General features: G+C 43.2%; 1 protein-coding gene and 1 pseudogene across 4 annotated transcripts; both read left to right on the top strand.

The window, feature by feature from the left end:
- The first annotated feature begins 4857 nt into the window (after nucleotides 1-4857).
- On the top strand, nucleotides 4858-31410 carry LOC118375192 (probable phospholipid-transporting ATPase IIB; annotated as a pseudogene).
- Nucleotides 31411-44867: 13457 nt separating this feature from the next.
- Nucleotides 44868-110804, top strand: LOC118375190 (nuclear factor of activated T-cells, cytoplasmic 1-like). Of its 4 annotated transcripts, none has more exons than XM_052505007.1 (12): nucleotides 44868-44948; nucleotides 45142-45321; nucleotides 47976-49017; nucleotides 49215-49374; nucleotides 58658-58860; nucleotides 59950-60122; nucleotides 60783-60923; nucleotides 69959-70014; nucleotides 81595-81727; nucleotides 86827-87435; nucleotides 91801-92034; nucleotides 108990-110804. In XM_052505007.1, the coding sequence occupies exons 2-11, from the start codon at nucleotides 45303-45305 to the stop codon at nucleotides 91998-92000; spliced, it is 2736 nt and encodes a 911-aa protein (XP_052360967.1). In that variant the 5' UTR covers nucleotides 44868-44948; nucleotides 45142-45302; the 3' UTR covers nucleotides 92001-92034; nucleotides 108990-110804. The 4 variants fall into 4 exon arrangements, with proteins under 4 accessions (XP_052360967.1, XP_052360968.1, XP_052360966.1 ...); XM_052505008.1 differs by adding an exon at nucleotides 47617-47688 and having other exon boundaries at nucleotides 44886-45321; XM_052505006.1 differs by having other exon boundaries at nucleotides 44886-45321.
- Nucleotides 110805-135457: the final 24653 nt, after the last annotated feature.

Genomic DNA, 135457 nt, shown 5'->3' with positions numbered 1-135457 from the left:
TTTAAAAAAATATATAAAAAAATATGATAATAAAATTGGACAAAAGTATATTCATACAGTTCTTACACATGTGTAATTGACAAAAAATTGAAAGAATTTCAAAAACGGTCCAGAAAGCACTTTTTAAGGGTGTGTGAAGTTTTTTACAAAATTTTGACATTTTTGACTTTTGACTTTGACTTCCTATGAAATCATATTGGAATTGGACAAAACATATTCCTTATGCGCATGTAAAAAAAAAAAAATAAAAAATTATGATAATAAAATTGGACAAAAGTATATTCATACAGTTCTTACACATGTGTAATTGACAAAAATCGAAAGAATTTCGAAAAACGGTCCAGAAAGCACTTTTTATGGGTGTGTGAAGTTTTTTACAAAATTTTGACATTTTTGACTTTTGACTTTTGACTTCCTATGAAATCATATTGGAATTGGACAAAACATATTCCTTATGCGCATATAAAAAAAAATAAAAAAATAATGATAATAAAATTGGACAAAAGTATATTCATACAGTTCTTACACATGTGTAATTGACAAAAAATCGAAAGAATTTCGAAAAACGGTCCAGAAAGCACTTTTTAAGGGGTGATAAGTTTTTGAAAAAAGTTCATTTTTTCAAAATTTTACTTTGGACATTAATTTGGGTTACATCTCCAATATGAAAAACCCCGGTGGAGCGCATTTGCCCCCTGTTGAATTTTTAAAGTGTTACAACTGGCAATTACCATATGGCATTTGCAATACACTTTGGATGAATCAACGCCGAATTGGGTGGTATTGGCCAATGTGTATATGGTTTGTCCGATGCCAATGACATGCCATTCATTTTTGTCCAATACAGGGGGTATTCCCTTACAATAAAAAACACTTCCTCAAATACTTTAATTGTGCTTATGTACTCCTAAAAATGTCAACACCTAGCAATGTATTTGAGATGTGAGACAGGATTTGTTTTTTACTTTTCATTATGCACCTCTATAGAACAACTTCAGATGCAGGTGCATTATAGACTGATCTATTTCTGTCTGACATTACATGTCATGATGATCCTTAAACTCAGACCTAAGAGCCCAAATCCCCCCCACCCCAGGAAACTATTTTCAAATGTGTATTACAGTATGTACTTGTTATTCTCTGAAAATAATCAAATGTTCTAACACTTCACATGGATTTTTTGCGCATTTCACGTTCTGACCCTAGTTATTGTGTTTATTGTTTGTTTTAGTTGGTCAGGACGTGAGTTGGGTGGGCATTCTATGTTTTGTGTCTAGGTGTTTTTTCTGCGTTCGGCCTAGTATGGTCCTCAATCAGAGGCAGGTGTCGTTAGTTGTTGAGAATCATTCTTAGGTAGCCTGGGTTTCACTGTTGTTTTGTGGGTGATTATTTCCGTGTCTGTGTTTTACACCACACGGTACTGTTTTCGCATTTGTTGTTTTTTGTAAATTGAAGTGTTCAGTTTGGATTTATTATTAAATAAGATGAACACTAACCACGCTACGCTTTGGTCCTCTCCTTCAACGGAAGAAAACCGTTACAGAATCACCCACCACAAAAGAACCAAGCGGCGTGGTAAGCAGCAGCAGCAGGAGAGGCAGTAGCAGCAGCAGTGGGAGAGGCAGCACTATTTGGAGAAATGGACGAGAGGAGATCCTAGACAGAAAAGGACCCTGGGCAGAGCCAGGGGAATATTGCCGCCCCAAAGCAGAGCTGGAGGCAGCGAAAGCAGAGAGGCGGCATTATGAGGAGCTAGCATGGCAGAGCGGCTGGAAGCCCGAGAGGCAGCCCCAAAAATGTCTTGGGGTGGCACAGGGAGAGTGTGGCAGAGTCAGGGGTCAGACCTGAGCCAACTCCCCCTGTTTACCGTCAGGAGCCATGGATGGAATCAGAGCAGTCGGCGATGTTGAGGTGTGCGTCTGAGAATGTTGAGGAGTTATTGGACAGAGTAGAGCGAGAGCTGTTGTTTTGGTGTAGTATGCATGGCATTCGCCCCGTGTTAGCTGTCCGACGCCACCTGTGTCAGTTCCTCGTACTCTGCCTGAAACTTGTGTTAGAGTTCCGGGAAGATTTGATGCCAGGCTATACACACCAGGTCTCCAGTACACCTTCACAACCCGGTGTGTCCTGTTCCTTGCACTCACCCTGAGGTGCGTGTCCCCAGACCGGTACCACCAGTGCCGGCACCCTGTACCAGGCTGTCTCTCCGTCCCATCAATACAGGTGCTCCCGCCTGTCCAGCGCTACCAGAGTTTCCGCCCCTCAGTCCAGAGGCGCCAGAGCCCCTCTGTCCAGCGCTGCCGGAGTCTCCCGTCTGTCCGGAGCCGCCAGAGCCCCACAGTCCAGAGGCGCCAGAGCCCCTCAGTCCAGAGGCGCCAGAGCTCCGCTGTCCAGCGCTGCCAGAGCCTTCTTCCTCTCCAGCGCCGCCTGAGCTGCTCATCTGCCCAGCGCCATTAGAGTCTCCCATCTGTCCAGAGCTGCTAGAGTCTCCCGTCTATCCAGAGCTGCTAGAGTCTCCCGTCTGTCCAGAGCTGCTAGAGTCTCCCGATTGTCCAGAGCTGCTAGAGTCTCCCATCTGTCCAGAGCTGCTAGAGTTTCCCATCTGTCCAGAGCTGCTAGAGTTTCCCATCTGTCCAGAGCTGCTAGAGTCTCCCGTCTGTCCAGAGCTGCTAGAGTCTCCCGTCTGTCCAGAGCTGCTAGAGTCTCCCGTCTGTCCAGAGCTGCTAGAGTCTCCCGTCTGTACAGAGCTGCTAGAGTCTCCCGTCTGTCCAGAGCTGCTAAAGTCTCCCGTCTGTCCAGAGCTGCTAGAGTCTCCCGTCTGTCCAGAGCTGCCAGAGCCGCCGGAGCCGCCAGTCAGCGTGGAGCCGCGAGAGCCGCCAGTTAGCGTGGAGCCGCGAGAGCCGCCAGTCAGCGTGGAGCCGCCAGAGCCGCCAGTTAGCTTGGAGCCAACAGAGCCACCAGTCAGCTTTAAGCCGCCAGTCAGCCAGGATCCGCCAGAGCCGCCAGTCAGCCAGGATCCACCAGAGCCGCCAGTCAGCCAGGGTCTGCCAGAGCCGCCAGTCAGCCAGGAGCTGCCAGAGCTGTCAGTCAGCCAGGAGATGCCAGAGCCGTCAACCAGCCTGAGTTATCTCTCAGACCTGAGCTACCCCTCAGTCCTGAGTTATCCATTAGTTGTCTCTGATTGAGAATCATACTTAGGTAGCCTGGGTTTCACTGTTGTTTTGTGGGTGATTTTTTCCGTGTCTGTGTTTTACACTACACGGTATTGTTTTCGGTTTTCTGTTTTCACATTTGTTGTTTTTTGTAAATTGAAGTGTTCAGTTTGGATTTATTATTAAATAAAATGAACACTAACCACGCTGCGCTTTGGTCCTCTCCTTAAACGGAAGAAAACCGTTACAGAGATTCTTAGTTAATTTCTATTTTATTTTTTTACATTTGTTTTTTCTGACTATTTTAGAACAAATGACTTTCATTTCCAATAACCAAACCTTACCCTGACCTCTGTTAGCACAATGGCAGACATTTTAAGATTAAGATGGCCATAAGGAACATTATTTCTATTTGGTAAGATATTATTTCATTTAGAAAGATCTGTGAATATTTCAAAAGCATAGGTGCCACAATTAAGAATGTTGTTCCCTTTATCTGTTTAAACCTCTTAGGGATGACGCAGAATGTAGTTCCATTGCAGGAACATCAATCAGCGGAAATTTCAGTGCGCCACCTATAGTTTTTGATAAAAGTCATTAAAACACACATGCAAGGTACTGAATTAAAGCTACACTCGTTGTGAATCTAGCCACCAAGTCAGACTTGTAAAATACTTTTCGGCGAAAGCATGAGAAGCTATTATCTGATAGCATGCACCCCCCAAAATACCAGAACGTCACCTAAACAACAGATTTTGCGGTAGCCGGCGCTACACAAAACGCAGAAATAAAATATAAAACATTCATTACCTTTGACGAGCTTCTCTGTTGGCACTCCTATATGTCCCATAAACATCACAATTGGGTCTTTTTCCCGATTAAATCCGTCATTGTATACCCAAAATGTCATTTCATGAAGGCCAGTCTGATCCAGGAAAATTCCCCTTTACAAGACACAACGTCACTTTTTTTTTGCCTATAAACTTTTACAAATCACTTCAAAATACTTTTCTAAACCAACTTTAGGTATTAATAAACGTTAATAATCTATCAAATTGATCACGGGGCGATCTGTATTCGATAGCAGCAAGTCTTGAAATCATCCTCCATGTTTACACTTTCATAACATCCTGCGGTGCGCCTCAAGACAGGAAATGCCTATACGTCATCTAACCAAGGATAAAGCAGCCATAAAATGCCAGTACTGGCGACATCGTGTGGAAGCTGTAGGCATTGTAATGGGATCCTCGTTTTTTTTCTGTTGCCTTAGACAATACATTGACTGGCGGATGAATATTTTTTTTGTGTTTTTGGTGAACAGTTTTCCCTGGGATTTTTACTCCTAAACACGTTCTGTTATAGCCACAGACACAATTTAACCTGTTTTAGAGACTTCATGGTGTTTTCTATACACACATACTTATCATATGCATAGAAAATTCGCATCATCCCTAACAGGTTTTAAGCTAAGTGAGGTGATTCCCCCCCCCCAAAAAAATATTTACTCTGCCAACCGATACTGAAAGAAATCATAGGGTTAACACTGTAGCCATAATGAATGCATGACCACCTTAAAAATGACTCAATGAGCACCAGTATGGGATTTATGTGCTGGTATAGAGGCTCTCACTCATTAACCTATTGTTTGCCTCTAATACAAATCTCACTTCATTCTGCGTTGTGAATTGATGGAACTCTAACACAGAACGAGCTGATCTTCAAGCGGCTGCACCTGGGGACAGTGTCCTATGGGACGGACACCATGGACGAGATCCAGAGCCATATAGTGCAGTCATATGCACAGGTGATCATACTCTACTAAGGGTCACATTCTTAGTATTGTCCTAAATGGTTCACTGAATTTGAGTAGCTTCAGTAAACATGTGCAAACATCACTTGTCAATTATAAGAATTAGCAGCAGAAAGATTAGCTATTGATCTCTTTGCTTTATTAACTTTCCAAGATCAGGAGAGATCATGGCTCACGACTCCTCAAAAAGAGTCATTGCGTTAAACCTCTCTCTCCGCTACTTCTCCTCTTGGCCTTTTCATTGTTCATTCATGCTCAGTCCTTAAGCTTTACACCGACATACTTTCAAGACCATCATTTCCTCTAGGTGGCTGAGTTTGATCTGTAGCTGAAGTCATGACTGCACTCTGTTTAAGCTCTGCTAATGAAAGATGCGTCTTTTTAGCACACTACTCGTCAGCAGCTAACGCTTCAGCCCTAATGATTTGTAGTACTGGTGTGTTTCATGTTCCTTTTATTACAGAGATGACAGAGCGTGACAGAGATGTATTGTAACGCTACGTTAAAATCTATCATAACCTAGTAATAGGTCCCTGCATGACATGGTTTGTGAGGAACAAAGAGCATATAGATAGATATCAATGTGTGAAATTGTAGTCATCTGTAAGCATGATGTAATTCATAGGAATAAATACATTTTAATATCACGTGCAGAGCTATTGTGATGCCACATTGTTACGTTGAATGTGCAGTATAGAGCGCAGTTGTGCACAGATCTGCCAACTCAGGGGAAGTAATCTATTAAATGCAGAATTCAATGTAGACATATATGAATATATATAGAGGTTTAACCCTCAAAGGAGACCAAGCATTTACCCACCTCGGTGTAAGGGATTAAAACAGAGAAAATGAGAATGTAGCAGTGAAGGGTAGTCTGAAAGGAGGGTAAGATGAAGCATGAAGTTAAGGGCAGCTGGCAATAGAAGGAGCTCTCATAACTTGACTGGCTACCACTCCCATTTTTCATAGTGAAGTGAGCGTTCTGTTGTAGGCTTGCTGAAGGGTTGTCATTTTGAATTTTTGTAGGAGTCTCTCTCTCTCTCTCTCTAGCAGCAACAATGGTTAATAAGGCGATATTACCCGCTCCAGTGGATCACATCAACCTTGTCAAACCTAGCTGGCACAGTGGACTGTCCGTGAGATGCCACTGAGTTGAATTGATGGGTGTTGTCAGGGCGGAGAAGATGTAAAAGCCCCCAAACCAGATATGACACAATACAGATGATGATACAGCGTTTCCGTGCTGCTGTGTCATTTGGTTTAAAACCGTGTCAAATGAATTGTGCCCTGAGCGGAGTGAGGGTTTAATCATCTGGTAGCTACTTCACTGCTTAGTGAGGGAGGGAGACGGAGTGCTGGTGTTGTGCTGTAGCACCTCAGTTATGGCATTGTCAGGATTTTTTCTCAGGCTAGTGAGAGTTGGCAGGGTGATTGCAGCCTATGAAAGTCACTGCATTACCTGTCTACTGTATCAATGGTCTTATTTCAAACATAGTCAGCAGGACACAACATTTTGGAACATTCGGAATGGGCATCTTTGTTCAACTTTATTTACTGCCCGTTCTGATGGGAATATGGCCGCTGTTATTAGAGAATTCCAAGAAAGTCCTAGATGAATATCGAATACACAGAGGGAACAGGGAGAGGTTGCTGGATGAGGAGGAGTCTTCGTCATATAACTTTGTCATAAATATTCAATTCATATCTAAGGATCGCTAATCCCCTCATATAGTACAGTGTTCCGGGCCACTGGAGTGTTTTTCACCCATGGAACAATGATTTTGTGAGGCCTTTGTGGAACTTACCTTGGCTTGCACTAGGCTCGAGCCCAGCCCAGACTAGAAGTCAAAATGAAGATGATAAGGTAACCAAAAGATGTATAGCTCGGTTTCCCTTTTTGTTTGCTCTGGAATTGCCTGCCTGCTCGTCCATCCTGTCTCACCTTGATGTGTATATTTATTTCCCTTTACACTTGGAGCTATCTGCCTCTATTGTCTGGCACTGCTTGGATTGATCAATATTACATGTTCTCTGAGAGACAATAAGAGGGGTATGTGGTTGTTCAGTCCCCCCACCACCCCTATCTGTCGCCCTCTCTCTTTTCTGCTCCATCTCTCCCTCACATATGACTCTCTCACATATGACTCTCTCTCACTCACTATTTTTCCTCCCCGCTGTCTTTTATATTGGATAGAAAAGGTGGACCACAATGGGAGTACCAGGCAAAGGAACAATTTGTTTGGCTTGTTGGGTCTTATCACTTGCATATATAAGTCCCTGATTGACCCATTTCAATAGGTGACCAAATAAAACTGCAAAGATGGACATTTATCTATGGAGTCAGTCAGCATGTATGAATGTTTTACATACATGCATAGTTCTAATATGACAACTAAAATGTAGTGCTACATGTTATCTTGAATGTTGACCACCCTAAATCAACAAAGAAAATAATGTTTAGCAAGTGCTTTTAAAATCCTAGTTTTGATTGGTGGGACATAGTGGGAAGAATTGAGCTATTACAGATCCATTTTCATCATGAAATGCTTAGATGCTGTTGATTTAATTTTGATATACATGATCACTAGAATGTTGGGAATGGTATTCAAATGATTGATTGGGTAGTTTAAACTGGTCTGCCATTGTCGTTGCTGGGATCTGCTAAACTTTGAACATTGAGATATTAAATAAATGATAGAGAAAAAGCATTGAATAGAGGCTGAATGAGTTTGTAAAAAGCCAGAAGGCTTTGGAATGTGTTTTGATGGAAGAGAGGAGAGTGATGTGTTGATATAGGGAAGACAGATGGATATCTCTGGGTCAGGAGGTGAGGTCAGTTCCCCTTAAGGGAGTAATCAAGGTTGTTATCTGGTTACCTTCTTTCCTGTGGAGCCATAAACTGTAAGGAAGAGGAGTGTCTTAAGTAGGATGCATATAAACTGTGATGTCTTACATTTTTAGCTGCCTGTTTTCAGCTGTACAGAACCTTTGGGGAATGATTCAACTTGGTTAAAGTTTCTATTTTGTCCGTGAGTTATTTACTCTGAAAAATAAGAACATAACATCGTAAAGTAGTCACGGGTAGTCTCTTAAATTCCTTATGTAACATATGATTCACATACAGTTTGTATCAAAGTTGAAATTGCTTTAAATAGTTCCCATGGAGCTGATAAACTAGATTGAGGAGGTAGGTATAGATCCTGACTGTGTGCGCGCGCGCATACACACGTTCTTGCCACAGATGTGTATAAAGTACATATAGCCAGCCTAGCACGGACCTCAAAAGGGGAACCAGAAAAAAATTATGGGGTATTAGCAATCAGTTCCTTTTTGTAAGTCAGGAGTATACAGTAATATCAACCTTTTGAGTGAGCAAATAAAAAATGAGGACGTGGAGAATTGAGTCGTGTAGCTGAACTTGGTGGGAGGGAAAAGACAAATAGAAAAACACTCCTCTGTTTGTGAATGAATGGTGTCCAGACTCCAGAGATAAAGCACTTCGACCATTGTATACATAGTATTTGTAAGGCAACGAACTATCAATATTATGACAGTGGATGATGATTCAGGACTTTGAGTTATATCCAGTAAAGTGATGTACTGCATGACAATTGTGTACTGAACATACACTCAGAAGCTGCGGTTGAGTGTATGCTCTATTATTATTGGGGGAAGGGACACGCACGCTAGCACACACACAACCACAAAGATCCCCATTCATTATGATAAACCTCAGTTCAGTTACATTCAGAAACGCTCCGCCATTTCCTGGTTGCAAAATTTATAATAGTTTGCCTAATTTCAGTTTATGTGAATCAAAACAAGCAAAGTATAGTGCAGAGAATCAATTTACCATCTAAACTGCTGTGAAATATTGTTTCAATAACAAAAAATATTGTCTTTTCAGCTGTTTGAAGCTTGTGTCCAAAACCGAAATGTAAGAAAAAAACAAGATCGGGAAGCATAGAAATAGCACACATAGAACAGATCTACAACTTCTTAGACTTGCTTTCATTGAGAATGACCGATTCATAACGGGTCACTCAAAACATTACATATTGCAGCTTTAAGTGGAGGCCAGTTTTAGCGCATGCCTTTCTGTTTCAATTATTGACCATGCTTTTTGACCACAAGCGATACTTAGGGTCATTTTATATAGATTATTGGACAAACAAATGATCAAAATGTGCATATTTTTATGCTTATCTAGCATCGTAATGATCCTGCATAACACATTTGACATTAGCATTAGTGTACTTCCTGACATGAGTTTCCCCCTTGGAAACTGTCTATATATGTTATTGTCATTGGTAGGTATATTATTTTATATATATTACAGTAGGTATATTATATTGGTTTTGGTCCCTTCACCATATGTCGTAATCTAAAGCATAGCCTATGACTTCAGGATTATTCACCATTCTGCTCCTTCTATTGTGTAATAATTGGCCACTGAGTTATAGTTAGTCCTTCTGTTATTATGAGGCTAACAACCTCGTTCTGTGTCTCATTGTATTCCCTCTCAGCTGTGAATGATACTTAACAATGAACCAGTTAATTTCATGTGTTGGATTTGTTTCAGGGCGATCAGGAAGTTGACCATGTGAGCATACACAGAGCCCCTAACCTTGACCTGTGAAACCTCTATGTGGACCCATAGCCAGCCCCTAATGAGAGGAGCAGAGGGCTTGGGTCTGTGTAGTAGTGCGGGTGTGTTCCTGACCTTACTGTGTGTGCGTTGTTCCTCTTTTTAGGTGGCACTGGTGCGGTGGACTGAGAGCGTAGGCCTGACTGGTGACTAGGGACCTGAACTCCCTGCTGCCGAAGACCCCAGCAGGACAAATCCTAACCTACTACATCCTGCAGACCTTCACCTCCAAGAGCAAGAGGATGGTCATCATCGTCAGGGTATGGACTTAGTTTTGGTGACCATTACGTTTGGTAACTATGTGTGTGTGTTAGTCAGACCTGGGTTTAAATACTATTTGAAATCATTTAAAATACTTAAGCTGTGCTTGATTGAGCTATCCCGTTGCAATGGAATCAATAGAAAAGTCAGAGAAGTGCAAACCCCATCTAGGCAGGTTAACACAAACATTAAACTAATTTGAAGGATTTAAAGTAGTATTTGAATTCAGGTCTGTTGTTAGTATGATATGGCACTGAAATGCTTTTTATATGGTTAAACATGTATAATTGTTTTCATACTTTGCTCTAGGAGGAGACCACAGGTGACATCACATGTTTATTAAGGGCACTGATGTTGCCATGGCGAGTATATCGTGCAGTACAATGAGTGGCTGGAGGAGGAGGTAAGGCTGTATTATATGAAAAAAATGAATCTAACACATGCAGGCTAATTACCTCAATTGTTAACCAGGACATTCATCACAAGATCAACAGGCCCACCCATGACTGGGTGTGGAGTACTGTATGTTCATAATTATATTGGCAGTATTGAGTCATTTATGACCAGAGGCTGTTTTCAATTTAATTAGTGACCTACATGAATTGCATTCCTTTTCTAGGAGCCATTACAGTGTCTGCCTCCCAAATTGTGCCCTGTTCCTTATTTAGTGTACTATTTTTGACCAAGGCTGTGGTTTAATATAAATGAGTTCACTATATAGGGAATAAGGTGCCATTTGGGACAGATCCAGTATGTCATATTCCTAACAACAGTTTTAATGATGTTCCATTGACTGTAATATCCCGTAGACTGTCCAAGCAGTATGGGTACCATGTCAATAAGCAATCACCGTGTCAGTTTCAGCTCATTGGCGTTTCATATAAAAAATAAACCACCATCTGTTGATTTTGTGTCCTCTGAATTTAGCCCCTAGGTGGCTTTATTCCCCATTGACTTCTGTCGTTGTTGGTTGACTGTTCTGATGCAGCTGACTCTCAGTTAGATGAAATGATCTATGCCTCTACTCTATACTATACAGTGTGTTTAACCTACTGTATGTCATATGACATTTGTTAAAACGTATTGTTTGTTGAATGAAAAATATCTGCCTGGAATATAGATATTGAGTTGGTGTCCCTACAATTGTTCAGTAATTCATATTTTCATCATATTACGTCCCTCTCTCCTAACAATCCCCTTTTTTGTTCTCAGAGTGGGAACATTGCCAGGGAAGGGCTTAGGACGGTGGCTAATAAATGCCTATCCAAGGAGCAGTAAGCAGACTTTGAGGTACAAAATATAATGTCCCTGATTAACCCACTTGAGTTGATTTCTGCGGTTCCACGGAAATCTAATTAGCATAATAATAAAACTTTTGTCTGTTTAAGCTAGAGCTATCTGCATGGGCTGCATCCCAATCCACCGCATGGCAAAGCTACAGCTGTGTTTGTCTGACCATGAGACATTCTGAAAATTGGTCTTCTCACGCAAATGATAGCTCCGAACGGTTTGGCCTATAAACGATTATGACCCCACTATGGAAAGGGGAGACTCATGTCAGTGGTTTTGCTCTACAACCCCCACAAGCGTCATGGGACTCATATGAAGTCGTATTATTTTACCAGGTAAGTTGACTGAACATTCTCATTTACAGCAACAACCTGGGGAATAGTTACAGGGGAGATGATTAAGGTTGCCATGATGGAATGCGGACCAGATTGGGAATTTAGACAGGACACAGGAATATAACACCCTTACTCTTCCAATAAGTGCCATGGGACCTTTAGTGACTACAAAGAGTCGGGACACCCGTTTAACGTCCCATCTGAAAGACGCCACCCTACACAGGGAAATGTTCCCAAACACTGCCCTGGGGCATTGGGATATTGTTTTAGATCAGAGTAAAGAGTGCCTTCCATAGGGCAGCGCACAATTGGGCCAGATTAGATTAGGGTTTGGCCGGGGTAGGCCGTCATTGTAAATAAGAATTTGTTCTTAACTGACTTGCCTAGTTAAATAAAGGTTCAATAAAATGTATATAAATACTGGCCCTCCAAAACCACTTCCAGCAGCATCTGGTCACCCATCCAGGGACCGACCCTGCTTAGCTTCAGAGACAAGTCAGCAGTGGCATGCAGGGTGGTATGAATCCTCTATGTAAAGGTGAGTCTCTCACGAACATGTCGGTTGTTTTGCTCTAGGACGCCCACAAGCATCACAAGACTCGACTGAAGGTAGCACGGTACCTGTTTAAAAAAAGAATGAGTAGAAGTATATGTAAGTAGTTTAGTGCCTAAAAGAAAGGGTTAAATGTGTGTAAAAAAAAAATTGTTTCCTGATCTTTCTTCTGTTTATCCATGTATGAATTCAATGTGTTTCTATGGGCTAATAGAAGTAAATCCAAATTCAATGCTTTGTCAAATAATGTTTTTATATACAGTACCAGTCAAAAGTTTGGACACACCTACACATTCTATTTTTTATTTTATTTTTTAAACTAACTACATTGCACTAACTACATTGCAGAATAATAATGAAGACATCAAAATTATGAAATAAAACATGGAATCATGTAGTAACCAAAAAAGTGTTAAACAAATCAAAATATATTTTATATTTGTTATGTGTGCTCCCTCCGGCCTCTAGGTCACCATGCTGCTCGTTATGGCGCACATCTGTCACCATCGTTATGTGCACCTGCGCGTCATCAGACTCACCTAGACTCCATCACTTCCCTGATTACCTTCCCTTATATACAGTTGAAGTCGGAAGTTTACATACACCTTAAGTCAAATACATTTAAACTCTTCTTGATATTTAATCCTAGTAATAAGTCCCTGTTTTAGGTCAGCTGGGATCACCACTTTATTTTAAGAATGTGAAATGTCAAATCAAATGAAATCTAATTTTATTTGTCACATACACATGGTTAGCAGATGTTAATGCGAGTGTAGCTTGTGCTTGTGCTTCTAGTTCCGACAATGCAGTAATAACCAACAAGTAATCTAGCTAACAATTCCAAAACTTCTACCTTATAGACACAAGTGTAAGGGGATAAAGAATATGTACATAAAGATATATGAGTGAGTGATGGTACAGAGCGGCATAGGCAAGATACAGTAGATGGTATTGAGTGCAGTATATACATATGAGATGAGTATGTAAACAAAGTGGCATAGTTAAAGTGGCTAGTGATACATGTATTACATAAAGATGCAGTAGATGATATAGAGTACAGTATATACATATACATATGAGATGAATAATGTAGGGTATGTAAACATTATATTAGGTAGCATTGTTTAAAGTGGCTAGTGATATATTTTACATTTCCCATCAATTCCCATTATTAAAGTGGCTGGAGTTGAGTCAGTGTGTTGGCAGCAGCCACTCAATGTTAGTGGTGGCTGTTTAACAGTCTGATGGCCTTGAGATAGAAGCTGTTTTTCAGTCTCTCGGTCCCAGCTTTGATGCACCTGTACTGACCTCGCCTTCTGGATGATAGCGGGGTGAACAGGCAGTGGCTCGGGTGGTTGTTGTCCTTGATGATCTTTATGGCCTTCCTGTGACATTGGGTGGTGTAGGTGTCCTGGAGGGCAGGTAGTTTGCCCCCGGTGATGCATTGTGCAGACCTCACTACCCTCTGGAGAGCCTTACGGTTGTGGGCGGAGCAGTTGCGTACCAGGCGGTGATACAGCCAGACAGGATGCTCTCGATTGTGCATCTGTAGAAGTTTGGGAGGGCTTTTGGTGACAAGCCGAATTTCTTCAGCCTCCTGAGGTTGAAGAGGCGCTGCTGCGCCTTCTTCACGATGCTGTCTGTGTGAGTGGACCAATTCAGTTTGTCTGTGATGTGTACGCAGAGGAACTTAAAACTTACTACCCTCTCCACTACTGTTCCATCAATGTGGATAGGGGGGTGTTCCCTCTGCTGTTTCCTGAAGTCCACAATCATCTCCTTAGTTTTGTTGACGTTGAGTGTGTGGTTATTTTCCTGACACCACACTCCGAGGGCCCTCACCTCCTCCCTGTAGGCCGTCTCGTCGTTGTTGGTAATCAAGCCTACCACTGTTGTGTCGTCCGCAAACTTGATGATTGAGTTGGAGTCGCGCGTGGCCACGCAGTCGTGGGTGAACGGGGAGTACAGGAGAGGGCTCAGAACGCACCCTTGTGGGGCCCCAGTGTTGAGGATCAGCGGGGTGGAGATGTTGTTGCCTACCCTCACCACCTGGGGGCGGCCCGTCAGGAAGTCCAGTACCCAGTTGCACAGGGCGGGGTCGAGACCCAGGGTCTCGAGCTTGATGACGAGCTTGGAGGGCACTATGGTGTTAAATGCCGAGCTGTAGTCAATGAACAGCATTCTCACATAGGTATTCATCTTGTCTAGATGGGTCAGAATAATAGTAATAATAATAATAATAATATATGCCATTTAGCAGACGCTTTTATCCAAAGCGACTTACAGTCATGTGTGCATACATTCTACGTATGGGTGGTCCCGGGGATCGAACCCACTACCCTGGCGTTACAAGCGCCATGCTCTACCAACTGAGCTACAGAAGGACCACATAGTAGAGAGAATGATTTATTTCAACTGTTATTTCTTTCATCACATTCCCAGTGGGTCAGAAATTTACATACACTCAATTAGTATTTGGTAGCATTGCCTTTAAATTGTTTAACTTGGGTCAAACGTTTCGGGTAACCTCCCACAAGCTTCCCACAATAAGTTGGGTGAATTTTGGCCTATTCCTCCTGACAGAGCTGGTGTAACTGAGTCAGGTTTGTAGGCCTCCTTGCTCGCACATGGTTTTTTAGTTCTTCCCACAACATTTCTATAGGATTGAGATCAGGGCTTTGTGATGGCCACTCCAATACCTTGACTTTGTATGCAACAACCTAAAATGGCGCTGGAAGACATGGCAGCAGTTTTATGGGCGCTCAACCAATTGTGCTATTATGTGGGTGTTTTTCACGATATTTGTAAATTATTTTGTACATAATGTTTCTGCAACAGTATCTTATGGCAGAAAAGAGCTTCTGGATATCAGGACAGCGATCACACACCTCGAATTAGACAAAGATTTTTTCCACAACAAGCAAGACTTGATATTCAAGACATGATATTCTCCAAACAACCGGCAGGGCCGGCATCCCAGTTTTTCGCAAGAGGAAGCGACGCAGGTACAGAGGACGAAGAGCCGGATGCCTCGCAAGGACCCACAGAAGGCGAGTTGCTGCCGTTACCGTCAATATGACTCGCCAACGTACAATCATTGAACAATAAACTAGATGAGGTACGATCATGAATATCCTACCAACGGAACATCAAAAACTGTAATATCCTATGTTTCACGGAATCGTGGCTGAATGACGACATGGATATTCAGCTAGCGGGATATACGCTGCACCGGCAGGATAGAACTGCACACTCCGATAAGATGAGGGGAGGCGGTCTGTGCATATTTGTAAACTACAGATGGTGCACGAAATCGAAGGAAGTCTCTAGATTTAGCTTGCCTGAAGTATATTGTGATACATTGCAGGCTACACTACTTGCCTAGAGAGTTCTCAGCTATACTTTTCATGGCTGTTTATTTACCACCACAAACAGATGCTGGCACTAAGACTGCACTCAGTCAGCTGTATAAGGAAATAAGCAAACAGGAAACCACTCACACAGAGGTGGCGCTACTAGTGGCCGGAGACTTTAATGCAGGGAAACTTAAGTCAGTTCTACCAAATCTCTATCAACATGTTAAATGTGCAACCAGAGGGAAAAAAATTATAGATCACCTGTACTCCACACACAGAGACGCGTACCAAGCTCTCCCTCGCACTCCATTTGGTAAATCCGACCGCAACTCCATCCTGATTCCTGCTTACAAGCAAAAATTAAAGCAGGAAGCACCAGTGACTCGGTCAATAAAACAAGTGGTCAGATGAAGCAGATGCTAAACTACAGGACTGTTTTGATATCACAGACTGGAACATGTTCCGGAATTCTTCCAATGACATTGAGCAATTCACCACATCAGTCACTGGCTTTATCAATAAGTGCATTGAGGACGCCATCCACACAGGTACTGTACGTACATACCCCAACCATAAGCCATGGATAATAGGCAACATTCGCACTGAGCTAAAGGGTAGAGCTGCTGCTTTCAAGGTGTGGGGCTTGGAAGCTTACAAGAAATCCCGCTATGCCCTGCGACGAACCATCAAACAGGCAACGTGTCAGTACAGAGCTAAATTCGGCTCCGACAATCGACGGATGTGGCAGGGCTCGCAAACTATTACAGGCTACAAAGGGAAGCACAGCCGCGAGCTGCCCAGTGACACGGGCCTACCAGATGAGCTAAAGCACTTCTATGTTCGCTTTGAGGCAAGCAACATTGAGGCATGCATGAGAGCATCAGCTGTTCCGGATGACTGTGTGATCACGCAGACGTGAGTAAGACCTTTAAACAGGTCAACATACACAAGGCTGCTTGGCCAGACGGGTTACCAAGATGTGTGCTCCGGGTATGTGCAGACTAGCTGGCAGGTGTCTTCACTGACATTTTCAACCTCTCCCTGTCTGAGTCTGTAACACCAACATGTTTCGAGCAGACCACCATAGTCCTTGTGCCCAAGAACACAAAGGCAACCTGCCTAAATGACTACGGACCCGTAGCACTCACGTCCGTAGCCATGATGTGCTTTGAAAGGCTGGTAATGAATCAAATCAACACCAATTTGCTGGATCTTGGACTTCCTGACGGGCCGCCCTCAGGTGGTGAGGGTCGGTAGCAACACATATGCCACGCTTATCCTCAACAATGGAGCTCCCCAGGAGTGCGTGGTCAGTGCCCTCATGTACTCCATGTTCACCCACAACTGCATGGCCAGGCACAACTCCAACACCATCATTAAGTTTGCAGACAGTGGTAGGTGGTAGGCCTGATCACCGACAACGAAGAGACAGCCTATAGGGAGGAGGTCAGAGACCTGGCCGGGTGGTGCCAGAATAACAACCAATCCCTCAACGTAACCAAGACTAAGGAGATGATTGTGGACTACAGGAAAAGGAGCACAGAGCACGCCCCCATTCTCATCGACGGGGCTGTAGTGGAGCAGATTGAGAGCTTCAAGTTCCTTGGTGTTCACATCAACAACAAACTAGAATGGTCCAAACACACCAAGACAGTCGTATAGAGGGCACGACAAAGCCTATTTTCCCTCAGGAAACTAAAAAGATTTGGCATGGGTCCTGAGATCCTCAAAAGGTTCTACAGCTGCAACATCGATAACATCTTGACCGGTTGCATCACTGCCTTGTATGGCAATTGCTCGGCCTCTGACCGTAAAGCACTTCAGAGGGTAGTGTGTACGGCCCAGTACATCACTGGGGCAAAGCTACCTGCTATCCAGGACCTCTACACCAGGCGGTGTCAGAGGAAGGCCCTAAAAATGGTCAAAGACCCCAGTCACCCCAGTCATAGACTGTTCTCTCTACTACCGCATGGCAAGCGATACCGGAGTGCCAAGTCTAGGACCAAAAGGCTTCTCAACAGTTTTTACCCCCAAGCCATAAGACTCAAATGGTTACCCGGACTATTTGCATTGTGTACCCACCCCAACCCGTCTTTTACGTTGCTGCTACTCTCTGTTTATCTAATATGCATAGTCACTTTAAGTATAAATTCATGTACATAGTACCTCAATTGGCCCGACCAACCAGTGCTAACCGGGCTAACTGCATTGTGTCCCACCACCCGCCAACCCCTCTTTTTACGCTACTGCAACTCTATGTTCATCAAATATATATAGTCATTTTAACCATACCTACATGTACATACTACCGCAATAAGCCTGACTAACCGGTGTCTGTATATATAACGTAAACTCACTCACTTTTGTATAACGCCTTGGTCCGTACAATTGACCTTATTTTAGCGCCAAATAACGTAATACTTCCAGATCAACTGTAATGTCAATGCCATTGTAAAGCACAATTTCTCCCCTTTCCAACAAAATAAACGACATGACCTCCACACTGCCCGTTTCTGCATGATTCAAGAAGGCAACGAGCTCCGTCGGGTATTTTTAAAAATGGCGGGTGGGGAAGCGTAACTAATGCGTGATATTGAGAAGGAGAGATGTCGTGTGGGAAAAATGCTTTTTGTCCAACATCACCTTATCGCCTCTAAAATATAAATAAAAAACTGTAAAGAGTTTATGTAATGTGTCATTACATACTGATTTGAAGGTTTGTATCAAATTTGCATCGGGGTTTTAGGGCGGTGCTAAAGTGATCTTCAGAAGTAAACATTGTCTTTTGAGAGTCATGATCGCTTGCAGTGACGACGCAAAAAAATGACTAAGTATCCCCCCTTACCCCCGTCACTATCCATTTCTTGTTTTTAAATGATGAGAGAAGTGCTACACCTGGTGGAGAGAGATTGTAAGACAGAAATATTTGCTTTATGGGTGCTGTACGTTACGGCATGACAAGTCCAAATGTAATGGAGGGTCAGTTTTTTCAACTTTTCTCCAATACTACAGAGCCATTACCATGTCGATCAACGCTTGAATAGAAACGTAGTTCACTCCCCAGATTTTGAAGTCAACACAGTCGCTACAGTCCCATTAGTTCTTTGCAGGCTTGTTTGAATTTCGCGGCTTTTTTTCGCACTATTGGTTAGAGCCTGTAAGTAAGCATTTCAATGTTGTATTCGGCGCACATGACAAATAAACTTTGATTTGATTTGTTGTCCTTAAGCCATTTTGCCACAACTTTGGAAGTATGCTTGAGGTCATTGTCCATTTGGAAGACTCATTTGTGACCAAGCTTTAACTTCCTGACTGATGTCTTGAGATGTTGCTTCAATGTATCCATATCATTTTTCTCGCTCATGATGCCATCTATTTTGCGAAGTGCACCAGTCCCCCCTGCAGCGAAGCACCCCCACAACATGATGGGCATTGAGTTTGAAGGTAGGCCTTGAAACACATCCACGGGTACACCTCCAATTGACTCAAATGATATCAATTACCCTATCAGAAGCTTCTGAAGCCATGACATCATTTTCTGGAATTTTCCAAGCTGTTTAAAGGCACAGTCAACTTAGTATATGTAAACTTCTTACCCACTGGAATTGTGATACAGTGAAATAATCTGTCTGTAAACAATTGTTGTAAAAATGACTTGTCATGCACAAAGTAGATGTCCTAACCGACTTGCCAAAACTATAGTTTGTTAAGAAGAAATTTGTGGAGTGGTTTTTTATTTAATTTAATTTATTTCACCTTTATTTAACCAGATAGGCAAGTTGAGAACAAGTTCTCATTTACAATTGCGACCTGACCAAGATAAAGCAAAGCAGTTCGACACATACAACAACACAGAGTTACACATGGAGTAAAACAAACATACAGTCAATAATACAGTATAAACAAGTCTATATATGATGTGAGCAAATGAGGTGAGATAAGGGAGGTAAAGGCAAAAAAAGGCCATGGTGGCAAAGTAAATACAATATAGCAAGTAAAACACTGGAATGGTAGATTTGCAGTGGAAGAAATGTGCAAAGTAGAAATAAAAATAATGGGGTGCAAAGGAGCAAAATAAATAAATGAATAAAATAAATACAGTAGGGAAAGAGGTTGGTTGAAAAACAAGTTTTAATGACTCCAACCTTAGTGTATGTAAACTTCCGACTTCAACTGTATGTCACTCCCTGTGGTTCCTTCCCCAGACATTATTGTTTAGGTTCCTGTGTCATGTTTGTGCGTTGTTCGTGTTTCTTATTTTGTGTTTATTTATTAAAACACTCCCTCCCTGAACTTTCTTCCCGACTCTCAGCCCACTTCGTTACAATATTTGAGATTCTTCAACGTAGCCACCCTTTGCCTTGATGACAACTTTGCATTCTCTCAACCAGCTTCATGAGGTAATGCTTTTAAATTAACAGGTGTACCTTGTTAAAAGTGAATTTGTGGATTTTCTTTTTTTCCTTAATGCGTTTGAGCCAATCAGTTGGGTTGTAACAAGTTAGGGGTGGGATACAGAAAATAGCCCTATTTGGTAAAGACCAAGTCCATATTTTGGCAAGAACAGCTCAAATAAGCTAAGAGCAATGTCCATCATTACTTTAAAACATGGTCAGTCAATCAAGAACTTTTAGAAGTTTTTTTCATTTGCAGTTACAAAAACCATCAAGCGCTATGATGAAACTGGCTGTCATGAGGACAGCCACAGGAAAGGAAGACCCAGAGTTAAATCTTCTGCAGAGGATACTTTCATTAACGTTACCAGCCTCAGAAATTGCAGCCCAAATAAATGCTTCAGGGTTCAAGTAACAGACACATCTCAACATCAACTGTTCAGAGGAGACTGCGTTATTCAGGCCTTCATGGTCGAATTGCTTCAAATAAACCACTACTAAAGGACACCAATAAGAAAAAGAGACTTGCTTGTACCAAGAAACATGAGCAATGGACATTAGACTGATGGAAATCTGTCCTTTGGTCTGATGAGCCCAATTTTGACATTTCTGGTTCCAACTGCCGTGTCTTTGTGTGACACAGAGTGGGTGAACAGATGATCTCCTTATGTGTGGTTCCCACCATGAAGCATGGAGGAGGATGTGTGATGGTGTGGGGGGTGCTTTGCAGGTGACACTGTCTGTGATTTATTTATAATTCAAGGCACACTTAACCAGCATGGATACCACAGCATTCTGCAACGATACGCCATCATATCTGGTTTGCGCTTAGTGGGACTATCATTTGTTTTTCAACAGGACAATGACCCAAAACACACCTCCAGGCTGTGTAAGGGCTATTTGACCAAGGAGAGTGGAGTGCTGGATGAGATGACCTGGCCTCCACAGTCACCCAACCTCAACCCAATTGAGATGGTTTGGGATGAGTTGGACTGCAGAGTGAAGGAAAAGCAGCCAACAAGTGTTCAGCATATGTGGGAACTCCTTCTAGACTGTTGGAAAAGTATTCCTCATGAAGCTGGTTGAGAGAATGCCAAGAGTGTGCAAAGCTGTTATCAAGGCAAAGGGTGGCTACTTTGAAGAATCTAAAATATATTTAGATTAGTTTAACCCTTTTTTAGTTACTACATTATTCCATGTGTGTTATTTCATAGTTTTAATATAAGGTGAAGAAAGAAAGAAAGAAAAAACATTGAATGAATAGGTCCAAACTTTTGACTGGTACTGTATATCTTAAAATGTCTTAAAATGCAAAGTCAAATATTTAAATGATCCTTTGTATGACCATCTTAAAACAACTCCATATGTTAGCGTAATAGAATCCCCACCCAGGCTTAGATTAGAGGATTAATGTCCTGCTGAATTCAAAATAACCTACAAACCCAATACTTTCCCTCGTTCCACTTATTTCCTCTCCTCTCTTGCACTACACTCTTGCCATGGCTATTTATTTATCTCAGATTTCTCCCTTTGACTATCTATTTGTATCTCCCTACCTCTCTTTAATTATCACTTCCTTTCTCATCTCTCCTCCCTCACTGATGGTCTCTCTTTCCCTCTCTGTGTCAGTGTAGAACCGGTACAACCAGGCCAAGCTGCGTATGCATGACCAGGCTCTGAAGGTGTCAGCAGTGGTAGAAAGTCTGGAGAGGGAGATGGAGCTTCTGTGTTTGACTGGGGTTGAGGTTGACATCAGGCCAACCCTGGAGCTCCTCAGCAATGCTGGAATCAAACTGTGAACGTACTGTTCATGTTGGCTGCATTTAAATTGTGCTGTTGTTTCCATGTACATTATAATGTTAGCTGTGAAAAAGAGGCACTCCATAGAATTTGACTGGTCCTTGTATAATATGAAATACTGCAAGATGGTCCTTTGCGGATACTCTGTCACTGATTCCTTGTCATGGTTTTGTTTTCAGTTCAGATATGGATGCTTACTGGGGATAAGCTGGAGACAACTACTTGTATCGCTAAAAGCTCCCATTTGGTGTCCAGAAGTGAAGATGGGTACGTTTCTCTTTCTTTTTAATGTTAAAATAATAATCTCTCACTTAATGAGTATTTAAAGGGATGAGGAAATGGTCTTGTATCTGTCCTTCCACTGATTGTGTTGCCGGGCTCTCGAGCAGGTCTCCAACGGTGGAGAGGCCCATCTGGAGCTCAATGCCTTCAGAAGGAAACACGACTGTGCTCTGGTCATCTCTGGAGACTCCTTGGCGGTACTACAACACAACACACTTCTCACAAGCCTCTCAAGATGGTACAGCAGACAAAAATATTCTGGTGTCAAAACTAAAACCTTTTGAGTCCAAAACCGCAAGAAGAGCAACAAAGCACATCAGTTATGATTTTATAAGCAAAACAAACTACATTTTATCACTGTTGATCTGAAGAGATGGTACAGTAAGTAATATGTGAATGTGCTTGTGGTGTCCAGATGTGTTTGTGTTTTCCAAATCCATATGTTTATCTTCCCACATAGTCTCCGGGACTATGAGCATGAGTTTGTGGAACTGGCGTGTCAGTGTCCAGCGGTAGTCTGCTGTCGCTGCTCCCCCACTCAGAAAGCCCAGATCGTCCACCCGCTCAAGCAGCACACAGCCAACAGAACCTGTTCCACCTATGGCACAGGTTTTGTAACAACTAACCACTCTCATCCTTTGAGACACAGAACTGCTACAATGATCTGTGTACAATGAATGCCAAATTATAAAATAAATTGTAGAAAATGCCTACCAGTAATATACCTGTATCTCACTATTGACTACTTTGTTTTGAAAATGAAGAAACTAGACCCATTATGAGAAGGTACACCCCTATGTCCACAATCAAAGAGCATAAGCATCTCTGTTAACATTGTTTTGTCCTGGGGCATAACCCTTATCTCCATATTGCTCTTTTACATGCTATTATTGAACCTGTGGCTGACATGTGGCTCTCCATGTGATGGAGGTAATGATGTCAATATGATCCAGGCAGCAGACTGTGGCATTGGTATTGAAGGAAAGGTTAATAATCCATATTACGCCTCTTACCTTATCCATTTATTATTACATTAAATAGTAAAAACATTATTTTTTTTTTACAAAAATGCAAAACCTGTTAAGGGCCCCGTATGTGTCCATCCATAGAATATGCTCTTATGCTTTTCCCATGCAGGAGGAGAAGCAGGCACCCCTTATGAAGACTGAATATTTCTCCATCACCCAGTTATTAAGCACATTGGTCTGCTGCTCGTTGTCCACGGCAGGAACAGCTACAAGCGCTCAGCAGCCCTGGGCCAGTTTGTCAAGCACCGAGGCATTTGTTAATCAGTTAATCAGTATTTACCAAGGTAAGAGGGTTGACAGGATACTCCTGTAGCTTTCTGAGTTAGATTTCCTTAACACAGTTCTAATGATGGATACTAACACACAGGGAAGGGTGCTGAGAAACATAATGGATATTAGAAATATAACAGGTGCACAAACTTTTATATCCAAAGGATCCATCCGTACACAGTATGGCAACTTTCCTGAAAGCAATCTGAATGACGCGCAGCATAGTGGCTAAACCACATTTTTATTACTCACTGTTTGTCCAGGCAACACACTTCTATTTCATCATTTTTACTATGTGCAAAACTTCAGTCCACTGTCCCCTGACTCTCAGACAGTCCTGTTTCTCAGTAGCTTAGGTTACCAAGAGTCATCCACAGTTACATCCAGACTTTTGTGTGTTCTGTAAATCAATATTTATGTAATCACTAAGCCATGCAGCGTGTTGAAAAAGATCTTATGTTCCTACTGAAGTGTACCTTCCTGACAGCTTTCGTTTTTTAATTAAAGGCCTAATACCAATGAAACAGGCCACGATCGTCAGTTTTAATTTATCATCTAGTTTAACTCTCAGGAATGCACTGTATGTAGACTGTATGGAAAAGGCAATTATGTGATCAGTTATAGGCAATTAAGCTCAATTCGCAGAGCGTTATGATTAAATGATAGGCACAACCATAGAATAGATGAATGAGTGTCAAGCTACAGTACTCAGAGGGGTTTACCTGGGTGGGTTCGGGATACGCGATAAATAATATGATTGAGTCAAACCCCGTGTCTCCAGACTTACTGGACTGTCTGGTGTCTCAATGAATAACAGACTTTCAGTGAGCATTGAAGGGGCAGCAGGTAGGGTAGGGACATTGGGCCAGTAACCGAAAGGTTGCTGGATCGAATCCCTGTGCTGACAATGTAAAAATCTGTCCTTCTGCCCCAGAGCAAGGTAGTTAACCCACAGTTCCCTGGGCGCTGATGACGTGGATGTTAAGGCAGCCTCCCGCACCTCTGATTCAGAGAGGTTGGGTTAAATGCGGATGGCACATTTCAGTTAAATGCATTCAGTTGTACAACTGACTAGGTATCCCTCTTTCCCCATTGGGGATCAAAGTAACTTAAATTAAATAAACCAAAATGAAGGCCAAATGTACATATTTCGTCCCCTAAAAGAATAAACCAATTCATTGTATTTTTTAGGTCTTATCAACATTAAGTAGAAACAAATTGATTTTAGTTGATTACTAGAATACATTCTAGTTGACCCATTCTCTAGTTTCTTTCTCAAAATGATTAAACAGTTACTCAACCGCTACTACGTCACTAACACTTCTTTGAGGCATCCCCAGGTGGCATCCTGATGTACGGCGCACTGCTGTTGTTTGAGTCGGAGCTTGTGCACGTGGTGGCCATCTCCTTCACTGCGCTGATCCTCACCGAGCTGCTCATGGTGGCGCTCAACATTTGTACCTGGCTCATGGTGCTAGCAGAGTTCCTCAGTCTAGGCTGCTACATAGCCTCGCTTGCCTTCCTCAACGACTACTTAGGTAAGCAAATATTCTTTACCTGAAGAGAAAAACAACTAAATTCAACTTTCTTTATCCCCCCTTATTTTTTTATTATGCTGTTTGCTATTGTGCTCAGAAGGATTGAGGGGAAATAATAATTTTGTTCTGTTGCTTTTTGTTATGTCAAAGGCAGGTTTGCCAAACACTTGTAGTAACAATATCACCCTTTGCACTACACTACACTGCAGCTTTTGTGTTTTAGTTTGATGCACTTTGCACTTATGTTTATGAGTTAACCCAATTAAACCTTGGAGGTCTGTGCTTTGCTTTGCTTGTGTCTGCCGTCTTCTGTCTCTCTCCCTCGCTCTCTTTTGTATCTCTCGCTCCCTGTTTTCTCTCTCTCATGCTGGCACTCACCTTGTCTCTTTCTCTCTCGCTTTCTCTCTGCTACTTGTCCTCTCTTTTTCCATTGTACATGGCCTTGGGACAGGCATAGGCAGGGTGTCCTTTGGAGCTTTTCTGGGTAGCTGTACAGCACTGTGGAAACGCTACCTATCTTCTGTTCCACCTCCTTTTCAACTTTTCCTCTCATCACTGTTTTTGACTGTGCTGTGACTGCTCAGCCCTGGCAATGTTCCTTCTGTGACCATACTCTGACCATGTCTTTTGCAGCCCTATTTGATGTGACATATACACTACATTACCAAAAGTATGTGGACACTTGCTTGTCTAACATCTAATTCCAAAATCATGGGCATTAATATGGAGATGGTCCCCCATTTGCTGCTATAACTGCCTCAACTCTTCTGGGAAGGCTTTCTACTAGATGTTGGAACATTGCTGCAGAGACTTCCATTCAGCCATATGAGCATCAGTGAGGTCGTCACTGATACTGCCCGTTTAGGCCTGGCTTGCAGTCGGAATTCCAATTGATCCCAAAGATGTTTAATGGAGTTGAGGTCAGGGCTCTGTGCAGGCCAGGCAAGTTCTTCCACACCGATCTTCAACAAACCATTTTTGTATGGCCCTCGCTTTGTGCATGGGGGAATTGTCATGCTGAAACAGGAAAGGGTCTTCCCCAAATTGTTGCCACAAAGTTGGAAGCACAGAATCGTTGAGATTGTCATTGCATGCTGTAGTGTTAAGATTTCCCTTGACTGGAACTAAATGGGCCCGAGCCATGAAAAACAGCCCCAGACCATTAGCCCTCCTTCACCAAACTTTACAGTTGGCAATATGCATTCGTGCAGGTAGTGTTCTCCTGGCATCCGCCAAACCCAGATTCGTCCTTCGGCCTGCCAGATGTTGAAGTGTTATTCATCACTCCAGAGAACACATTTCCACTGCTCCAGAGTCCAATGGCGGCAAGCTTTACACCACTCCAGCCAACGCTTGGCATTGCGCATTGTGATCTTAGGCTTGTGTGTGGCTGCTCGGTCATGGAAACTCATTTCATGAAGCTCCCGATGAACAGTTCTTGTGCTGACGTTGCTTCCAGAGGTAGTTTGGAACTCGGTAGTGAGTGTTGCAATTGAGGACAGACTATTTTTATGCGCTTCAGCACTTGGCGGTCCCGTTCTGAGTTTGTGTGGCCTACCACTTCACGGCTGAGCTGTTGTTTCTCCTAGACGTTTCCACTTGACAATAACAGCACTTACAGTTGACCAGGGCAGACATTTTATGAACCTACTTGTTGGAAATGTGGCATCCTATGATGGTGCCACATTGAAAGTCGCTGAGCTCTCATTAAGGCCATTCTACCAGTAGTGTAAAGTACTGAAGTAAAAATACTTTATACCACTACTTAAGTAGTTTTTGGGGGTATCTTTACTTTACTATTTATATTTTTTACAACTTTCAATTTACTACATTCCTAAAGAAAATAATTTTTACTTCAAATATTTTCCCTGACACACAAAAGTACTTGTTACATTTTTAAGGTAAAAAATTGTCCAATTCACTCACTTATCAAGAGAACATCCCTGGTCATCCCTACTGCCTCTGATCTGGCGGACCCACTAAACACAAATGCTTAGTTTGTAAATGATGTCTGCGTGTTGAGACTGGAGTGCCCCTGGCTATCCGTAAACAATTTACAACAAGAACATTGTGCTGTCTGGTTTGCTTAATACAAGCAATTTGAAATGACTTTTACTTTTGAAACTTAAGTATATTTAAAATCAAATACTTTTAGACTTTTACTCAAGTAGTATTTTACTGTGTGACTTTTACTTGAGTATTTTTTTATTAAGGTATCTTTACTTTTACTCAAGTATGACAATTGGCTACGTTTTCCACTGCGTTCTACAGCCAATGTTAGTTTATGGAGATTTCATGGCTGTGTGCTCGCTTTTATACACCTGTCAGCAATGGGTATGGCTGAAATAGCTGAGTCCGCTATTGGCACACCAGTCTCAACGTCAACAGTGAAGAGGTGACTCCGGGATGCTGGCCTTCTAGGCACAGTTCCTCTGTCCAGTGTCTGTGTTCTTTTGCCCATCTTAATATTTTATTGTTATTGGCCATTCTGAGATATTGCTTTTTCTTTGCAACTCTGCCTAGAAGGCTAGCATCCCGGAGTCGCCTCTTCACTGTTGACTTTGAGACTGGTGTTTTGCGGGTACACCGGAATGGATCGCATGCAGCGACCCAAGGAATCGCATGCAGCGACCCAAGGAAACGACTCCGTAGAAGAGGGAAACGCGGCGGTGTTCTGGTCAGACTCCGAAAAAGGGCACATCGCGCACCACTTCCCAGCATTCTTCTTGCCAATGTCCAGTCTCTCGACAACAAGGTTGACGAAATCCGAGCAAGGGTGGCATTCCAAAGGGACATCAGAGACTGCAACGTTCTCTGCTTCACGGAAACATGGCTCACTGGGAAGACGCTATCCAGGGCGGTGCAGCCAACGGGTTTCTCCACGCATCGCGCCGACAGAAACATACATCTCTCTGGTAAGAAGAGTGGCGGGGGCGTATGCCTCATGACTAACGGGACATGGTGTGATGAAGGAAACATACAGGAACTCAAATCCTTCTGTTCACCTGATTTAGAATTCCTCACAATCAAATGTAGACCGCATTATCTTCCAAGATAATTCTCTTTGATTATAATCACAGCCGTATATATCCCCCAAGCAGACACATCGATGGCTCTGAACAAACTTTATTTAACTCTTTGCAAACTGTTTATCCGGAGGCTGCATTCATTGTAGCTGGGGATTTTAACAAAGCTAATCTGAAAACAAGACTCCCTAAATTTTATCAGCATATCGATTGCGCAACCAGGGGTGGTAAAACCTTGGATCATTGTTACTCTAACTTCCGCGACGCATATAAGGCCCTGCCCCGCCCCCCTTTCGGGAAAGCTGACCACGACTCCATTTTGCTGATCCCTGCCTACAGGCAGAAATTAAAACAAGAGGCTCCCACGCTGAGGTCTGTCCAACGCTGGTCAGACCAAGCTGACTCTACACTCCAAGACTGCTTCCATCACGTGGACTGGGACATGTTTCGTATTGCGTCAGATGGAAATATTGACGAATACGCTGATTCGGCGTGCGAGTTCATTAGAACGTGCGTCAAAGATGTCGTTCCCATAGCAACGATAAAAACATTCCCAAACCAGAAACCGTGGATTGATGGCAGCATTCGCGTGAAACTGAAAACGCGAACCACTGCTTTTAATCAGGGCAAGGTGTCTGGTAACATGTCCGAATATAAACAATGCAGCTATTCCCTCTGCAAGGCTATTAAACAAGCTAAGCGTCAGTACAGAGACAAAGTGGAATCTCAATTCAATGGCTCAGACACAAGAGGCATGTGGCAGGGTCTACAGTCAATCACGGACTACAAGAAGAAACCCAGCCCAGTCACGGACCAAGATGTCTTGCTCCCAGGCAGACTAAATAACTTTTTTGCCCGCTTTGAGGACAATACAGTGCCACTGACACAGCCTGCAACGAAAACATGCGGTCTCTCCTTCACTGCAGCCGAGGTGAGTAAGACATTTAAACGTGTTAACCCTCGCAAGGCTGCAGGCCCAAATGGCATCCCCAGCCGCACCCTCAGAGCATGCGCAGACCAGCTGGCCGGTGTGTTTACGGACATATTCAATCAATCCCTATACCAGTCTGCTGTTCCCACATGCTTCAAGAGGGCCACCATTGTTCCTGTTCCCAAGAAAGCTAAGGTAACTGAGCTAAACGACTACCGCCCGTAGCACTCACTTCCGTCATCATGAAGTGCTTTGAGAGACTAGTCAAGGACCATATCACCTCCACCCTACCTGACACCCTAGACCCACTCCAATTTGCTTACCGCCCAAATAGGTCCACAGACGATGCAATCTCAACCACACTGCACACTGCCCTAACCCGCCTGGACAAGAGGAATACCTATGTGAGAATGCTGTTCATCGACTACAGCTCGGCATTCAACACCATAGTACCCTCCAAGCTCGTCATCAAACTCGAGACCCTGGGTCTCGACCCCGCCCTGTGCAACTGGGTACTGGACTTCCTGACGGGCCGCCCCCAGGTGGTGAGGGTAGGCAACAACATCTCCTCCCCGCTGATCCTCCTGTACTCCCTGTTCACCCACGACTGCGTGGCCACGCACGCCTCCAACTCAATCATCAAGTTTGCGGACGACACAACAGTGGTAGGCTTGATTACCAACAACAACGAGACGGCCTACAGGGAGGAGGTGAGGGCCCTCGGAGTGTGGTGTCAGGAAAATAACCTCACACTCAACGTCAACAAAACTAAGGAGATGATTGTGGACTTCAGGAAACAGCAGAGGGAACACCCCCCTATCCACATCGATGGAACAGTAGTGGAGAGGGTAGCTAGTTCCTCGGCATACACATCACAGACAAACTGAATTGGTCCACTCACACTGACAGCGTCGTGAAGAAGGCGCAGCAGCGCCTATTCAACCTCAGGAGGCTGAAGAAATTCGGCTTGTCACCAAAAGCACTCACAAACTTCTACAGATGCACAATCGAGAGCATCCTGGCGGGCTGTATCACCGCCTGGTACGGCAACTGCTCCGCCCTCAACCGTAAGGCTCTCCAGAGGGTAGTGAGGACTGCACAACGCATCACCGGGGGCAAACTACCTGCCCTCCAGGACACCTACACCACCCGTTGTTACAGGAAGGCCATAAAGATCATCAAGGACATCAACCACCCGAACCACTGCCTGTTCACCCCGCTATCATCCAGAAGGCGAGGTCAGTACAGTTGCATCAAAGCTGGGACCGAGAGACTGAAAAACAGCTTCTATCTCAAGGCCATCAGACTGTTAAACAGCCACCACTAACATTGAGTGGCTGCTGCCAACACACTGTCATTGACACTGACCCAACTCCAGCCATTTTAATAATGGGAAATGATGTAAATATATCACTAGCCACTTTAAACAATGCTACCTTATATAATGTTACTTACCCTACATTATTCATCTCATATGCATATGTATATACTGTACTCTACATCATCGACTGTATCCTTATGTAATACATTTATCACTAGCCACTTTAACTATGCCACTTTGTTTACTTTGTCTACACACTCATCTCATATGTATATACTGTACTCGATACCATCTACTGTTTGCTGCTCTGTACCATCACTCATTCATATATCCTTATGTACATATTCCTTATCCCCTTACACTGTGTATAAGACAGTAGTTTTGGAATTGTTAGTTAGATTACTTGTTGGTTATCACTGCATTGTCGGAACTAGAAGCACAAGCATTTCGCTACACTCGCATTAACATCTGCTAACCATGTGTATGTGACAAATAAAATTAGATTTGATTTACTATTTAATGAAGCTGCCAGTTGAAGACTTGTGAGGCGTCTCTTTCTCAAACTAGACACTCTAATGTACTTGTCTTCTTACACAGTTGTGCACCGGGGCCTCCCACTCCTCTTTCTATTCTTGTTAGAGCCAGTTTGCTCTGTTCTGTGAAGGGAGTAGGTCACAGCGTTATACGAGATCTTCAGTATCTTGGCAATTTCTCGCATGGATAGCCTTCATTTCTCAGAACAAGAATAGACTGACGAGTTTCAGAAGAAAGTTATTTGGTTCTGGCCATTTTGAGCCTGTAATCGAACCCACAAATGCTGATACTCCAGATACTCAACTAGTCTAAAGGAGGCCAGCTTTATTGCTTCTTTAATCAGAACAACAGTTTGCAGCTGTGCTAACATAATTGCAAAAGGCTTTTCTAATGATCAATTAGCATTTTAAATTGATAAACTTGGATTAGCTAACACAACATACCATTGGAACACAGGAGGGATGGTTGCTGATAATGGTCCTCTGTACACCTATGCAGATATTCCATAAAGAAATCAGACGTTTCCAGCTACGACAGTCATTTACAACATTAACAATGTCTACACTGTATTTCTGATAAATTTTCTGTTATTTCTTTCGATAACAAGAACATTTCTAAGTGACCCCAAATGTTTGAACGGTATTGTAAGTTATAACAAAATAATATCAACATATTAGTGTCTGTCACATATTGAATGTGCTGATATCTGGACAGATTTCTAACCTATGTTGTTTTTTCACCCAGACCTGGCCTTCATCACAACGCCAGCCTTCCTGTGGAATCTGTCAGTGATCCCCGTCGTCAGCTGTCTTCCTCTCTATATCATCAAATACCTGAAACGCAAGTTCTCACCACCCAGCTACTCTAAGCTGTCCTCATAGCCATTTTAAGCTCTGTCCTACTTACACGCTCCCTCAAATTATTTTTCTTAGTCTCTCTACAATCCTTCTTTTCAGCTCTTCTTTCTGATCCACAGTAAAGGGAAACTAAAGCGGTCAAGGAACCACTAGAAGCAAAAACATGATGAGAAAATGTTCTGAATTTGTCACTGGAATGTGGTAATACTTGAAAAGACTGTAAGCACAAAACCAAAAAGGGACTGAGGAAAGATGTAAAAACAGAACAAATTGCCCTTTGATGCACTGGACAGGATCGTTTGGGTCAATTTGCCCTCTGTTTTAAAATTGGTATAACTCGATGACTATGCTTTCCGCATTTAACTTTTTGTATGTTTTTTTTAATTACATTGAACATTACTGAGTAGAGATACTAGTATGATGGTTTCATTTGGATTTCTATTTGTGTTGTGATTCCCAAGCACTGTAAATACCAACTGAACATGTACAGTGTTTTACTACTGTACCCTGACACTTAACTGTACTTACCTAGGGAAAATTCCATGACTGGAACGCAAAAATCTCTGAAGCTTCAGAGCAGCTTACAGATCACTGCACCTGTACATAGCCCATCTGTAAACAGCCCATCTACCTACCTCATCGCCATACTGGTATTTATTTATTTATTTATTTTGCTCCTTTGCATCCCAGTATCTCTACCTGCAAATTCATCTTCTGTCGGTCTACCTTTCCAGTGTTTAATTGCTATATTGTAATTACTTCGCCACCATGGCCTATTTATTTCCTTAACTTACCTCATTTGCACTCACTGTATATTGACTTTTTGTTTTCCTTTGTTCTACTGTATTATTGACTGTGTGTTTTTGTTTATTCCATGTGTAACTCTGTGTTGTTGTATGTGTAAAATTGCTACGCTTTATCTTGGCCAGGTCGCAGTTGCAAATGAGAACTTGTTCTCAACTAGCCTAGCTGGTAAAACTTTTTTTTTTAAGTACATTAACCAAAATTAGCTAAATTTCCCAAATCATTTGTTCTGGGAACAACACCCAACTGGCTTAGGATGTTCCATCTTTGTACAACAAGTCCTTTACATTAAGTAAAAGAAGTTGAATATCATATAAACTACCTCATAGTATGAAACCAGCACTCCATAGTTACTTTGATTTCGGCAATTGTGTTCTGTGCATCCTGTTCTTGAGCGGTGTATTATGACATAGAGCACATAGTGCCTCATTGTGACATAGAGCACATAGTGCCTCATTGTTTTGATTGTTGAGTTTTGATATCGTCACTCATAAATAGCTAGTGTGTTCTGTCTCTTATTTGGAAGATCTCCTGGGCCAGCAGTTTGACCACAGGGGATCTACCTTGCTGTAACCATTCACTTCTGACAATGTTTTACAATGACAATACTGTTCTCTCTCAATCACAAACAACCACGGAATATTAAGGCTGTAGTTTTGTAGTCATCCTCTGACAATTACTAATATGACAGTTTATTTATTAAGCTCTGATCATGTCTTCTGGGCTTGAGATGAAACTACCTATGGATGCCCGCTCCGTGGCTCGACGACTCATTGCGAGCTCACAGAACAGGGCTCCGGGCAGCCGAGCGGAAATGGAGGAAAACTCGCCTCCCTGCGGACCTGGCATCCTTTCGCTCCCTCCTCTCTACATTTTCCTCCTCTGTCTCTGCTGCTAAAGCCACTTTCTACCACTCTAAATTCCAAGCATCTGCCTCTAACCCTAGGAAGCTCTTTGCCACCTTCTCCTCCCTCCTGAATCCTCCCCCCCCCCCCTTCTCCCTCTCTGCAGATGACTTCGTCAACCATTTTGAAAAGAAGGTCGACGACATCCGATCCTCGTTTGCTAAGTCAAACAACACCGCTGGTTCTGCTCACACTGAACTACCCTGTGCTCTGACCTCTTTCTCCCCTCTCTCTCCAGATGAAATCTCGCGTCTTGTGACGGCCGGCCGCCCAACAACCTGCCCGCTCGACCTTATCCCCTCCTCTCTTCTCCAGACCATTTCCGGAGACCTTCTCCCGTACCTCACCTCGCTCATCAACTCATCCCTGACCGCTGGCTACGTCCCTTCCGTCTTCAAGAGAGCGAGAGTTGCACCCCTTCTGAAAAAACCTGCACTCGATCCCTCCGATGTCAACAACTACAGACCAGTATCCCTTCTTTCTTTTCTCTCCAAAACTCTTGAACGTGCCGTCCTTGGCCAGCTCTCCCGCTATCTCTCTCAGAATGACCTTCTTGATCCAAATCAGTCAGGTTTCAAGACTAGTCATTCAACTGAGACTGCTCTTCTCTGTATCACGGAGGCGCTCCGCACTGCTAAAGATAACTCTCTCTCCTCTGCTCTCATCCTTCTAGACCTATCGGCTGCCTTCGATACTGTGAACCATCAGATCCTCCTCTCCCACCCTCTCCGAGTTGGGCATCTCCGGCGCGGCACACGCTTGGATTGCGTCCTACCTGACAGGTCGCTCCTACCAGGTGGCGTGGCGAGAATCTGTCTCCTCACCACGCGCTCTCACCACTGGTGTCCCCCAGGGCTCTGTTCTAGGCCCTCTCCTATTCTCGCTATACACCAAGTCACTTGGCTCTGTCATAACCTCACATGGTCTCTCCTATCATTGCTATATGCAGACGACACACAATTAATCTTCTCCTTTCCCCCTTCTGATGACCAGGTGGCGAATCGCATCTCTGCATGTCTGGCAGACATATCAGTGTGGATGACGGATCACCACCTCAAGCTGAACCTCGGCAAGACGGAGCTGCTCTTCCTCCCGGGGAAGGACTGCCCGTTCCATGATCTCGCCATCAAGGTTGACAACTCCATTGTGTCCTCCTCCCAGAGCGCTAAGAACCTTGGCGTGATCCTGGACAACACCCTGTCGTTCTCAACTAACATCAAGGCGGTGGCCCGTTCCTGTAGGTTCATGCTCTACAACATCCGCAGAGTACGACCCTGCCTCACACAGGAAGCGGCGCAGGTCCTAATCCAGGCACTTGTCATCTCCCGTCTGGATTACTGCAACTCGCTGTTGGCTGGGCTCCCTGCCTGTGCCATTAAACCCCTACAACTCATCCAGAACGCCGCAGCCCGTCTGGTGTTCAACCTTCCCAAGTTCTCTCACGTCACCCCGCTCCTCCGCTCTCTCCACTGGCTTCCAGTTGAAGCTCGCATCCGCTACAAGACCATGGTGCTTGCCTACGGAGCTGTGAGGGGAACGGCACCTCAGTACCTCCAGGCTCTGATCAGGCCCTACACCCAAACAAGGGCACTGCGTTCATCCACCTCTGGCCTGCTCGCCTCCCTACCACTGAGGAAGTACAGTTCCCGCTCAGCCCAGTCAAAACTGTTCGCTGCTCTGGCTCCCCAATGGTGGAACACACTCCCTCACGACGCCAGGACAGCGGAGTCAATCACCACCTTCCGGAGACACCTGAAACCCCACCTCTTTAAGGAATACCTAGGATAGGATAAAGTAATCCTTCTCACCCCCCTTAAAAGATTTAGATGCACTACTGTAAAGTGGCTGTTCCACTGGATGTCATAAGGTGAATGCACCAATTTGTAAGTCGCTCTGGATAAGAGCGTCTGCTAAATGACTTAAATGTAAATGTAAATGGATGCCAAGACGAAGCCTGACAGCGGTTTGTAGGAATAAGTTGTATCATCCTTGCCATGTGAGTGTGCGTTTAGATATAGGGTCCTCGTCCAAACACAATGTAATATATGTATCATCATGCTCACACACTCTTTTCCTGATTGTTTTTGTCTGTACAGTAAGTTGAACTCAGGTAAATCATTCCTGAATAATCTGAATAGAAATGTGGCAACCATATGTACTGTACATGGCAATGCTGCATGAGGCAGACATGGCTGTAATGTTTATTTATGAAGGACGAATGGACATGGCTGTGTCACTTTAATAGAAGTTGGTAACTTGATCCCAATCGTCTGACAATGTGTTTTCTGTTGATACTTGTTCTCTGTTTGTATGGTGTTATACGTGTTTAATCTGTTGAGGACTTGCGTTCCATGCCACAGACTGCAATTTCTAAAAGTATGACTAATTATGGTATTACCATTGATTAATGCAATAAACTGACATTTTAACAAATAATAGTATTGATTGCTTAAAAAGGATTCCCCAAAGGCATGCTCAAGGAACTAAGTAGGTGTTTTATAGTTCAGTAATCTCTTCTGGGTAAATTGTTTCTGATTTGAGTGGTAAATGTTATATCAGAGTTTAGAAAGTACAGTAGCTAGGTTGTCGTTGTTTATAATACTGGTAACCCCCAATATTGTTTGTATTCATGCAGCGGGAGAATAATTGTTGACCACAAGATGGTGGCAAAGACCTGATACTGAATATTTTATTAATTCAGGTAATAGTTACAAGGGAGAGGAATGAGCCAATTGGAAGCTGGGGATGATGAGGTGGGCATTATGATCGGATTGGAAACTTCACCAGGACAGCGGGGTGAACACCCCTACTCTTATGACGAGTACCATGGGATCTTTAGTGACCACAGAGAGTTAGGACACCCGTTTAAAGTTCCAGCTGAAGACTGCACCATACACAGGGTAATGGCCTCAATCGCTGCCCTGGGGCATTGGGATATATTTTTAGACCAGAGGAAAGAGTGCCTCCTACTGGCCCTCCAAACCACATCCAGCAGCATCTGCTCTCCCATCCAGGGACCGAGCAGGATCCACACTGCTTAGATTCAGCCAGCAGCGGGATGCAGGGTGGTATGCTGAATCTAAGAAGGTTGGTTAAGAATCAAGTCTTGTAGAGTATATTCGTTTGCTTTGTCCTGCAACGAGCCATTCTAAACAATGGCTTGTGGGATGAAGCAATTGAAAATGAAAATTAGTGGTGGAGTATAAGTTCTGCAGCTATCTTTGTCGTATGGGCCTATCAGGTTGCCTCATGTTAGTCTGTGGGCTCATCTATTCCTCCTTAGGCACCTCCAGATAATCTGACTAACCTTCATCGATCGGTTGAAGAGCATGCATTTAGTTTTACTTGTATTTAAGAGCAGCTGGAGGCCACGGAAGGAGAGTTGTAAGGCATTGAAGCTCGTCTGGAGGTTAGTTAACACAGTGTCCAAAGAAGGGCCAGAAGTATACAGAATAGTGTCATCTGGTTTGAGGTGGATCAGAGAATCACGAGCAGCAAGAGCGACATCATTGATGTATACAGAGAAAAGAGTCGGCCCAAGAATTGAACACTGTGGCACCCTCTTAAAGACTGCCAGAGTTCCGGACAACAGTCCCTTCAATTTGACACACTGAACTGTGTCTTAGAAGTAGTTGGTGAACCACACGAGGCAGTCATTTAACCAGAAGGGGACTAGGGTTCCAATTTGGGAACCCCCCCCCACGTTCAGCTGGAAGGTGGCGCATGGAACGCAAAAATATTCCTAAAAATATTTAACCTCCACACATTAACAAGTCCAATGGCTCAAATGAAAGATAAACACCTTGTTTATCTACCCAGCAAGTCAGATTTCTAAAATGTTTTACGGCGAAAACATAGCACATATTTATATTAGATCACCACCGAAACAAAAGGCAAGCGGCGGCCATTTTGTCCCAGAAAAAAATCTAATTTAAAAGTAGGATTAAAAAATAAATAATTCACTAACCTTTTGAAAATCTTCATCAGATGACAGTAATATTACATGTTACACAGTACATACATTTTTTTTCAATAATATGCCATTTATATCCATAAATCTCGGTTGACGACATTTAAAAAAAAAAAATGCTACTCAAATGTCCGGAGAAATGATGATAGCTCCGACAGATAACGTCAGATAACAAGCAATAAACATGACTAAATATACATGTTCTACATATATTTACAAAGATACACTTCTTCTTAATGCAACCGCTGTATTACATTTATTTTTAACGTTACAGACATCGTTCACTGGGCTATACTATGAGTCGGCGCTCAGATATTAGCAGTATGTCTCCTCTACGTTTGGAGTCCACAGAAACCCCAAATAACCACATAAATATTCCCTTACCTTTGATGTTCTTCCATCAGAAGACGTAGAAGGAGTCATACTTACCCAATACATTGTTTGGTTTCAGGTTGTGTGTCCCTGTATTAGCATATGCTAACAGCTTCAGTTGAAATGCGTCAAAAATGACTTCTGGTCCAGCACTCTTGGCGGTTATGATATTGTTTAGTACCTTGAGCGTGGCTGAGGTGCACCCATGACCAGCTTGGAAACCAGATTGCATAGCGGAGAAGGTACGGTGGGAATCGAAATGGTCGGTGATCTGTTTGTTAACTTGATTTTTGAAGACCTTAGAAAGGCAGGGTAGGATAGATATAGGTCTGTAACAGTTTGGGTCTAGAGTGTCTCCCCCTTTGAAGAGGGGAATGACCACGGCAGCTTTCCAATCTTTGGGAATCTCAGACGATACGAAAGAGAGGTTGAACAGGCTAGTAAATAGGACTTGCAACAATTGCGGTGGATAATTTTTGAAAGAGAGTCCAGATTGTCTAGCCCAGCTGATTTATAGGGGTCCAGATTTTGCAGCTCTTTCAGAACATCAGCTATCTGGATTTGGGTGAAGGAGAAATGGGGGAGTTTTGGGCAAATTGCTGTGGGGGGTGCAGGGCTGTTGACCAGGGTAGGGGTGGCCAGGTGGAAAGCATGGCCAGCCGTAAAAAAAAAAGCTTATTGAAATTCTCAATTATCCTCGATTTATAGGTGGTGACAGCCTCAGTGCAGTGGGCAGCTGGGAGGAGATGCTCTTATTCTCTATGGACTTTACAGTGTCACGTAACTTTTTGGAGTTTGTGCTGCATGATGCAACTTTCTGTTTGAAAAAGCTAACCTTTGCTTTCCTAACTGCCTGTGTAAATTGGTTCTTAACTTCCTGAAAAGTTTCATATCACGGGGGCTATTCGATGCGAAAGCAGTACGCCACAGGAAGTGTTTGTGCTTGTCAAGGGCAGTCAGGTCTGGAGTGAACCAAGGGCTATATCTGTTCCTGGTTCTAAACTAAGCTAAGGACCCTGGGACTAAACACCTCCCTCTGCAACTGGATTTTGGACTTCCTTATGGTGGTAAGGGTAGGCAACAACACATCTGCCACTCTGATCCTCAACACGGGGGCCCCTCAGGGGTGTGTGCTTAGTCCACTCCAGTACTCCCTTTTCACCCACAACTGCGTGGCCAAGCACACCTCAAACACCATCATTAAGTTTGCTGACCACACAACAACGATGAGACAGCCTATAGGGATTTAAGCTCACCCATGTGGTGCCAGGACAACAACCTCTCCCTCAACGTGAGCAAGACAAAGGAGATGATCGTGGACTACAGAAAAAGGGACCCCGAACATGCCCTCATTCACATCGACGTGTCTGTAGTCGAGTGGGTTGAGAGTTTCAAGTTCCTTGGTGTCCACATCACCAACAAACTATTATGGTCTAGTCACACTAAGACATTCATGAAGAAGGCACGACAACAGCTTTTCCCCTCAGGAAAATGCATGTGTCCCCAAATCCTCAAAAAGTTATACAGCCTCACCATCGAGAGCATCCTGACCGGTTGCATCACCGCCTGGTATGGCAACTGCTCGTCATCCGAATGTACGGCACTACAGAGGGTAGTGTGTACGGCCCAGTACATCACTGGGGCCAAGCTTCCTGCCATCCAGGATCTATATACTAGGTGGTGTCAGAGGAAGGCCCCCAAAATGGTCAAAGACTCCAGTCATCCAAGTCATAGACTGTTCTCTCTGCTACCACACAGCAAGCGGTACCGAAGTGCAAAGTCTAGGTCCAAAAGGCTCCGTAACAGCTTCTACCCCCAAAGCCATAAGACTGCTGAACAATTAATCAAATGGCCACGCGGATTATTTACACTGCTACTACTCAGTGTTTATTATCTATGTATAGTCACTTTACCCCTACCTACATGTACAAATTACCTCGACTAACCTGTACCCCGCACATTGACTCGGTACCGGTACCCCCTGTATATAGCCTCGGTATTGTTATTTTATTGTGTTACTTTTTATCTTGTTTTTTACTTTAGTTTATTTAGTACATATTTTCCTAACTCTATTTATTGAACTGCATTGTTGGTTCAGGGCTTTTAAATAAGCATTTCACCTGTTGTATTCGGCGCATGTGACAAATAAAATGATTTGTGTTGTGGAAAATCTACACAGGTGAGTGCCCTATGTCAAAGCTACTGTAAGCCCATTACACTCAATAATAGAGTTACCTTCATTAGAATGAAATAGAAGATTAAGGGAGCATTGGAGCAATTTATCAAAGACCTGTAATAAGTGTCAAAATCAGATTTGACAGTAAATTCACGTAATCAATATGTCAGGTCTATTTTCTTCTTGATGGTTGTGAATGAGACCATTTTAAATGCTGCAGGATCATGTATCTATTTGACATTTCTTGACAAAATTATGTTAGCCATCCCCTGGGTGGAACACTAAAACATTTATATCGCAGAAATGTTAGCTTGTGTGGAAGAACATTTTTTCATTTGTATTTTCTACAACATTTCAGCTTTTTATATATTTTGGAAAGACCTACCATTATGCTATTATGCTACTGTATCTTGTTAATAAATGGCCAAACGGCTTCTCTAGCCTAATTACATTTGACTGGGTTTGTTCTGGAATTCCAGTGCACCCTGCTTAAGTAGGAGTGACCAATGCAAATGAAATGACCAGCCGTAATGGCCAGGCTTCTGGTTTAAAGATGTCTCCACAGTATTTCCACTATACTCTGTGCTCAAGGAAGATCTGCAAACACATAATAAAATGCTCACGCATGCTCTGTGTTTAGTGGAGATTGTGTTTGGTGCCACGTTAGCGAACTGTTGGTCAGTGTTGTGTCTGGGCTTCATGCTGGCTTTGGGGCCCATTAGCCCTATAAGCTGAACCCCACTCACTATGAGTGCTCTCTCAGCCTTGGAGGAATCGCTGCTTTAGGAAACTCCATCCCCACATGAGGCCTGCCTTCGTTACCTGGCAACTGCCACACACAACAGGAAACAGACTGGGGGACTCTGTTACAAGGCCAGAGACAAAAGGAGCACATTGATGATGGGAGACAGGAAGGCTGAGTGGTAGGGAGGATGGAGTGTGGGTGGTGCACGGCTGGCCCTTAAATGTACACAAAGAGCTAACATAAATTACATGCATATCATGCTCTCCTGGGTCAAAGTAGAGGAGAGATTGACATCATCACTACTTGTCCTTGTGATAAGCATTGACATGTTGAAAGCAACAAGCTGTCTGTTTAAATGACTAGCACACAGCTCAGACACCCATGCATACCCCACAAGACATGTCAACAAGGGTCTCTTCACAGTCCCCAAAACCAGAACACATTTTCAATTGTTATGAAGAAGGCTTCAGGGCACCCAAGAAAGTCCAGCAAGCACCAGGACCATCTCCGAAAGTTGATTCAGCTGCTGGATCGGGGCACCACCAGTACAGAGCTTGCTCAGGAAGTGAGACAAATACTTTTTGAGGATGGCCTGGTGTCAAGAAGGGCAGGAAAGAAGCCACTTCTCTCCAGAAAAAAACATCAGTGACAGACTGATATTCTGCAAAAGGTACAGGGATTGGACTGCTGAGGACTGGGGTAAAGTCATTTTCTCTGATGAATCCCCTTTCCGATTGTTTGGGGCAAAAAGCTTGTCTGGAGAAGACAAGGTGAGCGCTACCATCGGTTCTGTGTCATGCCAACAGTAAAGCATCCTGAGACTATTCAAGTGTGGGGTTGCTTCTCAGCCAAGGGAGCGGGCTCACTCACCATTTTGCCTAAGAACACAGCGATGAATAAAGAATGGTACCAACACATCTTCCGAGAGCAACTTCTCCCAACCATCCAGGAACAGTTTGGTGACGAACAATGCCTTTTCCAGCATGATGGAGCACCTTGCCATAAGGCAAAAGTGATAACTAAGTGGCTTGGGAACAAAACATAGATATTTTGCTTCCATGGCCAGAATACTCCCTAGACCTTAATCCCATTGAGAATTTGTGGTCAATCCTCAAGAGGGAGGGTGGACAAACAAAAACCCACAAATTCTGACAAACTCCAAGCATTGTTTAAGTAACAATGGGCTGCCATCAGTCAGGATGTGGCCCAGAAATTAATTGACAGCATGCCAGGGCTGATTGCAGAGGTCTTAAAAAAGAAGGGTAAACACAGGAAATATTGACTCTTTGCATCAACTTCATGTAATTGTCAATAAAAGCCTTTGACACTTATGAAATACTTGTAATTATACTTCAGTATTCCATAGTAACATCTGACACAAATATATAGACACTGAAGCAGCAAACTTTGTGGTAATTAATATTTGTGTCATTCTCAAAACTATTGGCCACGACTGTACACAGAGCCATTACTATATGGAACTCTATTCCACATTAAGTAACTCAGGCAAGCAGTAAAATTATATTAAACCCCCCAGATAAAACTACACCTCATGGAACGATGCAGACTGTAAAGAGACACACACACAGGCAGATATGTAGTGGTGTAATGATGTTATACACTCAAAAATTAGGGGTTCAACAAGGGTTCTTCTTAGACCCTCAAAGATCTTCACCGAACCTTTAGGGTGTTTGGCACTGACAATTGCCCACAAAATATTCTTACAAGAACCCATATGAGGTGGAATTCACCGAGGAACCTCGTTAGTTGGTGTGGGTACTTGCAGGAACTTAATTTCCCAACTGAAACATTTGGATTTGAAAGGACAGCAGGGGCAGGCACTTAATTGAACAATGTAAAGATCTCCTCAATTTAAGGTAAGGTTTGTCCCTTGTATGATCTCCATTTATATTGTTTTCTGATGACACCATCTATCTTTTCATATTTGTGCGAAACTTTCTAAAACAGAAAATGGACACAATTCAATGGATATCATTCAACAAAGAGGTAAGAATATGTTGAAGGCTAGCTTTATTGGTGCAGATGACAGATCTGCTCACATTTGTGTATGTGGCTGCAGGTATAAAGACAAGGAGGCATACAAATTGGTATTGGTATGTAATGCAGATCAGATTTACCATCCTCCTCCCTTACCTCTTCAGTGAATTTACCCTACCGGTCAAAAGTTTTAGAACACCTACTCATTCAAGGGTTTTTCTTTATTTTTTACATTGTAGAATAATAGTGAAGACATCAAAACTATGAAATAACACATATGGAATCATGTAGTAACCAAAAAAGTGTTAAACAAATCAAAATATATTTTATATTTGAGGTTCTTCAAAAAGCCACCCTTTGCCTCTATGATAGCTTTGCACACTCTTGGTATTCTCTCAGCTAGCTTCACCTGGAATGCATTTCCAACAGTCTTGAAGGAATTCCCACATATGCTGAGCACTTGTTGGCTGCTTTTCCTTCACTATGCGGCCCGAATCATCCCAAACCATCTCAATTTGGTTGAGGTGGGTCTTCCAATCCTGTGGCAGTCCTCATGAGCGGCAGTTTCATCATAGCGCTTGATGGTTTTTGTAACTGCAATTGAAAAAACTTTCAGAGTTCTTGAAATGTTCCGTATTGACTGAACTTCACGTCTTAAACTAATGATGAACTGTAGTTTCTCTTTGCTTATTTGAGCTGTTCTTAACATAATATGGACTTGGTCTTTTGCCAAAGAGGGCTATCTTCTGTAAACCCCTCCTACCTTGTCACAACACAACTGATTGGCTCAAACACATTACAAAGGAAAGAAATTCCACAAATGAACTTTTATGAAGGCTCACCTTGTCACGCCCTGGCCATAGAGAGGCTTTTATTCTCTATTTTGGGTATGCCAGGGTGTGACTAGGGTGGGCATTCTAGTTTCTTTATGTATATGTTTTCTGTTTCTATGTTTTAGCCGGGTATGGTTCTCAATCAGGGACAGCTGTCTATCGTTGTCTCTGACTGGGAATCACACTTAGGCAGCCTTTTTTCCTTTGTATTTTGTGGGTAGTTGACTTTGTTAGTGGCACTATAGCCCTACTAAGCTTCACGGTAGTTTCTTTGTTTCTTGTTTTGTTGGTGACATTTATATAAATAAAGGAAAATGTACGCTCACCACGCTGTACCTTGGTCCGGTCATTTCCACGACGACGTCCGTGACACACCTGTTAATTTAAATGCATTCCAGGTGACTACCTCATGAAGCTGGTTAAGAGAATGCCAAGAGTGTGCAAAGCTATCATCTAGCCAAAGGGTAGCTACTTGAAGAATCTCAAATGTAAAATATATTTTAAAAACGTAACCCTATTTTGGAAAAACCCAGATAACGAGTAGATGTTCTAAAACGTTTGACCGGTACTGTATTTATTACATTTTTTATTAAACCTTTATTTAACTAGGCAAGTCAGATAAGAACAAATTCTTATTTACAATGATGGCCTACCCCGGCCAAACCCTAACCCGGACGATGCTGGGCCAATTGTGCACCGCCCTATGAGACTCCCAGTCATGGCCAGTTGTGATACAGCCTGGAATCGAACCAGGGTCTGTAGTGACACTTCTAACACTGAGATGCAGTGCCTTAAACTGCTGCTCATCCCATAGGCTTCTACATTATTCACATTTACCACATTAACCAAGGTATGAATACTATTGTGTGCATGTTTTGTTGATCATCTGTGTAAGTACTATTTTTTTGGTTCAGACTTCACCCTATCTACACTGAATAACACAGGAAAGCTGTTTGATCACCATGCACCCAAAAAATAATTCTGTCTATGGATACGGAGAACATCAACACATTAACATCAACATGTCAGAGGATATACACATTGGACTTGGGGCTCTGCTCGGTGTTTACCTCAAATTAGTTTTTTAATTCTGCTTTGTCACTAAAATCATAATAAACACAGACAACTGAAATAGTGTGTTATTGTTATGCATATTATTATTAATAATAAAAGGGGAGGGGGTAGTAAAAATGTTCCCCAAAAGGTTATTCAAAAGGTTCCTTGAGGAGCTGTTAAAAGGGGTTATTTGAAGAACATTTAGGGGTCCCCCCACAGTTTAAATTTGAAGAACCCCTAAGGATACTCCAGGAAGTTTTAATTTTTAGATTATTATTTTTTTGTAAATATTATTTTTTTGATAGGCCTTGATGTGTTTGAACCCCAGGAAGAGTAATAGGGATCCCCAAAAAAATACAAATACAAATGGCATATCCATTATCTGATCTTCCTTCTCATGCTCTTTACATGTAAATATTGCATTTCATTTTCCACTAGCCTGTAGCGCTCTCTGAACAGCAACTGTCGCTGCCAGCCCAGCTAATCAACCACGTATGGAAGTAGCTGAAAACCCAGTGAGTGAAGTGAATCTCAATGAAACGTATCTGCTGGTCAGACATGGAGATGCGTCACTGTCCAAGGGGCGGCGCGCTTGCGCTGAAGGTGATCCCCGGGTTTATATTCGCCAAGGAGCTCTCTGCAACCAAGCAGTGCGTCACACATGGCCAGACCAGCTAGGATCCCCTTCCACAAAATCAATCAGGTATCACAAATCAGTCGCTCAAATAATATTTACTCTCCATGGGAATCACACATTGAATCCCGTCCCTGCGTTTTGATTTCTTTGCTCTATCCAATTGTATCCAAAAGTGTTTCACTCTGCAGATACGATTTGTATTTTTCTTTGAGTCGCTTTTAAAATAATCTACATTAATTGTTTCTTTTTCATGAAACAGATTTGCAATAGTTTCGAAGTTTTGTTAGAATATAGCGAGAGCGCCTCAACATCATCATTAGAGTCCTAAAGCGAAGCTTTATGGCTATTGGATAACGCAGACCTGCAGCTGTCTTCAAAGTTCGATTTCGGACGTGCGGTTACCTCGTCTGTAGGAAAAAAATGAAATCTGCTGAAGAGGGTGAGTAGGCTCTTCCCTTTACTTTTGAATGTCAGACTGCGTTTTAGAGTAATATTGCATTCATAAACGATAAATCCATCGACATGGATGATTTTGCGTGTTGGATAGCTGCCTGTCTTGTCTAGTGGTGCACTTTCTCTTCGGGTGTCTGAATGGGTTTCTCCTCTGTTTCGATGGCCTACTATTATAAATGTATGACAATGTAGAAGCCTACTGAATACTGAGATGATTATAGGATATACTAACAATAATGAGAGCTTAATTTACCCGACCAAAAATATAAACGCAACACAACAATTTCAAGTTATAGTTCATATAAGTAAATCAGTCTATTGGAATAAATTCATTAGGTCCTCATCTGTGGATATCACATGACTGACAATAAATGAATGTGAATTGAAATTGAATTTAAAAAATAGGTAGGAGCATGGATCAGAAAACCAGTCAGTGTCTCTTTCACATAGAGCTGATCAGGCTGTTGATTGTGGCCTGTGGAATGTTCACCCACTCCTCTTCAATGGCTGTGCAAAGTTGCTGGACATTGTCAGGAACTGGAACACGCTGTAGTACTCGTCGAACCAGACCATCCCAAACATGTTCAATGGGTGATATGTCTGGTGAGAATGCAGGCCATGGAAGAACTGGGACATTTTCAGCTTCCAGGAATTGTGTACAGATCCTTGCGGCATGGGGCCGTGCATTATCATGCTGAAACATGAGGTGATAGCGGTGGATAAATGGTACAACAATGGGCCTCAGGATCCCTTCACGGTATCTCAGTGCATTCAAATTGCCATCAATAAAATGCAATTGTGATTGTTGTCCGTATCTCATTCCTGCCCATACCATAACCCCACCCACAACATTGGGCACTCTTGACAATGTTGGCATCAGCAAATTGCTGGCCCACATGACCCCATACTGCCATCTGCCCGGTACAGTTGAAACCGGGGTTCATCCATGAAGAGCACACTTCTCCAGCTTGCCAGTGGCCACTGAAGGTGAGCATTTGCCCACTGAAGTGGGTTAAGACACCGAACTGCAGTCAGGTCAAGACCCTGGTGAGGACAACAAGCATGCAGATGAGCTTCCCTGAGACGGTTTCTGACAGTTTGTGTGGAAATTCTTTGATTGTGCTAACCCACTGTTTCATCTGCTGCCTGGGTGGCTGGTCTAAGATGATCCCGCAGGTGAAGAAGCTGGATGTGGAGGTCCTTGGCTGGCATGGTTACATGTGGTCTGCGGTTATGAGGCCGGTTGGACGAACTGCCAAATTTTCTAAAATTAAGTTGGAGGCGGTTTATGGTAAAGAAATTAACATGCCATTATCTGGCAAAAGCTCTGGTAGACATACCTGCAGTCAGCATGCCAATTGCACACTCCCTCAACATCTGTGGCATTGTGTTGTGAGACTGCACATTTTGAAGTGGTGTTTTGTTGTCCCCAACACAAGGTGTACCTGTGTAATGATCATGCTGTTTAATCAGATTCTTGACAATCATCACCTGTCAGATGGATGGATTATCTTGGCAAAGGAGAAATGCTCACTAACAGGGATGTAAATAAATGTGTGCACAATTTGAGCTAAGTAATATTTTTTTGTGTGAAAAATAAATCATGGATCTTTTATTTCAGCTCATGAAACATGGGACCAACACTTCACATGTTGCATGTATATTTTTGTTCAGTATATATCCATGGTAGCTACTTACGTTATGAAATAATTATTTGGTTTCATCAAAAGGTTTATATTATATAGTACCCATTAATAAAATTGTATGTATTGAGGGGAAAAATGGTTTATACTGTACATATTGGGGATATGTTTATATTGCCTTAAGGAATGATGAACTTTGAAACACATGGGTCTTTATTATGAGAGCTACATTACGTTATGAGGCACCCCTCCTATGAGTAGGGAGTGGTGGGCGTGGCAGCGGTGGCACAAAAGCTCTCATTCAGGATGGTTTACTGAAATTGGTAATCCATGCCTCTGTCTTTTCTTGCATAAGTAAACATTTGAAGAGAAATTGACCCAGAATGTACAGTGTTTCAGTGTGTAAGTCTAGATTTAATACAATTCAGTCAGAGAGCGCACACAACTACCAGTGGTTCTCGTTGGTAAAATGGCATCTTCTATGCAATCCAGTAAGAATTGACATGGAAACATTGCAAAGCTGTGACACCACTGTGATGTTAAGGTTATTACATTGTGATTATGTTGTGGGAGTCATGTGGTGGTGCACTGATGTCATGTCTTTATGGTTGCCTCAGTAGTCTCTTAATTCACAGCAGACAGGAGCTCTGGCGACTGCATGCTGTCTGAGACTGGACTGGTCTTAAGAGCTGACTAGTAAGATTACTCAGGTCCGTGTACCCTTAACCACCTCTTCCCCCATTCTCCTCTGTCTGTGCCACATGGGTAGTCAGTCTGGCTCTTATGCCCTCATACCCAGTAAGGGAGCTGGCATCTTGAACCTCCCCTGTTGGGTACAGATTGCACCTTTAGTCATGCAAACAAACATCATGAGCAACACCATCACAGCAGCTTTCTTTGTAATTAACTGGCAACTACAGTATGTCTTTCAGTGTGTGAGCCAATGAGAGTATGTATGGACCCTAATTCTAACTCATTCTATGTATTTGCTTTTCAGATGCATACAGCCACACCCCCAACATCAGTCTCTCCCTGGGCAAATCCTGCCTGCCCTCCCAGTACCACAGTCTCCAGTCTGGCCCCACCATCTCAGTGTCCATCAGCCAGCCTCCCAGCTACAGTGCCCAGTACGACATGAGGACAGTGGGTTACTACTCATCCCGTAGCATCCATCCAACCGAGGGCCCGGTCCTCGAGAGCCCTCGTATTGAGATCACAGCCTATGGGCAGTTTCCTGAGGAGGAGGTGGAAGAGAGCAACAACCTTCCTGTACCTAAACGGGTCAACTCCATTGTGACCCTGACGTTGCCCAACGCAGATGGCTACCGTGACCCCAGCTGCCTCAGCCCGGCCAGCAGTGTGTCGTCACGCAGCTGTCACTCCGAGGCCTCGTCCTACGAGTCGAACTTCTCCTACAACTACGAAAACTCACCCCAGAACTCACCCTGGCAGTCGCCCTGCGTCTCGCCCAAGGGCTCCTCCTCTCTCGCCCTGCCGGGTGAAGCTTGCACCCATGCGGGCTCCTCACATAACTCCCCCTCTACCTCCCCCCTTTCTAGTGTCATGGATGACAGCTGGGTGGGCCAGCGAGGCTCCAGGCCCAACTCCCCTTGTGGTGGGAAGAGAAAATACAGCTTCAACAGAACCACAACCTCCAAGCCCCCCTACTCCCCCAACCACTCCCCTGGGCCTTCCCCTCACATCTCCCCACGCCTCAGTGTCACAGATGAGTCCTGGATGCCTAACAACACCAACCAGTACACCAACTCAGCCATAGTTGAAGCCATCAATGCTCTGACCACAGACGGTGTGGCAGACCTGGGTGAGGGCATCCCTCTGAAGGCCCGGAAGACCAGCCTGGAGCCTGGGGCAGTTTGCCTGAAGGTCGAGCCTGGACGAGAGGAGCTCAGCCCTGGGGAGCTTTGTCAGGATGAGTACTCCTCCTCCTGCCTGCCCTTAAAGAAGGAGAACTACTGTGGGGGGTTACTGGATGTGCCATCGCACCCATACTCATGGTCCAAGCCAAAGCAATATGTCAGGTAAGCTGAAGAAGACTTTGACTGACTGAAATAATATTCATTATAAGGTTGACAGCTCCAGAGAGCTAAACTTTATTGAGGTCAATATAAGTCAATTCAGAAATATCCATTATGAGGAAACATCCCAGCAAAGCACTGACAATCTGCAGTTGTGTCTTGTTACATAGCAAACTTTAAATATACCTTCTCCATCTTAGCCCATCTCTGCCAGCCCTTGACTGGCAGCTGCCATCCAGCTCCGGGCCATACAGCTTGCAGATCGAGGTGCAGCCCAAATCTCACCACCGTGCCCACTACGAGACTGAAGGGAGCAGAGGGGCAGTCAAGGCTCTGGCAGGAGGACACCCTGTGGTGCAGGTCTGCTGTCCTCCTTATACTAACATACCGTACTGTAAAATAGAGTAGTCTACATGTAATACCATTAGCCCTATCACTTCTCGGCTTACCACTTTCTCCAACTTATTTCTACGATCACTTTCTCTCCAACTTATTTATATCTCCAGCGCTGACATAGGTTAGTGGGTATGTGTTTTTTACATAAAAAAAAAATGATTTCAAGTCTATAATGTTATTCGAAAGACGTCATAGTTCTGAATGAAATACCATAGGTATGCTATTAGACAGACCATTCCGCTCAGTCAGTTCCTGTCCAGACGAGGGTGACTCAAACTTTTCCATTATGTCTCAAGGGCAGGCAGACAGTTGCAAAGCGAGGTAATGTGACCAGTAAAGCTTAGTCATGAGATTAAACCACAGTGACTTTGGTGGTCGAATCAGAAGAAGTATTGAGTAATAGTAATTCTTGGACTACAAGGCCCAATCATTTCACCACATCACTGACTTGACTTCAACTTCTGAATAAACCACAGAATCTACTGTGAGAAGGGAAAGTAAGTCATCAAAGGTGTCTGCAGGCAAAGTTAGAATGTGTAGAGTGGTACAGTATCTACACAGTTGAACATCTCACATATTCTTGTGCGGTGACACCCCAACGTTTGCGACCACCCTGAGACTCCAACCAGTAGGCTACAGTGGGGCTGAATGGGAACCTGGGAACGTAGCTAGCTAAGTATATTGAACAATCCCATGTGTCTAAACACCAGCATGCACATCTGTGCTGGGTAGTTTTTCTCTGTGGTTAGGTGCTAATGTTTTAATGACATGGGGTCTAGGTTACTCTCATCATGAAATGGAGAGTGTGCTCTTTTGAAAACCTCCACCTCCTCTTCCCTCCCTCCCCCAGCTTCTGACCAAACACACAGACTTCCCTTTGTTTAGGAAAGTTCCCGTCTGTAATGCTGACATCATCCACAGTGGCGTCCTATGGAGACAGCCTGACGAGGCCAGGCTCAAACCACACGTTTCTGGCAGTCTGATGGAGATGTTAGAGGAAACCTCAGACAAGGCCGCTCAATCTCCATACACTCTTAGAAAAAATGGTTCCAAAAGGGTTCTTCGGCTGTCCCCATAGGATAACACTTTTTGGTTGCAGGTAGAACCGTTTTATGTTCCATATAGAACCCACTGTGGAAAGGGTTTTTACTTGGAACCCAAACGGGTTCTACCTGAAACCAAAAAAGGTTCTCCTATGGGGACAGCCGAAGAACCCTTTTACGTTCTAAATATAACCTCTTTTTCTAAAAGTGTATCTTCCTGATTACATGGTACACTACTCTGTGGGCTGTGGACACTGGCTGACTGGTTCTTCTCGCTGGCCTATGAGTCAAACCTTGACCAAATTGTGCAGAGTTTGTTCTGGAAGCTGCTTCAGTTCCCTCCTTGTCGAGCACAGCTTTCTGTTCTTTTCGAATGCCACGGCTGCTGCTGCAAGTCACATGCGCCATTTTGCAGATGGCAGACAGAGTAATGATCTGTTTATGGCGAAAATCATTAAGTGATGTAAAATATAGTGAGTGAAAATATCTAGAACTGGCCAAAGATAATACTGTAAATGAGGATGTGTATTGTGTAACCATCCCTTGGAGCTGGAGGGGTGGAGAGAGATAGAGGGTTGCCCTCTTCCCTCTCTCCTTATTTTCCCCCCTCTCTGGTGCCATGAGCGGCCAGAGTCTTGACATTCCTCTAGTGGGTGATAATACGATCGAGGGAGGGGAGACTGCACTGTCAGTGCCAAAACGATCTACCTCTAACTCCATCACACACTCCCTACAGCCTAAATAAACAGCATTGCTAGGCAGCAACCCCTTTCCGTACACAAATATACAGAGCGTTTGCAGGCTCTGGGGATGACATGTTTTGCTTATTGCTTTCCCAACCTAAGCCTAGTTAGCGACCCTCTCCACATCCTCCAGTGATGGAGGTTTTAGGAAGGTCCATAGCTCCCTATAACATGTGGTGGTTGCAGAATCAAGGACCCTTGGAGCACTGCTGTGATGGAGAAGCACCTGAATGCTCACACAGACAAGCCGGTTCTCATTTCCGGGCCTCTACCAACAATAGGTAATGGAACACATATTTTCCGACAAGATAGAACTGCCAAAGGGGGCAGAGTTCTGTCTTACTATCCAGGTCTACTATCCAAACAATTCAAGCTTCTACTTTTAAAAAGCCACCTTTCCAGAAACAAGTCTCTCACCATTGCCGCTTGCTATAGACCACCTTCTGCCCCCAGTTGTGCCCTGGACACCATATGTGAATTGATTGCCCCCCATCCATCTTCAGAGCTCATGCTGTTAGGTGACCTAAACTGAACCTACCAGGTGCAACCCCAAATCTGTAAACACAGGCACCCCCGTAGATATCATCCAAACCAACCTGCCCTACAAACACACCTCTGCTGTCTTTAACCAGGATCTCAGCAATCATTGCCTCATTGCTTGCGTCCGTAATGGGTCTGCGGTTAAATGACCACCCCTCATCACTGTCAAATGCTCCCTAAAACACAGAGAGCAGGCCTTTCTAATCGACCTGGCCTGGGTATCCTGGAAGGATATTGACCTTATTCCCTCAGTAGAGTATCTTAAATAGGCATGCCCCATTCAATTGTAGAACCAGTAACAGATACAGCCTGTGGTTCATTCCAGACCTGACTGCCCTTGACCGGCACAAAATCATCCTGTGGCGTACTGCATTAACATCGAATAACTCCCTCGATATGAAACTTTTCAGGGAAGTTAGGAACCAACATACCCAGGCAGTTAGGAAAGCGAAGGCTAGCTTTTTCAAACAGAAATTTGCATCTTGCAGCACAAACTCCCAAAAGTTCTGGGACACTAAAGTCCGTCTAGCATCACTACTCTGGACAGTTCTGACTTAGGTATTTATAGATGTTCACATATTCTAAGTGTCTGGTTAGACTGTAAACTCTCCTTCCAGACACATTACACATCTCCAATTCATAGTTAAAATCTAGATTAGGCTTCCTTTTGCAAAAAAAAGCATCCTTCACTCATGCTGCCAAACATACCCTCGTAAAACTGACAATCCTACCGATCCTTGACTTCGGCGATGTCATTTACAAAATAGCCTCCAACACTCAACTCAGCAAATTGGATGCAGTCTATCACCGTGCCATCTTTTTTGTCACCAAAGCCCCATATACTACCCACCACTGCGACCTGTATGCTCTCGTTGGATGGCCCCCGCTCATATTCGTCACCAAACCCACTGGCTCCAGGTCATCTATAAGTCTTTGCTAGGTAAAGCCCCACCTTATCTCAGCTCACTGGTCACCATAGCAGCACCCACCCGTAGCACGCGCTCCAGCAGGTATATTTCACTGGTCACCCCCAAAGCCATTTCCTCATTTGGCCACCTTTCCTTCCAGTTCTCTGCAGCCAATGACTGGAACGAATTGCAAAAATCACTGAAGCTGGAGACTCATATCTCCGTCACTAACGTTAAGCATCAGCTGACAGAGCAGCTCACAGGTCACTGCACCTGTACATAGCCCATCTGCAAATAGCCCATCCAACTACCTCATCCGAATACTGATTTTTTTGTTTTGTTCTCCTTTGTACCCAGTATCTCTACTTGCACATTCATCTTCTGCACATCTATCACTCCAGTGTTTAATTGCAACATTTTACTTATTTCGCCACTATGGCTTTTTTATTGCCTTTACCTCCCTTTATCTTAGCTCATTTGCACACACTGTGTATATATACTTTTTTCACCTATTGTGTTATTGAGTATGTTTGTTTATTCCATGTGTAACTCTGTGTGTTGTTTGTGTCGCAGTGCTTTGCTTTATCTTGGCCAGGTCGCAGTTGTTAATGAGAACCTGTTCTCAACTAGCCTACCTTGTTAAATAAAGGTGAAATAAAAAAATGAAATAAATATGGATACCCCGCTGTTTTCAAATCAGGTAGAGGGCTTGGGCTATCACGTATAAACAAACACATTTTAATGTCAAAGATCAACCTTCTTGATATCTGGGTGCATGAGCTTGGCTAAATGGCTCGATTCTGGATAAGGACATTGACATTGCTGATTACAACATCTTCAGGTGTGACTGACTGAACATGGGTGGCTATATACAGTATGTGTATATGTGAAATGAACCCAGCAAAAAAAGAAACATCCTCTCACTCTCAATTGCGTTTATTTTCAGCAAACTTATGTAATATTTGTATGAACATAAGATTCATCAACTGCGACAAACTGAAAAAGCTCCACAGACCTGTGACTAACAGAAATGGGATAATGCTACCATCTCTTATGACTGAAAAGTTACTCACCTTGAATTGTACAAAGTATTTTATTTAATGAGAGAGATTTACTCCAGACATCCCAACAGGCCCTCATCCCCATCTTGAGCAGGAGAAAGATGGTGATTTCGCAGAAGGAGATCTGGGTGCATTGTGAAGATCAGGCGACGAGAGGTTTATCTGCCTTTGTCATCCGTACTATTGGCCAATGTACAATCGATGGATAATAATTTGGACGAACTAAAAGCACATATATCCTACCAACGGGACATTAAAAACTGTAATATCTTATGTTTCACCTAGTCTTGGTTGAACGATGACATTTAATAACATACAGCTGGCGGGTTACACACTGTATCGGCAGAACAGCAGCCACAAGGGGTAGTGGTCAATGAATATCGATAAACAACAGCTGGTGCACGATATCCAAGGAATTCTTGAGGTTTTGCTCGTCTGAGGTAGTGTGGTCTACTGCTTGTGAGATACTGTCTCTACCTCGAGAGTTTTAATCTGTATTTTTCATAGCTGCCTACATACCACCACAGACCAATGCTGGCACTAAGGCTGCACTTAATGAGCTGTATACTGCCATAAGTAAACAGGAAAACACTCATCCACAGGTGGCGCTGCTAGTGGCCGGGGACTTTAATGCAGGGAAACATCTGTTTCACCTAATTTCAATCGGAATGTTAAATGTGCAACCAGAGGGGGGAAAAAAACTCTAGACCACCTTTACTCCACACAGAAGAGACTCGTACAAAGCTCCCCATTTGGCAAATCTGACCATAATTCTATCCTCCTGATTTCTGCTTACAGGCAAAAATGAAACAGGAAGCACCAGTGACTCGGTCAATAAAAAGTGGTCAGATGAAGCAGATGCTAAGCTACAGGACTGTTTTGCTAGCACAGACTGGAATATGTTTCGGGAATCTTCTGATGGCATTGAGGAGTACACCACATAAGTCAGTGGCTTCATCAATAAGTGCATCGATGATGTCCTCCCCACAGTGACTGTACATACCCCAACCAGAAGCAATGAGTTACAGGCAACATCCGCACTGAGCTAAAGGGTAGAGCTGCCACTTTCAATAAGCGGGACTCCAACCCAGAAGTCCATACAGGACTAAGATCGAAAATGTACTACACCAGCTCCGACCCTCGTCGGATGTGGCAGGGCTTGCAAACAATTACAGACTACAAAGGGAAGCACAGCCACGAGCTGCCCAGTGACACAAGCCTACCAGATGAGCTAAATTACTTCCATGCTCGCTTTGAGGCAAGTAACAATGAAACATGCATGAGAGCATCAGCTGTTCCGGACAATTGTGTGATCACGCTCTCCGCAGCAGATGTGAGTAAGACCTTTAAACAGGTCAACATTCACAAGGCCGCAGGGTCAGACAGATTTCTAGGACGTGTACTCCAAGCATGAGCTGACCATCTGGCAAGTGTCTTCACTGTCCTTTTCAACCACTCCCTGTCTGAGTCTGTAATACCAACATGTTTCAATCAGACCACCATAGTCCCTGTTCCCAAGAACACTAAGGTAACCTGCCTGAATGATGACTGACCTATAGCACTCACATCAGCAGCATCATCCCGGATACCATAGACCCATTCCAATTTGCATACCGCCCAAACTGATCCACAGATGATGCAATCTCTATTGCGCTCCACACTGCCCTTTCACACCTGGACAAAGGGGACATCTATGTGAGAATGCTATTCACTGACAACAGCTCAGCGTTCAACACCATAGTGCCCTCAAAGCTCATCACTAAGCTAAGGACCCTGGACTAAACACCTCCCTCTACAGCTGGACCCTGGACTTCTTGACGGGCAGCCCCTAGGGGGCAAGGGTAGGTAACAACGCTGATCCTCAACGCGGGGGCCCCTCGGGTGCGTGCTCAGTCCCTTCCTGTACTCCCTGTTCACTCATGACTGCATAGCCAGGCAGGACTCTAACACCATCATTAAGTTTGCCGATGACACAACAGTGGTAGGCCTGATCACCGACAATGACAAGACAGCCTATAGGGAGGAGCGGACAACAACCTCTCCCTCAACGTGATCAAGACAAAGGAGATGATTGTGCACAACAGGAAAAGGAGGACTGAGCACGCCCCCATTATCATTGACGGGGCTGGCGTCCACATCGCCAACAAACTAACATGGTCCAAGCCGATCAAGACAGGTTTTGTCGTGTCCTCTTCAATACTATTTGGCTTGGGTCCTCAGATCCTCAATAGGTTCTACAGCTGCTCCATCGAGCGCATCCTGATGGGTTGCATCACATCCTGGTATGGCAACTGCTCGGCCGTCCGACCGCAAGGCAGTACTGAGGGTAATGCGTACGGCCCATTACATCACCGGGGCCAAGCTTCCTGCCTTCCAGGACCTCTATACCAGACTGTGTCAGAGGAAGGCCCTAAAAATTGTCAAGGACTCCAGCCACCTTAGTCATAGACTGTTCTCTCTGCTACCGCAAGGCAAGCGGTACCGGAGTGCCAGTCTAGGTCCAAGAGGCTTCTAAAACAGCTTCTACCACCAAGCCATAAGACTCCTGAACATCTAATAACATGGCTACCTCAGACTATTTGCATTGCCCCCCCTTTTACGCTGCTGCTACTCTGTTTATTATCTATGCATAGTCACTTTTACTCTACCTGCATGTACATATCACCTCAATTACCTCGACTAACCAGTGCCCCACACTTTGACTCTGTACTTGTACAGAGTATATAGCCTCACTATTGTTATTTTACTGCTGCTCTTTAATTATTTGTTACTTTTATTTTGTACTTAAAATTTTTTTTATAACTGCATTGTTGGTTAAGGGCTTGTAAAGTAAGCATTTCACTGTGAGGTCTACTACACTTGTTGTATTTGTGACGAATATGACGAATAAAATGTGTGATTTTGATTCGTATCTTTGTAGTGACTGGCTGTATTGATAGCATTCAAAGTGTAATTAACTTCACCATGCTCAAGGATGATTTTGGGGGGCTTATTGACTCATGGCATGTCAGCTTTTTAAAATTATTTGGTAAAATTTCTTAACATAATTCCACTTAGACATTAAGTATTGTGTGTTGGCCAGTGACACAACATGTCAATTTAATACATTTTACATTCATTTTTTCCCCTCTTAAATTGCTTGTAAATATTGCGTGCTTTTATTGCGGTGTAATTGTAATATTGTGAATTTGTATGATTCTGTGCAGGGCTCCTTTGAAAAAGAGGCCTTGGTCTCCATGGGATTCCCTGTTTTAAATACATTTAAATAAAATTAAATAAATAATGAAATTAATGAATAATTAAATAAATAAAAGTAGCCCTCTATTTCCTATATACAGTAGTGCACTACTTTATTTTATTTAACCTTTATTTACCTAGGCAAGTCAGTTAAGAACTCATTCTTATTTACAATGACGGCCTACCCTGGCCAAACCCGGACAACACTGGGCCAATTGTGCACCGCCCTATGGGACTCCCGATCACGGCCGGTTGTGATACAGCTCGAGATCGAAACAGGGCCAATAGTGACGCCTCTAGCACTGAGATGCAGTGCCTTAGACCACTGTGTCACTTGGGAGCCTAAAAGGGCTCTGGTCAAAAGAAGTGCACTATGTAGGGAATAGGATTCCATTTGGGACGTAAGTGTAACCTTTAGTACACTGTAACCCAGGCTTAGTCCTGTCAGTGAAATACCAGGGTTGTTTGTCTCAGCTGGTTAACTGGCTCTTGGGCAGACAGTGGGACCCTGGTGATGGAGATACTTACTGTAAGATCATGCTGTGCCTCAGCTCATCAATACAGACAGGAACTGATATTAATGGAGTAAATATGTGAATTGGTTGTTGGCCTTGGATAAAGATTCCTCAGAAAAATGTAAATGAGTGAGGTTGAAGCTTATTTTCCACAACAGGATTTAGGCTTGTCTAAACATACTGTTACCATGGTTACTCCGTGGATTATCAGTCTGACTGAAGTCGCCCTAAAAAGATGCAATAGTCTCTACAAGCCAGAGTGTTGAATAATGTATTTCCACCTACTGTACTGGTTGTACATGCTGTTGGTTCTTTTGGCGGTAGGAGGTGGAGATAAGGTATCTACAGGAAAGGGAGAGCGAGCCCCTTAAGTAGAATTGAGACTTCAGAAAGTGTTCACACCACTTTACTTTCTCTAAATTGTTGTTACAGCCTGAATTTAAAATGGATTATTATTATTTTTAAATTAAAAAATGTCACTGGCCTACCCCATAATGTCAGTGGAATTGTTTTTAGAAATGTTTTGAAATGAATCCAAATATAAAAGCTGAAATGTCTTTATGGCAAGCCTAAATAAGTTTGTGGAAAACTTATGTCAAATAATAAGTTGTCTTGAATACAAAGTGTTATGTTTGGGGCAAATCGAATACAACACATTACTGAGTACCACTCTCCATATTTTCAAGCATAGTGGTGGCTGCATCATGTTATGGGTATGCTTGTAATTGTTAAGGACTAGGGAGTTTTTTAGGATAAAAAAAATTAACTTAATGCACAGGCTAAATCCTGGAGGAAAATTAGGTTGTCTGCTTTCCACCAGACACTAGGAGCTTAATTCACGTTTCAGCAGGACAAAACCCTATTACACAAGGCCAAATCTACACTGTAGCTCAGTTGGTAGAGCATGGCGCTTGTAACGCCAGGGTAGTGGGTTCGATTCCCGGGACCACCCATACGTAGAATGTATGCACACATGACTGTAAGTCGCTTTGGATAAAAGCGTCTGCTAAATGGCATATATTATTATTATTATTATTAAACTGTGTTTGAAAGGTATTTCTGTTTTTTTAACCCGTTGTCAACAGTTGTGTGTGTGTACTTCGTTTTTGACTAGACATAAGTACTGGAGGAACAAATTCCTATCAACCATTGTTGATTGGCAATACATTTTTTAAATGTAATTATATGTCTTCCTTCCAGCTCCACGGCTACATGGAGACCGAGCCCCTGATCTTGCAGCTATTCATTGGAACGGCAGACGATCGTCTCTTGCGGCCCCATGCCTTCTACCAGGTCCACCGCATCACTGGCAAGACTGTCTCCACCCCCAGCCATGAGACCCTGCAGTCTAACACCAAGGTGCTGGAGATTCCACTACTGCCCGAGAACAACATGCGCGCCATGTGAGTACTGTGTGTGTATTTCTTTAGCCTTTGTCTGTTTTTTTTGTTGTGCAGTCAGTTAGACATTTAAGCTCCTCCTCAAGCAACTCAAATGATGAGTGAACATCTGTAGAGTTTTGTCCATGACGGCTGATCAGTACCAGCTGTATAGTGTGTGTGTGTGCATGCGTGTAAGGCACCAATGCTGACATCTTAATTTGACTCAATTAGAGATCCATTCAACATGTGACAGCCCTCTTCCAATGTTTTTGTTACCAATGAGCGAATACACTCAAAAGCCAAACACTCTTTTTCTCCTGAGATTTGCATTGTGTTGATCCCTTGGCACAGCTGACTGAGACTTTATCTGTGTCCCAAATGGCATTCTAGTCCCTATATAGTGCACTACTTTTGACCAGAGCCTGGAGGGAGGGCTAACCAGCTGGGAATCCTTAGCCTCAACCTGATTGCCTGTGTCTGACAAAGACATTTCGGGAGTGTTCAGTTAGTGAAACAATTGACATTAACTCCTTTATAAGCAATGCAGCGTCGAGGAGCACAGCCATGGAAAAACTTTGGTTGGAAAGGCTAATGCCATAAAAGTCTGACATGTTAGAAGTGAGTGCACAGCATAGATGGGAGGGGGTGAGAAATTAGATATTAATAAAGTGTCTGATGAAGACTCTGTAAAAAGCATAGTTCCAGCCAATAGGTTGGCTGGTAGAGGGATCAAGGTTAGACCAGTATCCCATGGGTGTTCTCTTTTGGTCCATTAAAAAGCTATTTATGAAACTATTAACGTTCACAGCATTTGAGCTGCTGGATGGTTGGGATTAGCCCTGTAAGCAGTAGTTGCTGAGTACACAGGAAACCTTTCATTGGGGATACGTGTGATAATCTTCTGCTGAAATACTGTTGTCTGATGACTATAGTCATTCTATACTGAAATCCCTTTGTGGTGCTAGAGAGAACTTAATAAGCTGAGTGTCTATGTATGTGGTAACTGTAGAAGGGATAATGATTTGAGATCTCAATAATGATGGTGTCTATCGAATGTGTTTGTCTATGAGCCTCTCTAAGGTTTAACTAAGTTTCTTCTGTTTAATGTAGAATTGACTGCTCCGGCATCCTGAAACTTCGCAACTCGGACATCGAGCTGCGGAAGGGCGAGACAGACATCGGGCGTAAAAACACACGTGTGAGGATGGTGTTCCGGGTTCACATCAACCAATCCACAGGAAGAACATTGTCCCTGCAGACTGCATCCAACCCCATGGAGTGCTGTGAGTACACCTTCACTATCAGGCCTGGGGGTGGGGGTGGTTTAACATGGCAGATCATTTTGACTTTGGTAGATAAGCACACATTGCACCAAAGCGCTAGATAGAAATCTGAGCAGATCTGCTAATCTAATGGGTTTCTGGCTGGAATCACACCACAAAGATCAAGTGCTATGAGGAAAATGAGCAATGTCGTTAAACCATGATCTCAGCTCTTAAGAATAGACCATTGTTGGTCGCTGATACACTGCCACAAACTGTTATTGACCAAGCCTCTTTTTTTTCATTGTCAAGGGTAATTGTCAGAAACATTCTTTGCCAGATCTATTTTTCATTTGTAAACATCTGAGTTTTATTAAAGAATATCACACACTTTATGGTGGTTGAAGTTAACCAGGAGGTGATAGCCAAGTATGATATTTTGTAAAAACAATAATTTGAGAAAATTATACAATAACAAATACTGAATGGATCCTTTCCCTCACTGTTAGGTCAGAGGAATAATATGTCTCTAGAGTTAATGGCTCTTGGCATTGTTAGTGGTGAGGATTCTTTAAGAGTTGTCAAGCTCGTGAAAATGACTTCGTCTGGATGGTCGGGGCTGAAGGGAGAGTGGGTTTGTAATGATTCTGTAGTGAAGACAGTGCTGTCCCCCGCCTGCAGCCCAGAGATCAGCCCAGGAGTTGCCCCTAGTGGATAAGCAGACTCTGCAGACGTGCCCTGCTGCTGGGGGAGAGAAGATGCTCCTCAGCGGACACAACTTTCAGCACGACTCCAAAGTGGTGTTCCTGGAGAAAGCCCAAGGTAGGAGCTGAAGCCAGAGCTGGAGCTGGATGCAGATGTGTGTGGCTTAGTGTGCATATTTATGTGCGTGTGTGTGTGTTTGGTTTTACTATCCTTGTGGGGCCCAGAAGTCCTCACAAGGATAGTAAAACAAGGAAAAAGGCTATTTTAGGCTTAGGGATTAGATTTAGTGTTACAATTCCGGTTAGAGCTAGATTCAGGTTAAGGGTTAGGGAAAATAGGATTTTGAATCAATTATTTTGATCCCCACAAGGATAGGAAAACGTGTGTGTGTGTTTGTGCTCTAACTTTCTCTCCCTCTTTGCCCCCCTGGGTTTGAGAAACCCCAGGGCTACTCCCTCCCTCCCTCCACTTCCCCAGCCATCAAAATATCCCCCATCCCCCATCCTGCCAGAGTGGCACATGTGGTGCACATTAATGCGCTGTATTTTTAACCCAGCAGATTTACATTTGCAGAAGTTTCCATTGCCTGTTCAGAATAGGAATGGATCACAAATGCACTATGCGCCATGCAGGCTGCTGTGCTGTCCCTCACAGTTCAGTATTTGTTTCCTCTCTTCTCTCTAAGCCCTCTCAGTTGGGAAGGAGGGAGTATCTGCTCCCAGATGTTGATGCTTAGGGTTTACTAACAGCAATTTCCTTGATTAGCTTTAGAAAAGCAACATGAGGTATGGTTTGGGCCAAGGTTGTGCAATGTAAACACATCTGATCATATGGTTCATGAGTCACTCAGAGCAGAGGGGAACCTGTTGCCATTGTGTGAGGAGAGGAATTCTACGTGGGTTGGGTGGGGGCTCAAGCACCATTATCATACAATAGTAGTGTATAGTAGTAGCTTTGCGATATCTCTTTCTACATCTCTTGATTTCTCCTAATCTCTATTGCTATTCATTTATGTATGTGAAATTCTAATTATTTTCAATATTTACCTTGCCCAGAATTCTAGATAACTCTCTTTTTGGTTTATAGTTTTGTGTGGCGCAGCTGTCTAAGACACTGCGTCTCAGTCCAAGAGGTGTCACTGCAGTCCTTGGTTCGAATCCAGGCTGCATCACATCTGTCCATGTTTGAGAGTCCCATAGGTCGGTGCACAACTTGACCCATTGTTGTCCTGGTTTTTTCGGGGTAGGCCGTCATAATAAATAAGAATTAGTTCTCAACTGACTTGCCTAGTTAAATAAAGGTTAAATGTAAAAAAATATATATTTTTAAATTTGTGTCAGTTTGAAGAAGATCAGTAGCCCCCTCAGATCTGTTGAAGCTAAGAAGACTGTCTTTAGGTCCTAGCATAGCTTCTGGGGTGGTGTTGATGCTCCCATGGAAACACCCTTCAGCCAGCCTTAAGAAATGATGGAGCAATTTCTGCCTAGTGCATATTTAATTGTAATGTTTTTTTTATTATAGATTTCGTCCATGCCGAGGTCTAAAAACGGTTTAACAATCCTTCTCATAAATCCTGAATAGGGGATTCTGTTGCCACAGAGGGTTTACCCATTTTACCAATGGATAATTTTCCAAAAAACAACTCCCAGATTTTTGAGGCACCTACTCTTGAGAATAACTAGACTATATTGTGTAGGTCATGTGTGCAAGTGTGTGTGTATAACTTTGTGTATGTCAGTACGCATGTGTGTGCACACGTGTGTGTGTGTACACAGGGGTAAGAGCGTGTTGTACTCAGTGACTCATAGCCTCTAACACTCTACTCAGCAAACTGGATGTAGTCTATCACAGTGCCATCCGTTTTGTCACCAAAGCCCCATATACTACCCACCACTGCGACCTGTATGCTCTCGTTGGCTGGCCCTCACTACATATTCGTCGCCAAACACACTGGCTCCAGGTCATCTATAAGTCTTTGCTAGATAAAGCCCCGCCTTATCTCAGCTCACTGGTCACCCCAAAATAAAAAAAAACTCATACAGGAGGAATCCCTGTGTCCCTGTAATGATGTACACTGACTGGCTTCTCAGAACCAGTCCAGCCCCATATGCAGCACCTCATTATGACGACACAGTCCTGCCTCGGATATCCTGTCCAGTCTGTTGCAGCACAGTTAGAGGGAGCAGAGATAACATCAATGCAGTTGTCACCCGTGGTTACAGTGTAGAGCAGTGCTGTTCAATGTTGGCATTCGTGGGGGAACTGCTGTGGGGTCGCCAATGAAATTATATATTTTTTATTTTGGGGGGGAGAGGAAACAAAAAATGAGGAGTACCGATTATGGTATGGGAAAATATACAAATGTTTTTGAGAAAGATCATTTGACAAAAAAAATGTATTGAGTAAATGTATTCATGTTTTAATAAGAGATACAAATTCAATGAATTTAAGGTTTTTTGTTTGACTGATTTAAGGTTGTGCCATTAGATTTGGGTTGGGGTGGGGTCACAAGAAATTCTTAGGGAAAAAATGGGGTCCTCTCTGAAAAAGTTTGAATACCGCTGGTGTAGAGCATGGAGATCCTTATAGGAGATTACACTACAGCCCTTAGATCAGACTATCTGCATGGTGTGTGTCTTTGTCTGCACATAAATTCCCAGACACCATGAGTTAAGGCTGAGCGAGAGTGAGAGCAAAGGAGCTTTTGAAGTAATCCTCCTAGCAGAAAAGAGATGTGGAGAGAAAGTCCCTTATAAAAAAAAGAATGCTTTCACATCTGGGACTGGCTGGCTGCCTGGTTTACTGTAGGCAGGCTAGCAGTAACCATGGATCATTTGTCACTGTGTCAGAGTCAGACACCCACAGACCTCCAGTTTCACCAGTTTCCCCTGCCTGAACCGACCGACTACTTTGTGACCCATGACCCAAAGTTCACCGTCTCCCTATGAGTCAGAGCCAATGAGGAGAGTCAGTCCAACCAGGTACTGTACAGACCAAGACAGGCCTGGTTGTTCTTGGCCAGAGGTGTCTATTATGTCTACAGTATGGTTGAGGACCTCCAAATAGAATTTTGTGAGAATTATCAAACTTCAAGAACCTTGCCAGGTGGTGTCTGGAATTACCCAAGAAAATTATAGATAACCATCCGTCTATAGAGGGGAAATCTGAAAGTGCCCGAGGAGGCTGAAAGTGGAGTGAATCGTGTTTCTTTCGACAGAGATGAATTGTATTTTTTTTGGTTAGCGGTTTTAGGGGTCTTTCTCCGAGTAACAGTTAGCCGTGGGAGGGGTGCTCTACTCTGTTACATGACTGGTCAGTGCTACTGGTCAGTGTTACAAAATAATGACTTCCACTTTGAAACCGTTCAGCAGTTTGGCCGGCCTCGAAAATTTCGGAGAACTGTGGCTGTTTTCATAAACAAATCAATTACGTGCACATAAACAGGGAGTTTACGTTTTATGAATTACAGCGTACTGTTCATAAAAATATATTTGAGGAAAACCAGAAAACTGATGATGGCACAGAGTGTAAAGTGATATTGTAACGGCTCTCTTCCATCTCCTCCTCTGACGAAGAGGTAGAACAAGGATCGGACCAAAATGCAGCGTGATGATGATTCATGATATTTTAATGAAGGAAAAACTTACATACTTACATCGCCGTGCTGCCTCCTCATACCAGCGCCTCTCCGCTTTCTTCGCCTCCAGTTCTTCCTTGGGGCGGCGATATTCTCCAGGCTGAGCCCAAGGTCCTTCACCGTCCAGTTTGTCCTCCCATGTCCAGTCCTTCTCTCGCTGCACCTTGGTGCGGCTACACTCCCCTGGTTTAGCCCAGGGTCCTCTCCCGTCGAGGATTTCCTCCCAAGTCCAGAAATTATTGTCGCGCTGCTCCTGCTGTTGCCTGTTACCACGCCACTTGGTCCGGGTGTGGTGGGTGATTCTGTAACGGCTCTCTTCTATCTCCTCCTCTGACGAAGAGGTAGAACAAGGATCGGACCAAAATGCAGCGTGATGATGATTCATGATATTTTAATGAGGGAAAAACTTACATACAGAAACTACAAAAATAACGAAATGAAATAACGAAAACCGAAACAGCCCTATCTGGTGAAAACACAAAGACAGGAACAATCACCCACGAAACACTCACAGAATATGGCTGCCTAAATATGGCTCCCAATCAGAGACAAGGATAATCACCTGACTCTGATTGAGAACCGCCTCAGGCAGCCATAGACTACGTAGACACCTCACAAAAGCCCAAGACAAAAAACACACCACAATAACCCATGTCACACCCTGGCCTGACAATATAAATAAAGAAAACACAAAATACTAAGACCAAGGCGTGACAGATATATTGTAATGTAAACTCAGCAACAAAAAAAACATCACTTTTTCAGGACCCTGTCTTTCAAAGATAATTGGTAAAAATCCAAATAACTTCACAGATCTTCATTGTAAAGGGTTCAAACACTTGTTTCCCATTCTTGTTCAATGAACCATAAACAATTAATGAACATGCACATGTGGAACGGTCGTTATGACACTAACAGCTTACAGACGGTAGGCAATTAAGGTCAATTGTTAGTTAGATTACTTGTTGGTTATCACTGCATTGTCGGAACTAGAAGCACAAGCATTTCGCTACACTCGCATTAACATCTGCTAACCATGTGTATGTGACAAATAAAACTTTATTTGATTTGATGTTATGAAAACTTAGGACACTAAATAGGCCTTTATACTTACTGAACAACACCAAAAGAAAGACTACCAGGGTCCCTACTCATCTGCGTTAATGTGCCCTAGGCATGCTGCAAGGAGACATAAGAACTGCAGATGTGGCCAGGGCAATAAATTGCATCCGAACATCACACCTGCGAGACAGGTACAGGATGGAAACAACAACTGCCCGAGTTAGACCAGAGAGGCTGGACTGAGGGCTTGTAGGCCTGTTGTAAGGCAGGTCCTCACCAGATATCACCGGCAACAACGTCGCCTATGGGCACGAACCCACCGTCGCTGGACCAGACAGGACTGCCAAAATGTGCTCTTCACTGATGAGTCACGGTTTTGTCTCACCATGGGTGATGATCAGATTTGCGTTTATTGTTGAAGGAATGACCGTTACACCACTGAGGCCTGTACTCTGGAGTGGGAACGATTTGGAGTTGGAGGGTCCATCATGGTCTGGGGTGGTGTGTCACAGCATCATCGGACTGAGCTTGTTGTCATTGCAGGCAATATCAATGCTGTGCGTTACAGGGAACACATCCTTCTCCCTCATACCCTTCCTGCAGGCTCATCATGACATGACCCTCCAGCATGACAATGCCACCAGCCTTACTGCTCGTTATGTGCGTCATTTCCTGCAAGACAGGAATGTCAGTGTTCTGCCATGGCCAGCGAAGAGGCTGGATCTCAATCACATTGAGCATGTCTGGGACCTGTTGGATCGGAGGGTGAGGGCTAGGGCCATTCCCCCCCAGAAATGTCCGGGAACTTGCAGGTGCCTTGGTGGAAGAGTGGGGAGATCTCACAGCAAGATCTGGCAAATCCGGTGCAGTCTATGGGGAGGAGATTCACTGCAGTACTTAATGCAGCTGGTGGCCACACCTGATACTGACTGTTACTTTTGATTTTGAACCCCCCTTTGTTCATGGACACATTCAATTTCTGTTAGTCACATGTCTGTGGAACTTGTTCAGTTTGTCTCAGTTGTTGAATCTTGTTATGTTCATACAAATATTTACACGTTTGCTGAAAATAAACGCAGTTGACAGTGAGAGGGCTTTTCTTTTTTTGCTGAGTTTAGAAGACAGACGGTGTGCTGAGATGCAGATTTCAAAACTGTGTTTTATTTAGTAGTGAACTTCACTTTAGCAGCCATTGATTGATTCAGTTTGAATAGATGGCTTGCCTCAATTACTGCCCTTCCCTGAGACAGTACGCTTGCATGCAATACCCACAATCCACGAGTTCTGGGGGTAGTGCTGGGAGGAAGAACTTACAGTCATCAGACCAAGGACAAGGGTTCTCTTTCATCATTCCACATGGGCATGGATAGCGCATGTGTTTATATTTACTGTACGTTATGCAGTACACTCTGCACAACACCTCTCAAAGTAAAGGTAAATGTGATTCTCTGTAGAAACATTTCCTGGCAGATGCTCAACAACAAATTGCTCAATTTAATGTTTTTTTCTCTGCATTAATGTGTGGCCAGTGAAAAACATTGAGAGAGTGAGTGAAAAAAAGTAAGTAGTAAAGGGGAGATGGGATCTGAAATGCAGTTTTTTTAAAATCTCTGGTGGCAGGTTGATGTAGCCTTCTAAGGATTCCCTTTTGGATTGGTTCCCAGAGTGAGAGAGTGGAGATGGAGCCGGAGAGGTTCCCCCCTGCCTCTAGTCTCCAGATATAATGGGAGGCATTGGGCATCAGTGTCAGCTTCAGGTTCTTCCTCTGCCACATCACAGCCCAAGCAGACCCAGGCCAAGTGTGCCCTGTCTGCAATGGGCTGTCTTCTTCCCAGCCTGTGTTTGTGTCTACCTCTCAGTTTCAATTCAAGACCAGACAGCCTTCAAGATAACCTGTCATAATATAGACCTAATCAAGAGTGCTTCTATATGTGAAGTTAAAGCTGCAATCCTTCATGGTGAAACTGCCACGTCCGTTTGCAATATTACAACAACAAACAAAAGTTACTGCAAGCAACGAACACAGTTTTTTCCCCTCGGACACCATTGCATGTGCAATAGAAGAGCACAATATGTACAGTGGTTGCTCCACGAAAAGTTTTGCGATTATAAACGTAAATAGAACCTGATAATTGTGCATGACTTCAGTATTACTTACTAAAACTGTTGTTACACTTAGGTTTCTATTATTTTATTTTGTTAGGAGTATTTTGCTCTTACTGTAGAACTGTAGCCCACTCCCGACCGGTCATGTTTTACGGTACCTGAGTGGTGCACCTGAGTGGTGCAAGACACTGCATAGTAGTGCAAACCGTGTTGCTACAGATGCTGGTTCAATACCTGTGCCGGCCTCGACTGGGAGACCCATGAGATGACTGTAGGTTTTTGGTTTCTCTCCCTCTAAAAACAGAAATAAATTATTAGAAATAACAAACTGGCTTTATTTACAAATTAGTAACAATATCTCACCCCATGTTCAAGATTGACCTTTTTCTCACTCATTTTACATTATTTGAAAATGAAATAATCTTCAAAATATTGATATTTTTTAAACAAAGCTTTTTTTAAATTATTGTTATTATTAATTTAGAAATATATTAAAGCCTGTTGGATATTGTCATATTATTAAGCCTGTTATTAGCAGGACAATATATATTGGTCATATTGGTCATGGCTCCCGAGTGGCACATGCAGTTCTCCAGCTGTATCCACTGAAAGCACACAAGGTTCAAGGAACAAGGGCAGGCGGCACGGGATGGGCCACAGAGCCTCGAACAGAAGACAGACCTAGCCCATGGGGAAGGGAGGAGGAGGAAGGGGGGTGGACCCCCACCCCGCCACACTGGGTAGCACAGAGCAACACTTTAAGGGGCATTGCACTAACAATGACGCTGACTAGGGAAACGTTCCCACTGTTCTTGGTGCCAGTCTGCACGTTCAAACTAAAACAATGTAACTAATAATGCCATCTTTATGCTTTCGTTAATAAAATAATGATAAAAATACTCTTTCAAAATGCCGACGTTTATTTAGTTATGTAGCCATAACTGATTACTATGGGCATAAATGTCACTGAATTACAGAAATATCCTCCAATCCTCTATATGTAATTATTGGCGGAGAGTCACATCATATTTTTCGATTTACTGTAGGCCTACCGTAGGCGACATGAATCTCACTAGTGTTGAGTAATGTGCTGTTAAAAGTGGTGTGTCTTGTTTATTTAAAGAGCATATTGAAGTTAGAAGTAATAGGATTTGAAGCAATACCCTACAACTATTTTAGCACTGTTTTACACTGCTCTGAGACAAGCATAGGGACTGGTCTTGATAAATCAATGAGATTTTTATTTTCACTGAATCTCCATTTGGGTATTAGTTAGACTAGAATTAGGGTATAGAAATGTTATGCTCTTAGTGTAAACTTTATTTAACTAGGCAAGTCAGTTTAGAACAAATTCTTATATACAAGGACAGCCTACTCCTTCCTCCCCGTCGGGGAATTGATCGGTTTCACAGATCTCAGCTTTAAGAATGGTCAGAATTGTTAGCATGGCACTTCTTAGAAAGTTTAATTCTCACCAAGAACATTTTTTATGTGATTTAATTTCGATTTCAGGCTTTGTTAACGAGTCATTGGTGTAAGAGAAAATAGTGCGGTGCTTACCCTTTTTCTTATAAACTATGTGAAAATTACTTTTTGTTGATGTCTCATAGAAGAATAGCAAAAAATGATATTTTTTAGGACCCATGTTTTCAACAGCTGTGATGCCCTATTTTATTGCCTGATGGGTAGCCAGTTTGTTACGACAACTTAAAATAAGTGCATTAACAGAATATAAAACAAATAAAACATTTAATAATACTTTAATAAGCATGACAAAAGGGCCAATATTTAAATATGAGCTATTTGAAAAGACTGACGGTGGCTTAGGGAGGGAGACTATGCCAAGGCTTCACTTTCCAGTTATTCACAGCCCACTGGTTATAGGAACCCCGGATTTTTTACTTTATTAACAAGCCCGCGAGTCACAATTGGTCATTACATTTGGGATTCCACAAAGGAATGAAGTCAGGGTTTCTCTCATCGACCAAAGACATTACTCATCCCTTTGGTATGGCCTATGGATCGGGCCTCGGAGTTGCATCAGATCGGCCCCCTCGGCCCGAGTGGGTTAGCCTAGACTGAGACTGAATATATGAGCTCATCATCAGACTCAACTGATGTTGGTGAAAACCTTGGTTCTGTTGCAGCTGTTTTATAGATCACTGATGTCAGACAGAGCTAACAATAACACTGTTAACAGCATCATGGCTAATGATGTCAACATTGACATGAATGGGGATTTATTTATGGTGGTTACTCATTTGTGCAAGTCTGAATACTGGTACTTTTCTCACATATAATTTTTCCACATGATCACCCTCACTCTTCTCTACTCTCCCTTCTATAGATGGTCATCACCTATGGGAGACAGAGGCCAAGGTTGACAAGGACTCCTCCAAATCTGTAAGTCTTATAAGCATGACATTCTGCATTTTATTTTTTTATTTTTCTATTTGTTTTTTTACCCCTTTTTCTCCCCAATTTCGTGGTATCCAATTGTTGTAGTAGCTACTATCTTGTCTCATCGCTACAACTCCCGTACGGGCTCGGGAGAGACGAAGGTTGAAAGTCATGCGTCCTCCGATACACAACCCAACCAAGCCGCACTGCTTCTTAACACAGTGCGCATCCAACCTGGAAGCCAGCCGCACCAATGCGCTGGAGGAAACACTGTGCACCTGGCCACCTTGGCTAGCGCACACTGCGCCCAGCCCGCCACAGGAGTCGCTGGTGCACGATGAGACAAGGACACCCCTACCGACCAAGCCCTCCCTAACCCGGGCGACGCTAGGCCAATTGTGCGTCGCCCCACGGACCTCCCGGTCGCGGCCGGTTACGACAGAGCCTGGGCGCGAACCCAGGGACTCTGATGGCACAGCTGGCGCTGCAGTACAGCGCCCTTAACCAGTGCGCCCCCGGGAGGCCCATTCTGCATTTTTATAGGTATTTCACAGCAATGTTTTATTAGTTGGAAGACACTCTGTTGTCTCTCTCTCTCTTTCTCTCGACTGGGTGAGTCACCAAGAGCACTCTGTTCTTCTGGGTAACTGGGTCTGAGACTGGGGGATTAGAGAGTATTTATATGTGAGGTACTGCACCTGCTCCCCGTATCCTCCCCTGCACATACACACACAGATGCGCACACACACAGATGCGCACACACTCTTACTCTCTCTTTCTGACACACACTCATACACACAAAGATGCATACACACATACACTACCGTTCAAAATTTTGGGGTCACTTAGAAATGTCCTTGTTTTTGAAATAAAAACAAATTTTTGGTCCATTTAAAATACATCAAATTGATCAGAAATACAGTGTAGACATTGTTAACGTTGTATATGACTATTGTAGCTGGAAACGGCAGATTTTTAATGGAAGGGATATTTATTCCTTATATGTGAATGTATGAAACCTGTGCCGGTGGAAAAATATTTTGATGTTGGGCGCATGGCATGTTTTCGCTATAATAGCTACTGTAAATTGGACAGTGCAGTTAGACTAACACAAATTTAAACTTTCAGCCGATATAAGACACTTTCAGTTGAAGTCGGAAGTTTACATACACCTTAGCCAATTACATTTAAGCTATTTTTTTCACAATTCCTGACATTTAATCCTAGTAACAATTCCCTGACTTAGGTCAGTTAGGATCACCAATTTATTTTAAGAATGTGAAATGTCAGAATAATAGTAGAGAGAATTATTTATTTCAGTTTTTATTTCTTTCATCACATTCTCAGTGGGTCAGAAGATTACATACACTCAATTAGTATTTGGCAGCATTGCCTTAAACAATTTAAACTTGGGTCAAACGTTTCAAGTAGCCTTCCACAAGCTTCCCACAATAAGATGGGTGAATTTTGGCCCATTCCTCCTGACAGAGCTGGTATAACTGAGTCAGGTTTGTAGGCCTCCTTGCTTCCACATGCTTTTTCAGTTCTGCCCACACATTTTCTATACTTTTCTATAATTTTCCTCCCTCATGATGACATTTATTTTGTGGTGTGCTCCAATCCCTCCTGCAGCAAAGCAAATCCACAACATGATGCTGCCACCCCCGTGCTTCACGGTTGGGATGGTGTTCTTCGGCTTGCAAGCCTTCCCCTTTTTCCTCCAAACATAACGATGGTCGTTATGTCCAAACAGTTATATTTTTGTTTCATCAGACCTGAGGACATTTCTCCAAAAAGTACGATCTTTGTCCCCATGTGCAGTTGCAAACCGTAGCCTGGCCATTTTTTGGCGGTTTTGAGCAGTGTTGTCTTCCTTGCTAAGCATCCTTTCAGGTAATGTCAATATAGGACTTGTTTTACTGTGGATATAGATACTTTTGTACCGGTTTCCTCCAGCATCTTCACAAGGTCCATTGCGGTTGTTCTGGGATTGATTTGCAGTTTTCGCACCAAATTACGTTCATCTCTAGGAGACAGAACGTGTCTCCTTCCTGAGTGGTCCCATGGTGTTTATACTTGCGTACTATTGTATGTACAGATTAATGTGGCACCTTCAGGCATTTGGAAACTGCTCCCAAGGATGAACCAGACTTTCTGAGGTCTTCGCGGATATTTTTTCGATTTTCCCATGATGTCAATCAAAGGTAGGCCTTGAAATACATCCACAGGTACACCTCAAATCGACTCAAATTATGTCAATTAGCCTATCAGAAGCTTCTAAAGCCGTGACAGCATTTTCTGGAATTTTCCAAGCTGTTTAAAGGCACAGTCAACTTATTGGATGTAAATGTCTGACCCACTGGAATTGTGATACAGTGAATTATAAGTGAAATAATCTGTCTTTAAACAATTGTTGTAAAAATTACTTATGTCAAGCAAGTAGATGTCCTAACCGACTTGCCAAAACTATAGTTTGTTAACAAGAAATTTGTGGAGTGTTTGTAAAACAAGTTTTAATGACTCCTACCTAAGTGTATGTAAACTTCCGCCTTCAACTGTATGTGTACCTAAATGTTTAAAATCTAAAAATATTATAATTGTAGCTGGTAGCTGGAAAACCTGTGTGTCTTCTGTGTGGAGAAAGTGTGGCGGTACTGAAAGAGTATAATCTGAGACGACATTATGAAACGAAACACGCGGACAAAAACAAGAATATGGACATGGAACAAAGGCTACAAAAGGCAGAGGAATTAAAACGAGGCCTCAAATCTCGACAGGCTCTGTTCAAAAAAGCCAAATCACAAGGCCAGGCTGCTGTCAAGGCCAGTTTTATTTTGGCAGAAGAGATCGCTAAATCAGCCCGGCCATTTACGGAGGGGGATTTCATCAAAAACTGCATGATTAAAGTTTGTGACGAAGTTTGCCCAGAAAAAGGCAACTCTTTTAAATGTGAGTCTGAGCAGAAACACCATTGCCGAGAGAGTAGACCAGTTGTCCATCAATCTAAAAGAGCAGCTTGTGAAAAAGGGAAAAGATTTCATTGCATATTCCTTGGCTGTGGATGAGAGCACCGACATTTCTGACATTGCCCAGTTGTCAATTTTCATCCGCGGAGTGGACTCCAGCCTAAGCGTGACAGAGGAGTTTTTGGCTTTACGTCCTATGCATGGCACAACTACGGGGCATGATTTGTATGAAGAGGTGTCAAGATGTGTAAATGAGATGGAGCTGCCTTGGGAAAAACTCGTGGGTTTGACAACCGACGGAGTACCTGCGATGTGTGGACACAGGAGCGGACTGGTGGCGAAGATACGGGAAAAGATGCAAGAGGAAAACGCGACAGGTGAGCTGACAGCTTATCATTGTATCATACACCAGGAAGCGTTGTGCGGTAAAGCCTTGAAAATGGAGCATGTAATGAGCATCATCACGCGCACAGTTAACTTTATCAGAGCCAAAGGTTTGAATCACCGCCAGTTCAAGGCATTTCTGACGGAGTTAGAAACGGAGCATGGTGATTTGCCTTATCACACAGAGGTGCGATGGCTAAGCCAGGGAAAGGTGCTTCAAAGATGTTTCGAGCTTCGTGAGGAGATTTGTCTGTTCTTGGACAGCAAAGGGAAAGACACAACACAACTCCGAGACGAAATGTTTCTGTGTGAAATGGCTTTTCTGTGTGACATTACGAGTCATCTGAATGCAATGAACTTGCAGCTGCAGGGTCGGGATCGTGTCATCTCTGATATGTACAGTACAGTGAAGGCATTTAAAACCAAACTGACTCTGTGGGAGACGCAGATGCGGAAAGAAAATTTGAGCCACTTTCCCAGCTGCCAGACCATGAAAGAGAAGCTCTCTACCAGTGCGTTCCCGAGCGCACAGTTGGCTGATAAAATAGGTATGCTTGCCGCTGACTTTCGACGCCGATTTGCTGACTTTGAAGCACAAAAAAGCAGGTTGGAACTGCTCGGTAACCCATTTGCTGTTGACGTGGAAAGCTCACCACCAAACCTCCAAATGGAGTTGATTGACCTCCAATGCAATGATGCACTGAGGGCAAAATATGCGGCAGTGGGTGCTGCGGAGTTCGCCCGTTTCCTCCCCGACACAATGCCCCAGCTGCGCATCCAGGCTGCTCAAACGTTGTCTATGTTTGGCAGCACATACCTGTGTGAACAACTGTTTTCTTTGATGAACTTGAACAAAACATCACACAGAAGTCGACTTACTGCTGAACACCTCCACTCAATTCTGAGGATTTCCTCAGCTCAGAGCCTTACCCCGAACATTGATGAACTTGTGGAAAAGATGGGACACCACCAAGTATCACCCTCAACCTCAAACAAGTGAACATTACTGTGCAATCACATATTTAGAGTTTTTACTCAGTTCAAGTTTAAAAGTTAAAGTTTAATATTTGTTTTCATTTACATTTACATTTAAGTCATTTAGTTTACCAGAGCGACTTCTCCTTAAACAAAGCCACTGTTGTTTTACCTGATTAAGAGGTGGGGTTTCAGGTGTCTCCGGATTTTTGACTCCGCTGTCCTGGCGTCGTGAGGGAGTTTGTTCCACCATTTATTTTATTGTATTTCAAGGGGCGAGCAGGCCAGAGGTGGATGAACGCAGTGCCCTTGTTTGGGTGTAGGGCCTGATCAGAGCCTATATTTTAAAAATATTTTTTCAGTTTACTTCTCCTTAAACAAAGAGTGGATGGATAGAAAATTGCTATTATTGTTTTTTTCTTTGAAGTAAATTTAGCCCACTTTTGCTAAAATAGAAAATATAGGCTACTGATGGTGCCTTGAATACCGGTTTCTTTCATTTAATGTTCATGTTATGGGGATTTTTATATAAAGGAAATTTGTCTTTTGTGTCTGTTGAAAATTAAAGATTACTGACAGAGCCATAAGAAAATATTGCTTTATTTATCTGATCATATTGGAATATATTTGTTAGGTTTTCAGTAGGTTCAATTAGGTTCACTAGACTATATGCGTCATTTAAAAATGTTTCAATGAACATTCGAACAGTCCGGCCCTCGGCTTGTAGCTAAATTTTTTATTTGGCCCTCCGTCCATTTGACTTTGACACCCCTGCGCTAGCGGGACCCCGATGTAATGTGACCTTTTTGTACCCTAGGGAACAACACTGTACCCTCATTTTGAGATTGTATGATATACTGTATGTTCTTGGTAATAAAGAGTACCTGGTGGCACTGCTGAAACATTCATGCACATCTGCCCAAAAGCTTGCAAGTTCAAATCCCGAAAGCATTTATTTACCTTTAATTAATCAAGGAATTAACATTGAGACCAGTGTCTCTTTTACAAGGGAGCCCTGCATATACAATTTCATAAAATACTTAAAAAATACAATATAAAATGTATCAAATACAGCACAACACATATTGCACAGACAAACATAAATATACACAAAACGCAGTCAACTAAAACAAACACATTCTTCATTATAAAAAAATCCTCTGTTTGTTGACTGAACTGTCCGAGAGACACACCCATCTATTCTAAATGTATTGTGGAGGTCATCCCAAACATGTGGAGTATGAAAACTTAATGCTGAATTTCCTAACTCTGTAGACACCAAAGGATTCTCCAGAGTTAACCAACCCTGTGATGTGGTTTGATAACTTAATTTTAAATCTTAACAGTGAAGTTAGGTAACTCGGAAGCTTGTGGAGCAGGGATTTATAAACGAAAAAAGCGTAATGATGTGATCAACGTGACTTCAAAGTGGTCCAGCCATTAAACTGATAAAACGAAGGGCGCTATGAAAAACGGCTTCCAGGGATTTAAGAGTAGATGCAGCTGCACTTTGATAAATAGTATCACTGTTATGTGCCTCCTAAGAGGAGGGAGGTGCAGGAGAGCAAAGAAGTCCCAGTAGCAAAATCATTTATTAGAAGTCCCAAACTACACAACAACAGGTGGAGGAGCACACCCAGATGAAGTCGCCACACACAGGGAAAAAACGCATCACACAAAGGAGAAACCTCTGCTCCTAAACCAGTCCAAAACGCTACAACGACCTTGAGAAAAAAAACCTGTGGCGCAAAAACGCACCTCTAACAATAGCAAATAATCCTGCACAAAGAATAGCAGGCAGCGGAGGTTAATAAACCCACTGAATGAAACTAATAGGACACAGGTGTAAAGAAAAACCAGACAGACACAAACCAAAAGGAAAAATGGATTGGTGGCAGCTAGTCGGCTGACTAGAGAGAGACAATATCTGTTTCTGTAAAAAAAAAGCCCACTTTAAAATCTTACTTTCTTAAGCAACCTCATTTTATGTTTTTTAAACTTTAAATCACTATCAATCCAAATACCAAGGTATTTGTACGCAGGGACGAAGATGCAATCCATCTGAAACAATCTTACAAGAACTTGAAAACAACATTTATTTAGTTTGCCGTATTAAGCACAAGTTTTAAATCAGTAAAGGTTTCATGCACAACTACAAAATCAGACTGTAACCAGCCAGGTCAGCACTTGTTTACATAATAGTATCATCCACATAGTATATGTTAAATATTTCTTTCAACAGATTGACCAATAGCATGTAAATAAATAATGAATAAAAACAGGTCTTTGTATCGACACCTGCAGAACAGCTTTGTAATTTCAACAAATTCAGACTTAACCCCATCAATCACGATGGCCTGAGTTCTGTCACTAAGATAATCATGAACTATCCAAATAAAGAAAGTCGCACACTCATATATACAGTATATAACTCCCAGCAATTTAATGGGTATTTACCAATGTGCCTTCCTCAGGGTCAGTGATGCCGAAACGTTGGTAAATAGCCATTCAATTGCTGGGAGTTTATATATAGAGTATGCAACTTTATTTATTTTGATAGTTTATTCGCCGTTAATCAGCACCTCCACACAAACACATTTTTCCGGGTGTGCTCCAACTCATGTTTTTTAATCTACTAAAATAATCATGAAAACAAGAGCAGATGTAAGAGCCCAGGCCAATCGAGGACAACTAGTTCAATAAAATAGCATGATCAACAGTATCAAACGCTTTTGACAGGTCCACAAACAAGGCAGCACAATTAATTTGATCAATATCATTAACAACCAATATGGTTGCTGTGATAATGCTGTGCCCTGGCCTAAGCCCAGATTGATTTATATTTAAAAAATGAAGATAATAAAAAAGCGATGTTGCTTATTTACCAAAGTTTTGAGAATCTTGGCTAGACATGGAAGCCTGGAGATGGAACGATGTGTTTTGAAGGGGGCACGGTTATCTACAATACAAAAAACCTTAAAGCTAAATCACATTCAGCGATAGCTGAGATATAATCAATATAAATATCATGTAAAAAAGCTTGTTCACTAAAGTTCCTCTTGGTGATGACATGACGCTAAGATTTATGCATTTTCACATCGCTGACACAGACAACTGGGCAGTGGTTACTAAAATTCTGTGGGAAAAACCCCACTCGCAATGTATTTGTCAACATAAGATCAGTCAGGGTAGATTTCGATGGATATTTAGGATTCAGACGTGTTGGCTCAGCTGAGACAGGTTTAGTTTAGAGCAAATATCTTTCAGTGTATCACTAGCGGCATGCCAGATAGGGCCTAAAATAATTTTTGGCCATGTTCACTGGCTTCCTCCAATCAATATGAAAATCGCCCATAATAAATAGTTCCGATTTACCAGACTTAGATAGTAATTCAGATAAATTGTTACGCGCATATGAGGGAGCAGAAGGAGAGTGATACACTCCTTCTAGTCTCAGCTGTTTATTATGACCAAGGCCCACATTAAGAACGCTTTACATCAAGTGTCCCTGAGCACTGCAATTTTTTATGTTGGTGTTGTCAGATAATCTGACAATTATTTACTTGACTCTGGGCAACTTTTAGCAAAGTGTAGAAATGTATTTTTACCATTAGATCTGTGGCCAATCTCTGTCATGCCCACAGACCTGGTGGCGTAGGAGGACATTCAGGACATTAGCAACCAAGAGGTTTTGAATTCAAATCCTAAGTAGTTTCAAGTAACCAGCATTCAGCAGCATACTGCCTTTTACAGAAATAACACCTGAATTCTTCTTGTTGTTTTCCATACTTTCACTGTAACCAAATAGCCTGTGGTATACCCTAAAAATACAGGAATGTTTTAAGTGTAGCATTTTATAGTATAAAAGGAAAACAGAGGAGAGGGAAAGCACACGATGGTTCTTCACAACCATCAAAGCAGTAAAGAACCTTCACTGAAATGCAAATAAAAAAATTGTTACACATATCACCCTCACCCCTGACCAGGACCCCTCAATAACCTTTTATTTGTGTTAATCTTGTTTATGCTGAGTGTATGCTTTTCCAGCATGGTCTGGTCCAACTGGTCTGCCAAACCACGCCCATTATTATCGTATTTCTCAGCACGCTCTATTGAAGTTTGATTTTTAGAATTGTTTATGTCAATATCTATGTTTTGGCATGTACATTGACTGATTAATTAATAAATGAATATCTTATGCTACAAAAAGATAGATAACACACATTTTTCTCAACTAATCCAATCTGTTATTTGCATCCGTTACTGAAATGTTTTTTCCAATTTAGATGGTTTAGCTAGTCTCATTCATTTATCTGTCGAACCCTGGCAATCATTCTGATTGCAACTTGCCAGTGGTTTCTTAGAATCCGCTAGAGGAATTTGAGCGCAGTTGTTCTCATGAGGAAAAAGATGGTGGAAGAGGATGATGAAGTAGATTCTGAATCTAATGGTGGTAGAATCAAGGAGAATTAGAATATTGTCCAAAATAATAGAAAACAGAGAAAAGTAGTGTACAATGTCCCTTCGTATCTTGTAGGAGTATTTTTTTAAATGAGGAACATTGATCGGATTACCAATCCTAACGAATCCATTTCAGATATTCAAACTGGTGGAGAGAGTGCTGGGTAAAGTGAAGGCTGTGAGGATACGAGAGACGGACTTGTTTAGATATTTTGTGCTTCTGCAGATCAGAAGGAACGTGTGTTGCGTCTCACCTGATTTGATATGTTTGAAGTGTTGTGTGTGTCTCTTTGAAGCAGAGCACCCACCAATGGACTTATATCTGGCATCTCGCGGGAAGTTGATGTTGAAGAAATGATACATATTCCTGGAGTGATTGATGCAAGTTGGATGAATCGTGTGGTGAATGAAGACAAAGTGAAGTCTATCTGTTCTTTTGTTTTTTGATATGGAGTCTCTCCCTAAGTGCAGTTGAGGTATATAAATTACAGATTCAGAGCATTTATCCGAAGACAGTGTGATCATTGTAAAGCTTTTGATCATGTTTCAAGTGTTTGCAGAAGGGACAAGCAAAGACATTTTAAAGGGTAAGAAGGTGGACTTTGTGGCCTTTATAGCTATAGTGATTAATGGCACTGCCAAGGTGGAGAGAAGGTCCAGGAAGATGGATATCATTGTGGATGCGGCGGAGCGGTTCCTGGGACTGAAAGATTTCTCAGCGGAGGAGTTAGAGCCTGAGACCCTAGAGCCCTTAGAGCCTGAGAAGGGAAATATGGAGATATGAATATGAAGAAGTGAATTTTGGTTCGGTTTTTTCAATTAACTATTTTTATTTGGGTGTATTAAGTTAGTTTCCCTATCACGTATGGGTTTTGTTTTTTCAACCCATCCAGTTGGTGGCGGCAATACACCTTTTTGGGTTGTAGTCCGCCAGAAAACCCACCGAAGAAGAATAACCATTCTGATTGTAGATTGTCGGTGAATAGATGTTCCCATTGTTGAATATTTCCACTCAGGCTTGATTCAAATAGGAATTAGCCATCACTTTGCGAACCAGTGTTGTGCTGTATGTTAGTTTGTTTTTGTACTATATCTGATTTAGATTTGATGTTATCTTGTGAAATGTATGGGCAGGGCTCCCTTCTGAAAATGGTGACTCTGTTAAATAAAGGGAAAAATAATAATTATGTGACTTGATGCTGGTTTTGCAGGTGAAGGCTGGTCTCCGGCTAAAACATAATGAAGGCTGGTCACCAGAGAAAACACAGTGAAGTCTTGTCACCAGCCTATGCCGGTTTATGCAGTTTTTTTCAGTAGGGCACACACTCACTGTTGCTGTTGGGACACATCTGTGTGAATCTCAAATAAACAAGTGTCTTTCGTTACAGGCCAGACTGCTTGATCAGTCCCATTCTAAACATCGACAGACCCCTGGCCAGGTTTAACCTCTGCCTATTGTGCTACAAAGCTACGAAATGGCACATTCAGCACTGAGGAATTTTAAACACGTCACCGCATCAGTCGATGTCCTGCCTTCCCCCTAAGGGAAGACTCAAAGAGGAGAATAAACCATAATTTAGACGTGTTACTTGTGAACAATTGTATGATCAGGCCTATTTTAACTTCTCCATCTCAGCTAAATCACTGTTTAGTCTAGGGTTAGTCATATAGACAATTTTCTTTTGTGACGGGAGTTACTCAAATTACGTATAAGGTGTGCAATTGAACATGTCATTGCCATTTAACTCAAAAGTTTTTTGACAAACTGAAAAGTAGTGGTTGTATCGCAATAGCACTCTGTTTTGAACCTTTTTCATTAACTAATCCTCTGATGTATTATCAGGGTGGACCAGGCTAGAGTGGAGTGAAGCCGGAGCATGCTATGCAACAAAGTGTTTCATCTGGCTTCACTTTAGTTTACGGCTGTACTGATTTCATATAAAGGGTGTCAGGCCTCACCTGAACCTGTCAGGGCCAGTCTTCCTCCAAAGCCTAATGCCAAGATAAATAACTTCCAGTCTGGCTACTGCTCATCACCTCCATCAGTCTGCGATAGATTGAGTTAAACTCCAGACATGGGTTCAAATTATATTCAAAATTCATTTCAAATACTTGAGCTGGGCTTGACTGAGCTTTCCTGGTGCAATAGATCCAATAAAATAGTCTCAAAACTGCACCAGCACCAGTCCCACCCATTAGGCATTCCAGGCAGGTTAAAGTGAACACTAAAAGTATTTTAATGATTCCAAATAGTATTTGAACCCAGGTCTGTAAAACTCCATGCAGCGCAGCACTGTTGTCTCGTCACAGACTGAGCTGAACCCAATCACACACGTTCAGTTCTGGCCTGCATTCACTTCGTAGACAGCAGGGAGCAGTGCTGGGGGAAATGAAACATCTGGATACTCCCTGGATTAATTTATAGTTACTCACCATAAAAACAACCGTGGTTGACTGTATAAGCTTACCTCACCTACGGGCTGCCACTGTATTCCCCATCTGGACTGGAGTATCACATGCACTCCATGAATGGGATATAAAATGACAATGCAGAATAAAGTGGCTGTTGTGCCAACACAAATAAAAGCATGATTTAAAGACCGATACCTAATGGCTATCCTGTGACACATCTCAGATGTGTCCTTGGTTGGCAAAATACATCTTTTAAAATATTTGATCATTTTTGTGTGTCTGAATGTATGTGTAACTAACAGTCTCTGTTTGCATCTCTGTACATGTATATGGGTCTCAGTTGTGTCTCACTATGGCTGGCATTGCCCTTGACTTTGCATTGCAGACATCTCTTCACATTGAAATCCCTCCTTATCGGAACCAGAGGATATCCAGTCCTGTTCAGGTGAACTTCTATGTGTGCAATGGCAAGAGGAAAAGGAGCCAGTACCAGGGATTCACCTATGTGCCTGCCAATGGTAAACTCTCTTTCATTCCCTCTGTCTCCATCTCTCTCGCTCTGTGTCTCTCTACCCATCACCCTATCCCCTACTCCTCTTTTGTCTATCCTTGTCCTTTCATATCCCAGACCAATAACAACTTTAAGCACAATTTTTACATCTGAAGAAAAGAACACAAACATTCTGTATTCCCTCTTTGTCTGGTGGTGTTCAAGGGTGGAACAAAGTGATGGTTTGATTGATTCCCATTGTAAAAAGGCACCTCAATAAAATATATTATTGTCCATACCTGTAGCAATAAGAACACATGGCGTGGACTGCACCAGGGTGGAGAAGGGATATGGGAACACTGTGTTATTTGACTAGCCAACCTGTTGCCAGACTAAATGAAAAAATCCACACCAGCTCAAATGTAAAAAAAATAAAAATATAACACTTCTAATTGTAGCCGGCTTGGAGCTAGCTAGCATCCAGTGGGTGGTTCAAAGTTCTGATTTAACTGCGGACCCAGCCCTGGGCACTGATGTGGCTCAGTCTCTGTCCCCTTTGAAAGTGCAACATTGTCCTCAGCCTCCCGTGAGAGTCAGAGAGGGGAGAGAGAGGTGACATTGGGCCTGGTCAGTATCTCTTAAAGGGTTAGACTCTAGAGTCTCTTCACGACACAAACAGTGTGGTCTGTCACGTTTCAAGGAGCACAGCACTATGTTGTATATTGAGTAAAAATGTTTTTTTTGTGTGTTTTTGAGAGCGCAGTCATTTATTTCAAGTTGTAGATCTCAGTGGGGTACAGTATGAAGCTTCTGCAGCAGCAACATATTTCATAATGTACATTTGTGATTCATTTCAGGATATTAGGTGTATGTCTTTTTTTTGGCAGAATTGTCATTTGGGACATGTGAACTTTCATGTGCCTTAATAACAAACTTGTATTCCATCTGTAAATATGAATGAAATTGTTGAATTACACGCCTAGTTGGTTTAGCCACAGAAAAAGACAGCAACCTGATTGGCTGAGATAATGAGTGGGCTGGATATTCCGAGAGATGAGTTCAGATTGGTCAGATTGGTCTGCCTTTCTATTTGAGCTGGTCAGTATGTGTAGCTTTTTTTTGAAAGATATCACGTAGTAGAACTGCATAAGTGTTGCTCTCCACTTTCTGGAGGACCGAGTTTTGAAATCCGTGGAATTAGAGTATGATAGCTAAGGAGATGGAGAGTCTCCAAATTACATCCAGACTCTTTTCTCTATATATCAATGATGTCGCTCTTGCTGAGGGTGATTCCTTGATCCAGCTGTACGCAGACGACACCATTCTGTATACATCTGGCCCTTCTTTGGACACTGTGTTAACAAACCTCCAAACGAGCTTCAATATAACACTCCTTCCGTGGTCTCCAACTGCTCTTAAACACTAGTAAAGTGAAATGCCCGCTCTTCAACCGTTTGCTGCCCGCACCTACCCGACTAGCATCACTACTCTGGACGGTTCTGACTTAGAATATGTGGACAACTACAAATACCTAGGTGTCTGGCTAGACTGTAAACTCTCCTTCCAGACTCATATTAAACATCTCCAATCCAAAATTAAATCTAGAATCGGCTTCCTATTTCGCAACAAAGCCTCCTTCACTCACGCTGTCAAACATACCCTTGTAAAACTGACTATCCTCTCGATCCTCGACTTCGGCGATGTAATTTACAAAATAGCCTCCAACACTCAGCAAACTGGATGCAGTCTATCACAGTGCCATCCGTTTTGTTACCAAAACCCCTTTTACCACCCATCACTGCGACCTGTATGCTCTCGTCGGCTGGCCCTTGCTACATATTCGTCGCCAGTCCCACTGGCTCCAGGTCATCTATAAGTCTTTGCTAGGTAAAGCTCTGCCTTATCTCAGCTCACTGGTCACAATAACAACATCCACCTGTAGCACGTGCTCCAGCAGGTATATCTCACTGGTCATCCCCAAAGGCAACATCTTTGGCCGCCTTTCCTTCCAGTTCTCTGCTGCCAATGACTGGAACGAATTGCAAAAATCACTGAAGTTGGAGACTTATATCTCCCTCACTAACTTTAAGCATCAGCTATCTGAGCAGCTTACCAATCACTGCAGCTGTACACAGCCGATCTGTAAATATCCCATCCAACTACCTACCTATTCCCCATATTGTTTTTATTTACTTTTTTTGCACACCAGTATTTCTACATTTACATTTAAGTCATTTAGCAGACGCTCTTATCCAGAGCGACTTACAAATTGGTGCATTCACCTTATGACATCCAGTGGAACAGCCACTTTACAATAGTGCATCTAAATCTTTTAGGGGGGTGAGAAGGATTACTTATTCTATCCTAGGTATTCCTTAAAGAGGTGGGGTTTCAGGTGTCTCCGGAAGGTGGTGATTGACTCCACTGTCCTGGCGTCGTGAGGGAGTTTGTTCCACCATTGGGGGGCCAGAGCAGCGATCAGTTTTGACTGGGCTGAGCGGGAACTGTACTTCCTCATCTGCACATCTATCACTCCAGTGTTCATTTGCTAAATTGAAATTACTTTGCTACTATTGGCCTATTTATTGCCTTACCTCCTTTCTCCATTTGCACACAGTGTGTATAGATTTTTCTATTGTGTTATTGACTGTACTTTTGTTTATCCCATGTGTAACTCTGTGTTGTTGTTTTTGTCACACTGCTTTGCTATAATTATCTTGGACAGGTCGCAGTTGTAAATGAGAACTTGTTCTCACAACTGGCCTACCTGGTTGAATAAACGTGAAATAAAATGTTTACAAATATATCTATAAACTAATAGCAACCATGGCATCCGTAACAGAAAGCGAGTAGTGTATATCTATGTATATGTATTCATTGTTTAGCTAGCTAGCTACCTACTTGTCTTAACAAAAGACTCCACTATGTAAGTAATTATTTCAATAGAATGTTCATGATGTCACTTGGACAACTGTTGATAAGCCAGAGCAAATTTACCAGCTACGTCTATCTACTCTGATTTCAAAGCCCTCTTGTCTGAATGTGCCAGAGCACAGAATTACTGACAAATTACGAATGCTCAACGTCCGTTGAATATAGCCGGTGTGAATAAACGTTAAAAAGCGAATAAAAAGCATAATTAAATCGTTGCCAGCAGCACAGTTGCAGTCACCAATGCTCTGGATAACGTAGAAAACAGCATAACCAGCTCTGCTAGTGCGAGTAAACTGGTCAGAGTAAGCTGTTCTCTCATTTGTGTCTGGAAGTAGCTAGCAAGCTAGCCAACATTAGCCAGTTAGCTTGGGTGATTGACTGCTGTTGTTAGGACAGAATGCTCAGATCAAACCTACTCCTCAGCCAGAGTGTCCAGTGTGCTCTCTGAGTGCTCCGACAGCGAAATGCTCTAAATTTACAAACGGACAATCTGACAACGCTGTGACACGAATGTCCAGAGCACACTCTGACACTTCAGATTAAATTTACGAACACACCCGTAGACTGTGGTGATTTTAGCATGTAAATCTCGCTGAGGCAAACATTTTTAAATGTGGGATGCATACCAGCAAAGTCACTACACAACTGAAAAAAGGTTGAATCATGATGATGTCAGTGATCTTCAGGTCGTACCTCTAGAAAGAGGCAAGAGGTCCCAGTTGTCTTGAACTCACTAAAGTCCAATTTTGCAGTTCCGAGTTAACAGTTATTTTGAGCGTGGCACAAATCATGCTCATTGACAATGGCCAATGTTGAATGCTTATGATTTTAAACTAGGAAAAGAGACCCTTAATCTTAGACTTGGGACCACACAGCCTCTCCACTGAATAGCAGGTCAATAATTGTTTTGCAAAGCTTGCAATTAGCCACTGATTCCTTCCAAATCAGACATTGTTGAATTTGCCATTTCCAAGTTGTTGTGTAATGTTTATGTCCAATGGACGATGAGCACCAATACGTTGTATCTATAATTTCTCTTCATTATGTCTCTTCATATGACAAGGATTAACAAGGATTTGCCAGTAGATTGTCAACTTGATTCATGATGACCGACTGCTAGCTAAGATTTAGAAAGTATGAGCTACCGTAGATATAACGGTAGCTACCGTGATTTGACGTAATTTATCTGTGACCAATGACCTTGAGCCTTCTTGGATGGGCACTTCTATTGTAACTCTATGGCAGCACCCAAGGGGCTTGAATTTTCAAGCTCTACCCGTTAGACTTGGCGGCGATGTAGTGTCCCTATATGAGTGACAGAACACTGAGCCAATCACACTGAGCCAACGCTATGTTTGTATGCTGCTTTATTAACTCAGTGATATATATATATATATTTACATTGTTTGCAAACTGATATGTGATCGGTATTAATGCCAAAATAACATGCAAAACAGGCAAGCCCATTTCTTGCAAAAAAATGTGAGGCTCAGAAATTGTTCGGGCTCTGCCCCACCTACCCGGTCGCCACTGCCGTAGTGTAAACCAGCCTTTAGTCTTGAAATCTTTGGTTGTTTAGTATATGTCATCACATCTGAATCCTTAAAGGGATGGCCGGCGTTAGAGATTAAGCGGGTGTGAACGATGCTGAATAGGTGTAGACAAAGTGGAGCTCTCCATTAGGTTGACCAAAACATTCATTGGCCATTTTTTCAAAATTGAGGTTACAAGTTTATTAACTTTCAAAGCAGAATTACTCTCATATTGTTCCTCAACTTTACTGTATGATATACAATGCTCTGACTATATTTTTATCCAATGTAAAAAAATATATATATATATAATTTTGCTACATAATACCGAATCAAGCCGATCGGTCACATTTACAGGATACTAGTGCTTGGGTCAGATCCAAGGAAAATAGGCCTTTTTATTATAGAACCAGCTGGAAGTCTCTTGTGGTGATGATTCATCCCTGTTTTCTCTTTTTAAAATATTTTCAGCAGGGTGGGAGTGCTTAGGCCCAGACACAGAGTCTCATTGATGAGAGTGTTTGTTTGTCTGTGGGTATCCTAGCCACAAACCCACTCACTGACACTTGCTCACTCTCTCACCCGCTCACACTCGACAGGAGATCGAAACACATGTTTATACATTTTTCTCCTTTTCTTCTCATTTTTCTCATTTGTTCAGTTCCAATGATAAAAATGGAGCCACATGATGACTGCGACCCCCCTCAGGTGTGTCCCAAGCATTGCCCTGGCCTGGCGCTACACCCCAAGCCCTACTACACTCCACAGGTGATGACCTCCATGATACCCACAGAACTCCGGCCGTGCATGGGGGGTGCCTACCCCGCTTGCCAACAGAGACTGGGAGGGAAGCCTTCCTCACTGTCCTGCTCATCCTCCCCCAGCACCAGTCCCAAACTGCATGACCTGTCACCCACCACACCCTTCTCCATGTGCCTGTCAGCAGGCCCATCCCAGTCTTCGATCCCACATGTCTCCATTATCCAGGAGACTCCTGGACGCTACCAGCCACAATCTGTTCTCTACCCACCCAGTAGTGCCTCATCCTCCCCAGGTTCGCAGCCCTCCACCCCTGGCACCAGCGGCCCAGAAGCCCCATTCTCCCCCACCCACTGCCTGACGCCGCCCCAGCCCATCAGTGGCAGCTCTAGCCCAGTGACCGAACAGTTATCCAAAGTGCCAGAGAGAGGCGGCCGCTCGTCGAGCCCCATGCTGGCTATCAACATCAAACAGGAGCCACAGGAACTGGACCAGATGTACCTAGATGATGGTGAGTTATCAATCATACACCTCTCCAGATGATCCTATTGCATTGTGGATCAAAGCCACCATTGAAACATACAGTAAGTAATATTCTTGTCATATGATTAATTATTTATTGTATAGCCAGGTGCTTAGAAGTTACCTAAATGCACACTTGATATACAATACTATGTTATTCTACTCTCTGTCACTATTTACAGTAATTGCCTTCTCATGAACTTGGTGAGGAAGTATTTTATGATTAACACCCTCTGGTCCTTGTCCTCCCACTGCTATCAACTGACTAAAACAGGGATTTACAGTTAAATCATAGAACCCTGGTAGGTCTGTGGTGGAAATATTGTACTTTGAAGCCCATGAATAATGGCCGGGCCTTTTAAAAGCCCTGATAAAATAAACATCTCTCCTCCTCTACCTCTTTTATTCCTCCCAAGTAGACTGCAAGCTGGGGATTTTTAGAAACCCAGTATTATAATCTCACTGGTCTAGGATTCCAGCATTCACCACCTCTAAGGGTTCTGGGCTGTGTGCTGCTGATTTTAAATAAATGGGATACATTCTCTTCCCTGGGGTTAGCAAGACAACAGTGCTGCGTGTCCCAATACCAATCACTAGGAGGAAAACATCCTTCAGAGCTGGAAATGTGGAGTCGCTAACCAGCAGCGATCAGCAGCAGTGAAATTAGAGTTCTTTGACCAGACCCCACCCCCCACTGAACTGAGCTCAAATGTTGGGGTGGGGCTTCCTGGCCCTGGATTGGTTATTATGCTGGCACTACGGTCCAACCATTATCATGGTCCCCTTCCTGCTAACAGTCTGGGTAAATAACACACTGACTGAAGCTCTGTTAGGCTGCTGTCTGGGTAAATCAAGCAGCAGAGCTCATGCTGTGGTAGGTTATTTACATTGCTCATCTAATATTTTTTATTTATTTTTTATTTGACCTTTATTTAATTAGGCAAGTTTTAAGAACAAATTCTTATTTTCAATGACGGCCTAGGAACAGTGGGTTAATTGCCTGTTCAGGGTCAGAACGACAGATTTGTACCTTGTCAGCTCGGGGATTTGAACTTGCGGTTACTACTTGGACAGGATGTGAGTTTCTGAGGAGAACGGCCTCCCAATTACACAGTGTATTTTGGCAAATAGGATTTTTAGACACACTAGGCGTTCCAATCAAATGTGACTTCTCACTTCAGTAAATGTTTTTGGCACAGTTACATGTGGATTTGTATTTTATAGACTCAATCAGGTGTGGTGTTATGTTAATTAATTGTCGACCATACATTTTAAAGCCCACATAAACAAATAGAAAGTGTTTTATTTTGTGCAACGAATCCTACTGTCCAATGGTTTGTAACTTATTCGATTCAGCACTAACAGGAAATTTGATTTGTGAAAATTCTCATTAGGGTTGGCTGCTGAAGTCATGCTTCCTGGATTTGTATTAGTTTAAAATGGTGAGATACAGTAGATTAAAGCATGGGTTCTCAAGTGTTTTACTTGGGACCCCCATCCAGCATTGGAGAACACGTACACACTGCACATCTATTTCTATGGGCACAAGCATTGTTCCTTACACAAACTGTTCACACCCCTTTGTTGGTGGAAAGAATTTAGCAGGTTTAAAGTTTATTTCCTGTAATTATACACATTTTGTCATGGGGTGCAAAGAACATCTTGCAGTTTTACAAAACATTTTCTTCCGTTCTATACATTTAGCTATGTCTAATGTCTAATTACAGCTGGGGGCTAAATTATTATTATTTAAAAAAATGTTTTTAAAGTTATTTAACTGATATGGGCTTGCTGATCTGGACATTTCTAACAGATTATAAATAGCTCTCTAAGGTATGCAATGACTAACATGACGAGGAATTGATGATGCACTACCCAATTTCGAAATTGAAACTTGTGCTAACTATTACAACTTTCAAGAGTAAGTTTAATACCGGACTGCGTTCCTTCAGAAAAAATATATATATACACTACCAGACAAATGTTTTAGAACACCTACTCATTCAAGGGTTTATCTTTATTTTTACTATTTTCTACATTGTACAATAATAGTGAAGACATCAAAACTATGAAATAACCCACACGGAATCATGTAGTAACCAAAAAGTGTTAAACAAATCAAAATATATTTTATGTTTGAGATTCTTCAAATAGCCACCTTTTGCCTTAATGACTGCTTTGCACACTCTTGGCATTCTCTCAACCAGCTTCACCTGGAATGCTGTTCCAACAGTCTTGAAGGAGTTTCCACATGGTTGATGACAATGGGCCTCTGTACGCCTATGTAGATATTTCATAAAAATTCAGCCATTTCCAGCTACAATAGTCCTTTATTTCTGATCTATTTTATGTTATTTTAATGGACAAAACACGCTTTTCTTTAAAAAACAAGGACATTTCTAAGTGACCCCAAACGTCTGAATGGTAGTGTATATATGAAAAAAATGTGGGGGTGGGGGGCCCGTGCCGACCCCTTGTTCCCCCACTGGGTTAGAGTATGTTTGTGAATATATTAATGGAATGCCCATACATTCAACTTTAGTCTGAAGGAAAGATGTATACCATAGAGCTCTGATATTTGGACCTCCATACTTGCTTAATATCTGTCATACCACACCATTAAGAGGTATCCCTGTCTTCCATCATCCCAGTATCTCCCTCACCGTGCTTCCTTCTAACATGCAGTCCCCCGTCTGTTTACTATTTATCATGGAAACTCTGACTGACTAGACTAGTCTGGCCCAGTGCCTGGGCTATAGGTCTACTCTTCCAGAGACTGTGTGTGATGGAGGGAGCCCACCGGCTATAAAAGCTGCTGACTGGAGATAGAGCGGTCTGGATGCTGCATAAGCCTGCTGGCACTGTGGCCCTGAGGAGTAGAGGACCAGGGCGAACAGTGTACTGTTACTGTAAAGTCACGCCTGAGAGGTAGGTGAAAGAGACCTGAGATGGAAAGGAAGGAAGTAAGCGAGGGAGATTAGGTTTTTACCTTGAGATTGTGCTTCCCTCAACCTTTTCTAGATATTCTTAACTTAATGAAGGAGACAAAACCTACTTTACAGTTTTGGTTAGGAGGTGTGATGTGGTCACAAAGTGCTTTTGGATTACCATGATCCAATATTGAAAGCATATACATTTTAGAGCATCTGGAAGTTGAAATCAAGACCTATTTAATTTTTCCATTGGCAATTATTGACTTTGCATGTCTTGTGCAATGCTGAATAGCTATTTAAGTGCAGGAAATGCATCAACCCATATGCTGACATAACAGATTTGTCTCACATGAAAGTATTCAGACACCTTGACTTTATTTCACATTTTGTTAGGTTACAGCCTTATTCCAAAATTGATTAAATCGTTTTTCCCCTCATCAATCTACAAACAATACCCCATAATGACAAAGCAAAAACAGATTTATTGAAATTTTGGCAAATTTATAAAAATATGAAACTGAAATATTACCTTTACATAAGTATTCAGACCCTTTACTCAGTACTTTGTTGAAGCACCTTTGGCAGTGATTACATTATAGAGTCTTCTTGGGTATTGTAAGGTTCTGCTTTTCTTTTCTTAATCAACTTTGTGTTCTTTTTCTTTGTGTTCTTGAACGTGTCTTTCATTTTTGTTCATTGATTTCACCTGTGTTCGTTTCTCACCTGGTCTCATCAGCTCCCTATTTAGTTCAGTTCTTTCTGTTTGTATGGTTATGAGGTATTGTTTGTTTTTGACTGCTGCCTGTGTTTGACCATTGCCTGCATGTGACCACGATTCCTACCTTCTGCGAAGGCTTAATAAACATCTGCCGCGCTCTGCGCTTGAATCTCCACCTTTTTCTCCCTGAGTATTCATTGCAGGTATGACGCTATAAGCTTGGCACACAGGTATTTGGGGAGTTTCTCCCATTATTTTCTGCAGATCCTCTCAAGCTCTGTCAGGTTGGATGGGGAGAGTTGTTGCACAGCTATTTTCAGGTCTCTCCAGAGATGTTCGATCAGGTTTAAGCTCTGGCTGGGACACTCGAGGACAATTAGAGACTTGTCCCGAAGCCACACCTGCATTGTCTTGGCTATATGCTTAGGGTCGTTGTCCTGTTAGAAGGTGAACCTTCACCCCAGTCTGAGGTCCTGAGATCTCTGGAGCAGATTTTCATCAAGGATCTCACTGTACTTTGTTCCGTTCATCTTTTCCTCGATCCTGACTGGTCTCCCAGTCCCTGCCGCTATGCCACCACCATGTTTCATGTTTAAAGTTCCACAGTGTGCGTATCAGCGTCAAATTGAAATGGTCCACTCACACAGACAGTGTGGTGAAAAAAATGTAGCTTGTCACCAAAAACCCTCACTAACTTTTACAGGTGCACAATCGAGAGCATCCTGTCGGGCGGTATCACCGCCTGGTACAGCAACTGCACTGCCCACAACCACAGGGCTCTCCAGAGGGTGGTGTGGTCTGCACAATGCATCACCGAGGGCAAACTACCTGCCCTCCAGGGCACCTCCAACACCCGATGTCACAGGAAGGCAAAAAAGATCATCAAAGACAATAACCACCTGAGCCACTACATGTTCACACCGCTTCCATCCAGAAGGTGAGGTCAGTACAGGTGCATCAGAGCTGGGACAGACAGAAAAACAGCTTCTATCTCAAGGCCATCAGATTGTTAAACAGCCACCACTAGCATAGAGCGGTGGCTGCCAACCTACAGACTTGATATCATTGGCCACTTTAATAAATGTAACACTAGTCACTTTAATAATGCCACTTTAAGAATGTTTACATATCTCGCATTACTCATCTCATATGTATATACTGTATCCTTCACTATCTATTGCATCTTAGCCTCTTTGTCACTGCTCATCCATGTATTTTATACTTGTATATTCTCATCCCATTCCTTTACAAGATTGTGTGTATTAGGTTTTGTGGTGGAATTTGTTAGATGTTAGGTTTTCCTATGCTATATCGTGTGTGTGTATTAGGTTTTGTTGTGGAATTGTTAGATATTACCTGCTAGATACTGCTGCACTGTCGGATCTAGAAGCATAAGCATTTCGCTACACTCGCAATAACATCTGCTAACCATGTGTGTGACCAATACATTTTTTATTTTATTTTATAGGGATAGTGCCAGGTTTCCTCCAGACGTGATGCTTGGCATTCAGGCCAAAGACTTCAATCTTGGTTTCATCAGACCAGAGAATCTTGTTTCTCACGCATTTATAATAGTGTGTCATGCTTTATAAAGGGTTCATAAATGTGGCATAACTGTGTGACATAACCACAAATGTAAAATGTGACATTTTACATTTTTTGAATATGATATTAACATGTGCTTCATAAAGGGTGACTTGTTGTGCTGAAGGATGGCTTAAGCATAAACGCTTGTGCTCCTTTTTTTGTGTTTCGCTGTTGGCGGTAGGTGCACTTGATTCGTAAGCCCTGGCAGCGGGGTAGGCAAAGGGTTTTCATTTTGAACCATTTCATTTGTTTGAAAGACAAACTCCGCTTACCCGGCGGACCGGGAGATCTGTAGCTAAATCGAGTGCTCTTACTGAGCTGGCCAATCTGATAGCTAAAATCACTGTGCCTACCTACAGCTTCCACGACCCCAGTCAGAGCAAAATTTGATACTAGCCTACGTGAGATTTCATAAATTTTAAAACCATAGATACACTATCATGACCAGAGATACACTATCAGAGAATACAGCAAAAACCTCATGTTTTTACGATGGAGTTCATGCCTGTGTTCAGCCCTGTCAACACTGTTTTTATTCATCACTATTACAAAACAGTAAACCCGCTTCTCTCTACTTCCACTTTCACTGCAGCTGCAATGAATGAGTAGCCAACTGTATCGATAGCCCTGCATTTTTTATTATTATTAGCAGCTCATCTTGTCTATTTTAACATCGAGAAGTATTTCACTTTCTCTGGTCATAGGAACAACATGAATTTGTTCCAGAGGCAGATCAAATTAAACTTTGTCACGTGCTTACTTACAAGCCCTTAACCAACAGTCAGTGTGCGGGGTACAGGTTAGTTGAAGTCAGTTGTACATGTAGGTAGGGGAGAAGTGACAAATGGGGGGGGGGTAAATGTAAATAGTCCGGTGGCCATTTGATTCATTGTTCAGCAGTCTTATGGCTTTCGGGTAGAAGCTGTTAAGGAGCTTTTTGGTCCTAGAAAAGAGTCTATGACTTGGGTGACTGGAGTCTCTGACAATTTTATGGACTTTTCTTTGACACTGCATATTATATAGGTCCTGGATGGCAGGACGCTCGGCACCCAGATGCGGTGCGACTTGAGTTTCGCCATTAGGTTCCCTCAGCAGGGACAGTCTTCCACCTCCCTCCCTCCACTAAGACTAATGCCATGTCCAAAACAACTGGGAACTCGTAAATTTCTGACTTCAGTGCGTTCAAGATAATTGGGAACTATATCAGTCTGGGGAAAATCTTTTTCAAAGGCAATCAAACTCAGAAACTCAGGCATCTTTCTAAAGTTTAGACCTCCGTACCTAAAGTTCACTGACGTCCTTATTTGACCTAGTTTTTTCCGAGTTCCCACTTGTCTTGGTCAGCACCAGGTACCAGTAAAATATGAAATACAATTTTTATTTCAATTTATGCTCAGCTGTGCCTCGCAAGTGCTACACCAACTGATCTATGTTGAACAAAAATATAAACGCAACATGCAACAATTTTTTTTACTGAGTTACAATTCACAGAAGGAAATCAGTCAATTGGCCGACCCACTGGGGAGCCAGGCCCAGCCAATCGGAAATAGTTATTCACTTCAATAGGGCTTTATTCCACCCAGACTATGCCGCAGGTGAAGATGCCAGATGTGGAGGTCCTGAGCTAGTGTGGTTACAAGTAGTTTGCTGTTGTGAGGCCGGTTGGATGTACTGCCAAATTCTCTAAAACAATGTTTGAAGTGGCTTATGGTAGAGAAATTAATATTAAACTCTCTGTCAACAGCTTTGTTGGACATTCCTGCAGTCAGTAGGCCAATTGCACGCTCTCTCAATACTTGAGACATCTATAGCATTGTGTGACAAAACGACACATTTTAGAGTGGCCTTTCATTGTCCACAGCACTAGGTGCACCCGTGTAATGATCATGCTGTTTAATCAGCTTCTTGATGTGCCACACCTGTCAACTAGATGGATTATCTTGGCAAATGAGAAATGCTAACTAGCAGGGATGTAAACAAATTTATGTTCAACATTTGAGAGAAATAATATTTTTGTGCCTATGGAACATTTCTGGGATCTTTTATTTCAGCTCATGAACATGGGACGAGCACTTAACATGTTGCATTTATATTTTTGTTCAGTATATTTAGTTATCAAAATTCGAGTTTTGAAATACAATATGGTCTGAAAAGGACAATATTGTCAGGCCAGGCATATAGCCAATATTCTGTGATAATATACAGTGGTTCGTCTTTTAAAAGTTGCAGCGTACTGCGGCACAGCTTGCATAGTGCTGCACAATTGTATGGCACAGTTATTTAAGTGTGAACCACTGGTACCATTAATGCTAGTTTGATCACAAGAGGGCATCTTTGAGAAGCATTTGATAGCTTTTAATAGTGGCTGTACTAAAGAATTTAAAACCTTTTTTTGGAAGAACGTAGTATATGGGACTGATTTTAAGAAATGTTGCTTAATTAATTTGATTCATTTTATGGTGTTTCTATTCCAAGAAAAACAAAACACCCTCTGGGTTTCCGTAAGGATGGAACGAAAAATATGCCGCTGTACAACGTGACCGTCGGGAGTACAGTACTGGGCTATTTAGCTAAAGTATTCCCATGTTGTGTGGGCACGCGGAGACCAGGGTTCAATTCCCCGATGGGGAGGAAGGAGTAGGCTGTCCTTGTTAATAAGAATTTGTTCTTAGCTGACTTGCCTAGTTAAATAGAGGTTTCACTAAGAGCATAACATTTCTACACCCTAATTGTGTAATTGTAGTCTAACCAATACCCAAACAGAGATTAAGTCAAATTAAAAATCTCATTGATTTATCAAGACCAGTCCCAATGCTTGTCTCAGAGCAGTACGAAATGGTGCTAAAATAGTTGTAGGCTATTGCTTCAATTCCTATTGCTTCTAACTTCAATATACTCTTTAAATAAATAAGACCTACACCGCTTTTAACAGCACATTACTCAACAATAGTGAGTCTTATGTTGCCTACAGTATATCGAAAAATATGATGGAACTCTCCGGCAATAATTGCATATAGAGGATTGGAGGATATTTCTGTAATTCAATGATAGTGATTCGTTATGGATTCACAACTAAATAAACATCAGCATTTTGAAAGAGTATTTTTATCTTTATTTTATTAACGAAAGCATAAAGATGCCAATATTAGTTACATTGTTTTAGTTTGAACGTGCAAACTGGCACTAAGAACAGAACAGCAGGAACGATACCCTGGTCAGTGCCATTATTAGTGCAATGCCACTTAATGTTGCTCTGTGCTACCCAGTGTAGTGGGGTGGGGGTCCACCCCCCTTCCTCCTCCTCCCTTCTCCATGGGCTATGTCTATCTTCTGTGCGCGGGTCTGCGGCCCATCCCGTGCCCCCTGCCCTCGTGCCTTGAACTTGCGCGCTTTCAGTGGATACAGCTGGAGAATTGCAAGGCAATTCCATTGTGCGCCACTCGGGAGCCATGACCAATATATATTGTCCTGCTAATATCAGGGTTAATAATATATCTGTGAGAACATCCAATGGGCTTTTATATAATACTATATTAACAATAACAATAATTCTAATAATCATTGCTTTGTTTAAAAAATAACATTTTAGAGTTGATTTTGTTTTCATAACTTTTAAAACCAATACCAGCATCTGGAGCAACACAGCTTGCACTACTATCCAGTATCTTAGACCATTGCACCACTCAGACGCTGTACAATGTGACTGGTCGGGAGTGGGCTACAGTTCTACTGTAAGAGCAAAATAATCCTAACAAAATTAAATAATAAAAACCTTTGTGTAACAACACTTTTAGTAAGTAATACTGAAGTCAATTATCAGTTTCTATTTAGGTAGGACCCAAAAGCATTGTCACGTTCTGACCATAGTTCTTTTGTGTTTTCCTTGTTTTAGTGTTGATCAGAACGTGAGCTGGGTGGGCATTTTATGTTGTGTGTCTAGTTTGTCCGTTTCTATGTATGGCCTGATTATGGTTCTCAATCAGAGGCAGGTGTTAGTCATTGTCTCTGATTGGGAACCATATTTAGGTAGCTTGTTTTGTGTTGGGGTTTGTGGGTGGTTGTTTCCGGGTCTGTGTTTTTCACCACACAGTACTGTTTCGGTTTTGTCATTTCACATATTCGTTCATTGTTTTTGTATTTCATAGTGTTCAGTGTTTTTGTTATTAAAAACAATATGGACACTCACCACGCCGCAGATTGGTCCTCCGATCCTTCTCGCCTCTCCTCTTCAGACGAAGAGGAGGAAAACCATTACAGAACCACCCACCACAACAGGACCAAGCAGCGTGGTGACAGGCAGTGGCAGCAGGAGCAGCGCAAGGAGGAATGGACATGGGAGGACGAGTTTGACGGAAAAGGACCCTGGGCATAGCCAGGAGAATATCGCCGCCCCAAAGAAGAGCTGGAGGCAGCGAAGGTGGAGAGGCGGTGGTATGAGGAGGCAGCACGGCAGCGCGGAGGGAAGCCCGAGAGTCATCCCCAAAAATGTATTGGGGGGAGGCACACAGGGAGTGTGGCGAAGCCAGGTAGGAGACCTGCGCCAACTTCCTGTGCTTTTCCTGGAGGGCGAGAGAGACCGGGCAGGCACCATGTAATGCTGTGGAGCGCACGCTGTCCCCAGTGCGGGTGCATAGCCCGGTGCGGTACATACCAGCTCCTCATATCGGCCGGGCTAGAGTGGGCATCGAGCCAGGTGCCATGAAGCCGGCTCTACGCATCTGGTCTCCAGTGCGTCTCCTTGGGCCGGCGTAAATGGCACCAGACTTTTCTGAGTCAAGATCACTTTCGCAGTCAAAAAGATAACCAAGATCTACCGCTCAGATAATTTTTTTTAAATGACTTAAAAATAACATTAACCTATTAAAAACTGTTCTGTAGGAATGAGGTTTGTGCATTAGGCCCAATAAAGTGGTTGCTCCACTAAAAGTTGTGTGATTATGCTGCGGGATTTAGAGGTAATTTGTGGTTTAGTACAGTACCCTGCGTCACCACTTCATTGCTCCAGACTAGCGCAAGGGGGAGCTAGAGCTCAGATTATGCTTGTAACGGCTGATTTCCTCCTTTTCGTCTGAAGAGCATGGTGTCCCCGGTTCGCCTGCACAACCCAGTGCGGGCTATTCCACCTCGCCGCACTGGCAGGGCGACCGGGAGCAACCTGCCCAACCAGGTAAGGTTGGGCAGGTTCGGTGACCAAGGATCAAAAGTTAGTCATGTTAATCACTTTACACCTAATCTCGTTCCCAGACACTTCCGCCCAAATGGGTGGAAGGTCTGGCGGACCAACGCAACAACTTGGCCTTCTAGGTTACTCCCATAAAATGACATCGTCACTCCAACTAATGTCATCTCCCGTCTGGATTACTGCAACTCGCTGTTGGCTGGGCTCCCTGCCTGTGCCATTAAACCCTACAACTCATCCAGAACGCCGCAGCCCGTCTGGTGTTCAACCTTCCCAAGTTCTCTCACGTCACCCCGCTCCTCCGCTCTCTCCACTGGCTTCCAGTTGAAGCTCGCATCCGCTACAAGACCATGGTGCTTGCCTACGGAGCTGTGAGGGGAACGGCACCTCAGTACCTCCAGGCTCTGATCAGGCCCTACACCCAAACAAGGGCACTGCGTTCATCCACCTCTGGCCTGCTCGCCTCCCTACCACTGAGGAAGTACAGTTCCCGCTCAGCCCAGTCAAAACTGTTCGCTGCTCTGGCCCCCCAATGGTGGAACAAACTCCCTCACGACGCCAGGACAGCGGAGTCAATCACCACCTTCCGGAGACACCTGAAACGCCACCTCTTTAAGGAATACCTAGGATAGGATAAAGTAATCCTTCTCACCCCCCTTAAAATATTTAGATGCACTATTGTAAAGTGGCTGTTCCACTGGATGTCATAAGGTGAATGCACCAATTTGTAAGTCGCTCTGGATAAGAGCGTCTGCTAAATGACTTAAATGTAAATGTAAATGTAGACCTTAAGCGAAATGCTTACCTACAAGCCCTTAACCAACAATGCAGTTTTAAGGACAATAAGTATTAAACCTCTTACAATCACCCATCCCAGATCCGGTATATTTGTCATCAGCAACACTGAATAGCATAGCGCAACAGTCAAATAATATTACTCGAAAATATTCATATTCATGAAATCACAAGTGAAATATAGCGAAGCACAGCCTAGCCTTTTGTTAATCACCCTGTCGTCACAGATTTTGAAATGATGCTTTACAGCAAAATCAATACAAGCGTTTGTGTAAGTTTATCGATAGCGTAACAAAACAATAAGTACACCTAGCATCAGGTAACTTGGTAACGAAAATCAGAAAAGCATTCAAATGAATCGTTTACCTTTGATGATCTTCGGATGTTTTCACTCACGAGACTCCCAGTTAGACAACAAATGTTCCTTTTTTTCCATAAAGATATTTTTTATATCCAAATAACTCTGTTAGTTTGGTGCGTTATGACCAGGAATCCACCGGAAAGAGCGGTCACGACAACGCAGACAAAAATTCCAAATTATATCCATAATGTACACGGAAACATGTCAAACGTTTTTTTATAATCAATCCTCAAGGTGTTTTTCAAATATCTATTCGATAATATATCAACCGGGTCAGTTGGCTTTTCACTCGGACCGGGAGTAACAATGGCCGCCTCTCTTTTGCGCACAAATCACTCTGAGAGCCCCCACCTGTCCACTTACGCAATGTGGTCGTTCACGCTCATTCTTCAAAATAAAAGCCTGAAACTATGTCTTAGGGCTGTTGACACCTTAGGGAAGCCATAGAAAAAGGAATCTGGTTGATATCCCTTTCAATGGGCAATAGGGATGCATAGAAACACAGGGGTTTCAAAATAAGAGTCACTTCCTGATTGGATTTTTCTCAGGCTTTCGCCTGCAATATCAGTTCTGTTATACTCACAGACAATATTTTTTACAGTTTTGAAAATTTTAGTGTTTTCTATCCTAAGCTATAGATTATATGCATATTCTAGCATCTGATCCTGAGAAATAGGCTGTTTACTTTGGGAAGGTTATTTTTCCAAACATAAAAATAGGGCCCCCTAGCTTAAAAAGAATGGATATAAATAGCAAATAGTTAAAGAGCAGCAGTAAAATAACAGTAGCGAGGCAAAATACAGAGGGTACCGGCACAGAGTCAATGTGCGTGGGCACGGGTTAGTCAAAATAATTGAGGTAATATGTACAGTCGTGGGCAAAAGTTTTGAGAATGACACAAATATTAATTTCCACAAAGTTTGCTGCTTCAGTGTCTTTAGATATTTTTGTCAGATGTTACTATGGAATACTGAAGTATACAAGCATTTCATAAATGTCAAAGGCTTTTATTGACAATTACATGAAGTTCACGCAAAGAGGCAATATTTGCAGTGTTGACCCTTCGTTTTCAATTCCTCTGCAATCCGCCCTGGCACGCTGTCAATTAACTTCTGGGCCACATCCTGACTGATGGCAGCAAATTCTTGCATAATCAATGCTTGGAGTTTGTCAGAATTTGTGGGGTTTTGTTTGTCCACCCGCCTCTTGAGGATTGACCACAAGTTATCAATAGGATTAAGGTCTGGGGAGTTTCCTGGCCATGGACCCAAAATATCGATGTTTTGTTCCCCAAGCCATTGCTGGAAAAGGCATTGTTCATCAACAAAATGTTCCTGGGTGGTTGGGAGAAGTTGCTCTTGGAGGATGTTTTGGTACCATTCTTTATTCATGGATGTGTTCTTAGGCAAAATTGTGAGTGAGCCCACTCCCTTGGCTGAGAAGCAACATGAATGGTCTCAGGATGCTTTACTGTTGGCATGACACAGGACTGATGGTAGCGCTCACCTTGTCTTCTCCAGACAAGCTTTTTTTCTGGATGCTCCAAACAATCGGAAAGGGGATTCATCAGAGAAAATGACTTTACCCCAGTCCTCAGCAGTCCAATTCCTGTACCTTTTGCAGAATATCAGTTCCTGATGTTTTTCCTGGAGAGAAGTATCTTCTTTCCTGCCCTTCTTGACACCAGGCCATCCTCCAAAAGTCTTCGCATCACTGTGCATGCAGATGAACTCACACCTGCCTGCTGCCATTCCTGAGAAAGCTCTGTACTGGTGGTGCCCCGATCCCGCAGTGGAATCAGCTTTAGGAGACGGTCCTGGCGCTTGCTGGACTTTCTTGGGCGCCCTCAAGCCTTCTTCACAACAATTTAACTGCTCTCCTTGAAGTTCTTGATGATCCGATAAATGGTTGATTTAGGTGCAATCTTACTGGCAGCAATATCCTTGCCTATGAAGCCCTTTTTGTGCAAAGCAATGATGATGGCACGTGTTCCCTTGCAGGTAACCATGGTTGACAGAGGAATACCAATGATTCCAATTCCAATTCCACCCTCCTTTTGAAGCTTCCAGTCTGTTATTCGAATTCAATCAGCATGACAGAGTGCTGACACTCACACCTGTGTTAAACGACTACCGCCCCGTAGCACTCACTTCCGTCATCATGAAGTGCTTTGAGAGACTAGTCAAGGACCATATCACCTCCACCTTACCTGAGACCCTAGACCCACTCCAATTTGTCTACCGCCCAAATAGGTCCACAGACGATGCAATCTCAACCACACTGCACACTGCCCTAACCCATCTGGACAAGAGGAATACCTATGTGAGAATGCTGTTCATCGACTACAGCTCGGCATTTAACACCATAGTGCCCTCCAAGCTCGTCATCAAGCTCGAGACCCTGGGTCTCGACCCCGCCCTGTGCAACTTCCTGGACTTCCTGACGGGCCGCCCCCAGGTGGTGAGGGTAGGCAACAACATTTCCACCCCGCTGATCCTCAACACTGGGGCCCCACAAGGGTGCGTTCTGAGCCCTCTCCTGTACTCCCTGTTCACCCACGACTGCGTGGCCTCGCACGCCTCCAACTCAATCATCAAGTTTGCGGACGACACAACAGTGGTAGGCTTGATTACCAACAACGACGAGACGGCCTACAGGGAGGAGGTGAGGGCCCTCGGAGTGTGGTGTCAGGAAAATAACCTCACACTCAACGTCAACAAAACTAAGAAGATGATTGTGGACTTCAGAAAACAGTAGAGGGAACACCCCCTATCCACATTAATGGGACAGTAGTGGAGAGGGTAGTAAGTTTTAAGTTCCTCGGCGTACACATCACAGACAAACTGAATTGGTCCACCCACACAGACAGCATTGTGGAGAAGGCGCAGCAGCGCCTCTTCAAACTCAGGAGGCTGAAGAAATTTGGCTTGTCACCAAAAGCACTCACAAACTTCTACTGATGCACAATCGAGAGCATCCTGTCGGGCTGTATCACCGCATGGTACGGCAACTGCTCCGCCCACAACCGTAAGGCTCTCCAGAGGGTAGTGAGGTCTGCACAACGCATCACAGGGGGCAAACTACCTGCCCTCCAAGACACCTACACCACCCGATGTCACAGGAAGGCCATAAAGATCATCAAGGACAACAACCACCCGAGCCACTGCCTGTTCACCCCGCTATCATCCAGAAGGCGAGGTCAGTACAGGTGCATCAAAGCTGGGACCGAGAGACTGAAAAACAGCTTCTATCTCAAGGCCATCAGACTGTTAAACAGCCACCACTAACATTGAGTGGCTGCTGCCAACACACTGACTCTACTCCAGCCACTTTAATAATGGGAATTGATGGGAAATGATGTAAAATATATCACTAGCCATTTTAAACAATGCTACCTAATATAATGTTTACATACCCTACATTATTCATCTCATATGTATATGTATATACTGTACTCTATATCATCTACTGCATCTTTATGTAATACATGTATCACTAGCCACTTTAACTATGCCACTTTGTTTACATACTCATCTCATATGTATATACTGCACTCAATACCATCTACTGTATCTTGCCTATGCCGCTCTGTACCATCACTCACTCATATATCTGTATGTACATATTCTTATCCCCTTACACTTGTGTCTATAAGGTAGTACTGGACAACACCCTGTCGTTCTCAACTAACATCAAGGCGGTGGCCCGTTCCTGTAGGTTCATGCTCTACAACATCCGCAGAGTACGACCCTGCCTCACACAGGAAGCGGCGCAGGTCCTAATCCAGGCACTTGTCATCTCCCGTCTGGATTACTGCAACTCGCTGTTGGCTGGGCTACCTGCCTGTGCCATTAAACCCCTACAACTCATCCAGAATGCCGCAGCCCGTCTGGTGTTCAACCTTCCCAAGTTCTCTCACGTCACCCCGCTCCTCCGCTCTCTCCACTGGCTTCCAGTTGAAGCTCGCATCCGCTACAAGACCATGGTGCTTGCCTACGGAGCTGTGAGGGGAACGGCACCTCAGTACCTCCAGGCTCTGATCAGGCCCTACACCCAAACAAGGGCACTGCGTTCATCCACCTCTGGCCTGCTCGCCTCCCTACCACTGAGGAAGTACAGTTCCCGCTCAGCCCAGTCAAAACTGTTCGCTGCTCCTGCTCCCCAATGGTGGAACACACTCCCTCACGACGCCAGGACAGCGGAGTCAATCACCACCTTCCGGAGACACCTGAAACCCCACCTCTTTAAGGAATACCTAGGATAGGATAAAGTAATCCTTCTCACCCCCCTTAAAAGATTTAGATGCACTGTTGTAGAGTGGCTGTTCCACTGGATGTCATAAGGTGAATGCACCAATTTGTAAGTCGCTCTGGATAAGAGCGTCTGCTAAATGACTTAAATGTAAATGTAAATGTAGTAGTTTTGGAATTGTTAGCTAGATTACTTGTCGGTTATTACTGCATTGTCGGAACTAGAAGCACAAGCATTTCGTTACACATAGTTAGCAGATGTTAATGTGAGTGTATGTGACAAATAAAATTTGATTTGGTTTGAGAGAATCACTGACATGGTGTCAGCTGGTCCTTTTGTGGCAGGGCTGAAATACAGTGGAATTTTTTTTTAATGATTCAGTTCAAAGAGGGACTTTGCAATTAATTGCATTTCATCTGATCACTCTCCATAACATTCTGGAGTTTATGCTAATTGCCATCAAACAAACTGAGGCAGCAGACTTTGTGAAAATAAATATTTGTGTCATTCTCAAAACGTTTTGCCACGATTGTACATGTAGGTAGAGTTAAAGTGACTATGCACAGATAATAACCAGAGTAGCAGCAGCGTAAAAGAGGGAATCGGGGGGGGGACAATGCAAATAGTCTGGGTAGCCATTTGATTAACTGTTCAGGAGTCTATGGCTTGGGGGTAGGATAGTTTTGGACCTAGACTTGGCGCTCCGGTACCGCTTGCCATGCGGTAGCAGAGAGAACAGTGTAGTGGCTGGAATTTTGGGAATTTTTTAGGGCCTTCCTCTGACACCGCCTGTTATAGAGGTCCTGGATGGCAGGGAGCTTGGCCCCAGTGATATTCTGTGCAGTACGCACTACCCTCTGTAGTGCCTTGCGGTCGGAGGCCAAGCAGTTTCTGTACCAGGCAGTGATGCAACCAGTTAGGATGCTCTCGATGGTGCAGCTGGAGAACCTTTTGAGGATCTGAGGACCCATGCCATATATTTTCGGTCTCTTGAGGGGGAATAGGTTTTGTCATGCCCTCTTCACGACTGTCTTGGATTGTTTGGACCATGGTAGTTTGTTGGTGATGTGGACACCAAAGATCTTGAAGCTCTCAACCTGCTCCACTACAGCTCCGTCGATGAGAATGGGGCGGGCTTGGTCCTCCTTTCCCTGTAGTCCTACATTCATATCCTTTGTCTTGATTACGTTGAGGAAGTTTGTTGTCCTGGCACCACACGGCCAGGTCTCTGACCTCCTCCCTATCATCGTTGTCGGCTGTACTTAGTATAAGTCAGACACCTTTGTTCATTCATAACCTATACATAAACACCTTTTATCATATGATGCTGTACTTACTATAAAGTCAGACACCTTTAGTCATTCTTAACACATACATAAAGGCTTAATGATGTGAACACAAATGTATTAACACTTAATTAAGGAATGATCACTAACAGCTAAAACAAATAAACATTAAAGACATGTTTAAACCATACATTTCCTTTTGTTTTAACATTTTTAAAAAATACACATACAAATTCAGTTGAAAAAAGTATAGTAATGCAATTACATTGTACAGTAGCTTGTCCCTGAGCTGGCGGATCAATGATAGATCAACATAGAAAGTTAGCAGATCTGTTAGGAAATACCTTTGTCATACAATCTGGATAAGGGCATTCCTGTGCTGCGTCAGAAATACTCTAAATGGGGAATTGGGAAACTCCGTTTGATTTGTATTATTACATTCCTCTTTCATTTACAAATATCATGACGTGACTATGAGATGTGACTGTATTTAGAGGGATTTCTATTTAGCTGAGCCTGCTTGCTAGGTAAATTAGTTTATTTCTGGGAAGTCACAAATTATTTCAAATAACGATTGAGGTAGCTATGTAATCTAACTCAACTATTTCAAATTAATATAAATTACAATAAATAAAGGAGTCCAGGTGAGTCCAATGAGCGCTGATGCGCATAATGATGGCGACAGGTGTGCTTAATGAAAGGCAGCCTGGCGCCCTCGAGCACCAAGGAGGGAGAGCGGGAGTAGGCATGACAGTATACCCCCTCCCCTAGGGGCGCCTGGGCGGACTTGATGGGCCGGCCAAGGCATAGGCGCTGGACAAGCCGACTGGGGCGTAGAAGCCCGACCAGCTGGCTGGGATGTGGGAGCCTGGCGAGCTGACTGAGGCATGGGAGCCTGACGATCCCGTTGAGGCGTGGGAGCTCGACAGGCCGGCTGAGGCGCCGGCTGAGGGATGACATGGGATGGGAGCCCGCTGATGCGTAGTAGCCTGACGAGCCGGCTAAGACATGACGTGGGATGGGAGCCTGCCGACCCAACCGGGGAAAGGAAAGTTCTCGAGCCAGCTAAGGCGTGAAAGCCCGACGAGCCAGTTAAAGCACCATTTGCGGCGGCAGCACCCGGACCTGACGTCACCAACAAAACAAAAACCTCCCTGATGCTTCGTATAGTGGTGTCAGCATTCTGTAAGGATCGACGCTGGAGACGAGAAGCAGGTTCAGGGAGTGAACATTTAATAACCAGAATAATCCAAACGTGAGAGTCCAATGATTGCTGATGCGCGTAATGATGGTGACAGCTGTGCGTAATGAAAGGCAGCCTGGCGCGCCTTGAGCTCCAGAGAGGTAGAGCGGGAGCAGGTGTGACAGATTGTGAATAGTGTGACTGACTTAGTTTCTCTAGCCATGCAGAGTCATCGTTTTGCACCATTCCTTCAATAGTGGTCCTTGCCATTCACACAATAAATTCCCATCTGGGGTGTTTGGACAACACTTTGTTTTTCTAAATGTCTCTATCGCCAGATTCTGTATTGAACATCATCAAACTAATCAGATCCACATGCTACTGATGTTTGTTACGGGAGGCAATTTTTTGTGTTATGCTGAGGGCGGGGAGCCTGAGTCATCCGTAAACATACACAGATCAATGGCTAGCGTTTTTTAATTAGATCCCTCACATGAAATGTGGCAACAGAATGAAATGTAGTCCATGGCAACGTAAGTAAACAGACAACATTATGGGCTCACTGGGGGTAAACAATGTTTTCTGCTTGTAGTCAGTAGGTCAGCTTGCTTTTGCAGGGAAGGGGACATTGTACTTGCTACAGCACTGTAGAGTCTACCACCAACATTGTTAATGTTAAACTCAACACTTACTCTTAAATAATCAATCCCAGATTTTGATTCATGTAAACTTTTGTCAATGTGTTTTTACAGATTTAATCAACTTTCTTTCTACACTGAACAAAAATATAAATGCAACATGTAATGTGTTGGTCCCATTTTTCATTAGCTGAAATACAAAATCCCAGAAATTTCTATGGCCAAAAAGCGTATTTCTCCCAAATGTTGTGAACAAATTTGTTTATATCTGTGTAAGTGAGCATTTCTCCTTTGCCAAGATAATCCATTCACCTGATAGGTGTGGCATATCATTAAACAGCATGATCATCACAAAGGTGCACCTTATGCTGGGGACACCTTTCTTGCTGACAAAGACTAAGAAACTTAATGTGGTGCTTTCAATTTAAGATTATGCTAAAGGTAAACTATGCACCTTGTATGTATCAGAAAATGCCATGATGTATATTGTACCTATACCCCAATAGAGTTAAAGATGTTAATCAAATTGAAGCTGAGTCCTAATATGGTACATTATCCACACTGAATCCACACTGAAGCACAGAGCTTACTCCAAGGTCTCTTTCAACAGATAGCGAGTCTTCTCTTCACAAAAGCCCCAGCTCTCATAGCACATACCTTATTCATATCTGAAAGATGGGCTTGGAAACCGTCTGTTGGTGATGTACTGTATTACACAGATTAAACTGTAGCACTGAGGTGAACCTTTGGAAACTGAATAGCCATCCATTTTTTCTAAATACCCTATTATGACAGATCAAGAAAAGGTGATTTAATGCCGCTGAATATAAATGTTATAACTCTAATGACAAGTATCTACTCTTGCCAAGTTACTCATGAAGTCGTATCACATTGAAATACACCCCTGTCCTCAAAGACACATTATAGGTTCAGTGTGTCTGTTTCTATGACACACGCGTGTGAAAACTCTACTCCTTCATTTAGCCAACACTCAGATCCTATTTCTTTATTAATAGCAGTCGATCAGCTGGCCAAACACATTAACTTTGTCTCGACAACTTAATGGCTCAGATTCAGAGGGAAGTTTTGTTTGTACTGCCAAAATAAAATATCTTCACTATTTTTAAAATTCCAATGATTTGTCTTCGAGATCCCTGTACATGTTATGGAATACCTCTTTAGTTGTTTAGTTTAGTTTATTGGTTGCTTATGTGGAACAAAGTTTTAATGTTTCACATTCAGCTGTGGCGACCATTTCAAATGAGTTGGACCTGCACATGATTTGGACCACAAAGACTTCCATGTTAACACCTCCGGGGTTTGTCCTCTGAGACCAGCCAAACACTGCAAGGCACACCCAGTCACTCTTCTTGTGGAGGGAACTGAAGGAAAAACCCTGAGTGGAAGTGACTGTGTCAGTGCTGGGTCACACAGGGAAGGGTTGCACCGCACAACCTCAAATGAACAAGCACCACTCCATTGTTTGGAGGAAATCTCACATTTCCAGGTTGCTTTTCCAGGCCCTAGCTCCTGGCTGTGGCGTGAGTGAGCTAACACCGCAGATCCAGTGTTCGGTCAGAGGGAATTCCTCTGTAAGCTTGTGCGCTTGGCTTCCGCTGCCAGGCTCCAGGGGTCTACCCCGCACCCATTTCCTATATGGCTGATATCTGGTGGAGCAGTGAGACATCCTGGGCCTGTTGCTAGATCTGAGTCATGGAGGACCCGCTGCCGAGGCAGTTAGAGGCTTAGTACCAAATATTACCCTATTCCCAATATAGTGTAATACTTTTGACCAGGGCCCCCAAAAATAAATCAAGACATTTTAGAGCTCCTCAATTAGGCGTCTGTCTAAATTTAAAAAGTGCCTTGTACCATTGACCCATTACCCTATCATCGTCATAGGAAAATAATGTATTGTATTTATTCAGATACTGAAGCTATAACTATAACAGAGATGAAGGAATGTGGTCTTATAAGTAATAAAGGGGCATGGCTTATTCTAATACAAAGGAGACCCTTTCTTACTACAAACTCTTGGTTTTTCAGATGTTACCAGATTGTGAAATATTGCCAGACACTATAGAGCTGATGAGGCTTGCCAAAAAACAGCACTGTAAGGGTGAGTGGTTCATGGTGGACTCCTCAATCCAGATGGCTGCCTTTGCTATCTTCTTCTTGATCAGAAGGCCCACACTGGCACATTATTGTTTATTTATCTCCAGTTGGTCCCTTTGGTGTTTGGTCACTTCCTCCCATCAGCCAAAGAACACAGCTGATTAAAGGGGACAGGGCTCTTCAAGTGTGGGAACACTGAAAGAGTGGCAGTAGGCAGGAAAAGGGGAGAGAAGTGCATTTAGATATTTTGTAGAGGGCAAGAAGCTGTATCCCCTCCAAACCAAACAGTCTGAGACTGCTGTTCATCTGTGTTAACATGGCTCCATTTATTTTGCGCTGTTTGAACAAATGACTATTTTTCACACTGAAACGCATTGAACATATTATGACGTATTACCTGCTAAAACACCTATAGCTCTCAAATACTATGAACTCTACCGGAGATGCTTTGATGTAGATTGTGAGATATTGACATCTTCCTTCTCCTTTCTTCACAGTTAATGAGATCATCAGGAACGATCTCTCAAGCATCTCCGTCCACAGTCTTGCATAACACCACTTTCATTATGGACACAGAAGGACTGAGGGGGAAGAAAGAGGAAAATACCATACCAATAATTTTTATAACATCTGCATGCAGTCTGCCCAAAAAACAACTATGTGGAACATACAAGAGATTCAGCATCCTGAAGATCAGAATCCAATGTGTGCCTTTCAGAAGGTTCCATTTCAGAGGATTTTCCAATGTACAGAAATGGAAAATTAAATTAAATGGCTGACCTCTTCGAAAAAAATGTATGTAGCACCACCCCTTCCAGGCTCAATCCCAAGAAGTATGCTTTTCAGTTGATCAAGGAGTGTTTTTTAACTTCTGTCTGCAGATATTGTAAATTATTGAATGCCTAAGTGTTTGTTTTGTGTACAGATCTTCAGATTGCATTCTTGGCTTTACAATGAGATAATTTCAAACAAAAGAAGTGCCTTTGACTGGAAATAAATAAGAGTATAGGGAAACTAACCAAATTCGAGGTCACGTTTTTTCATTCATGGTGAGAATTAAACACTTGTTCACACTCACCACTGATAGCTTTACATGCATGTTACATTTGACTTTTGATCTGTTTTGTACCGCTTTGTAATTTTGTGACTTGAGTCATCTCTTCAAGTGGCCTAAGGACTGAGAAATCGCATCTACATTGAGTCCTTGAGTATAGTGAATTAAAAGAACATTCCTTGAAAAAACAGAGACCTCAATCTGTGCAGGTGTATATATATATTTTTTTAACTATGAAAGATAGATATTCAACCAAGCTAGTGCCTTTTGGAAAGCCACAATTTCATCTAAAGTACCAGTGCTGCCTCTGTCCTGTTAGAACAATGGAATGTTTGCATTTCATATTCTTGATTAGCTAATGGTCAGTTTGTGATCGTAACACTGTTGCTTACAGGCTAATGCTTGATTTGCAGATGCTTCATATGGTTGCCATATTCTAATTAAAATGTATTGCCTTTACATAGTTGTTACATAGTTGTGTAGTTCTTATCTGCAAGATACTAAGGGAAAGAATTATGCTTGAAAAATAAGTGAATGGGAAAGAGCAACTGCAGCAGGTTTTCTCCACCCTGAAACTCGGTTTTGTTAGGTTTGTTTTGCTTGTACAGACAGTGGGGGGAGCTGATAATACGTACATTAGCAATAATTATTTCATTGATATGAACGGAAGGAATCATCACACTTTGGTTAAATTGTCAATTAAATTGTCAATAAAATAATACCTGCAATATGCAGGTATAGCAGGTATAGCGTTTATCTCTCAAAGAATTTATGCATTTAAGATTGTAATAGGAAAAGCTTTGTCTCTTCTGCACAACTATTTAATCCAAAGAATAGGTAACAATTGTGAAAAACAATATATTCTCATGTTGGAGATCAAAAACCTCCAAGATGAATGTATGTATTTATTCTTATAGAATGTACTCTTTATTCAAGTGTTTCATGTTGCTCCTCATATTACCAAATGGTTAACTGTATAATACACTACAATACCAATATTCTGTTGTAGAATGCACTATAGCTAGACTGGATACATTACACTTTTTTTTTTTTGCTTTATACTTCCAGCTTTGATTGTATCTTTAGCTAGCACAAGTTCCCTTATTAGAACTGCATATGTTTATGTGTATTTATTTTAAGTCTTAATCCACAAACTTAAAAGCCATAGAGCCATGTTTACTGAAAAATGTATTATATTATTCAGATATGTAGATGAATTGTTCAAAGCTTTTTTTTGTGGGCTCCTATTCTGCTTCATGTACTGTCAATAAATAGTATTTTTTTTTAATTATACGACTATAGACTCAATTATTTGCATCAAATAATGTGCATTCGTGTAGTTTAGCTTTTACAAAGTTATATTTAGTTAATTCATTATGCACACTATTTAGTATACAGTACCAGTCAAAAGTTTGGACACACCTACTCATTCAAGGGTTGTTCTTTATTTGTACTTTTTTCTACATTGTAGAATAATAATGAAGACATCAAACCTATGCAATAACACATATGGAATCATGTAGTAACCAAAAAAGTGTTAAATATTGGCAGCTTCATTAAATTGTACCTGCAAAACACAAGTCTCAATGTCAACAGTGAAGAGGCGACTCCGGGATGCTGGCCTTCTTGGCAGAGTTCCTCTGTCCAGTGTCTGTGTTATTTTGCCCATCTTAATCTTTTATTTTTATTGGCCAGTCTGAGATATGTCTTTTTCTTTGCAACTCTACCTAGAAGGCCAGCATCCCGGAGTCGCCTCTTCACTGTTGACGTTGAGACTGGTGTTTTGCGTGTATTATTTAATGAAGCTGCCAGTTGAGGACTTTTGAGGACAGTTGAGGGCATCTGTTTCTCAAACTAAACACTCTAGTGTACTTGTCCTCTTGCTCAATTGTGCAACGGGGCCTCCCACTCCTCTTTCTATACTACACAATGTTGCACGAGATCTTCAGTTTCTTGGAAATTTCTCGCATGGAAATGGCCTTCATTTCTCAAAACAAGAATAGAAGGCCGTTTCTGGCCATTTTGAGCCTGAACCCACAAATGCTGATGCTCTGGATACTCTAAAGAATGCCAGTTTTATTGCTTCTTTAATCAGAACAACTGTAACGAGTTTCCTCCTCTTCCTCCGAAGAGGAGAGGCGAAACGGATCAGAGGACCAATACGCGGCGTGGTAATTTTCCATGGTACTTCTTTAATGCTTTAAGGTACACATGAACAAACTAACAAAACAAGAAAACGTGAAAACTCAAATTACAGTCCTATCTGGTGCATACACAGAGACAGGAAACAATCACCCACAAACACACAGTGAAACCCAGGCCACCTAAGTATGATTCTCAATCAGAGACAACTAATGACACCTGCCTCTGATTGAGAACCATACTAGGCCGAAACATAGAAATTCCCAAAACCTAGACAAACAAACATAGACTACCCACCCAACTCACGCCCTGACCATACTAACTAAACACAAAACACAGAAAATAAAGGTCAGAACGTGACAGTACCCCCCCCCAAAGGTGCGGACTCCGGCCGCAAAACCTTGACCTATAGGGGAGGGTCTGGGTGGGCGTCTGTCCGCGGTGGCGGTTCTGGCGCGGGACGCGGACCCCACTTCACCCTTGTCTTTGTCCGCCTTATTTTCCGCCTCCGTGGCTTTCTCACCATGGCAACCCCTCTCAATGACCCCACTGGACAGAGGGGCAGCTCGGGACAGAGGGGCAGAAGCTCTGGACAAAGGGACAGGGGCTCTGGACAGAGGGACAGGGGCTCTGGACAAAGGGACAGGGGCTCTGGCGCCTCTGGGCTGAGGGGCTCTGGCGCCTCTGGGCCGAGGGGCTCCGGCAGCGGCGCCGGACAGGCGGGACGCTCCGGCAGCGGCGCCGGACAGGCGGGAGGCTCCGGCAGCGGCGCCGGACAGGAGGGAGGCTCCGGCAGCGGCGCCGGACAGGAGGGACGCTCCGGCAGCGGCGCCAGACAGGCGGGACGCTCCGGCAGCAGCGCCGGACAGGCGGGAGGCTCCGGCAGCAGCGCCGGACAGGCGGGAGGCTCCGGCAGCGGCGCCGGACAGGCGAGAGGCTCCGGCAGCGGCGCCGGACAGGCGGGAGGCTCCGGACAGGCGGGAGGCTCCGGCAGCGGCGCCGGACAGGCGGGAGGCTCCGGCAGCGGCGCCGGACAGGCGGGAGGCTCCGGCAGCGGCGCCGGACAGGCGGGAGGCTCCGGCAGCGGCGCCGGACAGGCGGGACGCTCCGGCAGCGGCGCCGGACAGGCGGGAGGCTCCGGCAGCGGCGCCGGACAGGCGGGAGGCTCCGGCAGCGGCGCCGGACAGGCGGGAGGCTCCGGCAGCGGCGCCGGACAGGCGGGAGGCTCCGGACAGGCGGGAGGCTCCGGCAGCGGCGCCGGACAGGCGGGAGGCTCCGGCAGCGGCGCCGGACAGGCGGGAGGCTCCGGCAGCGGCGCCGGACAGGCGGAACGCTCCGGCAGCGGCGCCGGACAGGCGGGAGCACCTGCAGGGAGGAGACTGAGAGACAGCCTGGTGCGTGGGGCTGCCACAGGAACTACCAGGCTGGGGAGACTTTCAGGAGGCTTGGTGTTAGGAGGAGCCTGAAAGACCGGGCTGTGGGGAGCACTGGAGCTCTGGTGCGCAACCTTGGCACCACTTCCCCAGGCTGGACAACTACTCGAGCCCGGACCCTCAAAAGTGCAGGCACAGGTTGAACCGGGCTGTGGGTAAGCACGGGAGATCTAGTGCTTACTACACGCACCTCTCCCCTAGGCTCCACTCCCACAGTTGCCCGGTACGAGCGGAGCGCAGGCAGAGGACGCACTGCACCCTCCCAGCGCCCGGAGACACAGCACGCAGAGCCGGCGCAGGATAACCTGGACCCAGACTGCGTACCGGCGACCAGACCCGCTGAGCAGGCACCATACGCCCTGGCTCAATGCCCACACTCGCATGGCACTCTCGGGGGGCTGCCCTATAGCGCACCGGGCTATGGACACGCACTGGCGACACCGTGCGCTCAACCGCATAACACGGTGCCTGACCAGTAATGCGCTGCTCATAATAAGCACGAGGAGTGAGCTCAGGTCTGCTACCTGGCTTAGTACCACCCCTCGTGTGCCCCCCCCCCAAAAAAAATTTGGGGCTGCCTCTCGTACCTGTCGCACTGCCGTGCTGGCTCCTCATATTGCCGCCGATCAGCTTTCGCTGCCTCCAGCTCTGCTTTGGGGCTGCGATTTTCCCCAGCCCGTGCCCAGGGTCCCTCTCCGTTCAATATCTGCTCCCATGTCCAGGAGTCCTGTGATGGTGGCCTCTGTTGTTGATGCTGCTGCTGCTGTCGTCGCTGTCCTTTACCACGCCGCTTGGTCCGATTGTGGTGGGTGATTCTGTAACGAGTTTCCTCCTCTTCCTCCGAAGAGGAGAGGCGAAACGGATCAGAGGACCAATACGCGGCGTGGTAATTTTCCATGGTACTTCTTTAATGCTTTAAGGTACACATGAACAAACTAACAAAACAAGAAAACGTGAAAACTCAAATTACAGTCCTATCTGGTGCATACACAGAGACAGGAAACAATCACCCACAAACACACAGTGAAACCCAGGCCACCTAAGTATGATTCTCAATCAGAGACAACTAATGACACCTGCCTCTGATTGAGAACCATACTAGGCCGAAACATAGAAATTCCCAAAACCTAGACAAACAAACATAGACTACCCACCCAACTCACGCCCTGACCATACTAACTAAACACAAAACACAGAAAATAAAGGTCAGAACGTGACAACAACAGTTTTCAGCTGTTTTAACATAATTACCCCCCAAAATTCTAATGATTAATTAGTATTTTTTAAATGATAAACTTTGATTAGCTAACACAACATGCTGTTGGAACAGGGAGTAATGGTTGCTGATAATGGGCATCTGTATGCCTTTGTACAGTAGATATCCCAAACCATCTCAATTGGGTTGAGGTCAGGTGATTGTGGAGGCCAGGTCATCTCATCCAGCACTCCACTCTCCTTGGTCAAATAGCCTTTACACAGCCTGGAGGTCTGTTTTGGTTCATTGTCCTGTTGAAAAACAAATGATAGTCCAACTAAGTGCAAACCAGATGGGATGGCGTATCGCTGCAGAATTCTGTTTTAGTGTGCCTTGAATTCAAAATAAATCACTTACAGTATCACCAACAAAGCACCCCCACACTTTCACACCTGTGAACCATGTGAACCACACATGCGAAGATCATCCATTCACCTACTCTGCGTCTCACAAAGACACGGCCGTTGGAACCAAAGATCTCAAATTCAGGCTCCAAAGGACAGATGGTCCTCATAAGAGTCAGTTTCATCATAGCACTTGATGGTTTTTGCGACTGCACTTGAAGAAACTTTAAAAGCTCTTGAATTGTTCCGTATTGACTGACCTTCGTGTCTTAAAGTAATGATGGACTGTCGTTTCTCTCTTTGCTTATTTGAGCTGTTCTTGCCATAATAAGGACTTTGCCCTATTTGGTAAAAGACAATCTTCTGTGGACCATCCAGTGGTGTAAAGTACTTAAAAATACTTTAAAGTACTACTTAAGTAGTTTTTTGTGGCAGCTCTACTTTACTATTTAGATATTTTATTTTACTCCGCAACATTCCTGAAGAAAATAATGTACTTTTTACTCCATACATTTTCACTGACACCCAAAAGTACTCGTTACATTTCGAATGCTTAGTAGGACAGGAAAATAGTAATTCACACACTTATCAAGAGAGCACCCCTGTTCATCCCTACTGGCTCTGATCTGGCGGACTCACTAAACACAAATGCTTCGCTTGGAAATTATGTCAGTGTTGCAATGTGTCCCTGGCTATCTGTACATTTAGAAAACAAGAAAATCGTTAAGTCTGGATTGCATATAAGGAATGAGAAAGTGTTTATATTTGTACTTTTACTGTTCTATATTGACTGACCTTCATGTCTTAAAGGGACCTTCATGACTGTTGTGTCTCTTTGCTCATTTGAGCTGTTCTTGACAGAATATGGACTTGGTCTTTTACCAAATAGGGCTATTTCTTGTACACACCCCTAGCTTGTCACAACACAACATATTGGCTCAAAAGCTTTAAGGAGGAAAGAAATTCCACAAATTAGCACATGCATTTCAAGGTGTCCTTCCAGCTGACTACCTCATGAATCTGTTTGAGAGGATGTCAAGAGTGTGCGTGTGCAAAGCTGTCAAGGCAGTTTAATATTTTTTGGTTACTACGTGATTCCATATGTATTATTTCATAGTTTTGATGTATTCACTATTCTTTTACAATGTAGAAAAATATTACAAATATATAAAAACCATTGTGTCCAAAGTTGACTGGTACTGCATATAATATGTAGGCTATATTATCATGACACAAGGCGAGACCCAGATGCAGACACAGGAGGCAGATGGTTAGTCTTACAATATTTATTAATCCAATAGGGTAAAGCAAGAGAATGGTCGTAGACAGGCAAAAGTGTCAAATCCAGTACAGATAGAATCAAGGTCAGAGTAGGCAGGATGATCAGGCAGGCAGGAAAGTAGTTCAGAGTCAGGCAGGGGTCAAAACCGGGAATTCTATCAAAAAGAGAACAGCAAAAGGAGTATGGGAAAAACACACTGGTTGACTTGACGAACTGGCACAGAGAGACAGGAAACACAGGGAAAAATACACTGGGGAAAATAAGCGACACCTGGAGGGGTGGAGACAGTCAAAGGAACAGGTGAAACAGATCAGGGCGTGACATATATATATATATATACAATTGAAGTCGAAAGTGACCATACACTTAGGTTGGAGTCATTAACTTCTTGATGCTACCCATCGCTTAAGCGGGATAATTGTCATCAGCAACCGCTGAATAGCATAGCGCTTCAGTCAAATAATATTACTAAAAATATTCGTATTCATGAAATCACAAGTGCAATATTGCAAAACACAGCTTAGCCTTTTGTTAATCCACCTGTCGTCTCAGATTTTGAAATTATGCTTTACAGCGAAAGCAATTCAAACGTTTGTGTAACTTTATCGATCGCATAACCAAACATTAACCTCTTAAGACTAGGCCTCAATACTGCCCCCTTTGGAGGAAGTGCGTGCTCATAGTAAACTGAAAATATTTTTTCCCAAAATTGCTAATATATGCATATAATAATAATTATTGAATAGAAAACACTCTAAAGTTTCTAAAACCGTTTAAATTATGTCTGTATGTAAAGCAGAACTCTCAGGGCAGCCTTTCTCCCAAACTCTCTCTTGTCAAGAGAAAAGTTGGGTCAACTTTGACGTCATCGCCCCCACCCTTCCCAGGCAGCTACCGATCTGGGAACAGTATGTATGTGTTCAGCGCGATGCCTGCTTTCAAATGGCGCGTTCATTGTGAGAATCCCGCGAGTCCTCGTCGTTTGGCGGGCGAAAATGTTAGTGTCACTCTCAAATACATGCACTCTATTGCCGATTTGGGGCACGTTCTTTTCCAAGTAACAGCAATTGAAGGCGGTTTGTCTGTTCGCACTGATCATTGTTTTACATGTTAAAAACATCATAAAGCTCGATTCTGCACATAGTTTGACCAGTTTAGTCGACATATAATATGTAAATTTGAAGTTTTGATGCGCAAGAGTGCGGGACCAGAAGTCATTTTGGTTGCATTTCAGCTGAAGCTGTTAGCATATGCTAATACAGAGACACACAACGTGAAACCAAACGATGTATTGGGTAAGTATGACTCCTTCTACGTCTTCTGATCGAAGAACATCAAAGGTAAGGGAATATTTATGTGGTTATTTTGGGTTTCTGTGGACTCCAAACGTAGAGGAGACATACTGCTAATATCTGAGCGCCGTCTCATTGTATAGCCAGTGAACGAAATCTGTAACGTTAAAAATAAATCTAATACAGCGGTTGCATTAAGAAGAAGTGTATCTTTGTAACTATATGTAGAACATGTATATTTAGTCATGTTTATTGCTTGTTATCTGACGTTATCTGTCGGAGCTATCATCATTTCTCCGGACGTTTGAGTAGCATTTTTTGAAATGTCGTCTTTGTAAACAGAGATTTATGGATATAAATGGCATATTATTGAAAAAAAAATGTATTGTGTAACATGTACTATTACTGTCATCTGATGAAGATTTTCAAAAGGTTAGTGAATGATTTATTTTTTAATCCTGCTTTTATAATTTTATATTTTCTGGGACAAAATGGCTGCCTCTCGTCTTTTGTTTCGGTGGTGGTCTAATATAAGTATGTGCTATGTTTTCGCCGTAAAACATTTTAGAAATCTGACTTGCTGGGTAGATGAACAAGGTGTTTATCTTTCATTTGAGCTATTGGACTTGTTAATGTGTGGAGGTTAAATATTTCTAAGAATATTTTTTTGCATTTTGCGTTATGGTAATGAGCTTGAGCCGTAGTCACGATACCGGATCCGGGATGGGTCGCCGCAAGAAGGTAGCTTGGTCACGAAAATCAGAAAAGCAATCAAATTAATCGTTTACCTTTGATGATCTTCGGATGTTTTCACTCACGAGACTCCCAGTTACACAACAAATGTTCCTTTTGTTCCATAAAGATTATTTTTATATCCAAAATACCTCTGTTTGTTTGGCGCATTATGTTCAGAAATCCACAGGAAAGAGCGGTCACGACAACGCAGACAAATTCCAAATAATATCCGTAATGTCCACAGAAACATGTCAACTGTTTTTTATAATCAATCCTCAGGTTGTTTTTAAAATATTTAATCAATAATATATCAACCGCATATGTCTTTCACAGTAGGAGAGGGAAAAGCGATACCTATCCAACTCTGTTGCGCAAGCAAAACTCATGTGACTACTTGACGCGATGTTATCGTTCTGGCTCATTTTTCAAAATAAAAGCCTGAAACTATGCCTGAAGACTGTTGACACCTTGAGGAAGCGATAGGACAAGGAATCTTTAGTGCTTTAGTGGAAATCACTTTGAAATCATGCTTCTAATCCCGAAAGACATGCCCAAAATACTTTGTGGCTTAAAAGGATCCGTCTCTTTTTTTACATTTCGCCTGAAATGACATATCCACATCTAACTGCCTGTAGCTCAGGACCGAAAGCAAGGATATGTATATTCTTGATACCATTTGAAAGGAAATGTTAAATGAATGTAGAAAAACATAACACATTTGAACTGGTAAAAGATAATACAAAGGAAAAAACGTTTTTTGTTTTTGTTTTTGTTTGTACCATCATCTTTGAAATGCAAGAGATAGGCCATAACGTATTATTCCAGCCCAGGAACAATTTAGATTTTGGCCACTAGATGGCAGCAGTGTATGTCTACAATTGTAGACTGAACCAATGAACCATTGCATTTCTGTTCAAAATGTTGTATCAAGACTGCCCAAATGTGCCGAATTGGTTTATTAATACATTTTCAAGTTCATAACTGTGCACTCATGGTAACCTTTCACTGTAATAGCTACTGGAAATTGGACAGTGCAGTTAGATTAACAAGAATTTAAGCTTTCTGCCATTATCAGATATGTCTATGTCCTTGGAAATGTTCTTGTTACTTTCAACCTCATGCTAATCACATTAGCCAACGTTAGCTCAACCATCCCACGGGGGACCCACCAAGCCTGTAGAGGTTCAAGTTAATTGTACACTGTCAGGGTTGCATTTCCTTACTTTACTTAAAATGTAACCATGAAGCTGCCAAAAGGCAACATTGGTTACTTATATAAGTATTGTATAACTACTATGAAAACATCTTAGCAGGATATTGTTCTTGCCAAGGAATCCAGTTTGCCGCAGAGTGTCTGATCTGGTACAAAACAACATTTATGGAAAACAATAGGAAATTCTACTCAAAAGTACAAAAAAAACACATCACACATATCGTATACGAAAAAGGACTTGACCATATGCATATATCATAATCAAAAATAAAAATACGTATTTCTAAATATATTCCATCTCTTTGAATTATATTTCACGCCTTTGCATTGTGCTCAAAATAAATCATAAGAAAATAGATTGTGCACTTATTTTTTAAAATTAACAGTAAGAAGAGGATAGCATGCATCTGTGCACATAGATGCATGCTGTGCACATAGACAGCAGGGAGTTCAGTCAGAGGTTCAGCAGAGCAGAGACGCCAAAGTCCTATGTATGAGTCTTGCGGTGAGGGATTATTCTAAGGGAACCTGGGGATTATAGCCCCATTCCTTGATGGGTGTGCAATTGATAACCAACCAAGGCACATATTTCATCCACAGTGAATATGCACATTTGCGGACATCACATGTAATTATTCACAAGAATCACACCACCAACAATTTAAATGTTTCATTTCAACTTGTTATAGCTCAATCAACACATTCTTGTATGTAAACATCTCTGTAATTCTATCTAATGAGCTAAAGGGGACTAGCTAAACTGGAAGACGGACATTTAGTTTTGTTTTTTCATATACACAATCAAATTCCATTCATTTCTCCAGAGCTCAAATTCGTTTTTTAAGTGGTTTGATCTTTAACTTTTTTTGAGGTAATACTTAATTTCTTTACTCATTTCACTTTTTCTTTAGTTCACAAACTGCTTTGCAGAGGAAGTTCAATTGATGATGGATCTTGAAATGTAATTCATAAACACATGTGAAAAATGTACCAAATCAATAAAGCAAGCCAGGCAGTGCTTTAACTTTATCTATATAGCGCTATCTCCTGGAATGTTGACTAAACTACACTAAGGACTAGGCAAAACTGAATGTAGTAACAAAAGATCTAGAAAAAAAATTATTAGGAAAACATTATACATAGTGAATGACTCAAAGAAATATCATTAAGGCAAAAATCCCATCCTTCTTAACTTGCACATGCAACATTTCATTCATATGATATCTTGATAACAACTCATCTGTAACATTTCCTAAGAATGCATAGCAACAACATAGTGAGACCTGTGCTTCGCATTAGGGCTTTGTTCACTCATGTCTAAGAAACAACAATACAACTTTAGATCATAGAAGGAAACTCCTGTGGTGAGGAGTAATAATGAGTCTCAAGAGGCAACAGAAAGCCTGCCACCTCCACCCTTCCTGTCATCTGAGCCAAGTAATAACTACCATGCCATATGGTCAAAGCTTACAAAACAAGTAGCTACCGTAATTTCCGGACTATAAGCCGCTACTTTTTTTCCACGCTTTGAACCTCGTGTTTAGACAATGACGTGGCTAATTTATGGATTTTTCCCGCTTTCACAAGAATTATGCCGCCAAAAAACTGAGCACGGTATTGGGGGGGTGCACTCATCGGGGGTAGGGATTTTGTGTGGGCACAGGGAGGTAAAAGTGGAGGATTCTTTTGTGGTAATGCAGGGGAGGGTTATAGGGGTGGATGTCACGATAAGAGATTGTAAATTTAGATTAGTGGTGGTGTATGGGCCACAGGTGGTGGCAGACAGGAGGGAGATGGTGGACTGTCTGACGCCCCTGTGTGTCACAAATAGGAAATTAGTGATAGGGGGGGATTTTAATACAGATTTAGGAATAGCAGTGCAGGCGCCATTGCCGGGCTAATGGCTTTGCCATGGTCTGGTAGATGGTGGTCTGCACACTACTCCGAAAATGGCCGGTCCTACATGGCGCAACTCCAGGGGGGTTGAGCGGAGGCTCAACTATATAATATAATAATATAATATATGCCATTTAGCAGACGCTTTTATCCAAAGCGACTTACAGTCATGTGTGCATACATTCTACGTATGGGTGGTCCCGGGAATCGAACCCACTACCCTGGCATTACAAGCGCCATGCTCTACCAACTGAGCTACAGGACTACATTTATATTTTTGTACCCAGGTCTTTGGGTAAGTCTGGGCGGCTGTTGCCTGTTTTCTTTTCGGATCACGACGGGGTGCTCCTGCAGGTGGGGTCGCCAGTCTGCCTCTTTGGTAGGGGGTACTGGAAGTTAGATCGGGATGTGCTGGAGGATCAGGCTTTTGTTGACGAGTTTAATGGTTTCTTTTGGAGGCTTGAAGGCCTCCGGTCCATGTGCGAGGGGGTATTAGAGTGGTGGGAATTAGTTAAGGTGAGGATTAGGGCTTTTATAATAGGGTATTGTAAGAGGAAAAAAGGGAGGAGAGGAGGGAGGTGGATCGTATCCAAAGGTTAATTGAACTCGAGTACGAGGCAGGCAACCTCGGCGGGTCGTTTGACTGGGAGAGATCTGCAACCCTAAAGGCGCAGCTCTCCTGGGCTTTCCTGGAGCGTGCGCATAGTGGCTTTCTAGAACATAATGAGACTTGTTCTGCTATGTTCTTTAAGTCGGTTAGGGCCAGACAGAGTAGGAAGGTAATGCATGGCGTTAGGGAAGAAAATGGTAGTATAGTTAGAGAACCAGAGGATATGGTCAGGGTGACAACTGATAATTTCCAAGGTTTATTTAAGGAAAGGGAAATAGATGTAGAGTAGGGAAATGTGTTTTTAGAACACTTGTCCAGGCGGTTGCCGGAGGACATTAGAGAAGTGATGGAGGCCCAGATTTCACTAGAAGAGGTTGAGAGCGCTCTTAGGAGGATGGGAAAAGGGAAGGTGCCTGGGACGGATGGGCTGCCGGCTGAGTTTTATCTCAAGTTTTGGGGTATACTCGGACCAGTGGTCCTCGAAGTCTTGAAGGCCATCCCTGAGACGGGGGTCCCGGGGGGATCAATGGCTGTTGGTGTGCTGTCACTTTTATATAAGAAGGGGGAAGTAACAGACCTTGGCAACTGGTGGCCGTTGACCATGCTGTGTGTAGATTACAAGCTACTTGCAAGGGTTTTAGCAGACCGGTTGCGCACAGCCCTTCCCTACGTCATCCATGAGGATCAGACGTGCGGGGTAGAGGGCCACTCTATTAGATGGAACCTACAGTTAATCAGGGACTCCATCGCTTGGGTTGAGGATAGAGGACTGCCTTTAATGGTAGCAGCGCTAGATCAGGCGAAAGCTTTTGATCGTGTGAATAGATCCTTTTTATTCAGAGTGTTAGGTCGATTAGGATTTGGGGAGAAGTTCATAGGATGGATTCGTACATTATATGTCGGAGAGGGGTGCCGAGTTAGTGTAAATAGTCACTTGGGTGATGTTTTTGACCTCTCGTCTGGGGTCAGGCAGGGGTGCCCACTCTCGGCTCTCCTCTTCGTTCTGTACATGGAGCCTCTGGGGGCTGCCATTAGGGCAGACACAGGGGTGGAAGGCTTGTTGATCCCTGGAAGTGGTGGGCTGCGTGTTAAGATGACGCAGTACGCCGACGACACTTCCTTGCTGCTGTGCAATGACTCGTGCCTGACAAGGTCCCTTGCCATCTTTGGGGATTTCACCCGAGCGTCGGGAGCAGTTCTGAACCATGCAAAGTTTTCCGAGAAGTTTTTCAGAAAATGGCGCGGTAGAACAGATGTGCCTGGGGGGGTTATCTCTCTGTGAGGGGGCCCTGAGGATTCTCGGGGTCCATTTTGAGACCTCCGGCTCAGCGACGCTAAACTGGAACATGCGTATCGCAGTGGTACAGAGGAAGCTAGCAATGTGGAAGGCTAGGTATTTGTCTTTTAAGGGGCAAAGTCCTGGTCCTAATGTGTTGGCGTCTCTTTTGTATTTGGCATACATCTACCCATTGTCGGCTTGTCTGAGGAGGCCTCTAGTGAGGCTTGTGTTTCAGTTTATGTGGAGTGGCAGGTGCGAGTGGGTCGCCAGGGCACGCATGATCTGTCCCATCGGGGAGGGAGGTAGGGGGGTACCACATTTCCCCCTCAAGCTGGACACAATTTTTGTTTCTTTCTTGTTAAATGGAGCTTGCTCAGCCAGTGATACACCCGTCCGGTTACCTCCTGCGGGTGTTCTTCTCGTATCAGGCGAGAAGTGTAATGGTGTGGTCTAACACGGGTCCTCGGGCGGAACAGCTGCCGTGGCACTTTGGCCATGCGGCCAAGTGGCTGCGTGCGCACCCTGAGGTTGAAGTTGCCCGAGTAGGTTTAGATCACAGGCACCTGTACGAGGAGGTCAGAAAGGCAGGAAGTGGGGGCAGCATGCTGCTCGGGGGAGGTGGAAGGGGGGTTTAGGGCTTGGTGTCATTTAGATTTGTAAGGGGATAGATTAGGGAGATAGGGAAAGGTATTTTGTAGGGTGACGGGAGGGAAGATGCTCCCCTGAGGTTTTGTTTGGGGTTTATGTTTAGTTAAATTAGTTTAATTAAAATACCATTATTTGAGTATGTATGAAAATTATGAGTTGTAAAGAATGAATGGTATTGAAGATAATAAATTATTTTTTATTTTAAAAAAAATAGGCTGGTTAGGTTTTCACGTTACGTTTATTGTTTTGTATTGTTTGTGTTTATCGTTTATTAAAGATGTATCGAAATAACCACGCTGCATTTTCGTCCTCCTCTCCTTCGACAAAAGAAAACCTTAACAGAATCACCCACCTAAAAAGGACCAAGCGGCGTGGTGACAGGCAGGAGCAGCGAATTCCAGATTTCTGGACATGGGAGGAAATCTTGGATGGAAAAGGACCCTGGGCACAGCCTGGAGAATATCGTCGCCCCAAAGAAGAGCTGGAGGCGGCGAAAGCGGAGAGGCACTGGTATGAGGAGGCAGCACGACGACGTGGATGGAAGCCCGAGAGTCAGCCCCAGAAATGTCTTGGGTGGAGGCACACAGGGAGGACCAACTACCTGCACCAACTTCCTGTGCTTAGAGAGACCGGGCAGAGAGACCGGGCAGGCACCGTGTTATGCTGTGGAGCGCACGATGTCTCCAGTGCGGGTGCATAGCGCGGTGCGGTACATACCAGCTCCTCATATCGGCCGGGCTAGAGTAAGCATTGAACCGGGTAAGGTTGGGCAGGCTCGGTGCTCAAGAGCTCCAGTGCGCCTGTACGGTCCGGTCTATCCAGTACCACCTCCACGCACCAGCCCTCCGGTTGCAGCTCCCCGCACCAGGCTTCCTGTGCGTGTCCTCGGCCCAGTACCACCAGTGCCAGCACCACGCATCAGGCCTACAGTGCGCTTCGCCTGTCCAGCGCTGCCGGAGTCTCCCGCCTGTTCAGCGCTGCCAGAGTCTCCCGCCTGTTCAGCGCTGCCAGAGTCTCCTGCCTGTTCAGTGCTGCCAGAGTCTCCCGCCTGTTCAGCGCTGCCAGAGTCTCCCGGCTGTTCAGCACTGCCAGAGTCTCCCGCCTGTTCAGCGCTGCCAGAGTCTCCCGCCTGTTCAGCGCTGCCAGAGTCTCCCGCCTGTTCAGTGCTGCCAGAGTCTCCCAGGATCTGCCAGAACCATCAGCCAGCCAGGTTCTGCCAGAGTCATCAACCTGCCTGAGCTTCCTCTCAGTCCCGAGCTACCCCTCAGTCCCGAGCTACCCCTCAGTCCAGTGGGGCCCTTGGTTAGGGTTACTAGGCCAAGGTTGGCGGCGAGGGTCGCATATCTAAGAACTGGTATTAAGCGGACTGAGACTATGTTGGAGTCGGGTCCACGTCCCGCGCCGGAGCCGCCACCGTGGACAGACGCCCACCCGGACCTTCCCCTATGGGTTTAGGTGTGCGGCCGGGAGTCCGCACCTTGGGGGGGGGATTCTGTCACGCCCTGGTCTAAGTATTTTGTGTTTTCTTTATTATTTTGGTCAGGCCAGGGTGTGACATGGGTTTATTATGTGGTGTGTTTTTTCTTGGGGTTTTTGTAGGTATTGGGATTGTGGTATAGTGGGGTTGTCTAGAAAAGTCTATGGTTGCCTGGAGTGGTTCTCCGAGGCAGGTGTTTATCATTGTCTCTGATTGGGAACTGTTTTTGTTTGCCCCAGAATAGGCTGTTTAGGTTTTCACCTTACATTTATTGTTTTGTATTGTTTGTGTTTATCGTTTATTAAAGATGTATCGAAATAACCACGCTGTATTTTGGTCCTCATCTCCTTCGACGAAAGAAAACCTTAACAAGAATTCAAAATTACAACGCTTGTCTTTCATAATCATAAATTGGTCAGATATATTTTGATGTGTAGTGTCATTTGTTGCTGGCAGAACATGCCTAAATTTGCTAAAAAAAAAAACATTAAATTAGTTGGCAATATCAGTTGGTTTTGTGATGAATGAGCCATGTGATTCAATGAATGATGGAGCCTTTTTTACAAAAATGTAATTTAAGGTGCTTCAAAGTTTTTCACAAATGTTTTACGTAATTTATCTTTGTTTCATAGTGTAGTGTCTTCTTTTTATTCAGTTTAGTCACATGATTTCTCAATTTGCAATATGTTTGCCAATCGGTTGTGTAACCAGACATATTTGCCATTCCTTTTGCCTCATCCCTCTCAACCACACAATTTTCTCAATTTTCTCATCAATCCACGGGGATTTAATATACTTTGACATATGACAATGTTATGAGGTTAACTTAAAAATAATCTTTTAATGAAATATCTCCTACTGTAGATGTACATGTGGTGTCAGTTGACACAAGTTACTTCCCAAGTCACTTAACGACGTTGAAATGAGGGGGGCCCCTGAATATCTAATGACATAAGACATGTCATTTAATCTACCCTGCTAAACGTATCATGTCGGTAGGTGTCCACTGACAAAGTATACAAAATTCCAGACAATACTTATTTTTTAAAAACTTTTTTAAAAAACTATCACAATAGATAGGGAAACAAAATCACAGCAATAAGCTCACAAAACAAGTCAGTAAAAACATCAACACTGCACTCCAATCAAGAAGTGTAAAACTGCTTGAAGCTAAAAGTTAACTATGTAATGTTTATTCAGGCGCTGCTGCTGCTGCTCCGTCCTCATCCACAGTTGCTTCATCGAATTTGCTCCCGGAAGTCACAAAAGCACAAATTGTTCATTATTTTCAGGAAACAAATAATCAAAATGCCAGTTTAACATACTGCATTCCTTTTGTACCAGCACAATAATTTATACTGACCGACTGAATTAAAGTGAAGTAAAAAAATGTATAAAGTCTTATTTTTAATCATACTCTTGAGCCGAGCTTGTACAAGTTTGAGAGTGTCTGCTATTTTGTCATCTAACTCTTAGTATGTAGCCTTGTGGTGTGCTTTCAGGAACGCTCCTATGTTGTGAATTGTTTTTTGACATGGTATATTCCATGTCATATCACTACTTTTCCACCTATGCTGTCTGAGACAGAGGTTGGGTATTGTCCTGCTCTTCCCTCATAGGCCGTTTTGGCCATGAGATCTCTCTCCTTTGTCCTCTCTCCGATCTTAAAACCTCTTGCTCCTACCTGACACGCAGGCGTCCCATCTAGACATCTGGAAATGCAAATGCGCTACGCTAAATGCTAATAGTACTAGTTAAAACTCAAACGTTCATTAAAATACACATGCAGGGTATTGAATTAAAGCTACACTCGTTGTGAATCCAGGCAACAAGTCAGATTTTTTAAATGCTTTTCGGCGAAAGCATGAGAAGCTATTATCTGATAGCATGTAACACCCCAAAAGACCCGCAGGGGACGTAAACAAAATAATTAGCATAGTCGTCACTACACAAACCGCACAAATAAAATATAAAACATTCATTACCTTTGACCATCTTCTTTGTTGGCACTCATAGATGTCCCATAATCACTATTGGGTATTTTTTTTCGATTAAATCGGTCCATATATAGCCTAGATATCGATCTATGAAGACTGTGTGATAAACAAAAAAAAGTGGCGTCTTATAACGTAACGTCATTTTTTTTTATTTAAAAAAGTTGACAATAAACTTTCACAAAACACTTCGAAATACTTTTGTAATGCAACTTTAGGTATTAGTAAACGTTAATAAGCGATCAAATTGATCACGAGGCGAAGTATATTCTTTAGCTGTCCATCTGGAAATAATGTCCGGGTAAATCTCAACCAAAATATCCGGTCGGAGACCGGAAGAACTGCGCTGCCTTGCGTCTGTTTGACCAAGAAACAAATAGTAGGCAAATGACAAGACACTAGACAACGTGTGGAAGCTGTAGGTATTGCAACCTCAGCCCCATTAAATGTGGTTCACCTTTATCATGGGTTCAAGTCGCGCATGGATATATTTTTCCATTTTCAGTGATCAGATTTTCCTGCACTTTTCGATGAAACGCACGTTCTGTTATAGTCACAGCCGTGATTTAACCAGTTTTATAAACGTCTGAGTGTTTTCTATCCACACATACTAATCATATGCATATACTATATTCCTGGCATGAGCAGCAGGGCGCTGAAATGTTGCACGATTTTTAACAGAATGTTCGAAAAGTAGGGGGTAGGAGTAACAGGTTAACAGGTGGTAGGATTTCACATTTAGTTAGTAACTGCCTTGTTACTGATTTAATTCATTTGAAATTGTAATAAGTACACATTTGACTTACCATCACTTGACCAATAATACTATGTACTAAATAATAATAAATAACTATCTAAACCTGTGCATTTACTTACTTTGATGGTTCGTCGCAGGGCATAGCAGGTGTCTTCACTGACATTTTCAACATGTGCCTGATTGAGTCTGTAATACCAACATGTTTCAAGCAGACCATCATAGTCCCTGTGCCCAAGAACACGAAGGCAACCTGTCTAAATGACTAAAGACACGTAGCACTGACGTCTGTAGATTTGCCTACTGCCAAAACAGATCCACAACCGCCCAAACCACCCAAACAACCACCCAAACAGATGATGCAATCTCTATTGCACTCCACACTGCCCTTTTGTCCAGGTGGGACAAAATAAATACTTACGTGAGAATGCTATTCATTGACTACAGCTCAGCGTTCAACACCATAGTCCCCTCAAAGCTCACCACTAAGCTAAGGATCCTGGGACTAAACACCTAACCTCTGCAACTGGATCCTGGACTTCCTGGCAGGCCGCCCCCAGGTGGTGAGGGTCGGTAGCAACACATCTGCCACGCTAATCCTCAACACTGGAGCTCCCCAGGGGTGCGTGCTCAGTGCCCTCCTGTACTCCTGTTCACACACGACTGCATGGCCAGGCATTACTCCAACACCATCATTAAGTTTGCAGACGACACAACAGTGGTAGGCCTGGTCACCGACAACGACGAGACAGCCTATAGGGAGGAGGTCAAAGACCTGGCCAGGTGGTGCCAGTATAACAACCTATTCCTCAACGTAACCAAGACTATGGAGATGATTGTGGACTACAGGAAAAGGAGGACCGAGCACACCCCCATTCTCACTGTAGTGGAGCAGGTTGAGAGCTTCAAGTTCCTTGGTGTCCACATCAACAACAAACTAGAATGGTCCAAACACACCAAGACAGCCGTGAAGAGGGCACAACAAAGCCTATTCCTCCTCAGGAAACAAAACTTTGGCATGGGTCCTGAGATCCTCAAAAGTTTCTACAGCTGCAACATCAAGATGATTGGTTGCATCACTGCCTGGTATGGCAATGCTCGGCCTCTGACCGCAAGGCACTACAGAGGGTAGTGCGTACGCCCCAGTACACCACTGGGGCTTAGCTGCCTGCCATCCAGGACCTCTACACTAGGCGGTGTCAGAGGAAGGCCCTAAAAATGGTCAAAGACCCCAGTCACCCCAGTCATAGACTGTTCTCTCTACTATCGCATGGCAAGCGCTGCCGGAGTGCCAAGTCTAGGACAAAAAGGTTTCTCAACAGTTTTTACCCCAAAGCCATAAGACTCCTGAACAGGTAATCAAATGGCTACCAGGACTATTTTCATTGTGTGCCCCCCTAACCCACCCATCCCCTCTTTTTACTCTGCTGCTACTCTCTGTTTATCATATAAGCATAGTCACTTTAACTATAGATTCATGTAAATTCTACCTCAATTGGGCTGACCAACCAGTGCTCCCGCACATTGGCTAACCGGGCTATCTGCATTGTGTCCCACCCGCCAACCCCCTCTTTTACGCAACTCTGTTATATATGCATAGTCACTTTAACCATATCTACATGTATATACTACCTTAATCAGCCTGGCTAACCGTTTTACTGATAACAACAGGTGCCATGAATACAGGTAACGAGTGGAGGACAGAGGAGCCTCTTAAAGGTCTTAAAGGACTCTTACAGGTCTGTGAGAGCCAGAAATCTTGCTTGTTTGTAGGTGACCAAATACTTATTTTCAACCATAATTTGCAAATAAATTCATAAAAAATCCTACAATGTGATTTTCTGGATTTTTTTCCCTCATTTTATCTGTCATGGTTGAAGTGCACCTATGATGAAAATTACATTTTAAATGGGAGAACTGTCACAATTGGTGGCTGACTAAATACTTTTTTTGCCCCACTGTATGTGATATACAGTAGATTTAAAAACAAATAAAAACATTTTAAATGGCTATCCCAACCATTTTCTTTCGATAGTGGGAGTATTTTTATAATATAATGTATTATTTATTTTTATTTCACCTCTATTTAACCATGTCGGGCAGTTGAGGACAAGTTCTCATTTACAACTGCAACATGGCCAAGCACAGCAGTTTGACACATACAACAACACAGAGTTACATATGGAATAAACAAACAACACACAATAGAAGAAGTCTATATACAGTGAGTGCAAATGAGGTACGATGTGGGAGGTAAGGGAATAAATAGGCCATAGTGGCAAAATAATACAATATAGCAATTAAACACTGGAGTGATAGATGTCCTGAAGATGACTGTGCAAGTAGAGATACTGGGGTGCAAAGGAGCAAAAAAAAAATAACAGTATGAGAATGAGGTAGTTGGATGGGCTATTTACAGATGGGCTACGTACAGGTGCAGTAATATGTGAGCTTCTCTGACAGCTGGTGCTTAAAGGTAGAGAGAGAGATATGAGTCTCCAGCTTCAATGGTTTTTGCAATTTGTTCCAGTCATTGGCAGCAGAGAACTGGAAGGAAAGGCGGCCAAAAGAGGAATTGGTTTTGGGGGTGACCAGTGAGATGTACCTACTGGAGCGCGTGCTACGGGTAGTTGCTGCTATCGTGACCAGTGAACTGAGATAAGGCGGGGCTTTACCTAGCAGAGACTTGTAAATGACCTGGAACCAATGGGTTTGTTGACAAATATGAAGCGAGGGCCAGTCAATGAGAGCATACAGGTCGCAGTGGTGGGTAGTATATTGGGATTTGGTGACAAAACAGATGGCACAGCATACAATTTGCTGAGTAGAGTGTGCTATTTTGTAAATGACATCGCAGAAGTCAAGGATTGCTAGGATAGTCAGTTTTACGAGGGGATTTTTGGCAGCATGAGTGTAGGATGCTGTTGCGAAATAGGAAGCCGATTCTCGATTTAATTTTGGATTGGAGATGCTTAATGTGAGTCTGGAAAGACAGTTAACAATCTAACCAGACACCTATGTATTTGTAGTTGTCCACATATTCTAAGTTAGAACTGTCCAGAGTAATGATGCTGGATGGGCAGGCAGGTGCTGGCAGCAATCGAGCACACATTTAGTTTAACTTGAATTTAAGAGCAGTTGGAGGCCACAGAAGGAGAGTTGAATGGCATTGAAGCTCATCTTGACATTAGTTAACACAGTGTCCAAAGAAGGTCCAAGGGCGGCAGGATAGCCTAGTGGTTAGAGTGTTAGACTAGTAACCAAAAAGTTGCAAGTTCAAATCCCCTAGGTGAGAAGGTACAAATCTGTTGTTCTGCCCCTGAACAGCTAGTTAAACCCACTGTTCCTAGGCTGTCATTGAAAATTAGAATTTGTTCTTAATTAACTGACTTGCTTAGTTCAAAAAGTTTTTTTAAGTATACAGAATGGTGTCGTCTGGTTTGAGGTGGATTAGAGAATCACCAGCAGCAAGAGCGGCATCATTGATGTATACAGAGAGAAGAGTCGGCCGGAGAATTGAACCCTGTGGCACCCCTATATAGAGACTGCTAGAGGTCAAGACAACAGGCCCGATTTGACACACTGAACTCTGTCTGAGAAGTAGTTGGTGAACCAGTGAGGCAGTCATTTGAGAAACCAAAGCTGTTGAGTCCAACAATAAGAATGTGGTTGACAGAGTCGAAAGCCCTGGCCAGGTCGATGAATACAACTGCACGGTATTGTCTCTTATCGATGGCGGTTATGATATGGTTTAGGACCTTGAGCGTGCCTGAGGTGCACCCAGATTCACTGAAACCAGATTGCATAGCAGAGTAAGTACGGTTGGCTTTCGAAGACCTAGAAAGCCAGGGTAGGATAAATATAGGTCTATAGCAGTTTGGGTCTAGAGTGTCTCCCCCTTGAAGAGGGGGATGACCGCGGCAGCTTTCCAATCTTTGGGGATCTCAAACTATACGAAAGAGAGGTTGAACGGTTGTAACAATTTCGGCGGATAATTCTAGAAAGAGAGGGTCCAGATTGTATAGCCCAGCTGATTTGGAGGGATCCAGATTTGCAGCTCTTCCAGAACATCGGGTGTCTGGATTTGGGTGAATGAGAAATGGGGAGGCTTGGTCAATTTGCTGTGGGGGGTGCAGGACTGCTGACCTGGGGTAAGCCGTAAAAAAAATCTTACTGAAATTCACAATAATCGTGGAATTATCGGTGGTGACAGTGTTCCCTATTCTCAGTGCAGTGGGCAGTTGGGAGGAGGTGCTCTCATTCTCCATGGACTTTATAATGTCCCAGAACCTTTTGGGGTTTTTGCTACAGGATGCAAATATCTGTTTGAAAAACTGCCTGTGTATATTGGTTCCTAACTTCCCTGAAAAGTTGCATATCGCAGGGGCTATTCAATGCTAATGCAATACACCACAGGATGTATTTGTGCTGGTCAATGCTAGTCAAGTCTGGAGTGAACCAAGGGCTATATCTGTTCCTGGTTCTAAATGTTTCTTGCTTATTTAAGATGGTGAGGAAAGCACTTTTAAAGAATAACCAGGCATCCTCTACTGACGGAATTGAGGTCAATATCCTTCCAGGATACCCGGGCCAGGTCGATTGGAAAGGCCTGCTCTCTCAAGTCTTTTAGGGAGCGTTTGACAGTGATGAGAGGTGGACGTTTGACCGCAGACCCATTATGGACGCAGGCAATAAGGCAATGATCGCTGAGATCCTGGTTGAAGACAGCAGAGGTGTATTTGGAGGGCAGGTTGGTTAGGATGATATCTATGAGGGTGCCCATCTAGCTTAGATTGTAGGACGGCCGGAGTGTTAAGCATGTCCCAGTTCAGGTCACCTAACAGTACGAGCTTTGATGATAGATGCGGGGCAATCAATTCACATGTGGTATCCAGGGCACAGCTGGGGGCAGAAGGTGGTCTACAGCAAGTGGCAACGGTTAGAGACTTGTTTCTGGAAAGGTGGATTTTTAAAAGTGTACGCTCAAATTGTTTGGGCACACACCTGGATAGTATGAAGGAACTTTTCAGGCAATCTCTGCTGTAGATTGCAACTTTTGGTGGCCTTCCTAAGCCAGGATTCAGACAAGGTCTAGGTCTAGGACATCCGGGTTGGCAGAGTGTGCTAAAACAGTAAATAAAACAAACTTAGGGAGGAGGCTTCTCTTGTTAACATACATGAAACCAAGGTTTTTACTGTTAACAGAAGTCAACAAACAAGAGCACCTGGAGAATGGTATTGGAGATAGGTGCTGCAGGGCCTTGATTCACCTCTACATCACCAGAGGAACAAAGGAGGAGTAGGGTATTGATGGGATTGATTGGAGCAGTGGCTATTGAAGCAGTGGCTTCTTCCTTGCTGAGCGGCCTTTCAGGTTATGTCGATATAGGGCTCGTTTTACTGTGGAAATAGATACTTTCGTACCTGTTTCCTCCAGCATCTTCACAAGGTCCTTTGCTGTTGTTCTGCGATTGATTTTCACTTTTCACACCAAAGTACGTTTAACTCTAGGAGACAGCACGCGTCTCCTTCCTGAGCGGCATGACGGCTGCGTGGTCCCATGGTGTCAATACTTGCGTACTATTGTTTGTACAGATGAACGTGGTACCTTCAGGCATTTGGAAATTGCTCCCAAGGATGAACCAGACTTGTGGACGTCTACACATTTTTGCTTGGCTGATATCTTTTGATTTTCCCATGATGTCAAGCAAAGAGGCACTGAGTTTGAAGGTTGGCCTTGAAATACATCCACAGGTACACCTCCAATTGACTCAAATGTTGTCAATCATCCTATCAGAAGCTTCTAAAGCCATGACATAATTTTCTGGAATTATTCCAAGCTGTTTAAAGGCACATTCAACTTAGTGTATGTAAACTTCTGACCCACTGGAATTATGATACAGTGAAATAATCTGTCTGTTTACAATTGTTGGAAAAATGACTTGTGTAATGCTTTAAGTAGATGTCCTAACTGACTTGTCTTCAGAAATGTTTCCACATTTTGTTTTGTTATGCCTGAATTTAATATAGATTAAATTGAGATTATGTGTCACACAATACCCCATCATGTCAAAGTGCAATTTGGTTTGTAGAAATGCATAAAAATTAATACAAAATTAAAAGCCGAAATGTCTGGAGTCAATAACAATTCACAACAATACACAAATCTAAAAGTCAAAGAATAGATTTAAGAAATATATAAATATTAGGACGAGCAATGTCAGAGTCCGGAGTATAAATATAAATATACTGCATATCTATCTGTGATGGGATGTGTATAGATTGTCTATACATAGAATATTTATTATATCTGGAGGATAGAATATCATATATACAGCAATAGTTGAATAGGATGGCATTGACAATAATACAGTATACAGTGCCTTCAGAAAGTAGTCAGACTTTTTGTTATGTTACAGCCTTATTCTAAAATTGATTAAACACGTTTTTTGGCAACAATCTACACATAATACCCCATAATGACAAGGCAAAAAAAATAAACAGAAATACCTTATTTACATAAATATTCAGACCCTTTGCTAGAGATTAAAAATTGAGCTCAGATTCATACTGTTACCATTAATAATCCTTGTTTCTACAAATTGATTGGAGACCACATGTGGTATATCCAATTGATTGGACATGATTTGGAAAGGCACACACCTGTTTATATAAGGTCCCACAGTTGACAGTGCATGTCAGAGCAAAAACCAAGCCATGAGGTTCGAAGGAATTGTCCGTAGAGCTCCGAGACATGATTGTGTAGAGGTACAGATCTGGGAAAGGGTACCAAAACATATCTGCAGCATTGAAAGTCGACGAGAACAAAGGGGCCTCCATCATTCTTAAATGGAAGAAGTTTGGAACCACCAAGACTCTTCCTAGAGCTGCCACCTAGCCAAACTGAGCAATCCTGGGACTTGGGAGGTGACCAAGAACCCGAGGGTCACACTGACAGAGCTCTAGAGTTCCTCTGTGGAGATGGGAGAACCTTCCAGAACGACAACCATCTCTGCAGCACTCCACCAATCAGGCCTTTATGGTGGAGTGTCCAGACGGAAGCCACTCCTCAGTAAAAGGCACATGACAGCCCGCTTGGAGTTTGCCAAAAGGCACCTAAAGACTCTAAGACCATGAGAAACAAGATTCGCTGGTCTAATAAAACCAAGATTGAGCACTTTGGCCTGAATGCCAAGCGTCACGTCTGGAGGAAACCTGGCATAATTTCTACGGTGAAGCACGGTGGTGGCAGCATCATGATGTGGGGATGTTCTTCAGTGGCAGGGACTGGGAGACTAGTCAGGATTAAGGCGATGATGAACGGAGCATAGTATAGAGAGCTCCTTGATGAAAACCTGCTCCAGTTCGCTCAGGACCTCAGACTGGGGCGACGGTTCACCTTCCAACAGGACAGCAACCCTAAGCACATACCCAGGCAACTCAGGAGTGGCTTCGGGAAAAATCTTTGAATGTCCTTGAGTTGCCCAGCCAGAACCTGGACTTGAACCCATTCGAACGTCTTTGGAGAGACCTGAAAATAGCTGTGAAGCAACGCTC

Source organism: Oncorhynchus keta, unplaced genomic scaffold (genome assembly GCF_023373465.1).
Source record: "Oncorhynchus keta strain PuntledgeMale-10-30-2019 unplaced genomic scaffold, Oket_V2 Un_contig_2186_pilon_pilon, whole genome shotgun sequence".
NCBI lineage: Eukaryota > Metazoa > Chordata > Actinopteri > Salmoniformes > Salmonidae > Oncorhynchus > Oncorhynchus keta.
The sequence above is the reverse complement of the archived record's forward strand: the minus strand, read 5'-3'. Positions and strand labels throughout refer to the sequence as shown.

Bases quoted from the DNA above. Each gene is read 5' to 3' on its own strand.
- LOC118375190 (XM_052505007.1), top strand. The intron at 60,123-60,782 runs GTGAGTACACCT...CCCCGCCTGCAG, and splicing joins ATCCAACCCCATGGAGTGCT to CCCAGAGATCAGCCCAGGAG. The intron at 87,436-91,800 runs GTGAGTTATCAA...TAACTTTTACAG, and splicing joins CCAGATGTACCTAGATGATG to GTGCACAATCGAGAGCATCC.